The sequence below is a fragment of the Pavona decussata genome, unplaced genomic scaffold, assembly GCF_977016875.1.
Source record: "Pavona decussata unplaced genomic scaffold, jaPavDecu1.1 SCAFFOLD_140, whole genome shotgun sequence".
Taxonomy (NCBI): Eukaryota; Metazoa; Cnidaria; class Anthozoa; order Scleractinia; family Agariciidae; genus Pavona; species Pavona decussata.
In genome coordinates this window covers 2701394-2845572 of record NW_028145553.1, presented here as the reverse complement: position 1 = coordinate 2845572, position 144179 = coordinate 2701394, and the positions used below count along the sequence as shown (strand labels likewise).

Genomic DNA, 144179 nt, shown 5'->3' with positions numbered 1-144179 from the left:
CAGAAATCATTGCTGCGAGGAATATTGAAGAAAAGCGATTACAAATGTTAACAAACTAGTTATTTAATAACTAGATTGTATTTTGCGGTGTTCAAAAAATACCGTCATGGTTTACGAAGAGTCATTTCGCAAAATACAAATCTGTAATTTGCGAAACCGATGACTTCGGACCTCTTGGTTCGGTATTTTTTGTTCAGAAATCATTATTGCAGCAAGGCATATTGAACAAAAGCGATTACAAATGTTAACAAACTAGTTTTAACTAGTTTGTATTCTGCAGTATTTAAAAATGCCGTCACGATCTAGGTCAGTAGAGTTCAATTCTGTAATTTGCGAAACAGACCGCTTCAGACCTCTTGGCTAGGTATTTTTTGCCCAGAAATCATTATTGCAGCAACGCATATTACGGGGCAACGCGCGAAGCAAATTTAAACAAAGCAAAATCCTTTTTCCGCTACTGGAAAGAATAGTGTGCTGCCTTGCTAATGCTCGCCAGCAATTTCTTAACCCTTTAAATGTCAAGTGACGAACTTCTTTACCGTCACTCAAATTCAAAATCTCATTTTGGAAAAAAAAAAAAATTCCATAATGACAGCGAACCTTAATATCTCGACTAAGCACTTGTCTCCAATTTTGTCCCACACGCCTACAGCGAGTCGAGCGTCAGCCATTTTATTAGAGCCACTGTTTAAAGCACGTGATTTCCTTTTTGGTGCCTGAAAGGTTTTCTGGGTTACTTTGGATGTTACAGCGAAAGGCGGTGAAATGGAAATGGAAGTCCCGCCCAACCTCGTTCCCGGGTCCGATTCCTCTTCCCGTCCCAAGAAACAGAGAGGGAGACGGGAATAGGAGAGACCCTGGGAACGAGGTTGAGTCCCGCCATCTTAACTGTCGAGCCATCTGGTCCTTTTGTAGTCCACTATTTTTCCGTGGGATTTTCGAGAATCGTACGCTTCGATGAAAATTACGCCATCTTGGTTTGTAAAAGGGGGCGCAACCGAGGCACCGCCGTTTGAAATCGGACTTTCTCGGACCATCTTGAGATGCGCATCAAAAGGAAAAACCTCAGCCCTCAGTTTTCAGTAGTGATTGGCTTCGACGTATCTCGCACTGAAAAATGAGATTCCAAAAACATGCTGCCATATCTTTATAGACAGAAACCGAAATAAATTATCGCCTTATGCGATGTCACTGCTCAAAACTAATTAATTACACACGAATGATACCGAAAAATAAATTCCGACAAAAACGGGCTGAACTGATCCCAGAAAATTCAACTGAAAAAATGTAGTTGCGCAAAATAATTATAAAGTTATCATCAATGCCATATTTTGCGCTGTATTTTCATTCAGTTTCGGGTAAGATAATTTATAACTCAGTAGGACTTTCACTCGATCCAGAAGTATATAAACAGAAATATCGCCTTATGACTCTATTGTAAACTGCTAAAGGCAAAGATCATGCAATACAAATTTTAGTATTTGTATTTTTCTCGTCATCTCTCGCTTTCTAACGGTGCAACCTTAATAACGGGGACTTTCAAATGAATTAGTTTTATGTAAGAAACCGAAACAATTCAATCGTGTTTTAAGACCTCAAAAATCGCCATCATTTATCTTCTGGTTCATTTATTTTAAAGTGCCCCTGGGACGAAAATTTCATTTTCCATCTTTTTGCATTTTCGTGTAGAATATGACATTCTTACTCATGTTACCAAATTTCAATCCTTTACGGCGATTGGAAGTATTTTTTTTGTTAGCCTTTTATTCGAGATTTCATTACCGCCATTACTTGGCCTTGTTCCGGAAGTTAAGGCTCAAATTACAGGAAGTGACGTCATTGGCTCAACACGAAAAATTCCACATAGCTAATTTTCATACGGATTCTACTTTATAAACTGTATTCTGCTGTTGCGAACTAAATAATAGCAGAATACAGTTTATGAAGTCGAGTCCATATGAAAATTAGCCATGTGGAATTTTTCGTGTTGAGCAAGACGTCACTTCCTGTAATTTGAGCCTTAACTTCCGGAACAAGGCCAAGTAATGGCGGCCGTGAAATCTCGAATAAAAAGCTAAAAAAAAAAAAATACTTCCAATCGCCGTAAAGGATTGAAATTTGGTAACATGAGTAAGAAGGTCATATTCTACACGAAAATGCAAAAAGATGGAAATGAAATTTTCGTCCCAGGGGCACTTTAAAAGTTTGCTTAATTTTGTGAGCACAGATAAAGATTAGTGGGAAAGTGGACACATAACACGAATAGGAAATGTTCAGGCTCAGTTCAGACGCCGAGCTTTTCATGAGCCGGCCTTAACTCAAATTAAAGTCAGTTCAAATCACAAAATCCGGCCTTTAATTGAAGCAAAACATGCCCTCCACGAGAAACTGCATCTGGAATATGTTATAATAATTTATGCATTAGGTTCGGCTCATGAAAAGTTCGACGTCTGAATCAAAGCCGTTCCAAAGCCGAAATTCCCGGCTGAGCTGTTCCACACTGAAGCAGACGTTCTCAACTGATTCAGACCCCGAACGTTTCATGTAGTTAATTCAAGGTATTAGGTTCGGCTCATGAAAAGTTCGACTAACTGTTGGCCTTAGCTATCTCAATCGTGCATATTATACTGATAAGACCTGGGTCAATGACAAAAAAATAAATGTTTTTCTTGACAATGTTCCCCGCTTGTACAAATGCCTTTTATATACATCGCTAAATTCACTTAATTGTAGATATAACAAATGTAAGGGGAACATCGTCTTTAGTCAATTAAAAATTCCTTTACACGATTTATAATCGAGCTTCATCTCCTTTTTGTCGGTAATCAGCCAACCGCTAAAAAAATACTTATATGCGCGAGATAGACTATCCGCCTATTTTATGTCCTTTTTCTCAAAACTGTTCAATTATATAAGCCATACAATTCCCAAGGATATGATGGTTTATAGTTTTACTTACCTAAAACCTTTGGTGTCTTGAGACTGTATTGCGTTTGATGAGTTTAAGTGATTTGCTCCGACCTCACTAATGTACATTAAAAAGTAAACATCAAAATCATGGCACTACATCTTCACTTACAAGAAACCGAAATAGAATTGTCACATGGACGTCATACATTAAATATACACTTTAACAAGCGTTTTGAGCGCCAGAGATGAGAAGCTTGGGGTGTTAACTGGGTAAATATCCCATTGTTATATTTTTAAAAAATTATTCATTTACGCTGTTTAGGAAATTTCAGTTTAGGACTAGGTAAATCTTATTTGATGGTTTTACATATAATACGGGCGGCTATTTTGCGAGTTTGGTAGCATTATTCCAAGCCCTGAACGGGCGAGGAAAAAGCAATCAATGAGCAAAAAGATTTTGCTATTTCGGCTTTTCTTTTCTGGTAAGAAAACGTGCACCATTAGATACTCAGAGACCTGGTCGAAAACTATTATTTCTACCAATTTGCTGATGACAAGGAAAACAGAGATAAGCCTGAAGTTGTTGGGGTCATTTTTTGCCTCTTCTTTGAGTACGGGCGATACTCTCGCCAGTTTCCACTTATCTGGGAAGATACCAGTGGCGATAGACAAGTTTATTATATGGGTTAAGGGCGGCGCAACAATAGCTGCTGCTTCTTTTAGTAGACGACAGGATATCCTTTAGTTTTAGAACAGTATCGTCGGTTTTTTTTGTCAAACTAGGTAAGTGATACGGGATCGACATAATCGCTAAAGTCAAGACAGTGGAAGGCCTGCCTTACGGCCACCTTGGTGATACGGTCACCTCGTTATTACGGCCAGTGTTTTTTGGCCCGTCAAAAGGGTCATACAATTTCTTATAAAAAAATCCCCTCGTTAATACGATCACCCGTTAATACGGCCTTGCAATCCTAAACTTGAAATCCTAAACTGCACAATCCTTTATAATTCCACGCTAAATTTCGAAAACCAAAACGCCTGTGACACGTCAATTCCATTGACCTCTGTCATTTACTCTAATCAAACAACCGATTTCCTTTACAAAGTCAGCAACACTCCTCCCTGTTTTCATTACAAACATGACGAAGGAATACAGTAAATCTTGACGCTAACATCCGCTTTTAATAGGCAAATTACGAAGCGATTTTGTCAATGTGCTTCGCAACAAGGACGATTGATACGTACGTCACGCCGGGCTGGTGCGCGCTATGAAGCGGAACAATCAGTGTCCACAAATATGACGTCTGTGACCGTGTGTTTTTTAGAGAAGCCTTGAGCTGAGTTAAACGCCTGTTGAAAACTGCCTCCAAGCGGTCCTGGAAATAGTCTAAGGGCGCAAAAACTCAAGTGTGCTGAAAGTACACAGTTTTCCCGTCATTTTGATATCAAATATGCCATAGTTTCTTCGATGTTCGCTTGGGAAGAGACAGAGGAAACAGTAAAAGAAAAGGAAAGGAAAGGTTTATTTGTCGTTTCTATCGTATTTTTGGCTAGGATAGTTTTTTAAGTTTCGCTACTTATCCGAGAAATTGTGCTACGAACAGAAACTTCAAAGCCTTGACAAAAACTCCATGATTTTTGTTTTCGTAATTTTGCCTTCTTTTTTTATAGTTTTTTTTATGAGTTAATATCTAGGATGCCGCACACAAAGAACACACGCTTTAACTTGGCTCAAATCATGAAAGCTCGTAAGGTTGCAAAAGAGAAAGCTGTTGATGAAAATCGCAAGCTATCGGCAGAGTTCAAAAAAGTCCAGCGAGCCCAAGAACAGGTGAAATGAATTTGTCCTTTTTAAGTAATTCAGTATTAGTGTTTGGGAAGATTTATATTTTCAATATCAGAGAATTTTGTAACAAAGTATTATAGGAAAGTGGTGGAGGTCCATGCATGTGCAGGGAGGCCAGAATTTCAATTTTGACAGGTTAAGGAAATTCAAAATAATAATAATAATAATAATAATAATAATAATAATAATAATAATAATAATAATAATAAGTATTTTGTACAATCCCGTACATCTACATTCCCATTGTTTATTAAAGAGAACGGGTTGTTTAGGAAGTGTGAGTGCGATATACTTTGTCATTGCCGCCCTTAAGACATGAAATTTGACCCTACCCCGGTAATACGGCCAATTTTTTGGGACCCATTGGTGACCTTGTTCACGGGGTTGTAGTGTATTGGATGGGGGAGTTTCACTGGCAAGTGATGGTCCTATATTTGAGAAATGATTATTTAAAACCTCACTTATTTCTCGGGGGGAAAGTATAAGAAACGTCCCCAATTTTGAGAGCGTTAATTCTGAGTTAACTGTGGTATTTTTGCCATGGTAAGATTTTTTCCTTTCCAAGAGGTCTTTATAAAATGCCGGTATTTTTATAGTTAGCAGCGAAATACCATATTATAATAAGATGATTCAGCCAGTTTTATCGCTTCATTCACTTCGTTTTTAACACATTTATATCTGTTCTTTCATCTGTTCTTAGTCTGCAGGCAATTTTTTTTTAGCTTGTCTCTTTCGAACATCAATTTCTTTAAGCCCGGGTTTAGCAATGGCGTTCGATTCAACCCGCGGGACTTTACTCCACCAGCGGCTCTCGCATGAAATCGAGGTGAGTGGTCAGCCAGTCCAAGACGGCGCCCAAACCCTGAAATCGCACAGCATCTAGAAAGAAGCGACACGAAAAGTATGCGTTCTACTAATGCCGAACGCAATAAATCATCGCTTTAGATACAGATACCGCAAAGTCAGCTCAGCGAGCATGCAAGAGTTCGAGCCAAACAACTCGGAGCACCGGTATCGCAGAGGTCATGGGTTCCACTCCCGTTCAAGCACGAATTTTTAAGGCTTTCTTTTCGAAACTGCTTAATTTGCGTACATAACTGCGACGTTTATTTACTTATTCATTCTAGTCTACGCAGAACGCTTTTTGAAAAACACAGCTCTTCAAATTTAGAAACTCTACACTTCCGGTGTTTTTTTTTTCTTTTAGCTTATCACACGAAGAAATCTGACTGGGGGTTTATTCATCGTTTCGTTTCGTTTCACTTCGATTGTACCATAAGAAGTGTTTCATTTTCTTAACACTGTTACAGAATAACGAAATGCACCAAACTAGCTTTTGGGATCACTTAGGGGCTATATTAGGGAGAATTTGCAAACGTCTGGTCACAATTGTCAAAAAAAAAAAAAAAAAAATTCCTATCTGATTGCCTTGCGTATACATAACTCCACTTTGTAGAAGAGCTGCTCAGAAACCCTCATTTTCATTAAAAATCCGATAAGATTATTCACCAGACAAAACTTCACTCGGTTGCCGGTTCAATTAGTCATCTGCGGAAGTCACTGATTTTTTTTCAGTTTTTGTTGTATACGTATTTCTATGAAGACCAGACTCTTAGCGTATTTACAAAGTTCTTTTTCAGGAGCCTTTACTTACATACAACAACAACAACAATCTTTATTCGTGCCCAAAAATTATACAGTGTTACATAAATTCAAGAAAGAAAATTACTAAGGAAGAGGGCACAGCCACTTAAAAATAGCAAGCTAATCGAGCTAAGTGGCTGGGCCAAGCGGAGCAACATTAAAGCAACAAATCTTACTGTCAATCCAGGCTGGTTGAGAAGAGAAGAAAGGGACACTTTCAGCGGTTGGGGAACGTCATTTCAACTAGCCATAATAAGACTCTGGGGAGGATCTTTGAATTGAGGGTTAGGGATAAAAAGAAAAGCCCTGTATACAGAAGTAACAAGTAGAGGGATGCTCTGTCAGTAGAGGCTGAAATTAGGTTCTCAGACTGAAATTTCCAGCGTCCCTATTTGTTGTTCTTCCAGATCAGCTTATGTTGCTATGCAAATGAGAAGTGTTCAAGAAATCTTTCAGTTCTTGTGGGATGTTACTTAAATTGATCAGCAATGGGGAACCGGGAACAGGGGACGGAGAACGGGAAACGGGAGTCTGGGAACGAGTGTACAGCGGTAATTCCTATAAGAATTCAAAATAGGCTATTTAATGCACCTTAAAGAGCGCCTGTAAGGTTTATCTTAGATTTTTGGCAGATATTGAGGGTTAGGTTTTATAACAGGAATTAAATATCCCACCTCAGGAAAAATTTGATGCCTTTGTAAATGAAATAATCTCACCTCTTCGACAGTAAATTGGTTTTAAATTTTAGACTAAACTTACTGATTTTCCAAGACTCCAAAAGAGTCAGCCAAGATTCATCGCAAAAATTCGAAAATCTATCCTAAAGGAAATTGAAACATTCGGCGTATATTTATAAAACATATTAACCACATCATGTAATGGGCCTGTCTTTTTTATGCATGGCCTGCCAACCAATCTATCGCGCGCGATAAGTGGCACGAGCAACCCACCAAGGTAACCAACTAAGCCTTCGAGGGCAGATGTGTTCCATCAGGTTGGACTTTCAAAAGTTTCAAAGAGGCATTGATCCAAATTAATCGCGAACTCAATTGATCCCTCAAATCGTTTTCGAATACAATTTGGCGTGGCAAAATGACTATAGTCTCTTGGATGTATTTTCAAATAGGTAGGCCTGCGCGAACGTGTGTAACGACTTGCGTGTCGGCAAAAATTTTGCGTCATTAAAGACTGCCTCATTGGTGTTCAGACTCGATCTGTCACCGCCTCGCTACTTATCTGATGATAATGATAATAAGGTTAGGCTACACAAAAACCTACATATACCAACTTTGCCAAAAGATGGCAGATTTCGGAAAGGAAAAAAATCGTCCAAAGAAATCGTAACAACCATTGCAGAAACTGGAATAATGTGCTCCGTGACTTCGCCTCGACCACATTAAAAAAAGAAAAAAAAAAGAGCGAATTCATCTAGCGTCTAATCAAACGGCGACCTAGCGTTAAAAGCTTCCCTTTCATCTCAGTATTAAGCAACTTATTATTATTATTGTTATTATTATTATTATTATTATTATTATTATTATTATTATTATTATTATTATTATTATCGAATTGTCTTGCGGATCACTGCTATGCACTCGTTCCCAAACTTCCGTTCCCCGTTCCTGGTTACGTCCTATTGAAACTCAATCGAGCGGTCAGTAAAATCGTAATTGACGTTGGAAATTTTAAACTTCCTGATTAATTTGCATATCACCAAGACACAAACAAGTAGCCTTGCTATTACATTTTTCAGAGGCCAACGATTTCTAAACTGGTGAAAAAATATGTTGCAGTCATTTTTAAAGTGCATACGCACTGACTCCAAATCGTCTGGATCGGATGTTCAGGACGCTTCAACCGTGGACAGAATCGAAAAGACCAGTTCTGAGAAGAAATTCACCACGGAGGCTGTGTTGAACATGAAGTGCGTTTCACTCGCCAGCCACGAAATGGTTCCCTCCAAGCTCGAAGAATTGGGCTTCCTAGAGAATGTGAAGCAAGCTAAACAGTTATTCAAGAAGTACACAACTGTAGAGACCAACAAACTGATTGCACAAGGGAGAGAGAAACGGAAAAAGGGCGCTCCTGCAGATTTAATTTCCGCGTTGGGCTCAGACGAGGAAATTTATTCCGTTGGGGCGGATTGTTGAATGTTTGCCGCCGTTTTCACAGCCTACAGTTACCACTACAAACTCCGGACCTCGCCGGATGACTGGTGGTTTTGTGTCATCAAAGAAGCTGTGCGAGCTGTCGATGAGAACTCGAGGAATAAGCGTGTTCGCAAAATGTTCGTCAACCATGACGGAAGTCAGACCATTAACGTCGTAGTAGATGACCCCAACATCTACACCATCGATTACAGCCGGTACTTTGATCAAATAACGAAGGCAATTAAAAAAAGCGTCAAAGTGCCTGAGTTTGTGGATGGAATGACAGCAGATTTCAGTACCACGACGCCAGTGCAGAAGATTGTTTCGCAGATTATACTGATGCATTCAGTGAATAGTTACTTCGACTTTGAGTTGTTGTGTGGATGTGGAATGCCAGCCGTGGAGATGCTAGGTACCGAGGAAGACTGGAGAAAATTAGCCTCCAAACTAAAGGTACTGAGAACACTGCTGGAACCCATAGAGGACGATCTTCAGCTTGAATCGGAATGGTGGGATGTGGTTCAGAAAGTGTTCTGCAAGTTGCTGGAAACGTACCAGGGCAAGCCAGATGAAAAATGGTGGAGTCATATCGTGGATTATCTGCAGGAATATTCATCAGCTATGTTTGTTTTGCAGTCGACGTTTATTAACTAACTGTTACTAAAGTCTGAGGAGCAGAGCGAAGCCCCAGTTAATTTTTTTACTGCGCATACGTTCTGCACGTCTGGAGATACTCGGGTTTCCTATGGGTGGTGCCTAATAATACAGGGATATCTTAGCGCGGTTTAAAACTTTGCAGAGAAAGCAGAACTTGGCAAGTGCTATTGGTATCCAAAAAGACAACTGGGCGTAGCCATGCATTTTTCAGAGATTCAAGCTTCACTTTGGAGAAAAACACCATATATTAATTACTTTAAATAATTTCACTGCTCTTTAGAAGAACTGTTTTTAACTGTATTATCTCTACAAACTGCCCCGCTACCCCTAATTTTCTTTCTGGATTCCAGTAGGCCATAATAAGATTTGCTTTTCCTGCATAAACATAAACAGTGCCAAAATACTTCTGTAGTAGGAGGCACCGTCCTTCAAGAAAGTAAATACCGACAGGCCAAATTTCTTCGCTTTAAAACACTTCAGATCCACTTCCTCTCAGACTACAACTGGACCAGTCTTGACGCTTTGACACTGACATCTCATTGCAGTTAAGGTCTCTGAAAAATGCATGGTTACGCCTAATTTTCTTTTTAAATAGGAAGAGCACTTGCTAAGTTCTGCCTTCTCCGCATAGTTTTAAACCACACAAAAATATCCCTGTATTAGTTAGCAATACCCATAGGAAAGCCGAGTATTTCGAAATGCGCAGAACGTACGCGCAGTAACAAAAGTAGGCACCGTTCTTAAGACATCATGTAGTAGTTGATAAAGTTCCATAGAATTCCATGAATTTAGAAAACAAGATAGCCTAATGTAATGCCACAATGCTAGATGCATTTATATTCTTCTAAAGCCTTTTTGGAATGTAGTGAATACTGCTCAAGGGTCGAATTTTTCTCCTTTGTTTTGCTACTGAATAGTCCTTTTTTTACAACATTTTGAAAGTAGCTGAAAGCGGAGGGTGTATTCTTTCTGAAAATGCATGGAATTGGTTTTCAGAAGCTTAATTTACGAAGCCTCTCTAAGTAAAGATGTCTCAAGTATTGTTTCTTAAAAAATTAAGCTATTGCTGTACTAGCAATAGGCTTTTGTCAACAGTACGTAGGATACATCTTAACTAAGGAAAGATTCGTGAATCTGGTCCCAAAAGCAAAAACATTAAGGATTATTTTTGATTGACCGTTTATATACTACAGACGAATAATGTTTGGATGAAATTGGTCAAACGTGTTTAGTGGCTCTGGTTATGCTTCTCTTAGTTCGTCTAGTATAAAGAATGACACAAGGCGAATTGTGCGTATTGACGGACTTAATATCAATCGGCTTTAGTACGTCTTTAGCGACGCATTATCGAAGGAAGTGTATCTACACGCTTAATCCGTTTTGTGCTCCTCTTTATAATGTACGAAACGAACTACGAGAAGCATAACCAGACTCACTACAAATGTTTGCCCAAGTTCGTCCCACACGCATTATGCGCTTCTAGAAAGAAACCGGCAATTGGAATTCGGCTAAAACAAAGAGGTTTGCATCATACCCGATGAACTAACCAGCCAAGCGAAGAATGTTTTTTTTTTTTTTTAACAATGATATTGTATGTGGTCGACAGACTGAGCCCTGCCGTCCACAATACACCTCATGACTGCTTGTTTTGATCTTCAGGCATATACCCCACGGGCAGGAATCACATCAGAGGATGGATCACCGACTTTTTGGAAGGAACAAAACGCAAGTAGGTGTTTGAACATAAGGATTTCACAAGTTGCCTCGTTAGTGTACCACTCACTATCGAATATCCGTCTGGTACGCAGGACACAGCTGCACTGGTGGCAGGAATGCTGGGTTTTACTGTCCACAGGACAGACACCTCTGATGAGGTGACTGTCTAGCCATTCCAAGGATGGTCTCTTATGCTGGGTGATGACTCACCATTCGTTAAAAAGCATGACTAGATTGTTAACAAGTCCAGTACTAAAGGAACCCTTTGATTTAATATACCAAAGCTTTGCAGATAACTTTAATTTTTATCTTAGCTTAGCATGGGAAATTGAAAACTTTGACTCTTGAGTGTAAGAAATCTCATTGGGTTTTTCTGTTTCTGTTGTTTCTTAACCCTAAGGAAGTTTAATGAGTCATGTATCACGATATTTAGTAAATCTTGTAAGCAGCTGTTTTCTCCTGTGTTCCTAGGTCGTCAGTTTTGTGGCCCTTGTGCTAGCTGATGACTCTCCTCTTTTGAAAATTGACTGAACTGACTTTGCAGGGCAGTTGATGTTTGACTTTTATCAGTAGATGTAGTTGCCTCAGATGAACAAACGATATTAGCTGCGTGACATAGAAAAGTATGCTTCAGTATTGAATAGCTAAACCACTTCAGGGTTTCACACGTAATTGATATTTCAGCCCCAGCTTTTCATGTGCGGTGTCGTGGGTATCGTCCCAGGTTTTTTTTTTTTTAATTCGCTGACTTTGAAAGTGAGTTTTCAAAAAAAGTAAAGGAGACCGAATATGTAAAAAACTTGAAAACTTTGGCCAGACGTCTTCAAAAACACACACACACACCCGAAAAGGAAAAATGTACTGATTTAAATCGAGCTAAATGTTAGCCCGCGTAGCAGTGGTATCCCTTCCAAGCGAGTGCAAGAAGGCGAACGGAGGTTCCAGCGAGCGAGAAGCTTTCTTTCGTTTTTCGTGCTTGCTCGAACTGTTGGTCCAATAGTCCGAAAAGTAAGCTTCTTGATCTAAGCATCTTCACCGTCAATATATTTTTTTTTTTACAAATTTGCCATTTTGCGATCACGACATTGTTTTCTTTCAGAGGCCCCTACTTTGATTTTGTGATATGTCAGGTTGGTAACACACATAAGGTTTAGTGGAGCTTTTCAAGCATATTCGGACAAGCATGTTTCTTTTATTTCCACTAGTTAGACTTGCAGATTAGTACAGCCATGCAAACCAACATGTTCTCGTGTGCAAATACACATTAGTCTCTTGGTTAAAAGTTGAGAGATAAAAACGGGAAGAAAAAAAGACTAAAAAGCTAGAGTAACATTTTACAATGGCCCTCACAGTCTATGAGATAATAATCCTGAGCAAAAGGACGCCAGTTGGCTGTGCTACAATTGAGGGCGGGGAGACCAGACTGCAGTGGTGGCACCGCGAAACGGTGTCTGTGTAGCCAGGCTATCACACAACTAATGAATCGTACTTAGTTGTTTCTTGTCCATCAGGATGCATCCGAGTACAGTAAAGGGGCACTGTCACGGCAATTTTATTGTATTTCGGTAAAAACCGCTCAAACATTTGACAAAGAACCTTTTCTCTAACATCAAATTACTCTTAGAGCAACCGGGAGGAAAATGTTTTAGTGATTTGCTTTATTTGTCCAAGCTGTTTTAAGGTTTTCGTGAAATTCTCTCAAATGCAAAGGAAGAACTTGTAAAAATTGGCGAATGTTTTCAAGTCTTAATCCATTTCCATCCTAGCCATCCGCAACCAAGCATTATCAATACTAGTTTCCGGGCACTAGTAAGGTTATTGCTAACAAAACTGAGCCATTATTTTAACGATTCTGTCGATTCGAATATGTGTTTTGGCCATTCAAAGTAACACTACAAATAGGTGACACTTCCCCTTTAAGTTCTTTTGCCTGGTAGAACACTTGAAACCATACCCAGTTAGTGGTTATGTTCGATATGGCTTCTCAGTCCACGATTTTATCTTGATTGCGGATATGCGAATTGTCACCTACTATTCGCATGCGTACAAAAAGCAGAAACTGTTTCCTTTAGTGTGATTGGTTTTATTAGACACAGAGTAACAGATATTGTTAAATATATGTTATAAAAAAGGGAAATGGACACGTTGTATCATTCTTAGCTTGTAAATAAGAACTTAGAAATATACGTATCTGTTTTGTAGTTCGTACGGAGCCGTTAAATTTTAAAATAAACAGTGTTGTACTTAAATAAAAGTTTATGAAAAGATTTTTATAATTCCTACTTAACAGCACAAGTACTTAGATATTTTTTTTGAGTTCTAAACGCATTTAACATGTCAAAAGGGTCATCGAAAGTTATTAAAACTTGGCGTCCATATAATTATTTAACAAATGCGTTTTTATCTAACATTCGGAGTAATTTTTCATTTATGTGAACTTCCTTAAGCATGACCGGTTATTCCTCCGAACGATTCTTCTTTTTTCTTTTTAACAACGGGTCACTGAAATGACCGAGGTAGTTTCTGTACAATTCATTCTTGTTGGGCCACCGAGTTCCCGCGCTGTGAGGAAATGGTCTGTAAAACAACATGAAGTGGGCCCAAAAAATCTTGCTACTTTCCTTTAGTTAACAAAGAATGCAGAAAATAGATTGGCAAAATGTTATCTACAATGGCATTTCCATGTCACCAGAATGAACCTTACATTGAACCTTACATTGTTCCCCAATTTTGCCTCAGTATTGAGCTGATGATAATCATTAAAGCACTTCTGTTCATTTTCCGAAAACGTTCTAATATCATTGAGCACTCCATTTTTTTTTTTTTTTTTGCAGTAGATCAAAGTTCCAAGGCAAGTTTCTTGCCAATTCTATGTTTTGGCCATTGCCTCTCTGCTTGTCATTAAAATCCACTGAACCGATAAAGCAAGGTCATGATTGGCTTGGGGAAGAACTTCCTGGTTTTTAATGTTCCGCGGGCGTATACGTCCCTATATGCTTCCCCAAAGGGTATGGCTATTGAGCCGCTTTGGTTTGAAAAAGCGTCTAAATTTTAACGACTTTGGTCTTAAAGTCTGAAAACGGGCAAGGATTTTGTAGAAACGATATGGATCTGAAAATGGACACGAATTGTATAGGCCAGGTGTGAAAAAGGTTCACACAAAATTACATGTTTCGGTTTCAAATAGGATTGGAGAACCGGCCGCACACCTATACCACAAATTCCCAGGAGTACCTCCCCTGGGAGAATGTTTCATTTGCCATAGACATGGTCACGTCGTCATATCTGCCGTTCAGCCGTTTGCAAAAAAAACATGTTACCCTTAAATCTCTCTATTGAGTCTTAGTGTCTTCGGAGGGCCCAGAAGTAAAGGCTTTCCAGTTATATGGCTAGAGTCTCATCAAATAATACTTCAAAATAGAATTCGTCTCGATAAAATTGACCGTCTTGTGTTCGCTTTTCTCAACATAACATGGTAAAAGCCTTTGTATAAAGTACTGCGTCTGGTCGGTCGTGCTATTTTTCCAAACCTTTAAGCCTGAAAGTACTGCTTTCATGTTGAGGTGAGATGGCTGGGAATGATGGTAATTGTTTCCAGTTTTTAAAACACGAAGAGACTAGAAGTGTTTCCCCTATCACAGCCTCCCGCAACGCATCCTAGTTGACGCCATTTTGTTATGTTGCGATTCCAGTTTGTCGCCGGGGTTTAAATTTATACACCAGGGTGGGGAAAAAGAAGGAAACGCAAATTTTCCTAGTAAAGGAAATAACTATTCAAATAAGCGGCTTGCTAAAAATACGTCATGTTTCCTATTATTATAGTGATTGGTCAATCTTAAGCCATCATCGCGAAGGGATACCGTTCCCCCATATCTTTTTCCCATTGCTTTAACAGTTCACTGTTCACCATAGGAGGCCAGGAATTAGAGAGAGGCAATGAGAAGCACATTTGTTTTCAAGGAAATGACGCTATGACAGATAAAAATTCTAAAGCCCTAAACACGTGACCACATCATCTCTCCATTCAGTTACGATCTAAAGGGAAATATGCGAGCTTGGATACTAAACAGGGTCGCTACTCATCTGCTTTCAATTTACCCTTCCCTTGTTCAAGAATAGTAAACCAAAGGGTTGTCTCTTTTAAAGAACAGCGTTTTTATTGCTTGTAAAATGTTAACATTGTGAAACTAAAAAGCTATACTAAGCTTTACTTGTTAGAGCGGTTTTCAGGTGATTGACGAAAGTGATTGCGTTTTTCCTTTGGTTTTGCATTACTACGCTCTGTGATTGGTTGATAAAACTCGCGCCACTTTCTCAACCAATAAGATGTAAAACCCAAAACCAATCGTGTTTTGGCCGCACGTGTTTTCCCGCACTTGGCGCCGGTTACGTGTATTTGCTTTGAATTCTGATTTGTTCTTCGCACTGTTTGCACCTGTTGTGATTGGCCAGAGTAATTACTTTGGTTTTGGTTTTACGACACTCGATTAAAAACCGTTTTAACATTCTTATACTTGTCAATATCACGTCAACATTATAAAATTGAACTAAGTAAGCTATACTGAGGGTGTTATCCTGTCACGTGAGAAGTATCTCCTGCAATCTGAACTTTCATTTCTTGTTGTTTCATATTTCTTATTTTTTCTTGAAGGTATACGACAATTCAAAGTGATCACATCCTCCTGATATTTATCGTGAACTATTTGTATCATGTATTTTAATTTCTTTTTCCAGGTGGGCGCCTTGCGAAGGACCTTGTGTCCGATTCAGGCTTACCCATTTGGGTTCTCTTCTGATATTTTCTCCGATAAAACCGTTTAGGAGGGTGCTTTGCTCTGCTTCTGCGCATACTGTTCCGCTCATCTCGTCATAGTCCGCGAACCTCTAATTTCTTAAGGAAGATGCCTACTAATTCAAAGAAAGAAGGAAAGCTGATAGCAGAAACCCTTTCATGTGCAGGTATTTCACGAACTTGAGAAATAAAATCAGCCAATTAAAGTTTTGTACAAAAATTCATTCAGGCTCAACAGTTTTCCTTGCTTATGATTAAATGGACTTTTTAATAAGCGCGCGATAGACGCTGAAAGACCAACCTTAATTAAGTTAAGTTCCCAACTACTGTATTACATTGTATCTACAATTTAATCTGCACGTGAGTAATATTATCACCGTAGACAATACAGTATTTACTGGAGAAAACAAAAACTCAGTATTTAAAATGAAGCGCTTATCCAATGAGACATATTAAATGTAACGGAGCACAATTTTTCAGACGTTTTGGTAGGGATTCAGGGAAACGCCATGTTCACAAAACTTAAGCTTCTTCTGTGAACGCGGAAAACATTTCAAAAACCACATTTGTGAGAAAAACTTGTACATTAGATGAAGCGCACATCCATTGTGGATCACCATATTTCAGACGTTGAGGGACGTGACCTACAGGGAGACACCATCTTCAAAAAACCAAACACAAACCAAAATTTTTTCATTCTGTTCAATTTTCAGCAAACGTCATTGTTTCTTCCAGGTTCTACTAAGAGAATGTTGTGGCAAATTTTTATTACTGAAATTTGGAATATCCGTATTGTTTTGAAATCAGAATTTTTTAACTCTGTAAATTTCGTATCTTGATTAAGGGCCCCGCCTATGATGTCCTCAATTTAAATTTCTGTCTATCTTCGCCAAGGGTTTTGGTATGTTCAGTCCTGGAAATTTTTAAAACACTCCATTTTAGTGAGATGGTAAAAACGGGGACGTTTAGTTTAGATAGTCTCTCAACGAGAAGGCATAAAACTACACGGCTGCCTAAAGCTTCAATGTTACTCTTTCTTCTTCCTATTTAAATTAATTATAAATTAATTAATTAAAAACAAAACTGGTATGTACTGTACAGTTAAGACTCGATTATTTGGTTCTTTGGGGTTGCGCCTTTCCCGCTAGTACCGAGTTACATGTGCATGTTTTTAGAAATCTCGACTCGGTAATATTCAACAAGAATTCGGTACCATAGAGAAAGGAGCGGGAAAATCGAGAAGAAGACCAGATAATCGAAGTTTCTATTTGCAATTCATAGGCAAACGTTGTTAAGGACCATGATGGCTTTCTAAGCTGGTACTCGACGAATAAGCTACATGTGTCTAGGTTCCACCCGGCAGCTAGCTGGATGGTATCTTTTAACACTGTACACCTGACTTAAGACTGCAGCGTATTGGGAGAAATTTTATCATTTTAATTCACCACTTGAAAAATCTTCAACAAACTGCGCTCAGGCATGAAAAAAAAAATTAGTTCTTGCAGAAGCAATTTCTAATTAAACATAATTATCTTAATTGAAGATTTCTGGACACTAGGTTACTTTCTAATTTCTTTGACTTTTTCAGCAATCCTAGTTTGTGTAAAACAGATACAGTGGAACCTCTCCTTACGGACGCCTCTTTAATACGGACACCTCTCTATTACGGACAGTTCACTTGGTCCCTAAGAGACCGTAATCCATATAAAGCCTGCCTCTCTAAAACGGACACCTCTATAATGCGGAAACGAACCCATTTTTACATTTCAACTACATTAAAAAAAACTTAATTATAACGTTAAAGCCTTTTTCTTGCAGCTTGATTCTCTGCAGTTTAATTTTTGTTTGTTTTCGTTTTGATGTTTTCCTGTCGTCGAGCAGTTATAATTTATGAAATAAATGTTTTCGATGAACAAATATTAACCACTTGTATATCGAGAAAAAAATTACGGCTCCTTACTATTTACATCTGAGTATATGGCAGAATTTATGAGAGAATCACGCCTTTGACGAAGAGAAGTCGCGTCTCTTTTGATTCTTGAAACCTATTTTCTTGCAGCTTTTATACAAAACATTCTTGTTCCACAAATCTGCTATGACGGGTCTACTATAGTTCTATGTACGCAGCCAAGTAGAAAAAAATGAAAAACATTCAAAAAAAAAAAAACAATGTTTCTCCATCCAAGTGAGGATTTTGGCAAGTCCTGGACTAACAACTATAAATCAATCTAATATATTGCCGTTTAGTACAAAAGTTTCTCGACCTAAAAATGTTAAGACATTTTTGTGGTGTAAATATTTCAAAAGTGTGTAAAGAGTCCAATCCTTATCTAAAACATCTGTAATGAACACTGTAAGGTAAACTTAACTCCTTTGATAATGACTTCAAAACAATCGTAATCACATGATACTAAAAATAAACAAGTCTTTGCAGTCCCTTGGACGAGTTCCTAGCCATCCTTGTCTTGTTGTAATGATTCTCCATCTCAAAATCCATCATTAAATACTGTCCGGTATTTTCTTTATTGATTACATGTCTGTGTTCTGCAGCTATAAAGCAAAAACAACAAGAAGGCAAATTTGAGTAAAAGCTAAAAACGTCTGAAATAATTAGGCATAATAGTGTTGTTAATCAAGGAGTTTTTTTCCATCTGTTTGTCTTCCCTCTTTGTTGTATCATTCAACAAATGATTTAGACATTTCCTAGAACATCTTGAACATCTCCAGATATGATAGTCCAATTTTCAGATGAAAACTGCATCGCTTTCAGATTAGCCCATCCCCTCCCTCATACTGAAACCGTAAAAAATCGCCAAGTTGAAGGAAATGCTATTTCGCACATCCGTAAGATGCCACGAAAAGGTTACTAATTACCGAGTAAAAATTTTACAGCAGAGAATCGAAAATTTTCCTATGGTAAAAAATTATTTAATGGCAACAGAAAAAAGGCACTGATCTCCCCAAACCCAAGTAAACAGAGAAACTACAACACTTAAGACTTTTTAGAACTTTTACTTTTTTCCATCGAATGGGAATGTATAAGGTTCCAAATAGTCAAATAAAATCAGCTGCAAATAACTTTAGTAGAGAGCTAGTAAATTCTCTTATTTCAAACGTTGATCAGTCTACTCACAATTCAGTTCAGCTACTCAGTCTTGTCCGCCCAATTCTAGGGTGACATCATCACCAATGAGTACAAACGGAGCCCAGTATTCCACTGCACTAAACTTGTCAGCTTCTCTCATGGATTTCATGGCTTGGTTCAGAGCTGCACTGGCACTTTCACCTTTCACTAAGTGCTGATAGAATATTTTCATGAACTCCATAGTAGCCTCGTCATCAATCGCCCACAATGACACCATGACAGACCGAGCACCAGCACCCAAAAATGCCCGTGCAATGCCAACCACACCCTCAGCCTTAATCTCCCCACGGCCACTATGACAGCAACTCAACACAACCAGTCTTGCTCGCATCTGAACATTCAGTACATCTCTCATTGTTAAAACGAAATCTTTGTAGACAGGAGTCCGTGATACAGGTGAAGGATTTGGTGCTAAAGCAATTTCTCCTGTTGCCATCCGCCCATGCGCTGCAATATGCACCAAAGCAACCGAGGAGAGTCGTTTCAATACTTCCTTCTTCGTCGCATGCTCTCCAATAAGAGGTGTGGTGTGAAGTATTCGCCCAATCATCTGCACCTCTTCTCGAGCGAATGGCAGCTGGTCAAACGTCGTTCCCTCAAAAGTAACCTCTTGTATCCAGGGATCACCAACGAGAAGCGCCCCACTCTTAATGTGGTAATCAGCGGGAGAATCTGCGATCAATTTTAAGCTCGTCAGTGATGGAATCACGCGTACTCTGAAAGACTCGCAGAGGTACTTTGAATCTGAGTCCATGAACGCAGCAAAAGGAGCCAAACACAATGGACCCTCAGGGACGAATATTACTTCACTTTCAAGTAACAAATCTTGGATGGGACTGATGAGAGTCTCATATAATAAACTTAAAGCACTATTCGGGATATTGGAGGACCTGCGCTGATTTTGACTCTCATCTGGAGGGGAACTCTCATCTGCAAGGTTTTCGTCTCTCGTCACAGTTAATGAACGATCCTCACATTCGACAGCTTTACCACGAATTTTCTTCCTTGTGGTGTCCAAGAAAGTTTCGGCATCAACTTGACCCTCGGGGATTTGGTTTCTTCTTAACTGAACATCCTTTCCTTTCTGTAAGACCCAGAAAATTACTTCTTGGTGCTCAAGCGCTAAGAAAACTGCAGTAGAAGGAAAACCACTAAACTCAGCTATAACTTGTATTGCTGTGCCAGATTCTGCTGGGTATTGTTTGGATGCATAGTTAAACTCCATGAGATCATTCAGAGCCTGTGCACGTCCCTGCTCAGCAGATAAAAGAGCCTCCATAATCTTGCCTTGCTCTAATAACAAACGCCATAAATGAACGTATGCCCTTTGGTACAAATTGCGCCAGCTCACTTTCCAGTCATCATTAGCTCCAAGATGACGCCTTACTTCATTGAACGTAGCTATACTGTGTTGATAACAGTTTACAGCTCTGCTTAAAAAGCCCATAAATTTAAAGTCAGCTCCAAGGTTATGAAAACCTATGCCAATTGAAATTTTGTCTCCCATTTTTTTTGCGATTGCTAGGGCACGTACATGGCAGTGCATGGCTTTTTCGAAATCTCTGAGTTTGTGATAATCGTTTCCTAGATTACCATTTGCCATTCCTTCAATTAAGATGTCTCCCACTTTTCTTGCGATTTCTCGGGCACGTTTATGGTAGCGTATGGCTTTTTCGAAATCTCCTAGGCTGTGATAATCGTTTCCTAGATGAGCACTTGCGATTCCTGCTCTTGAGACATTTCCCATTTTTCTTGCGATTTCTAGCTCTTGTTCATGGTAGTGTATGGCTTTTTGGAAATCTCCGAGGTCGTGATAATCGTCTCCTAGATTACCATTTGCCATTCCTTCACTTGAGACGTCTCCCACTTTTCTTGCGATTTCTAGGGCAACTTCATGGTAGTGTATGGCTTTTTGGAAATCTCCAAGTTTGTGATAATCGCCTCCCAGATTACCATTTGCCATTCCTTCACTTGAGACGTCTCCCACTTTTCTTGCGATTTCTAGGGCAACTTCACGGTAGTGTATGGCTTTTTGGAAATCTCCAAGTTTGTGATAATCGCCTCCTAGATTACCATTTGCCATTCCTTCACTTGAGACGTCTCCCACTTTTCTTGCGATTTCTAGGGCACGTTCATGGTAGTGTATGGCTTTTTTGATATCTCCAAGTTGGTGATAATCGCCTCCTAGATTACCATTTGCCATTCCTTCACTTGAGACGTCTCCCACTTTTCTTGCGATTTCTAGGGCAACTTCATGGTAGTGTATGGCTTTTTGGAAATCTCCAAGTTTGTGATAATCGTCTCCTAGATTACCATTTGCCATTCCTTCACTTGAGACGTCTCCCACTTTTCTTGCGATTTCTAGGGCAACTTCATGGTAGTGTATGGCTTTTTGGAAATCTCCAAGTTTGTGATAATCGCCTCCTAGATTACCATTTGCCATTCCTTCACTTGAGACGTCTCCCACTTTTCTTGCGATTTCTAGGGCAACTTCATGGTAGTGTATGGCTTTTTGCAAATCTCCAAGTTTGTGATAATCGCCTCCTAGATTACCATTTGCCATTCCTTCACTTGAGAGGTCTCCCACTTTTCTTGCGATTTCTAGGGCACGTTCATGGTAGTGTATGGCTTTTTCGAAATCTCCGAGGTTGTGATAATCGCTGCCTAGATTACCATTTTCAATTCCTTCACTTGAGACGTCTCCCACTTTCCTTGCGATTTCTAGGGCTCGTTCATGGTAGTGTATGGCTTTTTCGCAATCTCCTAGCCTGTAATAAGCGTTTCCTAGATTACAATTTGCGTTTCCTTCACTTGAGACGTCTCCCAGTTTTCTTGCGATTTCTAGTGCTCGTTCATGGTAGTGTATGGCTTTTTCGAAATCTCCTAGGTTGTGATAATCGTTTCCTAGATCACCACTTGTGTTTCCTTCACATGAGACGTCTCCCAGTTTTCTTGCGATTTCTAGTGCTCGCTCATGGTAGTGTATGGCTTTTTCGAAATCTCCGAGTTTGCAATAATCGTTTCCTAGATTACAACTTGCTTTTCCTTCAATTGAGACGTCTCCCAGTTTTCTTCCGATTTCTAGCGCTCGTTCATGGAAGTGTATGGCTTTTTTGAAATCTCCGAGGAGGTTGTGATAAACGCTTCCTAGATTACTACTTGCCCTTCCTTCATTTGAGACGTCTCCCAGTTTTCTCGTGATTTCTAGTGCTCGTTCATGGTAGTGTATGGCTTTTTCGAAATCTCCGAGTTTCGAATAATCGTTTCCTAGATTAGTAGTTTCGTTTCCTTCACATGAGACGTCTCCCAGTTTTCTTGCAATTTCTAGTGCTCGTTCATGGTGGTGTATGGCTTTTTCGAAATCTCCTAGGTTGTGATAATCGTTTCCTAGATTACCATACGCCTTGCCTTCTCCTGAGACGTCTCCCACTTGTCTTGCGATTTCTAGTGCTCGTTCATGGTAGTGTATGGCTTTTTCGAAATCTCCTAGATTTTGATAATCGTTTCCTAGATTACCACTTGTGTTTCCTTCACATGAGACGTCTCCCAGTTTTCTTGCGATTTCTAGTGCTCGCTCATGGTAGTGTATGGCTTTTTCGAAATCTCCGAGTTTGCAATAATCGTTTCCTAGATTACAACTTGCGTTTCCTTCAATTGAGACGTCTCCCAGTTTTCTTCCGATTTCTAGCGCTCGTTCATGGAAGTGTATGGCTTTTTTGAAATCTCGGAGGAGGTTGTGATAAACGCTTCCTAGATTACTACTTGCCCTTCCTTCATTTGAGACGTCTCCCAGTTTTCTTGCGATTTCTAGTGCTTGTTCATAGTAGTGTACAGCTTTTTCGAAATCTCCTAGGTTGTGATAATCGTTTCCTAGATTACCATACGCCTTGCCTTTTCCTAAGACGTCTCCCACTTGTCTTGCGATTTCTAGTGCTTGTTGATGGCAGTGTATGGCTTTTTTGAAATCTCCGAGGCTGTGATACTCGCTGCCTAGATTACCATACGCCGTTCCTTCCCTTGAGACGTCTCCCACTTTTCTTGCGATTTCTAGGTGCCGTTCATGGTAGTGTATGGCTTTTTCGAAATCTCTGAGTTTGCTATAGATGTTTCCTAGATTACCATACGCCGCTCCTTCACTTGAGACGTCTCCCACTTTCCTTGCGATTTCTAGGGCTCGTTCATGGTAGTGTACAGCTTTTTCGAAATCTCCTAGGTTGTGATAATCGTTTCCTAGATTACCATACGCCTTGACTTCTCCTAAGACGTCTCCCACTTGTCTTGCGATTTCTAGTGCTCGTTGATGGTAATGTATGGCGTTTTTGAAATTTCCGAGGTTTGCATAATCGTTGCTTGGATTACGTATTATGATTGCTTTTAGATTTTCGGGGATGTTTTTGTCAGAGATGGAACTCAAGTTGTCGTTTGCATCGCTGCTCGTTTTGATTAAAGAGGATCCTCTTTCCTGTCAAACATAAACATAACTGTTTTTTTTCGAAGATTTTTATTCCTATTATGGACGCTGTTATTTGCACTAGTTTCATAAATGGCAATCGGATAAGTTATTTGATGATCATTTGCTTTAAACTTGCCGCTGTAAGCGGTCCCCGGCTGTCAAAAATTACACAACGTGATGCATTTTGAATCTACTTGATGTTCGACTGTAGGGAACGAAAACACTTTTACAACCAAATTCCTAATCAGCTTAATCAACATCGTCATCATTATCGTCATAATCATCATCTTCATTGCTGTCTGATACATGAACAAAACGTGCAAGTAAAACAGTGGTTTATCGCGTTTTGTGATGAAAGGGAAAAACAACGATCTAGATACATTGCTTTTAAACGGACACAGTCAGCAGATGCACACGCGCATTAGATAACATTTCTTAGCTGATTTGCATATCACACTTCATCACAAGTCTCGCGCTGAGAAGCGCATCCTTTGAAAACAAACCTTGTCGAGTCGAAGTATTTGCCAGTCAAAATTATTATAGTGATTATAGACCTAATGTCATATTAGAACACTCATTTTCTTGATACCATGGAGAATTACTGATGGACTTGTCACTTGTCCAAGGTAAGCCAAACGTCAACGAATACCTCTGAAGTCGAAGAATCATTTAATCGATGTGAAGCAAATTGAGTTCAAATATTAGAGAATATGCCAATTTAAAAACGTAGCGAGTCGATTGAACTGCAGTGTAGCGAAACGACCGGTAAGCGTTATTTCTGCTTTCAAGCATGTATTTTGCTTTTATAATTTTGTTTCTAGAACTTCTCCACTATCTAAATTTAAGAACCAAACCCATGTCATTGCAAGAACGCTTGCTCGACCCGTAGAAAACAAGGTTCTACTAGAGGTTGTCCTGGTGTCTTCGTCTGAGTTCCAAACCAACCAGCCATGACGCGAAGTTCGAATCGTTTACGAAGATTCCCTCCGCACGAACCTTTCGCCAGGTTGAGAAAATATGACTTTCCAAATATATATCATGGTGATTTGCTCTCCAATGTTTTTGATTGATTACTCTCGTTATTTTAGTCAACGCAGGCGATTTCTTCCGCCCGGCGCCTTCACGTTTGCCACCTCTTCCTTTCATGTTCCGTTGGAGACGCGATCCATACTGTTTTTAACATGATAAAACAATATCATAGAATGGGCAAAAGCATACTCAGAAACAGGTTTCCAGTAAAAGATTAAAAATCCAATAAAACACTAGGAAGATTGCAGCGGATTTCTAGATGTATTCGGCGCGTACTTTTGATTTCAGGTTGAGGTAGACGCTTTTCAAACTTACAAAACTAGTGTCCAGGTCAGCGCGGTCACAAAGCTGACTGTGTCACTTTAACTTTTAACTTTTAAGTGAAGGAACGCGTTTAAAGAGAAGTTAACATCTGGAGAAGTGTGTTTCCAAGCCCCTCTATTATTAGTTTCCCTTGTTTTTTATATTTTTCTCTTTCTTTAGTTCTTCGTACTCTTCTTGCTTTGTCTCGTGAACCAAAATTCATGTCTTAGAGCTAAAATTATCACTTTATAATGACGGTTAGTGTAAAAAAGCGACGAACCCGATATGGAAAATTTTTGTCCCAATTAGCCATTATTGTACAGCCTAGAAAAGTAAATGAATCGGGCTTAATTTCGAGTTCTTATGATAGCTATGCAGTGAGCACCTGAAACCATTCCTCCGGCTGCATAGCAAATTTGAGTAACGTTTTTGGAATTTTTCGGCCTCACTACCCACCCACGCCGGCTACCACGTCTTGAGTAAATAACGAGCATTTCAGTCAGTTTATTGATAACCTCCCGACAGATCCAGCAGCTTGGAATATCACCCAGTTCATTATCAATAGATTGTGAAGAATCGATGTGAACTCTATGCACTTGTCAGTCTACGAACTATGACAGGATTTCTTTGTATGGAAGCTGATAGGTTCATGATATCCACATGCGGTGAGACAACCAAAGAAAGTCGCAATTTCGCGTTTGATTTAGTTTTGCTATAGTGTCTTTTATCATTTGTGTGCAGTCTTCACGACATTTCTCTCAACCAATGGAAGTCAAATCAGAAAACCAACAGCGACTTGCTCCGGCTGCAACTTTTGGTTACATGCATTTGCTTTGAATTCTGATTGGTTCATTGTGCTGTTTAGTACACGTCTTTTTTGGTTTAGCGACACTCAATCGAAAACCGCTTTAATGTTAACGTTCTATAACCATGGGTAATTAAATTGTTTTTGTTAACTAATAAACACTTAAGAAAACTGTTAAGTTAAACAGCAATTTAAAAATTGTTGTTTATCAAACTTACTGTTTGAGTTTCTGACAGATCCTTCGTTGCCTCTTCCCCAGTACCTTGCAGCTTGTTTTGCTCGCTCACCGACCTGCTCTTTAATTCCATCAACTTCTGGTTGTTCTCGTCAATCTTACATTAGTCAAGATTTCTAACACGTGTAAAACAAAGTTTATAAAGGTCTTCAAAAAGTCTTACGGGGAATACCGACAATAACGAGAGGTAATTGGGTAGATTAAAATATTTGTTAACTCTGACTCTCAAATTACTATGTATCAGGATCAGTGTAGCAAGCTATGTTTCGACCAAACACAGTCGATCACAGTCAAAAGCCTGAAGAAAGGTTCAAAGGAATGTTCCAATAAGCGGCGACCTAATCAACGAAAAGAATTAACCTCAGAGAGTGACATAAAATGTCAAAATATCAATGCCCTTGTTGCTAGCATTTGGATCGCTCTTGGAGTGCCACTTTTCAAAAGAACGTTTCCTATGATAATTAGTTACACACAAATCGAAACGGCGTCACAATCAGCTTATTTTTCTTAAATAAGTTCAAACTTGCCAATAGTCATGTTTCTGTCATTTAAAAGTCGCAGAACAGATAAAAATGGATTTTATCTCGACCAAATAAAAGCTTTTATTTCTCCCTCCCGGGTGCCTTCTCTTTTAGGTTTTTCACAGGGGACAAGGGGTGACTTGGTTGTGAGACAATGGCACAGGTTCCTCGTTTAAACCTTGGATCTTTACTAAAACAGATCACCATCGTATGATTATCACGAGACTCTCAGGGCAATAACCTTTTCGCAACATCACGAGGCTTTTGGCCAAATGTTCACTGACAGTAAAGATACTTAGCCTCGCTTTCATAGTTAGGCAAAAACCCTTTATAAGAGGGCGTATACATTAGCTCGCCCTCTCAGTCTGCAAGCCTTAAACTTCAGATTTCAGGAAAATCAAGTAATCAACCCACCTCCATTCCTGTCTTCCGCCCGTGTAATTATTGTATTTAATTTTCTAGCTTGCCTTTTTTCTGGCCCTCACCTTTGCTAGAGCTTTTAATACCTTTTTGTCACCTCACCGTTTGGCAGATATTAGTTTAAGTTTTATACTTTTCAATTAAAGGCGGCCATTAACAATGGCCAAATTTTTATCCAAAAACAAAGTGAGTTTGTGTTATGTTTTTAAGGTTTTCTGAAGCGCTCCAACAAAAAAGCTTGGCTGTTGGCAATCAAAATTGATCTCTTTAAATGTTGCTCGCAACCGCAGAGAGGAGACAGAAATTTATTTTTCTTTTATTTGTTAGTGTACAATGAAGGATACTGCTAATCCCCTATCACACCACCTGATGGCTTCCTCAAACTGATTCATCTGAAAACAAGTACTTGCTCCTAATAAAACAAAATGATATCAGTTTAGCATTTTACGTGACTTATGTTAGATCAGCCAGCATCATGCCTCCACGAATTAGTTATAAAATAAGAAAAGTACTATGGCAAAACTTTCCCCTTCTTTATGATTTACACACATATTGAAATCACACTTGAACTAACTTTGTCCATCTTTAACCTCTAATTGCATCAAGTGACACTTAAAAAGCATTTTTTAAATTCTTCTAGATTAGATGACAAGTTACAAGGATCTGACTAAAGAATGAATAGCAGACTCGTTTTAAAACTACCGAAAGAATATTACTTTAAATACAAAGCGTGCCTCAGCTAAGCTTTTTTTATTATTATTCGTTAGAATGACAACGTAAAGCTGTTATAGTTTTCTATTCTGACTCTTACCTGTAACAATCGCTTTGACATAAGACGGTTGTAAATCTGTGGCAGTTTTTGCATCACTCAGTGAATCATGAAAGTTACCTGCGCGAAAATCAATGAAAAGAAACATGTATTGTTGATAAGCGCACAATTAACGTCAATTGCTTTTAATTTTTTGTGGAAATACATCAATCAGTATGACAAACTGTGAAAATCTCCAAACTTCTTACCCAGATTAAAATGTGCTGTTGCTCTGTTGCTGTACAGTTTGGCCTTTAGTTCTTTATCTTTGACGTCCATATTGATTCCTTTTGAGTAAAGCAATATGGCTTTGCTGAACTCTTTCTTTTTGAACTCGTCATTGCCCTGATTCTTGAAGAGCTCTGCTTTTTCTAAAATGAACCACGTTAAAAGACATTTTGCTTTTTTTCTGTATAAAGGTCATATACTAGGTCATATGTTTGTCAACAAAAGTGGCTGACGAAATACCGACTCCCCACTCATTCCCTCCTAAACAAGAAATAATGACCACTCCCCTAAGAAGTGTTACGTTTTGGATCTCAGACTTTCTAATAAAGCTGTCAAAAGGCGTTGGACCACAAGTAATCATTAGTAAAACTGCTCACCTCTTAAAGTGGTTTCATTATTGTTACCCGGTGATTTCTCAGTAGCAGTTGTGACGTCAGATTCATTTGCATCGTTCTTTTCGGTTGCATTTTGTAGCTTGTTATGTTCATTGACAGCCCGGCCTCTTAATTCCAACAACTTCTGGTTGTTCTTGTCAATCTTACTTAGGTCAAGACTTGTAACACGATAGTTGTAAAAGTTATCAACAGTCGAGAAAACCGTCAAACTACTATAGGCAGAAGGTCATATTGTTTGCGAAGTTCCTTGTTTGTTCAGGAATTTAAGAAAAAACAGCACCATTAAAATTATTATGAAAAGGTTAAGTACTTATTTTTTGTAATTTGTCTTGCCTGAGGTGGTACAGATAAGTATGAATGTAAGAAAATAAATTGGAACAACATTTTTCGTTAACGTTTTATTGTCTGCAATAAAGGATACGGCTAATCCTTTGTCACACCACATGATGGCTTCCTCAAACTGATTCAGCTGAACACAAGCACTTGCTCCTAACAAAACACAATGATATCAGTTTAGCATTTTACTTGCGTTATGTTAGATCAGCCAGGATCATGCCTCCACGAATTAGTTATAAAAGAAGAATAGTACCGTGGCAAAACTTTCCCCTTCTTTATTATTTACACACAAACTGAAATCACACTTGAAATAACTTTGTCCATCTTTAACCTCTAATTGGGTCAAGTAACACTTAAGTGTTTTTTAAATTCTTCCAGATTAGATGACAAGTTACAAGGATTTGAGTTAGATTGAGTAGCAGACTCGTTTTAAAACTGCCGAAAGAATATTTTAAATACAAAGCGTGCCTCAGCTAAGCATTTCTTTTATTACTCGTTAACATGACAACGTAAAGCTGTTATAGTTTTCTATTCTGACTCTTACCTGTAACAATTGCTTTGACATAAGACGGTTGTAAGTCTGTAGCAGTTTTTGCATCACTTTGTGAATTATGAAAGTTACCTGCGCGAAAATCAATGAAAAGAAACATGCATTGTTGATAAGAGCAACAATTAACTTCAATTGCTGTTTATTTTTTGTGCAAATACATTAATTAGTATGACAAACTGTGAAAATCTCCAAACTTCTTACCCAATTTAAAATGTGCTGTTGCTCTGTTGCTGTACAGTTTGGCCTTTAGTTCTTGATCTTTGACGTCCGCATTGATTCCTTTTGTGTAAAGCAATATGGCTTTGCTGAACTCTTTTTTTCTGAACTCGTCATTGCCCTGATTCTTGAAGAGCTCTGCTTTTGCTAAAATGAAAGACGTTAAAAGACATCTTGCATTTTTTTTTTCTGAATAAAGGTCGTTCTTATATGTATATATATGTTAATTCACCTTATTTTTCATTTTAAACATGATGTATTGATCACCGAAAAGCCCCTCTGGGGAGTGTTCAATAAAGTATTATCTTATCCTATCTTATATACTAGGTCATATAATTGTCAACAAAAGTGGCTTACGAAATACCGACTCCCCACCCCCTCCCTCCCAAACAAGAAGTAATGGCCATTCCACTAAGAAGTGTTGCGGCTTGGGTCTCAAACTTTCCAATAAAGCTGTCAAAAGCAGTTGGACCATAATTAATCATTAGTAAAACTCCTCACCTCTAAAAATGGTTTCATTCTTATTATCCAGTGATTTCTCAATAGCAGTTGTGACGTCAGATTCATTTGCATCGTCCTTTCCGGCTGCATTTTGTAGCTTGTTATGTTCATTGACAGCCCGGCTTCTTAATTTTAACAACATCTGGTTGTTCTTGTCAATCTTACTTAGGTCAAGACTTGTAAGACGATAGTTGTAAAAGTTATCAACAGTCGAGAAAACCGTCAAACTAGTATAGGCAGAAGGTCATATTGTTTGCGAAGTTCTTTGTTTGTTCAGGAATTTAACAAAAAACAGCACCATTAAAATTATTATGAAAAGGCAAAGAACTTATTTTTTGTAATTTGTCTTGCTTGAGGTGGTACAGATAAGTATGAATGAAAGAAAATAAATTTGAACAATATTTTTCGTTAACGTTTTATTGTCTGCAATAAAGGATACTGCTAATCCTTTGTCACACCACATTATGGCTTCCTCAAACTGATTCAGCTGAACACAAGCACTTGTTCCTAAAAAAATCATAATAACGTTATTTTTAAATCATTTTCTCTTAAAAAACAGAGGGCTCGTATAATATTACTAACGGACACTTTGAGAATGCAAGGACAAGGCCAAACTCCTTGTACTCTCCCGGGTAACTTGTTTAGCGCCAAGAAGACAAATTCCCAGATGTCTTTCAAGTCGAAACATTAAATTTCTGTAGGTGTCTCTTTTATGTACAGTAGTACACACTTGATGATGCCTTACCTAATCCGTTATAAATGCATGTAACGTTACTTTTCAATGAATGTAACATGACGCCATGTTTAAAATCTGTTTTTTTTCACAGCGAACCACCGCCCCCTGGCGATAAAAAGAGATGTACATTTTTCTTAAAAATCTTACCTCTCACAATCACCTTTACCAATGATGGCTGTAAGTCATTAGCAACCTTAGCATCATTCAGTGAATCACTATAATTTCCTGAGGAAGAAGAGACACAGTAAAAGAACTGAGAGGAGAGGTATTACCAGGGGGGGGGGGGGGGGTACTTGGGTTTCTGTTTTGCTGGGTAAGTGCCGCTGGCCTCTCAGAGCCCCTGCCCCATTATAGTCTATTTTGTGGCCAGTTGTAGACCCCATCTTAGTCACTTTTTGGGAAAATGTAATTTTTGCGATCCCAGCTAAGTCACTTTCTATTTATGCAACAATGGAAAGTAATGCAAGGTGATTGTAACAACTTTCAGACCTTTTTAACCGCGACCATTTTGAATCCCTACTTAACAGAATTTCCTTACCCCATAAATCCGAAAATGTGCGACCCCATTCTAGTAACTCTATTGAAAATGCAACCCCATTCTAGTCAATCCAGTCGTGAAACTGCGACCCCATCCAGCGGCACATCCCCATTAGCCTCTTATAAGGAGGTGCCCCCCCCCCCCCCCCTCGGTATTACATTAATGAGGTTTCAATTTAAAATGCTCTTAAAGCTCTTAGTTAATATAAGCCTCACCAATTTGAAAAACTCTTACCTAAACAAAAGTATGCTTCCGCTCTGCCGCTGTACAATTCGGCCTTTAGTTCTTCATCCTTGCAGTTCATTTGAATTCCCTCCGTGTAGAAGTGTATGGCGTTGCTGAGATCTTCCTGTCTGTATCTCTCATTACCTTCATTATTGTAAACCTCTGCTATGGCTAAATCAAAGAATATTAAAAGAAGTTTCGTGTTTCATTCATCGGCTAACCGTGCGAATTCAACAACTTCGTAAACGTTTGGACATGATAGGGAACCGAGTTGGGGGTGTGGGGTTTGGGCAAGCACGAAGCATAGTGAAATCGTCAAATTGTTGTCATTTTTGCTAAAGAAGTCAGGAGGTATGGGAATGGGAGGGAGTTGCTTATTCCCCTCTCCAGAAAAAAAATTTGGAAGTCTGGATCGCGTAAGGAATTGTGGAATCTGAAAATCTTTAAAAAAAAGCGGCGGTTGCAGTCACCTACGAGGAAAACACTTTTAAAGCAAAAGAGATTTAAAAGAAGAATTATGCAAAGAAAACGTCGGTAAAATCTTTTATTGGTTGGCGAAATGTCTTTTCCTCCATCCAAACGATCCCACAACACCTCACTCGTATCAATCTACCCATAGCACTTTGAACAAGGAACACACTCAGCTAAGAGGGTTTACGCTTAATTCCTGGTCGAGTAGGGACTTCAAAAACGCAAAGAGTAGTAATTTTTTTTACGTTACCACTCTAGGTCGAAGGGTGCGTGCAAATAACTTGAGTCATTTTATATAACATGCTGCTTTCTAAAAAATTCTTTTAAGCCAGGTCGACTTATAGTGAGAAAAAAACATAATTCGGTATTTTGGTTGAAAACTTATTTTCTTTAAATGCAAAATAATAATACAAAACCCATCGTTTCGGCTACGGGTAATCCCGAGGGGTCAAGAGAGCTCCATCTTGCCTCGATCGGGTGATCAATCACAGCACAGGATTTGACCCATCTTGCCCGCTCGCGGAGCCAGCCATTTAATAAACACCTGTACTGCGGGCTATCCAGAAGAGGGTAAATAGTCAACTGTAAAAGAAAGCGGCATATTTCTTCTCACCTCTTAAGGTGTCTTCATCAAACTCCGGCGTTTCTTTACCAGCTTGGGTGACGTCACTTTCCTCAGCAGCTTTCGTGACGCAACTTTCTACGACAGCTGGGATAACGTCACTTTCCACACCAACTGGCGTGAACGCACTTTCCTTACCAGCTTGGGTGACGTAACTTTCGTCTGCAGCTTGCGTGACACCACTTTCTACGACAGCTGGGGAAACGTCACTTTCCTCACCACCTGGCGTGAACGCACTTTCCTTACCATCTTGGGTGACGTCACTTTCCTCTGCAGCTTGCGTGACGCCAATTTCTACGACAGCTGGGATAATGTCACTTTCTACACCAACTGGCATGAACGCACTTTCCTTACCAGCTTGAGTGACGTCACTTTCGTCTGCAGCTTGCGTGACACCACTTTCTACGACAGCTGGGGAAACGTCACTTTCCTCACCACCTGGCGTGAACGCACTTTCCTTACCATCTTGGGTGACGTCACTTTCCTCTGCAGCTTGCGTGACGCTAATTTCTACGACAGCTAGGATAACGTCACCTTCCACACCAGCTGGCGTGAACGCATTTTCCTTACCAGCTTGCGTGACGTCACTTTCCTCAGCAGCTTGGGTGACGCCACTTTCTACGACAGCTGAGGTAGCATCACTTTTCTCAGCAGCTTGCGTGAACGCACTTTCCTTACCAGCTTGGGTGACATCACTTTCCTCACCAGCTTGCATGAGGCCACTTTCCACGACAGCTAGGGTAACGTCACTTTCCACACCAGCTTGCGTAACGTTACTTTCCCCACCAGTCGTCGTGACGTCATTTTCCTCACCAGCTCGCAACGCGACACTATACTCACTAGTTGGCGTGACGTCACCTTCCCCTTCAGCTGGTGTGACCCCCCTTTCCTCAGCAGTTAACGTGACGCCACTTTCCTCAACAGCTGGTGCGACGTCACTTTCGTCATTACCTTGAGTGGCATCACTTTCCTCACCAGTAGGCGTGACGTCACTTTCCTCACCACCTTGGGTGACGTCACTTTCCTTTCCAGCTTTGGTTGGACTCCTCGCCATGAAAGCTGGAAGTTACTTCCTCAAAGTGCTATGGATCGAATATTGGCAAGTTACTGTTGCTGTAGAAAACAGAAATTACTGTATAAGAAAACACCAATGAGTTCTAAAAACAAAACTAAAAACAAGCAGGTCCAAGATCGCCGCCACAGAGAAATCATTTTTTTTTTTTAATTGAGAATGCTTCATTAAACTGTTAACCTTTTACATTGTATTATTACATATACTTGCCCTTTTGAAACTCATTTCATATTTACAATGACATAATAGATACCATTGCATAGTAAAATTATGTAGGAATATTCTAAATTACAAATTAATGACAAGCACTCCAAACAAACTATTTGAAAGATGTTAATGTTATTATTATTTTTTAAACACAACTACAAAAGACAAAGACAACACACCACAGACACAGTGCAGATACTTCATTTACAGTTACAAACTAGTATTCATTAATAAAAAAAAAAAGAAGCTACAGTCTTGAACAGGCAATCCACACATTACCTCCAAGGAATGACAAAACAAATTACTGTAGTGGTTCTTAAGAGGCTTCTTACTTCGTATAGCGATAAACCTTTCATTTTCTTGTTTAGGTTTACTTTGTGCATGAACAAATTAAATTTTGGAGAGGATTTTCTCCTTTTACATTCCCATATACATAGTTTACCAAGAATTATCTAGTAATTAAAGAGATCATTTCCATGGGGAATGCCAACTATAATATCTTTTAAAGATAAACTCAAATTTATACCACGGATATCAGACCACCAAGTGCTAAATCTATTTCAAAAAGCCCACGCACAGGAGCATAGGACATTCCATCATGATTTCCCGCCATCGAGAAATCATGATGGAATTAATATCACGTAATGTAAAACTATCCCCCCATAAGACTGGTTTTTACTAGGACGTAAGCATAAAGATGAGCATGTGAGAGCACTAGCCACATATTTTTTAAGCATACGGACAAACGGACCAACAGAAATTAAACCATTCCTTGACGGAATTCTCGACACCAGCTTCCCTTGATATTAAGCAAGACGGTCGAACTTATGTCGCCCCCGTTCTCTTGAAGCACAAGAAGCTACAAGTAGAATGAACCTGCTCGTTCTTCTTTTGCTCATGTTTCTGCTTATATTGTAGGTTCTTTCACTTTCTTGGGCGGCGTTTGAGGTAATGCTTGAATTTCGTATGCTTATGTCCTTGTGAAAGCCAGTCTGTAGGCTAATACTCTAAGAGTTATTGAGGTGGGGGGGGGGGGGGGGGGGAGTAAATCCACCTCGGTCTATACTCCACTGTCAGAATTATTCGGATAAAATTTGAACTCGATGGAAGAAATTAATACCCACCTCAGAAGCCCAAGGTATGATTTACATTTCGTGACTTGCCAGGGTGGCCGGCTGCAGGAAAGAAATGTTATAGGCTCACATTACTGTCTAGTTATTGTTATATAAAGTACAAAACAGTTATGTTTCAAAATTCCCCCAACCTGAAAGACAAGCAACTTATTGACTATGCTTAAGGGAAGACGTTCTTCACTAAAAGGCCTTTTAGACGCTAGAGTATGAATAGGAGGTGGTAAAGGGTAGAAAACAAGGGGGGGGGGAGGGGTTATAAGGGGATAATTTTTAAAAAATGGAAATTTCACAATCACGACTCAGATAAAGGGGACATTTTTGGCACAGAAACGCTTTTTTAATGTCCTAACTACACTTTATGTGTTACTCTCATGACGAAAGGAAGAAAAAATTCTATCAAAACGTCGATTAAATATGGCCTATGCAGGTCATGCAATCTTGCACCGTTATTAATAATACAAGGCGTAAAGGAATTTCATGATTTCATGGTTCATGATGAATTGAAAACTTCTTACTTTTTTCACATATACACTGAATATGGAGTAAATGGAGTCCAATAAAGAAGGAACTGTGTTTCCGTGTATTTTCTCAAATCTTCAAACAACTTTGCTTTAGTCACATATTAATCTCCCAGCCAACGCCCTGAAGTGTTGTTTCTGTGTTTTATGGGTGTTGGTCTCTGGTTATAGGTACATTTGCGTTCGTGGCTGAAAACACATGCCTATTACCCTGCGTTGAGATTTCTCGCACGTAAGGATCTCGTAATACTGCTTGTTAACAAGATTGAAAAGCGTCACGGACATTTTCCGCGATTTCTACAATCGGAATTCTTTATCGGAAGTCTCATCAATCGACAGTTCATGTTTTACTTTTAGTCAGCCAAATGACGCCAGAGTTTGTTTTAAGCAAAGATTTGTTTCGAATTATTTTTTTTTTGATTAATTTCTAATTCAGGTACAAGTTCCTACTAGATTCAGTTTCAGATAACAAAATTAGCACAACTTGATGAGATATTCATCCTCCGTCCGTCTAAGAGCTTTCTTGTTATTATTCTCCTTTAAACTGTTATACAGTCCGCAGAGTACAGTAGTGATTAGCTTTTACGACGCATCTCGCATCGGTAAAGTGAACTTCAAAAAAGGCACCGCCATATCTTTATTCACAGAAACCGAAATAAACTAGTAATAATCAAAGATTAGGGAGCGCGTTCGGTGATCTCGATCCCAGGCTCTCTCTCCTTTGCCAAGTTGGCGAAGATGTCATCCGCCCCAGGAAAATCTGCGGGGATACCAGATACGCGTCCCGGGGAATTGTACCGATACCGATCCATTCATTTGTCGGTTGTCCCATACAATTTTGACTCCAATCTGTATTAGGAGTGCGTTCTTTCTACGTCGAACGCAATTGTCACGTTATGTGACGTCACTGACCAAAACAAATTAACTATCACACGAGTGACATTGACGAGCGATGGAAACTTAAAATGTAATGTTGGCTGAGTAAATACTGACTAAGCTTCGCCTTCTACTGACTCTTTATCTAGTATTCATAAAAGTTAGATATGAATAGAGTGGTTTTTAATTAAGTGTTGAAAGTAATTTGGATTTGCTTTGATTTTGCATTATTACACTCCGTGATTGGTTAACGAAACTTGCGCCACTTTCTCAACCAATGGGAATCCAAACCAAACTCGATCGTGTTTTGGCCGCACACCTTTTCCCGCGCTTGGCGCCGTTACATCTATTTGTTTCGAATTCTGATTGTTTCGTTGTGTTGTTTACATCTTTCGCGATAGGCCAGAGTAATTACTTTGGTTTTGGTTTTACGACACTCAATCGGAAACCGCTCTGTCACTGATTTAATGATATCAGAACTCGCAGTGGTAGGAGAGTTACTACAATAAAAAGCGGGCATAACATTCTGCTCGAACCATAAAATCTAAAATTAAAAATTTTAAAGCTTTGTTTTATTGAAAACCGAAAGGCTAGAGCGTGGTGAAAATAAAGCGTGACAGCAAATTTGAGTGGTTTGAACATTATCTCTGCTCTCAAAAACCCACTATTGCTGCAGTATTCTAAAGGGCAGTTTATTTCACTAATACGGAGAAGTTATGATCATTGATTTACATGTCATTATGAGTTTAACTCAATTCAATTGTCCGCGCAAAATTTGTTTTTACTCAAACAAATAACGACAACGATTTTCCTTGTTCAGATTATACCTCTTACATCAATTGCTAATTCAGGAAAGAATGGTCCATGAAGTTACAATTGCAGCAAGTTTTAAATAAAATATTTAAAAAAAAATTGGTGAAATTTGGTGAAATTTTCTTCATGACCCGAAGAGGAAAAGCACTGATCGAGTTTGTCTGTACGCGAAGATACTTCTCTTCTTAGAGACGTTGCCGGAATTGTATATGAAGATTTGTACTCCGCCTAATACCAAGCTGTGTTTATCTTGAACTGTTTTTTGACCCTGTATTAGCCGCCGTAAAAGGATAACGAGTTTTTTGCCTCGACGAACATCGTATTGAAAAGTGAACCTTCAATCAAAAACATGGAATGAATGCATTTTCATTCCAAGACACCAAAAGCTTTAACATAAATTACAAGCTTTGATGAACTTCTCAATAAAAAATGAAACTTCAAGAACACGAAATCATATCTTTTTATTAAAGATGTTTCCCTTGTAAATATTGACTGAGCTTTGCCTATGGTATCGTAAATAGCACAGATACATGCTACTGAATTCATGATATCAGAATATAAAGTTGTAGTAACTTATAATGGTCAGAAATCCATTCTTTTTGTGTAATTGAAATAGTAAACTCGATCGGCCCACCACAAGCGAAATTCCAAGAACCAAACATTAAAACTATTTTTCTGTCTTTTTTTTTTTTTTGAAAACTCGTTTTTGCTGCAGTATTCTAATTAGTAGTTCAGTGTTTTTTACTTATTTCATTGCGCATGAGTTTCTCTGAGTTCATTTCACAGCGTATTAATTTATTTTTTGTCAAACAAACGACAACAATGTTCCTTATACTTCCATGATCAGTTTTTTTAACCAAGGAAACAAAAATCAACTGATTTTCCATTGGGTCCGCTTTCAGACAAAAAGATTATAATTTGAACGATTTGGTGAGATTTCCTTTTTCGGTCCAAGAAGAAAAACATCAACTAGCCTTGTTTTTACTACCCTTCTTCTCTAAATTGTCACGCAGTTTAAAGTTGTACTTCCTGAAAACTTGAAGCTTCTTTACAATATATCGTGAATAATAAATTCTGTGTGACTAGCTTCGGGGCATGTTTTACTGAAAAGAGAACTTCTAAAACGGGGAACTATATCTTTATTCCGATAAACAGGCCTCAGATCATCTTCTACGACGTGATTGGTCAAAAATACATGGCAAAAAAGTAATGAAGACAGAGAAGGATATAATGATAGGGCGTTGGTTGGACATTAATGTCTAAGGTGAAATAAACAAAACCAAACTAGTGCGAGTAGGATCAAATTTAAAGGGCTGAGATTTAAATTTAGCCATTTTTTTTTTTTCATTTCTAGCCGTTTAATGAAAGCCGAGCAGTCAAGGCTCAGTGTGACTTCAAAGAAAATCCAAGTAGTGATCTATAAGATTTATCTGGCCTTGCGGCTTAACAGGATTGAAAATTTTATCCGACAAACCGGGTTGAACTGTGCCGCGAAAATTCAACCGAGATAACTTATAACAAAGTCCATGCCATGTTTTACACTTTTTGTGTCGGATTGTGTTTTGGTTGTCAGTTTCTAATCCAGAAACAAAAGTTCGTGAAGCTAAATCTAAATTTAAATTGTTAAGGCCCGCGAATTCCATTCAGTTTCTGACAGAAATATCGCATTATTTTTATGACTTAGTTGTAAACTCCTAAAGGGCCTTACAGCAGGACTATGCAATACAAAATTTAGTATTTGCACTTATTCAGTCATCTCTCGCTTTATTATAACGGTGCAACGTTAATATCGGAGACTTCCAAATGAATTAGTTTCACACGAGAAACCGAAACCATTCAATCGTGTTTTACGACATCAAACATCCCAATCATGTATCTTTGTGGCTAACGAAGTAAAGATCAAGAGGAAAGTGGACAAAGAATTAACTAACATGAACAGGGAATGTTTAGTTAGCTGTCTTAAATCGTCCATACTGTACTGATTAGAACTGGTTCACATTTGATAAAAAAATGAAATTTTTCTTAACAATATTCTCCGCTTGCAAAAATTCCCTTTATATATACATTATTAAATTCTCGTAATTGTAGCTATAATAAATGTATCGGGAGCATCGTGTTTAGTCAATTTAAAATTCCTTGATTTGATTTAATCGAGCCTCATCCCCCTTTAACGGTAAGCAATGACGGCTTAAAAAATACTTATCCGCGGGAGATTGTCTATTCACCTCGTTTTTGTCCTCCTTCTCAAAACTGCTAAATTACATAAGCCATACAAATACCAAGCAAATGGTGGTGTATAGTTTTGCTTACCTAAAACCTTTGGTGTCTTGACACTGTATTGCGTTTGACGAGTTTGAGTGATTTGCTTCGACGCCCGTTACATTGAAAAGTAAACAACAAGGATCGCATTTCTTCATCCCAAGGAAACCGAAATCAGATTGTCACATGTTGGGACGTCATACACTGAAAATACACTTTATCAAACGTTATGAGAGTCAGAAATGGAAGCTTAGGGCGTTGGCTGGGTAAATATTCCATTATCAGATATTTAAAAAGTTGTTCGCTTGGGCTGCTGGCCTGCCTACCGTGACTGCCTTGCTAGATTTGGTGTTTCCACTCTGAATGATAGGCGTCAAGAACTATGTAGGAAGCTTTTTAATAGTATCTCTAGCCCGCTAAATAGTTTACACAGCCTGTTACAATTACCTCGTAAGCATGAAGCCAAAGATAACACGAGTGGGAAGTGTATTTATAACCGATCACACATGTGCACAGATCGTTACAAGCGTACATTCATTCCTGCGATGTGCATCCGCAAAAATAAGTTACTAGTGTAGATAATGTTTTTTTTTTTTTAACAACGTGAGATATTTTTATATATTTCATAATATTATCGATACTCTTAGATTTTATTACTATTATCATGTGAATTACCTTGATAATTTGTAAATTTTGGCGTAGCTAGTTTGGTAATTGTATGAGGCAATTGAAGAAGAGCGCGCCATTTTTTCATCGCTGAAAAGGGGAAAGGGGGAGGGGAGGGGGAGGGTGGCCTCAATTTTTCATTTGATTTGTCCAAGATTGCAATCTTAGACTGGATAATAAAAAATAATTGAACCTTTCCCTCCCCTCAAATCAATGATGAGTTCGTGCGCAAAGGAAAACGCGCCCTTTTTCCATCATTGAAATGGGTGGGGATGGCTTTAATATAGGGGCGATAGTGGAGACGAGGACAAAGTTGAAACGAGCGGTAAAGGAGCTTACGTTCGCATTAAAAAGTTTATTCTGAAGTATCATACACATCTCTCAATTTCCTGATACAAATACTTTAATTTTTTAGATGGTTTGAGTACCGTGTTGAAAAGCCCCAAATAGTGAGCTCAGGCTACCTGTGTTGGAATCAGCTGGACGTAAAGATAATTTTGGAAAAACTGGCAACAGGACACCAATGATAAAATAGAAAATCATTACGGTCTTCGATTTACATGCTTGAGTCTTTACAGTGCCAAGAAAACCAGACCGTGACGTCACTCCAATGATTTTGCGCATTTGCCGAGATATGGTAAAAGAAAACATAGTGAGTGTCCCCACCCTAAAAAGTCTTACATTCTCCACGATCGTTCAGAATTTAAGCCTCCTCTTGGGTGGAGCCCTAAGTAATGCTAATTCCTTGTATATGTTTAAAATGCGCTTTGCAACCAAACTGAGGATGAGCTACAGTAGCTATTAGCATCCAATTAGTGTTTTCGCGTTATCACCACACCTACCGCATTCATGAAATAATAATGAATACATTGAATAATACATGAAATCAGTTTCATTATATGTGAAGGACTGTGTACAAGCCAGATCCCCCGCGCGGACCCCTCTTCTTAAACAGCTACTGTTATAAGATGGAAAAATATCAGTGCAAACGTAACCAACACTTCTAAATTCCAATTCGATCTGGAAAGTGTCCCCAATTAGTGCTCTGCGCTAAATACATTAACACTTAAATGAGGTAATTTATTTTATTTTTTTATTTTTTTTATAACTGGTTCCTCCTAAGGGTAAAAATGAACCTAAGTACACTACCAACAAAAGAAGCTCTTTTCAGAGACTTAGATGCATGGTTTTACAATTTTCTGATCCCCGGTCTTCAATGTCATCCGAAGGGGAAGTAGCGCAATGTGTATGTTGGGGGAGGGGGGGAGGGGCGACCTCCTTATTTTTCGACCAAAAGCGAGGTTCGTGGGCCGAGGCGCCGAGATATTTCGTTTGAGTGAGAGAAGCAAGTCGAGCGTTCAACAGTGGGCTCTCCACTTACCTGAATATCTAAACCTGACTCGTCCCTAGTCCGTCTCTCATGGTCGAGAGGAGAAGCGCTTAAGATATGTGCGCGGGGGAGGATGGGAAGGAGGAGGGAGGGAGGGGAGACTCTTTTTCTCTCTTCCTCCTTACCGTCGTCCCCTTCGTTGCGTTGCCGTCCTAGTCTCCTCTCGAACGTATGATATCATAAGAGACAATTGAGGACGAGTCAGGGATTGGGAGGTTCTGAATCCGCCACAGTGCAATACCCGAAAAAGTTGCAGAATAACTCTAACGCGATACCAGACCGAGAAATGTAACACTTAAGGATATTTTGACTATTTCCTCAGTTCTTGATGTGAGAATCTGCCCCGATCTGTTACAAAATAAATCCCAACACAGTGCTGATCCCTCTACAACAACGAGATCTAAATGTCCATAATGACCGTGTCCAGTTGGAGAGAAAGCAATGCTTTAGCTCACTTATTACTTATGTGGAGCACTGGAAAGTCTCCTTAAACAGGAACAATCAGCACAGAAGGATATTCGTGTAGATCAGGATCAGCTTTTAGTGAAGTTTTTAAATAAAACAACTAAACAATGAGGTTGATCGAACAACAATCTGAAACTTAAAATCTCCTTAATATTTCGGCGAGGCAAAACCAACCACATTATACATTCGGTGAACCTTAGCGGTCAAATGACCTTCACCTCAACGTCCAATGATGGGCACAGTTATCATGATCCTTGTTGGTGGTCCATCCGGGATTGAATCCGCGACCTCCCACTCTGAGTCTAGCCTGGAAATCTACGGCCGCCCGGCCAACTGAGGCCAGGCTTCCTGCAGAGAAACTCGTTGAATTTTTCTTAAGAAATTCGGTTTGGGTGTATTTCGAGATCGGTTCAGTCGTAAGTACAATAAAGAAAGTGCGACGAAATTTTTACCCCTGGGTTTCCCTGCACTCTGCCCTATATCCACTATCCCATATTTGTCTCAGCTCTTTTCTCCTGCCAAACGTGTCGCTACCTCGCCCCACTCGGTAGAGCAGGGGGGGGGGGGGGGGGTGGGAAGTTTGACACTATGGGCGCCATTTCAGGAACAATAAAGTGATTTAGCTTTTTCTTGTTAATTTTTGCATTGTTTCGAAAATAATGTTTGTGGATTTAATATAGGTGAAAATTATTTCATGTATTTTAGAATTCAAATGATGCGCTTCAAGATCTGGTAAATTATTTTGATTTTGGCTTTATCAATGTATGATATATTGCGATTTCAAACCAAATGAATATTTTATCCCGTTACAGTTAAAGTTAGAGTTTCGAATTTGGTCTTGTAGTGAAATAATGAATGTTTTGTTTTCAGCTCGTATCGAAACATTTTTTTTTTTTTCATTCCGCTTATAGGCCCCCCTCTCCCCCCATCCCCCGAAATGTAAGCCCACCCGTCTGACCGGTTACAAAATTGTTTAAGCGGCCAGGGCTTATATTTTTGCACCATCATTGGTACCCGTATCACAAGCTCCATCCCACTTCCTACCTGGGATACCGGAGCTCATCCCCGTTCCCTCCCTCGGGGTCACTGTAACACTATCAGTATGTGCATTTTAAACATTTGCTTATCTCTAGGTCGAGTATGTGGTTACAAAATCCACGAAACGATTCTCAAAGAATGACCGAACCACTGTAATCACAGTTAACCCCGTCTGTGCTGGGTAAAAACGCTGCACAGATAGACAAAAAATTCAAAAACTAGTAGTTTATAGCTACAAAGATATTATTACAAAAAAAATACATTTTTGAAATTACTGCATCTGTCTTTTAAAAGCTTCTTAGACATTCTTAAGATTAGCAAGACAATAAACTGATTTTCAGTCATCCTTGGGAAATCTTTCCGGACATGACGACTGTCAGAGTCGCTGCCCTTGCCGTTTTTTTTTTAAAGGTATTTGATATGCCTGTCACGTAATTTCGTGGGCCCTTCGAGTGTCTTTTTAATCTCTACTTTGTTTTGGCTTTGATCAGGAAGAAAGATTGCTAAGTATGAAAGCAGATCAGGTTATACATGGTGTTTATTCGCGTAGTTTGCAGACAATTGAACTACGCTTGCATCTTTACATAAATAAATATTACTCCTTCCAGACAGTAGACTTGGAGTAACTTTTATTGAATGAACTGACGCACGGTTTTCGGTCTTTTATTTCCATTTCCGGTGTTCTCTGTACACCGGAAATACATCTGATTCGCACCCACATCTTCCGTTCCCACAATACATCGCGCAGCTCTTGTCAGCCATTTTGCCTTTCTTCGTTCTCAAAACAAGTACAATTAGCCAGTATCACTGCTTCTCCCAGCGGGTTCTTTTGATAATAATTTACGCTGAAATCTTCCTCATTTGTGGTGCATCAAACTAAAAGGAACGATCCGTCTGCAGAGGGGAGTTTCATTCAAGCGAATTGTCTGGGTGCGTTATCATATGTACACTAGAGTGGACGACATAATTCGAAGTTAAAGAAAATAGGGACCGAGCTTCCTACAGTGTCTCTCCGCAATTAAATGTCTCTCGAAAAAAATCCATGTGGAGCCACGGTAATCTGTGGCCGCTGATGTACCGTTACTTTTATCAAAATGACAAGGAATCGGAGTGATTTATAACCGATCAACATGTCTCGAAATTCTAATAAGAGGAACAGCTCGAATAGGGGTTCATCTGGTTCGGACATCGCTCGCTCAACGCTGAAAGTTTTTCTCTCAAACGGCGATTCAAGGTCTGTCAAATGCGGCGAGGCAACTGATATTAAGGTAAGTCTTTATGGCGTTTTGTTATTTACCAAACTTTTGCTCAGCGATAATTTTCTCCGATAATTGAAATTGTGCTATCATCATTTACTCGCGATCCTGAAAACTCTCTAGGAATTTAATTTATGTTGGGGGTTGTATAAAAATCAACTGAAACTGCGGGGAGGTTGAAGGCTTATCACTGGGAATTTTTCGTTGTTCATTTTCCAAGGATCGTTAAATCTTTTTTCCATATAGCGGCTTGGTTAACGTGCGAATACTTGTTTTACGTTTAAAGCAAGGCCCAAATACATGTCTGCGTTTTATGTTGGTTTCATTCTGTGCCCTGTGTAGGACTTGTATTTTCCTTACATTAAACATAAGCTGAAGCTTAATTGTATTTCTTGATCTGAAATATTTATTTGGATTTAAGAATTTTAAGAATTTAAGTTAGATTGCCACTCTCTTGGCTAGTCTAATTAAATCACCTCGTTAAAAAATCAGAATAATTATTTATATGTGTTTTCTATTTTTAAATTATTTCATTCCTCTAAATAATTAGGATTTCATACAGAATCTCTCTGGTGTAAGATAGTTTTACAAAGACTGTTGTAAAATTCTTCAAGTTTCTGACATAGGTATACAGACAGATTTACAGAGGGAATAGTTTTCAGTTGGAACAATTTAATAAAGAAAACGGCTAGTATTTAACACAGGATCGCGAATTCTGAGGTTCCATATTAGTTAAATTGTTTTTGGTACAATTCGTGGGAATGATATTTCTCTTAATGATCCCAAGAAGAAAAAAGCCTTGAGAATTACTTTTTTTCTTACAAATTCATAACCTTTTGAAGCTATCTATGCCTTGTAATTTTTGTTTTAAGAGTGTGTATGTGTTGAAATTTTTTTCATTAAAACTACAAATGATTTAATTAACATGTTTGGCAATTAGATGATCAGCTTCTTTTGATCTTCTAAGGAGAGATGTTGTAATTAGCTTTGTTTCCTTTTTCAAGATGTACCTACAGTGGATTAAATAATCTTTAATCTGGCATATTCCTAATGCCAAGTAACAAATCTGGCTTTGGAATTTAAACAATGTTAGTAGTTTTCAGGGCATATACAGTTCTCTCCAAAATATGCTATTGTATTATATATTATGGTGGCCATTTTTAAAAATATTTTTTAATATTTGGTATACCAATCTTGAATATCCTTTTTGCTAAATTACACTTCAAATTTTGGTCCCCAATATTGAATTTTTTTTTTGTGGCAGTACAATGTGAATATTACATGAAGTAGACAATCACTGGCCTTTCTAAGCTGAAAAAACAAACAAACAAACAAAAAAAAGAAAAAAATGGTGGCTGCTACTTAGGGTCCAAGATCATAGCTAAACACATTTGTTGTTATTCATAAGAATTATCAGACTGGAAAATTAGGTGAATCAACTACTGGAATTACAACAGAAATTGATTGTGATTGTTCATATGGGTTTTTGTCAAACTTTTTGAATTTTGTGTGGATCTGAAAATTTAAAGAGACACCACTTTATTTCACAGTTTATTTCATGTCTGCAGAACACACAACAAATTTGGCCATTCTTGTAGTACTTTAAGTTACCAATACATTTTATTTACCTATTATGACAGACATACAGCAGGATATATAATACATGTAGGTAATTTAGAGTAAAGTAGTTGAGTCAAGGCTAGAGTAGAGTTGAAAAGGGTATGGATGGAGTGGAGTAGATACACAACTGAACTCTACTGAATTGGACATGACTTGACTCAATTTGACTCAACTCCGTCCTATTAATCTCTCCTCAACTTATCTGTACTGCAGTATATATATATATATACTGATGGCACTACTGTACTCTACTCAACTCTACTATACTTGACGCTGCTGCTCTACTTGTCTTTACTGTATTCAACTCTTCTGTACTTAACTGTACTCCACTGCACTGTACTCTACTCAACTTCACCCTACTTGACTCGACTTGGCTTGACCTGACCCGACCCAACCTACCCTACAGCTGTACCTAATGTGACTCTATTCCACTACACTCTGCCTCGCTCTGTTTGTCTCTGCCCCACTCCACTCCACTGTGCTCTACTCCTCCCCACTCTACTCTGCTTTATGCCACTCTTTTCTGCCCCACTCCACTCCATTTTGCTCCACTCCTCTCCTCTCTGTTCTGCGTTATTCTGCTCTTCTCTGCCCCACTCCACTCCACTCCACTCTGATCTGCTGCTCTCCACTCTATTCTGCTTTATTCTGCTCTTATCTTCCCCACTCAACTCCTCTAGAGCTGCTCTTATCTGCCCCCTCCACTCCACCCCAGTCCACTCTTCTCTGCTCTGTTCTGTCCCCACCCCACTCCTCTTCATTCTACATTGTACTCCATCCTACTGCTTTTCACTCTTCTATATGCTGCTCTGCCCTGCTGTACCCTACTCTCTATATTTCGTATGTTGCTTGTTGAGAACGTGTTTAAGAGAGTTGCTTGTTGAGAACGTGTTTTGCTCAAGATCTGTTTGTTTGATCAGTAGCATGTACTATTACTGTTACTATAAAGATGATGTTGCAGGGGCTTAAAGGTTAAACCTTTATACTTGGAAAATACAGCGTCAATGAAGCAATTACAGGTCTTGAACCCCAGACTCTGGTAGGGTGAAGAGTGTGGTTGGGAAGGGGTGATGAGGGGCTGATTCTTCTCTCTCTTCCTCCCACTTGGGAGCTAGTTCACGGGCTAAGACTCTTTTACCCTAGTCGAAAGGTCAAACCATACATTGTGTTAACACTATCCTTAGTAATTTACATTTCATTCACATTTTAATTTGTTGACTACCACAGGGAATTCTTCACCTGGTGATTGGAAGCCTTGGTGCTGACCCAATAACAACCGGAGACTACTATGGAATTAAACTGGAACATGTCAATACAAGTGAATCATTCTGGCTCAACAGCAAACTTACAATGGCTGAAGTACGAGGGAAACATGAGGCTCTGTATCCTGCAGATGAATGGAAGTAAGTTGGACTTGTGTCCTGATGTTTCTGAACATTTTTCAGTTGAGTGTCAAAAGTACTGTGGGAACCCCATTAATGACTACTTTAACAGTAATGCCTTAAATGTTGGTGATATTTACAAGGTAGTCTTGTTAATGGGGCTACATGTAATTACATGTACATGTATTAGCTTTCAAAACCAAGAACAACACAAGAAGTCTGCAGTATATAAGACAACACCAAGACAACACAAAGCAATACTACAAAAAGGCTTTTAAATACACAATGTAGAAGAAAGATCCTGGCAGTTAGTACGCAACTTAAGCAGATGTGAAAAGAAAGCCTGAAAAAACATTCAGGCTTGAACGGGATTCGAACCCATGACCTATGCGATGTCGGTGCAGTGCTCTACCAACTGAGCTATCAAGCGAACTGGGAGCTTGTCATATTGTGAGTTCACAATATATCTGTGAAGGATGAATAAATGAATATGAATATCCGAAACATATATTTTGAACTGTGGATGAAAGATCAAATAGAAGAAAGATCCGTGCAGTTGACTGCGAGGATCTTTCTTCTATTTAATTTTTTATCTGTGGTTCAAAATAATTATATGTTTCATATTATTCATATTCAAAATAGCTTTTAGCATGTATTTGTATCCAGATAGAGTGGAACCTACAGACACCAAAGGGACACTCAAAACTGTTATCCAGGTGTCCATGTTAAGGTGGCCGAATACAGTTTTTTAGTGTACAGATGTTAGAAGACGTTATTTGGAAACTATGTATTTCTGGACGCCCAAAATTGGTATGGTGTAAGACCAACTAAGAAAGAATGTATTTTCGTACGTCTTGTTGAGCTAAGTATCGTTTCCATGGCAACGCAGCGAACTATTAAACGTCCATAAATAGTAGATTTCCTTTATTTTTTAGAAAATGCACTCATTAGATTTTTACCATTTTTTTGTATCCAGAACAACTCACAAAACACTGACACAGTTGCACTATTTTCATGTAATTTTAACAGAGAGATCTCCTGTAAATATTGATTTTGCATTTTAATGTTTTGTAAAGATACCCTCTGTTGGATTTAGGTTTCTCTTCGTAGGTGAGTTACGCTTTTAGGGAACTATTTTCATGCCAAATTTCAGGGAATTCTAATGAGCAGGTTCCTTAGAAAACAGTTCATTTCCACGAAAACAACCAGTCGCAATTTTTTGGTCAAATGCGCATGCGTGGTTTTATTTGGGTTTCATGGCAAAGATGAAAAGCATGCGAAAGGTCTTGGTGAATGTTTTTTTTGCTCGGAAAGAAAAGAAAAAGAGTCCAGAAACGAGAAACTTAGTTATTTAGGATCAAAACTTAACTTTATTATCCATTTCATGTGAAATTGAGGGATCACTTTATCGACCGCCGTATTTGCGTACCACAACCCTAGCGCGCTTAATAGCATCACTTACAGAATCTGTAAAGCGCGCGCAAACTGTGTTCAGCCACCTTAAGCGTACTCTCACAATAAATGTCCCGTATACATGTTTATTGGTACAAAGAGTGAAACATACAATTCAAAAGCAACGGAATTATGCTTAATGTCTTATAATGTAACTGTAACTTAAGTTCAAACTGAAGAAACATTATGCTCATTCAAAAATTCTCGCTGGGTGGCCCAGTGTTGAGAGTACTCACCTCTCACCAGTACAGTGTAGGTTCAACTCTTGGACTCAGTGTCATATGTGGGTTGAGTTTGTTGTTGGTTCTTGCCGTGCTCTGAGATGTTTTTTTTTTTTTCTGGTGCCCTGGTTTTCCCCTCTCCTCAAAAACCAACATTTCCAAATTCTAATTCAATCTGGAAAGTGTCCCAAATTAGTGCTCTGCACTAATTTCATTGGCACCTTAATAAAGTGATTTAATATTTAATTTATTAATTTTTTATTTTTAGGTTATTGTTTTTTGACTAACTGTGATCTTTTTGCCGTCTCCTTTAGGTACCAATTAAGAGTCAGATACTTTCCAAAGGATTTAAAAGAGCTCTACACCAGGGATAAAGTCACTTTCTTTTATTTATATGACCAGGTAATAGTGCCGCTCAATTACTTTGCAACACATTGCAACACTGCCCAAAATGATCATGTTACTCTGAATATTCGTCGTCCTTGGTCAACAGATACTGTATCCTGCAATGTATGTAATTTGGTGTGTCGAGGAGAAAAAATGGTAAAATAAGTATCGTCTCTGGACAGCTCTTGAATGTTGTCAATGTTTTTGAATAATAAACAGTTATTCTGATCAATCTTGTGGAATGCTCAGTATTGAGTGACAGACCTATCTGGTAAATATCCCCCAATTTTAGCCCACTCAGCCTAGGGCCTCGTCGGCTAAGTATCAGGCAATATTCCGCATGATTTCACAGGATAATATTATTATTAATGTACATGTAATTAGACAGACTCTTGCATCTCTATCCTCACTTCTCAAGATTCCATTCATGATTCTCATAAATTTAGAGAGTTGAGTAGACTTTCAAGACTTTTGAGGCATCTTTTGAGTTTTGAGTCAAGAATTTAATGAGTTTGTCGCTTGACTGATTTCTTGAAAAATAAGTTGGACAGAAGGACCACACTCACGAGCACTGTACATGCTGTTGCTGCAGGCTGTAGCATTTTTTAGAATTGTACATTAGATGCTCTGTGGTGGGGACAAAACAGGGTAGAGCTGATTACAATCTTGAAAAGAAGAAATTTAAAAGCAAACTCTTTAAATCATAGCCCATCCAAAGGTGAATGTAGCTAAGTCAGAATACTTCCTGGCAAACTGAGGCAAAGAGAAACACAATTTTCCAGTATTATGTGGATTTATCATCTCACAGTTAGGTAAAAGGTTTAGTCTAAACTTAAGAAACTGTGTTGCTGCATTTGGGGAGTGGAAACTGTGAATATTTGGCTTAATCAACTGAGTTGGTAAGGTGATTTGGCCTCTGTAAAGAGATTTGAATCTCCTTATGAACTTACCATCTTACATGTATGCTCTCAGCTGACTATTAAATTTGAAATATTTTTTCCTGTAGGTGAAGAATGACTACCTCCAACACAACAGTGAAAAAGCAGATGAGGACACTGCCTTTAGACTTGGGGTGTTGGAAATGAGGCAAGTTTAAACCAATTCAATGAATATTTGTCTGAGGTGTTCGTTACATGCAAGAGATTAACTTTTTCGCTTACTACACTTCCATTTATACTGTATGACTGTATGCCCCATGTGGTGTAAAGTAACCTTGTGGAGTCAGTTGTTTCAATTCCCTTCTGACTAGCATTCATTAGGTCATGTGAATTTACAATGTAGAGCATATGGCCATTCAGGGAAAAAAATCTTGATTTCAAAATGCTTTTAGTTGGCATGTACCCTGCAAAACCAAGTTGTTTTATGGAGTTCCATGGATTTTTAAAGGAATTAATTCAGTTGTTGATAGAAGTAAGGGTTTTGGGGTCAGATTTCCAAAGCGCTTACTAGTTAAGATGTACTTTATATCCTTACTATAATTGTTTCTTGAGAATAGCCTCTTGTTAACTCAACAATTGTCTGTTGTTAAGAAACTGTTTATAGGATACATGTACATGAACATCGTAACTTACGAAAGTTTTGTAAATCTGGCCTTTGGTTATTGTACTCAGTTACAAGTACAGTGTACATTTAAAATATCAGTGGTACTGATATTTTAAATGTACGCTGTTCTTGTAACTAAGTTAGTTAAAGAGTTTGCAGGTATTGACAGAGATAATGTAAAGTTGTACCTTTGGGTTTTTCTTACAAGTGCATAAAAAATTGTATTTGTTGTTAATAGATTGTAATTTATTGTTGTTTTAAACTCTTTTCAGGAGGTACTTTAAGGACATGCCTCAAATTGCGCTTGACAAGAAGTCAAACTTTGAATACATTGAGTAAGTTTGAGGATTGATACATGTAGAGTAAAAAAGGGCAAAGTTTACATTTATGCCCAAAACAATTAAAAACACAGAAAGATTACTCCAAGAAGTGGTAACAACTTTTTCCAGTCTTTGTTAATATTTTGTTGTTTGCTTTGAATTTAGGAAAGAAGTTGGTTTGACCAAATTTATACCAAAGGCTGTCTTGGAGAACATGAAGGTCAGTGTATGTCCCCTCTGGTGATATATGGCTTCCAGGTTTTAGCCAAATTTTGACAAAAATCAATTGAAAACCTTTGGATTTTTTTTGGGAGATGTCCCTTCTTAGTGCTCAAGTTTTAGTTTCTGAGTGTATGATTGTCTGTGGTACCATTAATATTTATATGTCTGTAGTATGTTTTGAGGCAGATTTGGATGATGAAACTTGATGTTATGTGCCACCTTTGGATGCCAAGTCAATAATACAGCTGTGCAAATTATTATTGTTCGGCACTGTAGCCAGCCCACAATTGGCATACAATGTTATTGTTGTGCATGAACCTATAGAATGTAGTCGGATTTAAAAAAAAAATCATGTTTTAAACTGATACAACAATCACAGATACAGTGTATTGGCTGTTCTTGCCTTGCAAGAATTGTATAGGGTATTTATATTCATGATTATTGATAGGAACAGCTTGTGCTACAGAGGTTGGTGCATACAACTGCCACCTAAAGTTTGACATCTTTTACTTGTATTCACTTTGTCTAAAATTGTTTTTTTTTCCCGTATAGTCTAAGGTTTTGCGGAAGACCATCCATGGTTATTTCAAACAGTACGCCTCATTGAGTGAAGTGGAGTGTTGTTATACCTTTTTTGAGATTCTTTCCAAACTTCACCGGTTTGACCAGGAATCATTCCGGTGCTCACTTGGGGTGAGTGAATGAAATGATTGTTAGTAATGTAAAAGTTAATGTTAAAAAATAAAACTTGGGCAAACGTTCGTTGTTCGCCTGGTTATTTGTCTCTAGTATAAAGATGGACACAAGATGCACCACTGTCTAGATGAACTCTCTTCCGATGTTTGTCTTGAACGATGCACAATGGAAGATAGTTTGTCCAGATGCAAAATGCATCTTGTGCCCGTCTTTATACTAGAGACGAATAACCAGATGAACAACAAATGTTTGCTCAAGTTCATCGAGACGGATAATGCGTCCTCTAGTAACGGTCATTGTTGGAATGTTGAGGGGAAATATTTGAATTGGGAATTTATTTTATTGTTACTTTGCAGACTGGGTGGACAATAGCAGTCGACGTAGTTATTGGACCCCAGGATGGAATATGTTACAGGGCTGAACGTGGATCAGTTGTGAGTAGATAAACGTGGACTTGATAATACAGCTTGTATTATTTTGATTTAGTAGAGTTTAGGCATTGAACATTTCTCATTAATTTCATTTGTAATACTTGATATTACATGTAGTATTTTTAGCATTTAAGTAATTTTTAAAAAATTGAAAACCACTTTGTACAGGCCATTGGTATAAAGAACTCTCTTATTATTATTATTATTATTATTATTATTATTATTATTATTATTATTATTATTATTATTATTATTATTATTATTATTAACGCCTATGTCGCAAATGGAGGTTGGGTGCCCAGGAGCCAGGGGCTGGTACCGCCAACCCAAACCCAGGTAGGTAGAACACCCCATAAGCCTGCCCTACCCACAACCCAGCCACGAGCCCCGCCCGCAACCCAGCCCCAACCCTAGCACCCGTCACACTGAGACAAAAAGCTCAGTGGAAAAATAATAAGTACATAAGACAACGAACTAACCCTAACCCTAACCAACCCCCAACACCAATCCCCAACAAAAACAAGGTAACACTACTGGGAGGGAAGGGAGGGAAAGAAAAGCCCAACAAAACGCGATAAACTAGCCACGCCACGAAAACGCTGAGTAGAGCAAATTTCCGAGCACGTGCAAAGGAGCACGCCTAAACTGCAAGAGAATACCGCTGGCCACGCAACTGCCTGCAGACCTGAACCAGGCCCCAAACAATAATGTAACAACAAATGCCCAAACGCTAATGTGCTAGCCGTGCTCAAACTATACGCCAATAAACGCTAACGCCTTGCTACGCCACGCCACCACGGAGCAAACTTGCTCCAAGTCGTTAACTAAGTTAAATTACATTTAACCCTATTTAACGCCTATGTCGCAAATGGAGGTTGGGTGCCCAGGAGCCAGGGGCTGGTACCGCCAACCCAAACCCAGGTAGGTAGAACACCCCATAAGCCTGCCCTACCCACAACCCAGCCACGAGCCCCGCCCGCCATGCCGAAGGACCTCCGGGTTGGGACAGCCCGGAGCAATTGGGGGCTCGTGGCCAAGGAGACACAGCCCCCCAAGGGACCAAACCTGAGGCACCCAACCCCAAGTGAAGAGACGCACAAGCCCCACCTGCTATGCCAACTCACTGGAGACCTGGGTAAGAGAGCCAACTGGTGTGCGGATATAGAGTTGATAGGCATCACTAGACCATCGGCCTAAAGTCTTAATAAGGTGATCAGGGATTCCCCGTGCAGCAGCTGTGGTAGCTGCACCAATCCGGAAGCTGTGGCCTGAGTAAGAGCCTGAATAACCAGCAGAGTGTAAAATAGCCTGCACCGTGGAAGATAGCTGCTGCCGAGTTAACGGACGGCCATCCGCATAGCAGAACAGGGGCCCTGGAGATGGGCCACGCAGAGCCAAAAAATTACCAAGGGCCAGCACTGGGCAGACAAGGCTGTTGCCCCGACCCACATAAATGTCACAGCCTACGCGAAAGGGGTCTGTCTTCGAGCACTTGATATGAACTTTAAAACATGTTGGGTCCACCAAGGAATCCGCTTGCACATCGCCAACTGTCAAATGGATACTAGGGTCAAATGAAGAATTGGTGGTAAACTCACCAGCTCGTAGGAAACCGAAAAAACCGAGGCAACACGCCGCCCAGAGCATGACATGGTCCCGGGAATCCAGGTCCAAGGATCGCTGGATGACCTTTAAGAGGTCAATAGTGATGGGAAGGCGCTTAGTGGTAGATGAACCTTGCACACGCTTAATGCCCCTTAACAGCCGCTGTAGTTGCAGACAGTTAATCAGGGGATCAGGTAAGCCATTGTCAATGTGAAGGGACCGCACTGCACTGAGGTACACTTTAATGGACGAGTGGTGTAGGCTGTCAGCCAAAAAAGAAGCAAAACGCATGAGCGATTGTTCATCAGCTGGCAAAAGAGCACCATCTGGACTCAGCTGGCCATCCTGACGGCAGAAATCGAAGTAGCGACGCTGGGCGGACAAGTATACCCGACGTGTAGACGGGGCCAGACCCTGGTAAAGGAAAAATTGGCATCTCTCCGTCACATGACGTGCAACGCCTCCAGTAGAGCAGGGGGGACTGTCATCGGAGACTGCTCGGCTTGTGGGGCCAGGTGCCTGAATCGCGGAAACTGGAAACGGGAAAGAGCATCCGCAACTGGGTTAGATTTACCACGAATTGAAGATGCAGTAAAGGAAAATGAATGGCGCACTGCCAACAATGCTAAGTAACGCAACAAAACCATTAAGTCAGGGTCTCTGGAGGTACCAGAAGACAGAACAGCCACCACAGACTCGTTGTCGCATAAAAACTCGACCCGCCGTGACGCCCACCCAGGTCCCCACAAGTACGCCGCCACAACAATGGGGAACAGTTCCTTGTATGCAATTGAGAGGGGCTGCTGTGAAGCTGACCACGCGCCAAAGAACCACTGGTTGTTAAAGATAGCTCCATAGCCCAGAGAGCCTGCGGCATCTGATGACACTTGGAAATCTGGAAGGGGGGCCCACGAAGGCATAAGGAAGAAACTGAGACCCTCCCAGCTTTGGAACAGTTCCTGCCACCATGTCAAGTCCCGATGAAACTCCTGGTTCAGTCTAATGGGATGGTCATCGCGCCTGAAAGTACACAGTAAGTTAATCATGCGTCGGAGAAATGTCCTTCCCTGAGGAGCTATCTTACATGCATGGTGGAGGTGGCCAATAAGGGACTCCAGCTCCCGCCGCTTACAGAACCGCTTACCCGACCAAGTACCCAGCAGGGCAATGATCCTCTCTCTTTTCTCCGCTGGGAGACGGGCCTGCATTGTGGTGGAGTCAAGCTCAATACCAAGGATGGAGAGGCAAGTAGAGGGACCCTCCAGCTTCTCAGGGTGAAGGGGGAGGCCTATCTTCGAGCACAACTGGATACACGCCTGTAAGTTGTTGTAACAGACTGGGGAAGCCGGAGGACCCAAGGTCAAAAAATCATCCAGGTAATGGCGAAGGAAGTCAACTCCATAGTTTTGAGTCAGCATCCACTGAACCAGGTCTGCAATAGCAGTGAAGATGTAGGGTGCTGAACGCAGACCAAATGGGAGAGCCATGTCAACGTAGTATTTGCCACGCCAAACCATTCCTAAGAGCGGACGATCCTGGGGATGAATAGCCACATTGCGATAGGCGCTTGCCACATCGAACTTGGCCATAAGAGTTCCTCGGCCCCTGGCCATAATGCCTTCTATGAAGGAGTCAACCGTGACATACTGAACTGAAAAGGGGGGTTTTGGAATGCCATCATTAACGCTGTGGCCCTCTGGTGAAGAGAGATTCAAGATGAGACGCCATTTACCCGGCTGGTTGCTTTTCGGGATGACTCCAAAACGACTGATGTGCAAGTCAGGAAAAGGAGGCGATGTAAATGGGCCTGCAACTCTTCCATGTGAAACCTCTGTCTCAAGGTAAGCATCTATGACGGATGGGTGGACAAGGGCAGATCGCATGTTAGAAGAGGCTGACCGCAGGGTGACTGATGAGGTCTCAAAGCCAATGTGGAAGCCCTCACGGAGACCGGTAAGAACATAGTCTGCTGCCATCTGATCTGGATAGTCACACAACTCTGCCTGAAACTGGGATAACTGCAACGGGGACACCAAATGTACTGGAACTAATGGAGAAAACGAATGAACAGGAACCAAACTTCCGGATAAACCAGTTGAATCCGAAGAAGGCACAGCCACTGAGCCACAAAAGCCACGGTGCTGGTCTGGAGCAACAGGAACAAGATTATTTACACTATGTACACCAGAAGCAGGAGGACTTGTAATCCTCTCAGTACCGCCCCCCCTTGGCAGGGGAAGGGGAACGTGAGCGACCGACCCCTGGGGGGTGAAAGGGGCAGCTAACCTTGGGGTGGTCGCTGTTACATGAACTGCAAATGTGGCGATAACGGCATTCCCCGAAAGGCCAGCGGCATTGCCCGTTGTTCCACGAGATGCAGTAAGGGGGTTGGGAGTTGTAGCCCCGGCTTGCTGACACGGTAACGGGTGGGGAAGTCGAAGACTGGGGGTTGGCGATGGGTGCTGGCGACCGCAAGTGAAAATTATACAAATCCAAATTCATCTTCGACCAGTCAGATGCCCCAGTTGCTGCAGCATCCTTGCGAAAAGCAAGATCATACTCCATCCAAGCTCTACTCGTTGATTGCCGAGCCGTTTGTATGATGAGCAATTTATATTTAGTGAGGTCTGGCCAACGATGGGGATGGGTCGCACACATCACCATCTGAAAAATAGTGAAGGCCTCGGTCCAGGTCAATATGTCCTGTATTTCAACCGCCCGGCGCTTTTTAGAGACCACCAGCTTGCCGTCCAAAAAGGTTTGCGGCTCGTGCTCTGCCGTCCGCAGATTTGCAGACAACAAGTCCGCTAAATCTACGAACTGACCGCTCGTAATCTTCGCCACAAGTTTAGCGGGAATTGGGGCGTGTCCTGGTCCAACCACAAATGCTTTGTCCACAGACGGTGGAAAAAGCAAACTGCTGAGACTGGAAGACGAGCTGGCAACATGAGTGGCCGTCAACGGTGAAGCAAAAGACAGCACAGGCCGAGCCGAGTTAGAGCCGGTGGTGGCTGACACGGACGAGAAGGTAGATACAAATGCCGGCCACGTCCACGTACCTGAAGCGGCAGCCATCGAGCCTGCAACGACCGTAGCAGGAGTTGAACAAACGTTGGACGTGACAACTGAAGGAACGCTCGATACAGGAGCTGCGTTATCCCGGATCGCCGCGATGATGGTTGGAAGGGAGTTACTGAACGCTTGGGCGATAGCGGACGCGATGTCATTGGAGAACGACGAGGACGTTCCCGCCGAAGCCGCCGAAACTACCACGCTAGCAGCAGAAGAAGAAGGTGAAGAAGTGCATGTAGACGGGATTACACCCGCCGACAAACTGTTGTAAGTTGAGCGCGGATGAGCCATGCGAGCCGAGCAATGAATGAACAACAACACACGCCAACACGATGCGAGCGACAAAACGCGTCCGAACACTCACCAAAAAACGAGTACTGCCAGTCAAACCGCCCTTGTAGAGAATAAATCGAAGGCTGACCGCTAAGGCAACGCTTTTAGAGAAAAATCCTCGAAGAAAAACGAAAGAAAAGCCCAACAAAACGCGATAAACTAGCCACGCCACGAAAACGCTGAGTAGAGCAAATTTCCGAGCACGTGCAAAGGAGCACGCCTAAACTGCAAGAGAATACCGCTGGCCACGCAACTGCCTGCAGACCTGAACCAGGCCCCAAACAATAATGTAACAACAAATGCCCAAACGCTAATGTGCTAGCCGTGCTCAAACTATACGCCAATAAACGCTAACGCCTTGCTACGCCACGCCACCACGGAGCAAACTTGCTCCAAGTCGTTAACTAAGTTAAATTACATTTAACCCTATTTATTATTATCATCATTATAGTGTACATGTACTTTAAGCAAGGAAATGCCACATGGCTCTTAAAAAAGAAGAAATGTCTGAAAATTATGTTATAACATATGTAACTCCAAGGACTTTATGGTCAATGAAGCTTTGAAATTCTCATTATTTTGTGCTTTCTTAATTTTAAAAACAAGATTGGAAAATAATCAATGATGCACTTAATTTTGATTGCTTTTTTCAGTTGTTTCATAATTCTTTCAGTCCATAAAAGAAACTTGTTGAAAAACAGAAAAACAAACCACATGTCTTTTTTGAGAACCCTACATGTAGCTTCATGCTAAGGTCATGTTTCTGGTTCACCAAGTTGTTTGTTTTGCTGCAGATCACACACATGGCAGACTTTCATCAAATAACTTCAATTTCGATTACAAGAATACCGCTCATCACAGCTTCGGTCCAGACAGATAAACAAAAGGCTACTGTCAGTTTAAAGGTTTTGGGAGCAGCAGAGGTTTGTCTCTAGCCATATTTGTGAACACACATCACAGTTTAAATAGAAGAGAGATCCTCCCAGTTAGTATGCAACTTAAACAGTTCCGAAAAGAAAGCCATCCTAACTGCAAGGATCTTTCTTCTATCTAATCTTTCATCCACAGTTCAATATATGATGTTTCTTATATTCGTATTCACATATCACAGTTAATCCTCTAATAAGCACCAATATCAACAAGCATACTGTCTTCTCTCTATCACTCTCCAAATAATTTATTTCTTACCATAGTAGTTGGGAGAATTAATGTTTTGTGTGAATACATTGAATCAAAAGATTTAATCTTTGTTGACCATTATCTTATTTAGTTCACCCATGTTTTTGATTATTTTAGTAGAGATCTATACAGTATTTAATAATGCTCATTGCTATTGAATTTTAAAGTGTTATAATTTATTATTATATCTCTCCGTTAGTATGCGCCGTGCGATTGGTCAATTTTGTGGACTGTATTTCACTGTACAGCCCACTAAACTTCAACTAGTATTCTTTCCCATGCGCCCGATCAAGCTCAGAGATATGATAAATATCTTACTAACCTCGTTTTCTCGGTCCGTACTGTAAGTTAATGGATCGTTGTTTTTTCCCGTTGATTTATGGTCTGCACACTTCGCGCTTGAGCCATAAATTAACGGGAACAAACTCGGTCTGTAACTTACAGCATGGACCTCCAACTTGGTTAGTAAGAGGTATATATTCTTAATTTTGTTGTCAGTACATAATTTGTGCCATTAATTGCAGTTTCTCAGTATCACTGAGAGCTATTTACAAAGGCCCTGTTCAGACTACACTGTAGGTGCCTGTGCCAGGGCACTGTGCCTGGGCATTGAAAAGGAACACCCTTCAGACTCCTTGTTGTCTAAAAAGCAATCCTGTTAGACTTGTTCACCAATTCAGCACCCACCATTTTGTTTACTATATATTTCATAGGAAGGCACAAGGAAAAAGTATGGGAACTGACAAAATCCTGTTCAGCCCCCAAAGTATTACCCTTGGAGGAAGTGCCCTTGCCTGACTACGATGCCCAGATTTTGGCTGAAAAGAAAAAGCTATGATCAGTCTAGTTCTCTGCCATTGGCACCTAGTCTGACTGGGACCAAGGAGTACTCATACAACTGAAATTAAGTTTCATTTTGTTTTATTTAGCCTTTAGTGTTCACCACATTCTCAATTGCCAAGGCTGAGGAGATGGCAGATTTGATTGATGGGTACTATATGCTGTTTAGTGGCAAAAAACAGTCCTTGGTTTTTAAGAAGCTTGGTATGATAATATTATATTAATTTACCTGTATGTTACTATTATCCTTCTCTTGGGATGTATTTTTAAGGGCTGCTTTTTGTGGAGATTGTTTCTTCCACAACTTATTTCTAATAGATGTATCTCATTGATGAGCTTAATTCCTTGATGTTTAAACTCTGAAGGTCAAAAGTAACTCAACCAATGCTCGGGATTCATGTTACAGTCAATGATAGGTATTCTTTTTTAAACAGTGCACTCTTTCAGTGTATGCAGAGACAGTTTTCCTTTACACAGACCTCACTACTCAAGCTGCTAGTGTCAGTTAAAAGTTTGTCATAGTCAGCCAACAAGGGTTTACATAAAATTAGAGTTAAAGATAACAAATTTATCCAGTAAGTAAATCAATACCTTCAACCGGCCTACTCTGTCTCTGGTCAGAGGCACTAATCAACAGTTTTATTGCACTGGGGTGATAATTTTTAACCAACTTGACAATTATTTCGTTGTTTCTGCTGACAGTCAAACATTTTTGGGTTTTGAAATGACAGCAAATTTTCGTGATACTTCCCCTTTAAGTCTGCCGGTGTGAGACTCGCTCATAATGCCCGAGAGTTAGCAGGTATACAAACATGTGTCTTTGTATTGTTGTTGTTTTTCTTTAAAAGCTGTTGTTGCACATGTATTTTATATTTTAAGTGGTTGTCACATTGTTGATTTGATTACAATGGATGGTTAACAGAAAAGGGCGATGAAGGATTTCCACTAGCAATAAGTGTATTATCGTTTGTTTCACGATGTAGTCACTTTGAGTTGTAAATCACTATGTTTTGACTGCTTACGGCCAGTCTTCATCACTGGTTACGTGGCACAATTTATATCACGATGGTCGCTGTGATTGATGCATTTCATTCCTCATTGTTCGAACGAGAAGTTGTTCCCTTGGCGGTCCGCTGTTGTACCGCTCTCCCCTTGTGTTTCTCGTGGGCATCCAGCATTTGTGAATTTCAATTCCGCTATCCCTGTTGATGTTATTAGGGTGAAGTTGTATGTGGATAGCCTCCTTAACCCTATGGGATTCCACTTCATGTCCAGTGTACTAACAGATGTTACTAACACAATTTTGCAGACATTGAAAGATCACTTCCATCCATCCCCATTCCTGCTTCTCCACAGAGTGAAAGGCAAAACAGGTAACTACTGCATGTAATGTGTGCTTTTCCTTGCTAAACAGAAACCAGTGAATAATGTGTTTGTTATTAAAAATGCCATTGTTTTGGTGGTGTTTCCTTGACATCTTCTGTCGCATCGTTGATATAAGATAAAGGGACTGATAGTACATAGCTTGCAAACATAGGGACAGGCTGAATTCTATGAGCAGTGGATATAGTATTAAATGTTCAAAGCTTTATTTACTTCATGCTGATTTCAAGCCGTTCAGAGAAGAGATACAGCTTTGTTTGATTAGAAAACTGATAAACACTAAAAAAAATGTAAAAAAAAGAGTAAAAAGTGCCCATTCCTTTGTGTGTGTTTTTGTTTTTTTTGTTGTTTTTTGCACTTGTGCTAATCATGATGGTGACTCCTTGGTGCACCTCATCATCACCCACATCACTGTAGGAGAGAGTGTGAGATTGACTGCGTAATGACACTAGGTTGCTGAGTTAATTGTTGAATCGTGAAAGGGAGGGCAAAAACAACGCAGAGAATGACTGTCGAGAGAGATTGAAATGGTAATGAAAAGCAGCAGCACAAAAAAGGGCGAGTTGGACAGACAGTGTGATGGCGCAATGTGCCTTCTGGCATGGAGAGTGCTCAATGATGATGATAATGATGACTGCACGTAGTGTGTGCTTTTTCTTACTCAACAAAATTTGGTGAGGAATGTGTTTCTCATTAGGAAGCCCATTTTTTTTTTGTTTGCAGTCCTCCTATATTCTCACCCACGATAAAACCAAGCACCCCCACCATTGGAAACAGCTTTACAGAAAAAAGGAACTCTCTTACCTCACCGGTACAGAAAAAAAATGGAGGTATGTCTTAGCATTATTACTCTTTTTGTAACTCTTTATTCTTCAGGAAAGTGGTTCACTCTGAAAACATTGATAGAATTGATGGATGTGAAAAATACAAAGCAACAACAAATTGGAACATAAATCTTTTAATATGCTGTTTCTCATTTTGTACTTGAAATAATTGAGATTGCTGGGCAAAAAGAGCTTCAATTTTCTGTTTGTTATAATTATGCTGTAACTGCTTACATCACGATACAGTGGAAATGTGGAATGTCAAGGTTTGGGATTCATGAAACCCTCTGACATTTTTTAAGAAATTATTGTGGCTTAGAGTTTAGCTAATGTGAGAGAGCTTCAGGAATTCTGCCCCAGGAAGACTGAGAAATGTTTGTACTGAAAATGCCTTGACCCATTCCAAGATTTCTAATGTCCATTTATTAGACCAGGCACATTGTACCCATTGTAACTGTCCATTCAGAAGCATAGTGGTGGCAAATTCTTGGGAAGCAGTGGGTGGAAGGAGGGGGGGGGGGGTAGGTAATGAATATTAGAGGGAAGTAACATGGACCACTGCATGGGATTACAGACTGAAATGAATGGAATTGTATTCAAAGCATATTTCATTTGGTGCAGTCCCCCCCCCTGCCCCCCCCCCCCCCCCCCCAGTATCAAACCCTAGTTGCTTGCTGTCTTCAATCTGGGTGCAGGCCAAAACAACTGGCTCTGCAACAACAGTTATTTTAATTTACTCTTGACTAATGCCATCCCTGCCTGGGTAAAGTAATGTTGCGAAAAGCATAGATAAGCTGAACATCTACACCTAAATGTACAATGGACCACTTCAAGATTCCTCTTCTATTACTCAGTCTACCATCGAATGTATTTAATTTAAGGGTTGTTTTCCGATTTTTGTGTAGGTCATTTATAGCTTTCCTTTATCAATTTTGCTTGTGAACATCAGCATAATTCAGCTGCTAGGTTGATGTTAATACATATCTATCTATTTATCTAGATTCAGGGAGGTGAAATGTTGACTGTTGTACTTTATTTCTTATACATATTAGAGTTTGATGATTATGCAGAAATTGTTGATGATGATCCAGACTATGCACACCCGATGGCAGGTAAGTTTATGATCTCCATGGTGGAAAATTTTGCAGATGGTCGTTTGTGTTACTCATTCAGTGACATTGGTATGTTTAAAAAAGGAAATCCGAGTGCTCCTATCAGGAGTCTAACTTAAGACCTTCTGATTACTAGTTTGGATGCTCTACCACTGAGCTACAGGAGACTCGTGGGAGCTAAGGCCTTGAAGCTAGGTTCATGTGACAAACATCCTGCATTCTGCTTCCAATATTCATCTCTGATCTAAATGTAAAAATTTAATGATTTAATTGATTTAGGAGTAAAATCTATTTTTATAATTATCAAGCATGATAAAGTGATCGATTTGATTATGAAAATTACGGGTAGAATCATATTTACAACGTTTCGGTGTCCTCATGAGACCTGATCATCAGGTCAAAATATAATGTTCAACAGATAACAAGAATATTAATGTTCAAGTTCAAGTTCAAGTTCAAGTCCCTTGAGGCTAGATGAAGAGTTTTGCTTTTATCAAGTCACTTCTTGTTTTCTGTTCAACATTATATTTTGACCTGATGATGGTGTCATGAGGACACCAAAACGTTGTAAATATGATTCTACTCGTAATTTTCATAATCAAATTTTATAATTATGTTCTTTTAATTAACATTCTTGAATAAATACAACTCCTCAAGTAATTTAAAAGGATAAGAGTGTTAAAATTCAAAATAAGCAAATTTTAATTATTTTGTTGTGGCATAAAATGGTTATTAATATTATCTTGAGTTCTTGAATATTATAAAATGAACTACCTATAAATTAAAAGTGGTGGACTACAGTCTTTAGGGCCAAGTGTCTAGCTCTGTCGCATTTCTTTGATTTGAAGTTCTAGTGTCTTAATTTTTCTCATTAAAGACTTAATTGTAAATGCTCGTGTAAATAATTGCAAAGTTTTAAAAACCAGCAACAACAACAGCAAAACTCTTAAAATTCAAGGTACTTCTGAAGTGACCTGCTGGTAAAATGACTTTTAAGAGACCATATTTTGTATTCTTGGTACTGGATCTAGCTTGCAATGGAGGCTCTTGTGGAGGAATATATTGAAAACAAAATCTACATGTGAAAAGGTTCCCCTACATAAGCCTTGTGTATAAGCTAGTTCCAATTCAATAACCAGTGATTTCCATTGTGCTTCAAACCCTACATGGTGTCTTGAGAGCCAATTATATTTTCTTGAATTAAACTCTTAATTAATGATTGCATGTATTATACAGTCTCATTCATTAAGGTTAACCCAATGAATAACGGTGTGACCTGTATGTAAACAGAAATTGAGTTCTTAAATGCTACGAATGACACTATAAAATGTTTAAAAATTAACTCTAAATTACAGCCCTAGCAGCTGCTCGTGTAATGGTTGCACTGCGGTCCAGTGGAACTCCTCTTACGAACAGAAGACCAGGTAATATGGCCATACAAACACTGCTGCTTCTTTATGCTACCATAAAATAATAAAATATAGTGTAATAATTTATATCTAATCACAATAACACACGCAAAAAAAGAGTGTTGAAGATTTAAATTTGGATGGAAAACATGAAAAGATTTTCCTGTGAGGTATTTGTAACGTCTAAAAGGACAAATGGCATGTCCTGCTGGGAAAGAAATGCTTTTTTTTTCCAAATCAGAGTATGTGTATGGTATCCTAGTGGGATTTGACTCATTTAAATAATTTAATAACAAAAATAAAAAGAGGATTCTACAACGGTTTAAAATTAATAATGATAGTAATATGAATTAAACAGCTCTGATCTGTATAAAGCAGAACTGGTGTATTATTTTTAAGATTTAAACCCTTTCAACAAAGAAATTAATGCATGATTCATTTTGTTAGTAGTATAGATGTAACTTGTTGATAATGCAGTGAGGTACACGTAGTTTAGTCTACATTTCCAGTGCTCTCTCTCTCGGGTGCATTTTTGTTTGTAAATGCTAAAACAAATCTACATCACTAAAACTCTTCTGATTCGTCATGAATTGAGAAATGTTTTCTGCAGTGTAACAAAGTGTTATTTTCCAACTCTGAGTAGTTAGTTATCTTCATTGCAGTTGACAGTGGCAATGGCCAATGACTGAATGCTAAGTAATGACAGCCATCATATAAGAATTTCATGGAAACAAAAAAACTTTTTGAATTTCAAAAACTTTTTCAAAACACCAATACTTGTAAATTCGCATTCGCATACAATTTGGAAGATATCCCCAATAAGTGCTATGTCCTACATACATTGACGCTTACAATGATTTATTTATTCAGTGGTTTAAAGATACATCTTATATTGCAAGTTGATGTTAGCGCTTAAGGGGTGAAATATTGAACTGGGGAAGTTAAGCAAGAGGTTCTTGTCTTGAAACATTTGTGTTATTATAAATGATTGCAAACCACTCTCATGTCATAAGTTGGTAAATTATGATCATCCAGGTGAGTGTACTCCTGAGACTACTGTTTGAGGTTGACTGGCGTTTCGACAACCTGAGTGGAAATCATTGTCAGAGTCAAGTGAATTGTGAATCATCTGTAGGTGGTATGGCTACACAATTTACTCATCTATAGAGGGTATCGATCCCGATTGAATTCTCTGTTCTGTAGATGGTATCGATCTACAGTTCACTCGTCTGTAGATGGTATCGATCCACAATTGAACTCTCTGTTCTGTAGATGGTATCGATCTACAGTTCACTCGTCTGTAGATGGTATCGATCCACAATTGAATTCTCTGTTCTGTAGATGGTATCGATCTACAGTTCACTCGTCTGTAGATGGTATCGATCCACAATTGAATTCTCTGTTCTGTAGATGGTATCGATCTACAGTTCACTTGACTGGTGATGACTTCCGCTCGGAATGTTGATTTTTCAGTCAATGTCACCTCAAACAGTCCTTCTCAGAACTACAGTGACTCCCCTGGATGATCATAAATTATATACCATACCTACTAACATGACATTTGTGTTGTGTTTGAATCTTTTAGCTAAGGACTATGACATTCCAAAAAGCAAACTGAGATTGGATACAATAATTGGACAAGGACAGTTTGGCGATGTTCACAGGGGAACCTACGTCAGCCCGGTGAGTAGCGCTTTACCTTATGAGTTAAGGATGGTGTCAACTAGTTCAAAGGTATTTTTGCGCTTTTTATGGATACGCGGGGATATAAGATGTTAGCAAGTGTTATTGAAATCCAAATAGAAAATTTGGGGTAACCAAGCATTTTTCAAAGATAATTAATCAACAATAATTGTGAAAAGCTTAAAAATTCTCGACAATGTATGGAGATTTTTTTCTGGCTTGAGACTTAATTATCTCTGAAAAATACCTGACTACCCCCACTTTTCTTTTTGATTTCAATAACACTTGCTAAGATCTTTTTTCCTGCGTATTCATAAACCGCGCAATAATACCTTTGTACTAGTAGGCACCGTCCTTAAGAAATCAGAACTTGTTGGACAATCCTGAGATGCACAGAACGTATGCGCAGTAGCAAAAGTAGACACCGTCCTTAAATGGACAGTATCACGCTATTTTTAGTAACACATTGAAAATCGGAAAGACGCTATTCGGTTGATAGCAGCCAAGATATAATGACAAAAGTCCATTAAAAGACTATCAGAATGCAAAGAAACTATTCACGGATGTTTTCGCTGCCAGATGACCAAGATAGAGAGGGGTTCAAATTTGAAAACGTCTGGCAGACGTTTTCAAATTTCGCTGTTGTAACGCACTAAAAATCGCCGGTTGTACTATATTTTGGTTCAACCTTTCGTCTTAGAATCACTATTAATATTTCTTTAAATTAGCGATTGAGAAATTAATTAACACAGTGTTCAAAGTTTAAATTTAGTGAATTTTGGCCAAAAATCATGATATTTCCAATCGATCTCCCATGATACTGCCCCTTTAAGATGCTGTATTCGCAAGACAACCGTTTTAGTAAATTGAGCCGGTTGCCTTGTGTGCTGTTGCAGCAGTAGTGGGCAGCCGGTTTGTTAAACTAAATGTCGTTGTGAGACATGACTTTCATTTTACATGTACTTCTTCTTCAGGATGATCCTAACTTGCAAGTGGCGATCAAGTCGTGCAAAAATCCTGAATCAAGAGACAAATTCTTGGAAGAAGCATGTAGGTATTTGAAAGGGCTAGATTACATTTTAGAAACTATTTTTGCCTGGACAAGTGTATATGTAAATGCTTTCTTGGACTCACACAAATGTCGTAACACTCCAGACCAACAAAACAGGGCTAATTTTAAGAGCAGGTTTTCCCAGATACTGCATCCATGCCTAATACTACGACAGAAGTCGCATCATTTATTTCCTTGAGCTTACTATTTTTATCGGAAACTTGCCGTGCTATTTGTAACATTTTTTCCCAACTTTCATCCCTTTCAAAACTGATTAGTCAAGAGGGATTTTACATGGGATTGCTTCATTCACCAAATCAGATTAACTTTGAAGCACTTCTTCTTGTGCGGCTTCTCTCTTTTGCTAACAGTGAACACGGTACATTCAATCATGATCTAATAACAGTAGAATCCTGTTAATCCAACCGCTGAAAGTAATTTCGCGATTGCTTTGGTTTTGCTTTATTGTGCTACGTGATTGGTTGGCAAAACTCGCGCCACTTTCTCAACCAATGAGAAACAAAACCAAAGCCAATCGTGGCACGCGTTTTCCCGCGCTTGGCGCCGGTTACATGTATTTGCTCCGAATTTTGATTGGTTCATTGCACTGTTTTGTTTGATGTGATTGGCCAGAGTAATTACTCGGGTTTTTGTTTATGACACCCAACCAAAAAGCGCTCTTAAGGCTCGTTACACAAGAAAATGAATGCAGCAGCTTTTCGTAACTTCGGGCTCATAACAATGAGGGTTCCGCTGTATCCTCTAATGTTTAAATTTACTCTAAAATTGTATTTCAATTTTCTTTCCAGATACAATGAAACAGTTTGACCACCCTCACATTATAAAGCTCATCGGGGTGTGTATGGATGACGAATTTTACATTGTAATGGAACTGGCGGCTTACGGAGAGGTAAGAACAAAGTTGAAAAGCTATTAACAAGGTCAACTTTTTAAGCCGCAATAGTGATCGGCACATAGTTTCTTGTCACAATAATACTATTTGCTCAAACCTTCATTCAACTTCACACTTGTCATTCAGTTTACAATACCTGCCCTGGAGTCGCAGAGCTTAAATATTCATGTGGCTTCCGTCCCTTATCAAAACACACAGTTTGTTAGCTTCTTCCAGTTTAACCTGAGAAGAGAGAATATACAGCCAAACATCTGTGTTCTATTTTTGCGGGGGATTTAGCTGCTGTCCGTATTATCGGGTTGCCCGTAATAGCGAGGTGTCCGCAAGGCGAGAGTTGATTGTAGCGAGAGTCCGTAATAAGAGGAATTTATTTCAGTCAAACGTCTGTAATTTATTTTTGCCGGGGATTTAACTGCTGTCCGTTTTAGCGAGGTGTCCGCAAGGCGAGAGTTGACCGTTTCAATTTTTAAAAAACGATTGAAGTCCTTGTTGTGCTGATAACTGAAGTATGTTGGAACTAATGTCAGGTGATCTCTAACTTGCTGACGTCTTGTCTTGTCTTTTTTCTCTTTCAGATGAGATCATATCTACAAAAGAACAGACACTCCATAAACTTGGAGACGCTTCTTAGTTACATTTTCCAACTCAGCACGGCCATGTCATACCTTGAGAGCAAGAACTTTGTCCACAGGTGCGTTTTAGCATCAGTACAAAACTGCACGGTATGTTTTATGTCGGAGGCGAGGTGGGCGAGTGGTTAGAGGCGCGGACTCGTCATCTGCAATCCCCAGGTTCCAGACCCCTCTCTGACCACTAGCTGGATTTGTTTCAGGGTAGTCCCCTGTTCAAATCCTCGGCCACTCTTTGTAAACTGCCACACTGCTATACCTCTAAAGAGTTTCTGTTCAAAATAGCCGTTTGATTACACGGCCCCACAAACTTCTGGCTTTAAATCTAACCGTGAAAAATAAATTACTTTAGTTTTTACTTAACCTAAACAATCACTGAGAATTACTTACTTCTCGTATTTTTGAGGAAGAGGGTTATGCCTTAGTATGATTTGGAAGCCTTGCGCCCAGATTTTGCTGTTCAGGCGAAGGTGGACCGTTGGTAAATAGAGTAACGGTTTTGTCTTAACAAAAAATAAAAATATTTAAAAAACTTTATAAAGTGGGAATCTTGTTTGTGGAAAATCTGACCTAGAATTTATTCCGAACTCTGAAAAAGGTTTGGAAGATCTGTTTGAATCCAACTTTAGCGCAAGTTTTTACTGACATAGATGTTTTACGCTGATTGCAAATTTGTAAAAAAAAAAAAAAAGCCGTTGAAATGAAAACTAAATATGGAACTAGCTTGTTTAAGCCTGCCGCACACTTGAGGAAAGAGCTGAGCAAGCTGCCTTGCGAGGCATCGCGAGGCAATCAGCTCACCTGTTTCCTTAAGTGTGCGGGTTGAATTTTCGTGAGAATTTCGCGTCGCGAGGCTAAATCTCAAATATCAAACATGACGGATATTTTCCTCACGGTCTCGTGAGGCGAAAAACTCACGAAAACCCAGGCTCAACCGCACAAGTGATGAAACAGCTGAGCTAATCGCTTCGCGAGCCAGTTTGCTCAGCTCTTTCCTCAAGTATGCGACAGGCTTTAGTTCCTATTGGTGTTCCTATTAGTCTCGTACTATCTACCCGACTCGTTTTTTTTTTTTTCACTAGTTTACTAGTTTGTTCCTTGTTACGTATATCTTACTCTTTTTCATAAGAATTTTACCTCGCGTCCGGTTTGTTTCATAAACTTGCAGTTGATCGGCAAGTATTTTCCTACTGTTCATGGGACTTGCTAGCTGAATACAACGTTTTCTGTTTTGCAAATTTTCCCCTCTAGGGATATCGCTGCTCGCAACGTACTGGTATGCACACCGAAATGCGTCAAGTTAGCAGACTTCGGCTTGTCCAGATGGGTGGATGAACAAGCGTACTACAAAGGTAAGAGTCAGGGGAAAGACGTAACTAAATTTATTACCGCCATTTTGAAATCACTGGTGATCCTTGCAATCTGATTGGCTCTCGGTAGTGCGATTTTTTTCACATATGGCACTATTTTTTTTCTCTAAATCGCACCCTATTTTAGCCCATCAAAATGAAAAGGAAATACAATAATAACCAATCAAATTTCATGCGTACCTGCACTAGCCAACTATGTGATTTCAAAATGAGAGTAATAAAGTGGTAATTGAACTTTGCGTCGTGCAATTTTGGTCTGAAATCATACTTGTGATTTCAAATGGAGCTCGCGCTGCTCGCTTGTTTGATTTTGAAATCACGCGTATGATTTCAGACCAAATTGCACTCCGCTCAGTTCAATTACCATTATAAATTAAAATCTGTGAGTTTTGGAGTGTTGCGTATTAGACAAATAATTATTAAACACTGCCTCGTTAGATAACGCAGCGCCTTCTTTTTGATTGGTTTAGCGGCCATGGTATATGAGCCATTATGCTATGCCTAAGAAATATGGCAAGAGTACACGTCAAGGGGAAAAAAATATTACTAATATTACTAAATCAGCAAGATTTAGCGAGTTTTGGTGGTTGCTTTTAATAAAACAGTTTTTCCACTCACGCTTGTTGGATACAAGATGATTAATTTACAGCCAACTCCTATCATCTTGTATCCAACGCTCGCTCGTAGAACGATTGTTAATTAGTAATCTTTCTTGTTGTGTTGTAGCTTCGAAAGGAAAGCTGCCAATCAAATGGATGGCACCCGAGTCAATCAACTTCAGGAGATTTACCATCGCCAGCGACATTTGGATGTTTGGTGAGTTAGTTGGTTACAGAGCGTAGTCTTAACAAATGAATACGCCGTCACTGCAGGCTACTACAAGGGGTTTTGACAGTACAAATTAACTTCTTAGATGGCGCAAATTCTTAGATCGAGAAAAACGAAGCGCAGCAGATTTTTTTTAAACCAACTTCCTGGTGTTAAAAATCGGATGACACACTCTTTCGAGTGTTTGATAAGGCTTCTCAAAACCATTAATAAATTCTTGGAGAAATTTAAAGCAAAGTTCGTCAAATTTTATGATAATTAAGTAATATATCAAACACGAGAAAGCGTGTTTCATCAGATATCCAAACACTGAGAAGTAGGTTGAAAAAACGAGGCGCAGCCGAGTTTTTTTAAACGACTTCGAGGTGTTTGGATATCTGATGAAACACACTTTCGAGTGTTTGATATGGCTTCTCAAATGAGCAATAATTCTTGGAGAAATTCAAGGCTAAAGTTGGCAAAATTTTATGGTAATTAGGATCACATATCCAAACCTCGGTCACGGTAGCGATGTTCTTTCTTTTCTCTTGATGAGTTATTAGAGAGTTTGAGAAGATCACATTTCCAAACCTCCTTCACGGTAGTGATTTCCTTTGTTTTTTCAAGATGAATTATTAATAAGTTTTAGAACAAATGTGCAAATCCTTTAGACTATGAAACATTTTCCAAATATTCCCACCCTTGGAAGCAAATGTGCCTGTGCAGTTGTGAGATTTGCCCAGAAATGCACGTTAATGAGATGCATGAACTGTGTGATGGCCATCACAACATGTCCCATACCCTAAATTCTGTCAAATAATAACAAATAATAATAATTCTTTCAAACATGAAGTCATATGATAATGACAAAAAGTTCTGTCTTATTTGAAGTACCCAAATTTCAGAGTTGGGTGTGGCAGCTGTGACAAGGTAAGAAATTCTGACTTAGTTTTGACTTGGTTCTTCAGGTGTATGTATGTGGGAGATTCTCATGTACGGCATCAAGCCATTCCAAGGCGTGAAAAACAATGAGGTGATTGGCAAGATAGAGAATGGCGAGCGGCTTCCCCTACCCCCTAACTGTCCCCCGTCTCTGTACCATATTATGTTTGAGTGCTGGTCTTACGAGCCATCCAAGAGGCCCACCTTCCAGGATCTCAAGACTCGCCTAAGGTGAGCTGGAATTTATTCTGTATCTAAAGTCGGACCTGCAGTGTATACGCGCTATGTTTTTACTTGCACAAATGGCGTGAGTTTTCAGAAAAGAGAACGCGTGGGGCGCGGCAAAAATGACGCGTGTAGTCACCCTCAAACAGGCGCTGCGACAGCGTAAAATCGCAGAAAAATGCTTTCAAAAAATTAACTGAGTTGAGTTTTTTATGGCATGGGTGGGTTCACGTGCGATTTTTACCTCACCGGCGACGCGGCTTTATTGAAAAATTGCATCACCTCTGGAAACAAGAAATCGCTTGTGTAGCGAACGGCTTTCGATTACAAAAACCATAACTGGTACAAATTGCCTTAAGTTTACACTGCAAATTGCCGCCTTCTCGAACCATTCTCCCTCCCCACCCCCCTTCCCGAAACCTCAATGTTCGAGTTAAAAGTGAAGTAAAAGAACAGCATGCCATTAAAGTCCTCACAGTAGCCTTTATCTGAGTGATTTCTGTGTTTTTATCCACTGACGCAAACGTTAAACCATCTTGTGCATCATAATAGGAAACTACTTAGTACCTTTCAATTGAATAGCCACACTTAAGATTTTGTCCACAGATTCACTGAAAAGTTAGAACCATCTTGTACAGCAAAACATTACCACAAGAAAGTACTGCTCAGTAGTTTACATTTGAATTTTCACACTTTAAGGATTTAATTAACAGTCTCAAGCCCCATTATCAACACATAAATTGTCCTCACTGGACACCACGTATATCTTATGGTTTGACTTGAGAGAATTTGTCTTCAGATCGGAGCATTTTATCTTCGGTGATGATTTCTTTTATTCGCATTACTTGACTGTTCGATCGTCTAGTGATTCGTATCTGACTGTTTACCATTCACTTTTGTTTGTCCAGTGTTATAGTTCAAGAGGAAAGATTTCAACAAGATGAAAAAGTTAGGCGAGAAACTCGAAGAATACAAGCTTTATCAATGGGTACGTCAGAGATATTTTCCCTTATGCTTAGTAATGTGCATGTCATTTTTCATAAAAAGTAGTAAAATTAAAAATTAATAACAATAATAACTTTTAATGCGTGCTTATCAGTTAAAAGCCCTTTTTCGGTAACTTTATAGAAAAACGTTGACTTCTGCGTGAGATATATATATTTTTAAACAAGAGAACATCTCGTTTATGAAAGTTTTGAAAGGCTAAAAACCTTATAGAAATATTTAACAGAGTACCTAACGTTTTCAATAATTATTTATTAATTTTACAAGGGAAATATGAATAAATAGAAATGCTTGAAAATAGATTACCTACAGATCAGACAGTCAAAAAAGCTGTCATCATTTTAAAGGGGCAGTGTCACCTATTTTTTGTGTCACTTTGAATAGCCAAAATACATATTTGAATTGATGGAATGGTCAAAATAATTATTCAGTTGTGTTAGCAATTACTCTACTAGTGCACAGAAACTAGTATTAATAATCTTTGGCTGCGGATGGCCAAGATTGAAATGGATTGCAAGTTCTTCCTGTGTAGTTTGGTAGAGAAGTCGCTAAAAACTAATTATAGTTTGTTCTTTCCGGGGCGAGGTGTTTTCTTCCCAATACCTTAACAACACTTTCATGTTAGAAAAAAGGTTCTTTGTTATTTTGAGCCTTTTTAATTAAAATACAGCAAAATCGTCGTAACAGTGCCCGTTTAATTAATGTCCATCTCTCCTGCTTTTTAGGTGCTCTATCGGACGCCCCACCCAAGGTAAGTAAATTGCCATGTATTCAATCGTTTCGGGAACATCTGTGTTACAAAACTGTGTGCTGGTATAATTATCTAATTCCGTTCGCTTTTCACACAGCCTTTAAGACCTGGGATCCAGCCTTCCTTCGTCCACATTCCCATGAGCTCGGTCCAGTCCTCTGCTACTTCAACGTTCGACAGCAGTAGAGGAGTGACAAGCCCAAGAGGTGAGTTTATCTCTGCAAGGAATTTTGTTCTTTCACTTCTGGTATTTTGTATTGTGTACCGTACAGCTCCGAATGAAAGTCCTCCCCTTCAACCCCTCCCTCTCCTCCTTTCGAATGAAAGCCCTTTCCTCCCTCCCTTCCCAAAATAAGCCCTCCCTTACTTAAACCGATCGGCTCTTACAAAGGATGAACGTTCAAATGCAAATGGTTTCCTTTAGCAAGTCATGAAACTGTTGAACTTGTTTGTATCTTTGCGTTTTTTCAGCGACCTCTGGTGTGCAGTTACTGTTAAAAGAAAGCGTGTTGTGGATTTTTTTTTTTTTGCATGTTCATGTTGTTTTGTTGCAATAAACCGTATTTTTGCTATGTTCGAAAGCTTTAACTGTGCTCTCCCCTAAAAAAAAAAAAAAACGAAAACTTTACCCCAGTCTTCAGGTCTCCCCAAAATTACCGCAACCCAGGGGTGCACGCGGAGTCTTAGTTAATTTTCCTACAAAAATCGTTCCAAACAATCGTTTAGCGTAACGTTTTCTAAACACTTCAAACACGAAACTGGTAGGGGCGACCCGCACTGTTTGCAACGTCTTACATGGTTGGCCGAGAGGACAAAAGTACGAACAATAGAAAAATGATCCCAGCCCTATAAAAAAAAAATGCAGCTGCAGGTTATATTGCAAGATGCAGGTCTACTGAAACAATAGCGTGTGTCAACATTGATGTGTCAAGTAATTTGAACAGAACGAAACAAAGCAGAAATCAACCTGCACACGTATATATCAGATTCAACAGTAAATAACTAGGTAATCGTAGGACAAAAATTGGTCCTGATTTTTTTTCAAGTCGTGTTGAGTGGCATTAAAGACGATGCCTACTAAGACCGAGGTATTTTTGCGCGGTTTATGACTATGCGGAAAAAGCAGATCTTAGGAAGGGCTATTGAAATCCAAAAAGAAAATTGGGGATAACTTCGCAGATTTTTTTTTTAGAGATAATTAAGCAACAATTGTTCTAAAAAGCAGTAATGTATGGTGTTTTTTTTTTTCCAAATTGAAGCTTTATTGTCTGAAAAATGCATGGTTACCCCCAATTTGCTAAGTTCTGCTTTCTCCGCATTTTAAAACGTGCAAAAATATCCCTGTGTTAGTAGGCACTACCAATAAGAAACCGGAGTATCTCGAGATGCGCAGAACATATGCGCAGCAACAAAAGTAGGCACCGTCCTTAAAACGTCGTTTTGTCCCACCAGGTACAACCCTTCCAGGACAGTACCCTGGGAACCCAACGTCACCTCAGACACCCAGATCCCCTCTCTCGCTCCAGTCCCCGAATTCTCCGTCGCGCACGCTTCCAAGGAACTTCAAGTCGTACCACGAGGCCAGCGGTATTCACACGTTGATGGACCAATCGTCTCGATATTCCTTGACGAGTGGGAGCCATACTCTTCCGAAGAATTATAAAAGTCCGTCAACAAGCCCGCTCGGCAGTCCAACGCGGGAACCTGTTATCGATCTTCCGGTGGGTTGTATTGCATACTGTTTCAGGTTTAATAATAAAAGAGCCTCCTTTAGAAAGCGGACGAAAGTTGTAGTTGAACTTAATCAACGGCAGAACCAATAACTTCATTGTTTAGAGTGTAACACAAAGTAAGGAAAACGGAGGTTTATGCTAAAGCGTATACCCGGTGGTAAGCGTCGACAAGGGCAGTAAAGATCCGGTAACGACAGCAAAGCGCGGGAATTCTTGGGTAATGGTAGCAAGCGCGGGAAAGGACAGGTAACGAAATTGATAATAATGGCGGGAATCGTTGGGTAACAATTTAAAGCGCGGGAAACGTCCGATAACAGCAGAAAGAGAGAGAAAAGGCGGGAAAACTAAGAAACGTTTGGTGGTAAGAGTGGAAAAAGTGACTCTAGGGCAACGGCAGTGAGAGTGTGACATTAAACAGTAAGTTTAATGAGACAAGAAAACTTTAGAATCAAAAATATTGTTTTCCTGCTCTGGGATCATGATTTTAAAATACTCATAGCGCAATTAAAACTTAAAAGTGGACTATTTCGTTCAGGTCCACCGAACTTCGTCATGCACAATGATTATTGGTTATTTCTGTGCCGTCCAGTGTTACCTGAAGTGTGGGTGGGGGGATGTTTGATGTTGGTGTCTGATTTATTTTAACACGTGCAAATTCTGAATGTAAACAACCAATCATCGACCTTAAAGTTTAGAGTTAGAGTTGATTCTTGTCTGTGGTATATTCACATTTATTTGTGACAATTCACTTCTACAGAGAATAGCAAATTAAAATTAACAACGAACGCTTCAGAATGTTTTTAATTGTCACAAACGAAGCTGAAAGCTAATCTTAGCAAGGGCTATTGCATGGTTATCCCCATTTTTCTTTTTGGATACCAAAAGTACTTGCTAAGTTCTGCTTTCTCCGCATAGTTTTAAACCGCTCAAAAATATCCCTGTATTAGTAGGCAACACCCATAGGAAACCCGAGTATCTCAAGATGCGCAGAGCGTATGCGCAGTAACAAAACTAGGCACCGTCCGTCACATAAACACGAGTATAGTGTGAGCGGCAACGACCAGAAAAAGCGTTAAACTCCATTCGATAATAATAAATATTGTCTTCTCGAACAGAGTGACGAGGAACTGAAACGACTTGAAGAAGAGGAGCGAGCACATATGGAGTTCAGAGAACGTCAAATGTTTCAACAACGATTGAGACAGCAGCGGTTGGAGTCCGAAGCCGACTCCAAATGGCTTCAACAAGAAGAACAGAACATAGAGCTACCTTTCTCACCACCTCCGGTATGACTGAGCTTTGAATTTCGAAAACGACAGACACTACCATGTTGTTGCTATAGAAAGTTCCTAATCGCCAAACCCTTACTTCCTCTAAGCAGCTGTTTGGACCATCTTTTTTTCTATTTAAAAGGTTTTAAAGATTTTCGAGTCACAACCATGTTTGGCAAGTCACCTGATCAGAACAGAAAAAGGCCTACGTAAGACTCAAATGGCGTACACGACTTTTCCCGCGCTTGCTGTCGTTACGTATATTTGCTTCGAATTCTGATTGGCTCATTGCGCTTGATTATCTCTGTTGTGATTGGTCAGAGTTGGTTTAACGACACTCCGTTGAGAACCGCTCTAATATTCAGCAAAAAGGACTTCCGTGGATTAAGAACCCATGGGTTAAAATTTGTAAATTGTAACCAAACATATGAATGCCTATTGTAGCCTAAAATTTAAAGTCTTATCTTAAAATAAGTTGTAATGCAAACGTCATTGAGGACCTGCCTTGTAACCTTTTCTTTTGAACCGTTCAGTGTAAATCTGGTTTAAAACCAACCAGATAATCAGAAACCAGATGATCGTTACAAAACTTCACAGAGTGGCTACCCCACCCCGGTGCATTACTGTACGCTTAAGGTTCTATTTTACTTTTATTCCCTAGGTGCAGTCTCCAAAGACTCCCCAGTCCCCTGAGGATGGTGCGTCAGCTGTGGTGGAGTCGTACAATCCGCGAGGATCCGCATCATTCATCGAACAGCGCCAACCGGCCAAGGAATGTATGTGTTCTGTTATTTTATTATTTATTACAGAGAAACTCTACCTTACAACGGTTAATATAATCACTTACAACGGTTAATATAATCACCTAGTTATTAACCATCTTTTTTTCCCTGATGGCAAAGATCGTTGTAGTCATGTTACCTTTAAAGTTTTTCGACCATTCCGTTGATACGTGTTCAACTGTTACTCGAAACTTTTCGCAGACATTTGTCAGTGAGTTTTGTGGCGTTTTGGAAGGCGTCTGGTTTTCTGTTACTTATCGGCCAGTCGCAAAGCAAACAGCCGGTTTCAAGCTACACTTCTAGTGAGGCCGCGTGCATTGATCGAGTAGTTATCGCTTCGGACTTTAGAACGCAGCTTTTCTTTTTAAGAATAAATAATGGAAGGCTCGCATGATACAGCGATCATCAAAGATTTTGAATGAGTTTTCCTTCGTTTCAGCCATTTCCTTCTATCAGGTGACGCATTCAGCAACAGTTTGACGATTTCAGCTGACAGTTAACTTAACGTTCCCACGTTTTCTAGTGAAAAACGAACTCATTTAGGTTGATTTCTCCTTTTAGACCACAGTACTCCAGTGGATCCGCCTAGCCACCAGGCTGCCACAATAGCGAACACGGTAAGGATTGAAGTTAAGATAGCTTATCAAATAACTGGCAAACTAATGAGGAAAAAGTTAAGGCCGGAGGAGAGGGTGCGACATCACATAGATCATTGAGCATGTCTCCTCTCCCGCACCCCTCCCACAAAATTGTGCCTTTTAACAGTTCCGTTGAATGATGCAATGGAATCGGGTAGATGCATCCTGTAATTTTTGTCATAACCAGCAAATTAGTTTTGGTTTTGTTTTCTTCACGAAAGCCTTGGGTGTTTATGTTGGTTAAATTGAATATTTAAAGTCGAGAATTACAATCGAACTACGCGCAACAACTCCGGGGTAGGGTGGATTCACCATACAATTTCATTCAACATTCATGAAGATCGCAAATTACCATCAGGTTGTTGGTGTTGACTATTCAGAATGAATGTTTGAAGTTTCTGGTGCATAAATTGTCGGTCGTTGCTGCCCAAGAATTATTTCATGTGACGAATCTGGTAGGAGTCCTGTGATCCCCAAGATATGCTTGCTGTGTTTTCCTTTTCGGCGCCAGTTTGATAACATTTCATGTGGCCCTTGTTGTAAAACTGCTAGCTAAATTCCAAGTATAAACAGCAGCGGACGACATGGCGTCGATCGTGAAAGACGGTTTCGGCATTTACGTTTAACAACTATTTTTAACCGCTGCTCGAGGTGACAGGAAGAGGAGGGATCCTGGGAACGAGGTTGCCGCCGCGGATCCTCCTCTGACAAGATGGTGACTGGCACATTTACCCATAATTCCTAGCGTACGAAACCCTAAAACGCTAATAAAACTGCATCCGAAAGTTCGAAAAACTTCTAACCTAGTATACACAACGTTGTTAGTACAGAGACGAATTTCGCAAGAAATATGGCTTTCTATGTGCCTATTGGCCGTGTCAGGTTTGTAAAGTATTGTGGTAATATGTACAACCGCCATCTTAGATTGTATCCATTGTTTTGCAGAGTTTACCTCCTCACAGAGAAGATGACCCAAAGGAGGATCGATCAACAGACAGCGTGTTTATAAACACCACTCATGTGGTGCAGTCTGTAATTGGTCTTAACAACGGCCTTCCGTTTGCGCGCTCTGAAGACTACCCAGCATTTGTTAAGGTATGGTGGATGTATTTTAAGCAATGTTTAAAAAACAATCAGGAGTGTTTTATCGGATTTAACTTGGTTTTAAACCCGAAAAGCGTGTGTCACTAGAGTTCATAACAAATATGCTTTTGTGGTAAGACACCGCACACTAAATGAGGAGTGTTTTATCAGCTGATAAGACACCGCATACTAATAAAGAGGAGGTTTATCGATATAAAGTCACTGCACGTGATGTATTATCGACCATTTGATAGGTCAATGGGCTTATGAATTATTAATGATTTTTGAAAGGAAATTTTACGAAAGCTTTCTCTCGGGATTTTGGAATGTTACCCATGTTTGGAACACCAGATTATGCGCATTTTGGTAATTTGTTGGAACTTTCCTCAGACATTCGGAGTATTCTTTATTCGTGGCGTCAAACTTTCGCGACATCAGAAGCCTCGCAAAAACTCGCAAATTTGATTCCGTGAAAATTTTTGCTGAAGAGATACAAGTTGTAAGTTCAGCGTATAGTCTCAAAATATTGCGCATATCTTAGACTGCAAGCAGTCCCCTTCTGGTTAGTCGAGAGGGTGCGCTCACAGCGCAGCGAGACTGGAGCGAGGAGAAATACGAGAAGAGTCCCGCCTCTCCCAAAGCCCCCCTTCGCTCGTTTTCTCCAGTTTTTTCGCGCTCGGCTATTTCGCGTGACCTCTCGACTATCCAGAAAGGGACTGCTTGCAGTCTACACTTATCTTGGCATGAGTCCACGTCAGCTGCTGGCATGTCTGGGAGAGGGGTGGTAGTTTTTAAAGAAACTGTGGTGCTGCGTTGGTGGGCAGTGGAAACGAATGTTTGGTTTTATCAACAGAGTTGATAAACTGTAAATGGTTTGAACCCAGAAGTCTTGTTTATAAGAAGATCATCCAGGTGAGTGTAGTCCTGAAAAGGACTGTTTGAGGTGACGTTGACTGACTGAGCGGAAGTCATCTTCAGAGTCAAGGAAATTGTGGAGCGTCAGTAGATGGTATAAATGTCTCTGGTTGTTGACCTGATTGGTCAACGAAGTCGAGTTGTTATTGGTCGTTTGTCAGTTTAAGCCGTGATGTTATTGGCTGTGAAGACTGTAAAAAGTAAGTGGTGCGTTTCGGTCCGTCTTTTGTAAGTTAAAAGGCCTTTGGTCTGTAAGGTAATTTGTCCACCGTAAAGAGATTCGAGTGCTGACGTTTCGTACGTTAGCCCTGTGACAGAGCGAATGCTATCTGGGAGGCAACTTAATGGTTAGTTAATTCTGTTTTAATAGCATTTCATTTCGTTTTTTTGCAGAAAATTGGTCTTTCTTTGAGAGATTTATTGTCGCACGTTGATGACGAAATTCACAGATTGGATCCTTCATCGCACAAAGAAGTAAGTTTACTCTTTTTGTTTATTCCTCGTGAAATTCAGTACAAATATCTGAAGGCTTTTCCAATGATAAATGTTAGTTTTGGTGATCTTATCGTTGTGGTTCATGCTTGCGACGAGAGCGGCAGGAGTTTGTCGATCGACTTTTCTTACTAGCCTATTACTTGGTCACCCGTCGTACCTAATTATACGAAATTAATGCCTATCATGCCATTTGAAATGACACGACGTACTAAGAGGCTGTTTACATGATAGCGGCGCGACTTTCATTCCGGTTCGAGTTCACTCCGGTTTCCTCTTGTGGCTCTGTATTTGTTTGAGGACGGTGCCTACTTGTGTTACTGCGCATAAGTTCTGCGCATCTCGATATACTCGGGTTTCCTATGGGTGGTGCCTACCAATACAAAGATACTTTTGCGCGGTTTAAAAGTATGCGGAAAAAGTAGAACTTAGCAAGGGCTCTTGGCATCCAAGAAGAAAATTTGTGGTAACCATGCATTTTTCAGCGATAACAAAGCTTCAAAATGAAAAAAAAAAAAAAAAAAAAAAAAAAATACGCCGTACATTGCTTTGTATTTTACTGTTTTTTTGAATTATTGTCCTAAGACTGTGACGCTCCTTTCTTAGTTTTTCTCGTTGAAAAAAATCTGGTAGCTGTCTGATTTTGTACCACGTGACCCGTTTTGTACAGTAAGAACGCACGGAAATTAATCGGTGGGTTGTGAAAAGAAAATAGCGAGGCGTACATTAGTAAGCTTCCTAAAACCGATGTTTTTTTGTTCTTGTTGTTGTTGTTTTTTTTTTTAACCAATCCGCCATTATGTTTGTAGGTGGAAATGGCGCACAAGGTACTGTCATCAGACATGGCTGAACTCATAAACGCCATGAAAATGGCGCAGAAATACAGCACCACTACTCTGGACCAAGAGTACCGCCGAGGAATGCTCGCTGCTGCGCATGTGCTGGCTGTGGACGCCAAGCACCTATTCGATGTGGTGGATGCCGCGAGGAAACAATCTGCCAAATTATCTTCAAGTGTTTAAAGAATCTCCACTTAAACCTAGCGTCGTTCAGTGCGGTTCAAACGTTTGCGTCTGTGGATGAAAACTTACATTTTTACGATTTTCATGAAAGTTTTACAGCAATTTTTTTTCTTGTGATGGCCCGTTTGTCACAATTTTGCAGACTGAAGTTTGGGTATTGAGTGCACTGAAGAGTGAATCGCAGCACAAAAATGGAAGTGTTTTCGAACCTCCATTTCCAATAATGTGAAAAAACCAACATAATTACAGGGAGGTACTGCTCAATAGCTTTATATTGAATGGTCACACTTCAGGATTTTATTGGCGAATCACCTTGTGCAGCGCAGTAAATCGTATCACAGGAAAGTACTGCTCAGTAGCTTTCGTTTGAATGGTCACACTTTGTGATTTCATCCACAGACTGTAAAGTTAGAACCACCTTGTACATCATAATAAACAGCACCACAGGAAAGTACTGCTCAGTAGCTTTCATTTGAATGGTCACTTTAGAATTTCACCCAGAGGTACAAATTGTTAGAACCAAGTTGTACGTCGCAAAGGTGGATCTGAGAGAGGAGATTTAAAAACTGATTTTTCGTTTTCACGCTCGACATGGCGTGGATGATGAGCTCAAAGACAAACGTGAAGCCGTACAAGCGAACTTGCAGAACGAATACTTCTGTATGGTGGATAGAACTGTTCAAAACAGTGTTTGATTTTTCATGTCTTCAGAGATTACGTGGTAGCAAATGGAACCTTGCTGGTGGGGATGTTTCATGGACATTACATACAGGGAAAAACAGAAGTAAACGAACAGTATAAACAACACCGTGCGCAGGTGATTTCCCGCCATTCGAGACGTGAACAACACTACGCGCGCTCAAATTCCCGCCATTCGTTTCCGCGTCGTTGCAGCTCTACCCTGACAGACGGTGGACCAATGAAAGCGCACGTGGCAACAAGTGATTTTAAAAGATGGCTACTTATAGGCTTCACAGTTGACTTCATGGATTTGAAGTTGCCACTCAGTGACGGTCACTTTTGAAGACAGATTCTAGCAAGGATGTCGATATACAAACCTTGCCGTTATTGGACTTCTTGTGTTGGATTTTAGGGTTATTTCCTTGTTCATTTTTATTACGCTTTTAAATTTTTTTTTAGTGTTGGACATTGGGAAGTCTGACTTGTAATATGCTTTGGTTGATTATTCTTTTTTAACTAAATGAAGGACATTTTATACGCTAAGGTTGCAGACGCCGTAAAATTCTGTGACCCAAGATTTGTAGATGTTGCGACAAATCACTTCGACAAAGTTGTCATCTCTTTGAATAACGGGGGAAATTCTTTGTGACAATTTGAACTTCAAAGAGATTTCCTCGAAGTTATCGATTCAAAGATTCAAGGTAGTGTGCCAGAAGAATTGTCTTTCTAACGTTGATTTTTGCCTGTGCGGAGATTTCTTAAACGGCATTTTAGTATGCTCAATCGGTCCTTTCATATGTGAATTTAACGGCACAAAGTTTTAACATCTCAAGTTTCTGTGCAGAATGCCAAATTTTATTTGTTTTGAAAAATATTGTGGAACTGCGCCTTGGGAAATTAATGTGCGTTTTGGATGTTCGTACTTAAGGATTCTTACTTAAAAACCAAATCACACGACTTCATGTTTGAATTGTAATTTAGGATTAAGAAGGGTCAACTATAAGATATCGTTTTCAGTTGCAGTGATATTAGGCTTCAAAACAGTTGTTTTTAGCTTAAAATTCTTGGAAGGAGACGCAAGTCGTCCTCCGAAAGCGTCGATTCTCTCGCGCGATAGCCTTTTCTTTGGAGGAACGCGCGCGTTGGTCACGAAAGACCAACATAGCCTTACCAACCAAAAACAATACGGACTGTTTTGCAGTTTTAAATAAGATAAACTTTGTGCTAAATGTGTTTGAATTGGTACTTGAATTTTCTCTCTGACGTGGAACTCTTGAGTTACGCCCAAGAGCGTTTTAGCTAAAACGGTGGCAAAAGTTAACGAAAGTGTTTACGATTATCTTGAACTTTGATATCATATCGCCCGGAAACAAGATACATGAAATTTTGTAATTTTTGATCCGCAAATTAATATTAATGATAATTCATAATGGGTATGCAATTGTATGGATAATGAGTTGAAAGCTATTTTTTTAAAACGTATTGTATAAGCTGTTGTGGATAGTAATTTGATGTAAATAAGAATGAAATTATTCTTTAGTGCAGCCGTCTGTACATTCAAGCGCTGTGCCGACTTGCCTTATTTTGTGGAAAGAAGGTTCCATTGAAATTGTGTTCATTTGTGTATTGGTTGAGTAGAGAGTCACGTGAACGCACGCGAGAAGCGCGAATGCGCGCGGAGTTTGCCCGCGAATTGGTCCTTTGTGTCGACGACAAACACGAGGGCGTCTGCAACGAAGACGATGCTAAACAAAAGGTTTAATGAGCAGCATGGGTCCTTTTCTAACCGTACCCTTCAATATAACAATGGTGAACATAAGCAACGAAAACGGCAACGGCAACGCAACAAAACAAAATGATTTATGACCAAAAGAAACGATCGCTCCCCACCGTTCGCTGCCAAAAAGCAACGCGAAATGAAGAAATGCTAGGTTTAACATGATCACATGTCGGTGAATTATTAATTTTTTTGTGGTCTCGACTCGAACGCCTCTCCTATCAATTTAGTTTCTGGATATGTTGCCCTCCACATTATACAAGCTGAACGAGTTGGGATAATCGTGAAGTAATTTCTGACCAGTAACGTTAATGTTTTTTTTTTAACCCTTTAACTTCTAAGGCAAAACGACATTTTCTCCAAATCCAGGAGTACGAACTCAATATCCATGTATGATATACCATTTTACACCTACTCATGATTATATTTCAAAACTGATATAATTATGAGTGAGAAAAGTTATGGCTTTGAGATAAATTTATATTCGTTTATTTGCCATTAACCAAAAAAAAACCAACATAAATACATTATAGACGACACACAATATTCTTACTATTACAATGTTCATACTTAACTATTTACAATATTAAAAGGGTTAAAGGCTAGGAAGCCTATATAGAAGCCGGGGGCTTATTAACTATAGGCTTCCTAGAACTATAGGATAAACCATAGAAGTTAAGGGTACTGATTGAAAATTCCAATTATTTTTTTTTAAAAAAGAAGAGAAAAAGAAAGAAAGGAAAAAAAAAAAAAGAAAAGGTAAAGAAAAGGTATGTAGCTCAACAAAGAGTCAATTTAACTTAGAAAGAAGGAATTTAAAGGGTCAAAAACGTGCCAATCCTTGTGAATATTAGGTATACCCCTAAACTATAGCTTATTTTGCATTTCTCAACATGTTCATTAATATGAGAGATGCTTTAAGACCCACAAGTTCTGTTGGGAAAAAAGTTGAAAAGTTACGGGGATGTTCAACCATATCACATATGGGAGAGGGTTAAGTTTTAATTCTTGTAATGAGTAGATCTTCACAAGACCATCTTGGTGTCAAAAAATGCATAGAAATCTGTCAAATATTGAAAGAGTTATGGCATTATGAGCCAATTGGAACTCTTAGGGTTAAGAGGGGTATAGTAACCTTATGGCTTTGCTGTTATGGTTGTATAAGGTCCCAAATATTTAATAACCACACTTTATTTTATCGAGGTTATAAACCACAATCCTGGACTAAACTCCAAACAATCAGCAAGAAAACTTTCCTCTCCCAACCAATCATATTCAACTTTAAAACCAACCATGATGAGGCTGACGTGACCTTTCCCGCGCTTTTTGGCATCTGCCAATTTTTTTGCGAGGTCTGTTTGGCTAATTGTAACATTTGACTGCTTGCCTTCGTAATGCAATCAGTCTCGTAACATTCAGTATACAACAAGAAAAAGTGTAAACAAAGTCATTTAAAAAGATGCATAGATTTAATCAGTGATGGCATTTTACTTAATTACAATGCATCGGACGAAACAAGAAAACCTGACTTATGTGCTAGTCACTACCCTTGCTACAAGAGCAACCACTGTGATCTAATTGAAGACGCTTAAATGACTTGCCTACAGTGGGAAACTCTGAATTGATCGGTGTAAATATGAAGGAATGTTCGTAAGGATGTTGCACTATCGTTAGGAAAAGACAAGTTTACAGTTATTTAAACAAAGTGTAAGGCAGTCCAATCGTTCTCCTGTCACTATTCAAGTTTAAAACACAAATGTATACCCTTGAACATTTCTTGATGTGGACTGATGCATATGAACTCAAATGGATGCTCACAATCCTGATTGCTTGATGCATCGTTTTGCCGAATGGGCTTACACGAACATTTCCGACGTGGCGACAAAGGAAATACTGAATGCTGAACTAAAATACTTTTTCTTCGCAAGAAATAACACACTACAAACGAACAATTATGTTAATAGCTCATTTCACAGTATGGTGCTTAGCGACCTGGCCTTTTAGTGGAAACGAGGCTGAGATCGACTTTGATTTGCTGCTCTTCATCTAATATATCAAACACAAGGAAAAGTGTTCCCTTTGATTTCCAAGCACCATGAAGTGAGTTAAAAAATGAGGAGCAGCCCGGTTCCAGCGTCGATGTGTTTGGAAATCAGATAAAACACTCCTTCGCGTGTCTGATATAGCTTCTCAACTGAGTCATAATTCCTGGAGTTCGCCAAACTTTATGACAACCAACACCTCTTTCAAGGTAGTCAATTCCTTTGTTTTCTCTTCATGAATTAAAAACTAGTTGCAATTGATCAAAGATAAGAGAGAGCATTCGAAATGCCTGTTTGGGGAACCAGAATATGACGTCATTCAAAGTGGCGACAAAAAAATGAACGATACAACGCCGAACAAAAAAGATCTGAGATCTGGTGTGCACAGGACATGCGCTTCTCAAACTCATTAATAATTCATCAAGAGAAAACAAAGCAAATCACTACCGTGACCGTGGTTTGGATATGTGATCCTAATTATCATAAAATTTTGCCAACTTTAGCCTTGAATTTCTCCAAGAATTACTGACCATTTGAGAAGCCATATCAAACACTCGAAAGTGTGTTTCATCAGATATCCAAACACCTCGAAGTCGTTTAAAAAAACTCGGCTGCGCCTCGTTTTTTCAACCTACTTCTCAGTGGATATCTGATGAAACACCCTTCCTCTTGTTTGATATATTACAACAGACTAGCATGCGTCTCCTTCTTCGAACGCAATGAGTTTGAGAAATGGAATACAAAAAAGCTAGCGTATGAAAATGAAGGTTTGTCACCTCTCTTGGACGGCGAAAACAATTTTTTGTATATATTGAAAGCTACTGCTTAAAGAGCATTTTTGAGGGGTATTTACCGATAGCAGGAAAACGAAAAATCCTGTTTTCTCTCTGTCTGTTTTTACAAAACGCATTAACCTCCCAAAAGGAGGTTAATACATCTGTTAAGTAGACACTGCGTTCGTTCGTAAGGAATAAGTTTCGATATTTTACGTACGGTTTGATTGTTAAGTTTGAATAAAACGTACAACACACGGCACACTAGGACAGCAAACTACCACTTTTATATTAACAAAATCGCCAAAAAATTGGAATGAAAAGGTGACCGCTTGTTACTATTTTCTGATTGGTTAATGGCAATGTCTAATACTGTTCACACCTTTAACGTATTGACAACGCTCAGTTTCATGATTGTTGCGTCAGTTGCGTCGTGAAGGACAGCCCTTGCATTGCCGCTGGCGCTTTGGGCTTGAGCTGCTTCAGCCAGCATTTTGGTTCGTCTGCGTTCTCGGTTATTTTGCCCCTTCCCCCTCTTCTTGGGCTTTGTTGACTGGCCTTCGCCCTTACTGTCCAAGTACTTGTCTACAATGTTCTCCCAGTCGACGACTGAGTAAATCAGCGCCCACTCTTGTTCGAACGCTTCGCCGAGGGAGTCGTTCCTTCTCATGGCTTTGCGCCTTCCATGCGAGCCGGGAATGGAGCCATTTTCGTCGCCGGGTTCAGACGCAACTCCTGTTTTTCGGCAGCGGCACTTTGTTTTGTATAACATCTTAAGGATGTGGATCAGCTTGGAGAAGAGATTGATCGGTATAGGTTTGGATGTCTCGCGTTCCATGTTTCGAATCAGCTTGGCCCTGCCAAACTTCCACTCCACGTCTGACTGTTCTTGAAGCCTTTGGTAAGTATCGCTCATCATAGCAATCAGTAGATTGATGAGAACAATGATAATTAGCACATTGTACAGGCCGAATACCACCTTTGTCCATCCCCTTATGCGTGCCGGGCTTCCTTGTGAAAACTCCTTTTGATTCGCCAGGCCGAACAGACCAAAGAAGAGAAGTTCCACAACGGTCATGAAATCTGGGTTTGTACTCACAACTTCGTACGATGATTCATCTTTCTCGTCCAGGGGCTAGTGAAACGAAAAAGAAAAAAAGATAAATAAATAGGAAATAAGACTAATATAATCATGTTAAGGAAATAGAGTCGCATCAACAAAGGATCCCAGGGAGCTTAAGCAACGACGACGGCAACAGCAACGAAAACGTCACCTGAGAATACAACTTTATTTCATTTGTGTTACTTCGCGATTGTTTCAACTCGCTCGCTCCTCATTACACCAATTGGTTTTCGGCGTTGTCGTTGCCGTTGTCGTCGTCGTTGCTTAAGCTCTCTAATTTTCAGTAATACGGTAGAATGATAATTGTATGCGAAGGTAGCGGTAACATGTGCGCTTTCCTTTAACTCACAGTAAACGGATTCTGCTTAATATAGCTCCCCTGAACACTATCCATATTGAACCAGCTGTTTTGCCCAGACTGATAAATAGCGGCAAGTTCTTTTTAGCGAGGTTATCGACTAAGCCGAAGTTTTTCATATTATCACGTCTCTTACAGATTTGAAACAGGAAGGCATATCTGTTCTGGCAAGTCCGCACGCTTCAAGACCGGAGTTGTTTATCAACTAACTTCACGCTACTGAGGCAAAAACTTTGACAAAAGTGTATGCAAGGCACCTAGGGAATGGTTTGGCTTTCATAGCCAACAGAAATAGGCCATTTTCAAGTTGCTGTGAACCTCATTATGAATGCGAGGCAAAGCTTTTCATACGAAAATTAGCTTTGTTTGAACATGAATGAAAACTAATTTTCATAGTAAAACCTTTTCACTTAGCCTCACTTTTATAATGAGGTTCAAAGCAAGTGGCTTATTTAGTGAAGTAAATTCGCCGTATTGTCCATCTTATCGTACCTTTCAGTAACATTCGGATCGTTCAGGGAACCAACGTGAATGATAGCTTGTTTTTTTTAGTGTGTATTCACTTGAAACCAAAGTACCAGATTTCAGTTCTTCATGCAAGCTCCTTCTCGGAAGATACAGTTTTCGACAAAAGTAACAAAAAATAAAAGGTCTTGCTACCGCCCACTCGGAGGTCGTCGCGGAGTTTCGGAAGTTCCGACGAACAACGAAAACTAATTACATCAAACGAACAAGAAACCACCTTAACGCTTAGTGGTCAAGTCCGGATTGTTCGTAAAAACGTTCTTGCGCATACACATGAGTAGTAAATATGGGTATGATAGATCAGCAAGAAGAAATACATTGTGAAGAAAAATTATTTCCATTGTTAGACAATTATGATACCTTAAGAACTGCGAGGAGCTGAAGCGCAAAACTTGAGAAGAAAATCAACTGGATTACAAAGAAGCGGAGAACATCCACCACAAGATGACCGATGATTACTCCCCAAGGACCGAACAATCGATGAATGGTCAGAAAATCAAGGAGTTGCAGAACGCACAGCATCAATGCTGCCCCTAGAGACTGGTTCCGCGCGAAGACAATATCGATTCTCTTAGAGCCCTCGAAGCCAACGGCGATAACTCGTAGCAGCTCGGCAAAGAGGACCAGTAAGACGACAATGGTAGGGAACCAGCCGAGGCCGCTGCGTTCGCGCTCACTGCTAATCTCCGAGACCAGCATCCCGAGGATCCATATGAAGAGGAAATACTCGTACCAGTGCGGGGCGAGCACGTCGGCGCGGTACTTCCATGGAACCACCACGGTCAGACAGAGCAAGAAGATGAGGTAAAGGTGGGAGATGAGCCGGCAGATGAACTTGATAACGGGGATCTGGCGGTGCCTGTTCTTGAACGGTAGTGACAGGTACACCCATATCGGAGGGAAGAGAAATGCAATCAGAAACAGCAACATGAGCTTCCAGTCTTCCCATTTCAGCTCGCCAAACCAGATCTGCGACACGTACTGCTGCACCAAGGAGTGTGACACGCACTGCTTGAGTTCGCAGTCGATCAGAAAGTCAAGGAACGCCACGTTTTTGCCGTCGATGGAATTCAGGACTGCTTGTGAGTCTTCCGCGCACGAGATGCTGATGAGGTCCTTTGCCATAGACTCGCAGAAAATGCTGGCCATGTCTAGCTCGTTTGCGTGTTCTTTGTTTTTCGTGGATTCAACGCGGTAATGGCGTGAAAGGAAGGAAGAGATGTGTACTGGAGCAGGTGCACTAAAAAAAAATAGTGAAAGTAGTGGTTACATTCACTGAAATTATGAGCACTGAGAATTTCAAATGTTTTGTCTTCACGTTAGTTGTCAGTCGGTCTGTCAGTCACTCAGTCAGTCTGTCGAACGGTCAGTCAGTCAGTCAGTCAGTCAGTCACTTTGTCTGTTTGTTAGTCAGTCTTTAGTCAGTCAGTCAGCCATGCAGTCAGTCCGTCCGTCCGTCCGTCCGTCCGTCAGTCAGTCAGTCAGTCAGTCCGTCCGTCCATCCGTCCGTCCGTCCGTTTGTCCGTCCGTTTTACCACCCTTACCAAAATAAATCACAACATATTTACAGAAGAACTGAAACAGAACTTACCCAAGTACAAAATTCATCAAAGATTTGTAATTGTTAGTACGGGAACATATGACAATGTCGGTTAAAAACTGCAAAAGCAAAAAGGAGAGAAAATATAAGCGAACAAACAGATCTGTCCATCATATTTTTATATACACCGTTGAAATGATACTTTTATTTTTTATCGTCAACAGTCAAGGAAAGTCTAAGCAAGTTGATGATCGATAAATGCAATGATTGGAAAATTTAACCATACCATCAAAATACCATTTTTCTTTTTTGAACCGTCATCCACACTTGTGCCAGCAGCGCGAATTTGTGAAGTGCTATTTCGTCCCGAGGGAAAACCAGTTGGATGCAACCTGAGTAACGGCTCGCAAGCTGCAACCTTTCCCACTAACTCGTTTTCGTTTGAAAAATAGTACGTTTTCATGCATTTCTACACATCGTCACCACTAAAACTCGAAAACGATCGGAAACGCTAATCAAAACGGACTTTCTAAATAAAAAAAGCACCATGTTAACGTGGACCAGCGAAAACGCTGACGCCGTTTTTGATCGTAATGGTGCTCACGATAGACAAACGCGTTGCTGCGCCAAATGAAACTTTAAAGACACATTCGTGTTGACAGTGTCTAATGTTGTGGACTGTCTTCGGCACAATATAAATGTCAGAGTCAATTCAAAGTAATCACTGATTTTGGAGGCGCACATTTAGGTGCTGTCACTGACACAGCGGCAAAATGAGTGCGCATGCTCGTCACGCGGGAGCAATCTTACGCGGCGAAATGCCGGCATTTTTAAAATTCCCATTGTTTGTTTTCGTTTCGCGGGGATAAGCCCATCAAAATAGATAAGGTTGCCGCTTTCAGGAAAGGTTCCTTCGAACTTCCTCCATCACATATCTTATTCAACAAAAAAACATTGTGGTAACAGGTGTGAATTTGGCGATTGAAGTGGAGCATTTGTAATCACTTCGCGCTCAAATCACAAATCTGCGGAGCATGCGCACTCATTTTGCCGCCGTGTAGCTGTTATTATGATGAACAGCGCATGCGTTGCCTGTGGCCTTTACATGATGAGCGTGGTGTTCTGTGACTAAGCATTACCTTTCTGTTACTCAGGAGTCGCTCGTGATTCACTTTCTGGGCGAGCAGGAAATCCAGCACATCTATATGGCGCTCACGTGCAGCGTTGCAGAGCGCTACATCTTCAGACTGAAAAAAAGGAATGAGAGGGAAAGGTTATACAGCAAGGCAAACGACTAACAGTTACAGAAACTTGATTTTACCCTTCAAACCCTAATATCAAAGAACAAATTCTCCTATCTTGTCCCCATACCTTTCTTATAAGAGTACTGTGGAGAAGGTATTAAAATATCAAGAAAACTTACCTTGGGTGATCATATCGTTAATTCTCATAACCTCAAGGGTTGAATAAGCATTGATATTACAAAGAGAAATTTAATCCTGGTCACTGTTTTGGCTTAAAGGTTTAATCGCTCGTCAGTTGGTCTGCCTGTGCTCCGAGCGTACGACATTTTACCCGAAGAGACATTTTTTTTTATTTGAATAAAATTCTGATATATCATATGCTTTAAATTTGTTCTACGCTCATAACAATGCGCTCTACAAAAAACTTCTTGTACGTTTAGACCGAATACAACTATCCAGTTAGCGGTAATTTCTACTCACGAATAATCACACGGCACGAAATTTTATGGTTGGATATCTAGTGGTAAATAATTTCCGAGAAACATGATGAAGTATACACTGGCGGTGAACTTAAATAAACGCGAAAGATACTTTTTTCAGTGAAGTGTTGAGTCAATCTTTGAGTTTTTCAAGGACTTGTCTTTTCAAAAAGCATAAAATCTCACAAGAAAATTTGAACCTAACAACGCGCGTTTATCGTCTTCCGGCATAGTTTTATTTATCAGTTGTTATTACATATCAGTTATTTACTTTACACATGCTAAAGTTTGCAAAGAAAACAAATTTTAGGATACAATCAGATATAATCACCGCCTTTGCTCCTTATCAAAATGGCGAGAAAGAAAACCACAAAACAGATAAATATATTTTTATCACTTCATTGCACAAGAAGCAAATACAGGTGGGAAATGAAAGCTCGGGTAGTGAAATTAAAACACTTTATAAATAATCAATACGCGATCGACTAGCTTTTTATTCCAAGAAAACGTCAAGAATACGTAATTCAAGTAGGTTATTCAACGGGTACCAGTTTCGGTTTTTTAAGTTACGTTCCTAATTGCTACATTGAGTAACAGGTGAAGAATAAGGGCCCAAATTACTTTTGTCCACACTTGAAAATTGTGAATTATTTACAGCTACCAGCTAATGGTCAAAGTTTCTCGCACAGGTAAGAATTTACGATCAACAGATTTCAAAAACTGTTTTAATTATTTATTGGTGGAAAAATGATGGAAAATTAAATGTGAACTTTAGTGGTACGAGTTTGAGATGAACGGTCTGCAGGATTTAAAGGGGAAGTATCAGGCAAATTTGCTGTCATTTCAAAACCCCAAAATGTTTGTCTGTCAGCAGAAACAACAAAATAATTGTCTAGTTTTGTTATAAATTATCACCTCAGTGGAGTAAAACTGTCGATTAGTGCCTCTGGCCAGAGACAGAGTAGGTCGGAATGGACTAAAACTTGAAAAATGTTAGGCCAATGTTTTTCAAGTTCTCGCATGTTTCCAAAATGCGCTAGAACATATCACGAGTTGTTCCTTTCAAGAATTGAGTTGATTTCCTTTTTCCTGTCATCCTAGAATTATTTGGCAGCTGATTGAAGGTCTTATTTCATCATTTTTAACAAAAGATATCAAAAACCCCATGATCCTTTCCCTTTAAGAAGAAAAATCCTCGAGACCATTGGAAGACACAATGAGTTCCCAACTTCAAAAAGTTTAACCCTTAAAGCTCTAACAGTGATCAGCATCAAATTTCTCCTTGTAATATCAATGCTTATTCAACCCCTGAGGCCATGAGAATTAAGGGTATGATCACCCAAGTTAAATTTTCGTGATATTTTAATAATAATACGTTTATAAGAAAAGTATGGGGACAAGATAGGAGAATTTGTTCTTTGATATTAGGGGTTAAAGGGTTTGACCTCCGTTATAAAAACTAGATGACGTTCTTTCTAAAACGTACAACATTTTCACTAAATTTGCTGCAAACATGAAACAGATGGAACGAAGATTTAGCTAACCTGGCTATACATTGAAAGCCAACGTAACAACTCCCGCCAATCAAAACAAACGCAGACGAAACAATGAACCAATCCAAGTGGGAGCAAATAAGTGTAAATTGTTTCAAGAATGGGAAAACGTTCCTGGTCGTGCCACAATATTCACGATGATTTTCAGCAGGCCATTTCCGAGTTGCTTTCAACCTTATTACGAGAGCGAGACCACAACTGCAAAGCTTTTCACGTGAAATTAAAATAAGTTTTGTTTGCATACGAATGAAAACTAATTTTCACGATAAGAACTATACACGAAGTCTCACTTTCATGATGAGGTTCAAAGCAACTCGAAGTGAACAAAACCAAGGCGCATCTCGATTCTCGGTTGAAAACCGTTCTTTAAAAAGCTAATTGAAAAATTGAGAACATAATTCTCAGGAGTCCTGAGCATCTCCACATCCACATTTAAGTTGTAAGGAATTTTTAACGCTTGGAGTGTTTTAGAAAAATGTTAAATGTTTAGCTTTACATAACATGGCGGTTCTCGCTTCCTTTACGTGTTTACTTTAGTGATGTGTACACTCAACATGTTTGCTGGCAATTGCGACCTATGAGGACTGTTTTCATTTCTTTCGCTCGCACAAGCACTTGCGTTTGCTCGAAGCTGCTAAAACAGACTAAAATCATACCTCGTTTTCAATAACCGGAGAGGCTCCGTACTCCATCAGCAGTTTCACCACCATCGGATAACCTGCTTCGGCGGCAATATGAAGAGCTGTGTTGCCCATCTGACAAGAGAAAGACAAAACAAAGGAAACCCTTAACCCTTCAAATAGATGCGGTGAGGATTTTTCTCAGGTTTTTAAAGCTTCTTGACTTAGTATTTTTTTTTTTCTTTGCCAAATTACATCAACTGGCTTGCATGACTGAGTCACCTAAATTAGCTCTAGCGTGACCTGGCGCTGCAGAAAAACTTAGAAAAAGTAAAAGAGTCAGTGAGATTGGTGACGTAGCGTGACAGAATTATTTAAAATACAGTAACCTAGCGTGACAGGATCACCATTAAAACGTAGAGTTTAACAATAACCTTAGCGATCACATCACTGAAAATATAGTGACCCACTTTGGTAATATTACTGATATATATGATACTTAAGCTGTGACATAATTGGCCAACTGTGTCGTCTAGCGTGACAGAATTAGTAAAATAGTGTGACTTAGACCCCGTGACTTACATTGTCCTGAGCGTCGATCTCAGCTCCTTGTCCAATCAGAATAACCAGCAGATCTCTGTGTCCATTGGCTGCTGCCAGGTGTAGTGGGGTGCGTCCATCATTGTCCACCTGGTGCAGCAACGGAGTAGCTTTGCTGATTATTGTGCTGGCTACTTCAATGTGACCTTCTAGTGATGCTACATGAAGAGCTGTGCGACCCTGAAAATTTTACAGAGAAGGAAAGCAATATACACAATGCGAAACTCATCCTGGGGAAACTAAACCCTCGTCACCGTTAATTTACCTCCGGTCACCAACCTTGTTCCCAGCGCCTTTTTTCCTGGTTTTCTCGCCGCCAAGCCAGGGAAAAGGCGCTGGGAACGAGGTTGCTCCGGTCACTTACTTTAAACGGCTGGTTGAGGTAAATTGGGTGAATGATACTAAATTGAAAGTAACTTGGTGATGTCTAACTTCTTCTCGCAATAGACTCCTAAAGTGATGACGTCACAAACATTATGGGATCTTCGACATTCTGAAAACTGGGGCGAGACGTAGGCACTGTTATGCTCTGATGACTTCATACAAATCCTTCTAATATTGTCTCAGTTCTTAACGTTAAGAATAGACCATTTCCGATAAATTAAAATTTTAGCTTGGCTACGAGGCTTAGGGGAATAAAACGAGCAAAATTAATTATTCTTCTCTGAACCTCAATGAAATATATTGGGTTGATAATGGGGATAAAGAGATCATACACTCTTGAAAGAAATTCAATTTAAATTGGTATAAACACTTTTTCAATTTCCAATTTCTTTGGAAAACGTGGAAATAATACTCAGTTTCAGACAAAAATGAACATGATAATTGCCTGTTTATGTTTTGAGTTTCCACCAGCCGCCATGTTGGATTTGATGACGCTATAAGCCTCACCCATTAGGCCATTTTCGAGCTGATTTGAACCTCATTGCGAGGCTAAGTGTATAGCTTTTTATATGAAAGCGTATTTTGCTTTGATAAAGAGGTTCAAATGACCTATTGTTTCACACAAAAGAACTTCTGCTTCCTGGCAATAACAGCAACCACATGACGTCTTAAAATCCAACGTGGCGGCGAGAGGAAATTTAAAGGTGAAAATGAGCGATGACCAAGCTTATATGGTTTTTAACATTTTTATACTTTACTGTACTATTATTAAACATTATATCTCTACCTATGTAGTTTATATATTTTGATGTTATTTTTGCAATGCGCATGCGAAAATCTTACGATTGATATCTGCGCAGTATAAATGTAGACAATCCTCACACATGACTTATTGACATGAGCTAGGGAAACATTTATCCTTAAAAGGATAAATCTGCAGGAAAAACTACATGAAATACAGTGGCAATTGCGTGACGCAATACGTCACGCGATTAGTCACAAAACAGTTGGTAACTTCTCCAAGGAAATTCCCCCAAAAGGTTTTTTTTCCAGTGACAGCCTTCTGTACCAGGTTGTTCGAAAGCCGATCATCGCTAAACCACGATTAAAAGTTAACCGAGGTTTTCAGCTCATTTAAAAATGTTGTTAAAATCTAATTTTAAGCCAATGGTAAAGAAAAGTCAAAGTCAAAACTGAGGGACAGAAATCTTTTTGAAAAATCTTTATTGTTTAGTAATTAAACTCGAATCAAAATTCTCGTTAATCCAGGTTTAGCTTAATCTTTGAACAACTGGGCCCTGGGTTTTAAATCGAAGATTCATGCATTTGTTGTCATAATTAAATTTTGGCTCCAATATTTTAGCTCGTAATGAGGACGTGCTACACTTCTGACCCTTGTGAGGCCTGGAGCAGGGGAACAAATATTGGACTTTTCTTCAACTCACCGTTTTTAAAGTTACAGAGTCTACTCGTACTCCAGGGTGGTTAGTAATAGCTCTCACTAGGGTGTTATCACCGTTTTGAGCCGCAAGATGAAGTGGAGTGAACCCAAACTGTTAACAAAGGAAAATTGAAAAGCAGATAAAGTGATAAAACAGTTATTTCGTAAAAAAAATATTGTAGAAGGTACTCCAATCACTGACCTAAGACATGCCGAAATAAAAACAAAGAAGAGATCTCATTAGAAGCTCGATAAAGTTTACTTGTCAGCAACTTAAAATTTACTCACATCCTCATCCTCCTCGCTGTCATCAGCGGGTTTCTAAAAAGGAAAAAAAGGTTTTTACTCAAATTGCCAGAACTGGACTAAAACTAGATTTTAAAGTATCAGCTCGGAATTACAGCGGGAAACAGCGGCAAAATGAGTGCGCATGCTCGTCATGCGTGAGCAATCTTACTCGGCAAAATGGCAGTATTTTTAAAATTCCCATTGCTTGTTCTCATTTCGCGCAAATCAAAATAGATAAGGAAAGGTCCCTTCGAACTTCGTCCATCACATATCTTATTCAACCAAAAAATATATTTTGGTAACAGGTGTGAATTTGGCGATTGAAGTGGAGCATTCGTAATCGATTCACGCTTGAATCACAAATCTCTGGAGCATGCGCACTCATTTTTCCGCTGTGTCTTACAGCGTAAGCCACAATCGCACATGCTTACAATCTCTTACACTCAGGCTCGTGCGTGAGCATATATGTGCGCAAGTCGTTTCTTACCTCACTGACTAGGTACGCAGATTTTGGAGCCCTGGAAAGGAATTCCTGCACGACGTCCGTTTGACCAAATAAGGCAGCAACGTGGATGGCTGCCATTCCATTCTTTGATGAAGAAAAAAAATTAATAAACAACGACATCAACATTAGAATGATTGATGGCCTGTTGCTCCCTTACTACTCAAAACAATGCCGAAAACAAGTAGAGAAGAACCTGTATTGACTCGGGAAAAATGTGATGCTTTAGAATAACAAAATGTGCTTTCAGGATCCAAAAAATAAATATTCGCGGAATCTTTTTGAAGTTAGAAATAAAAAAAGATTCCGCGGTCACTAAATTGCCACTCTAGGTTCGCCTTTCGTGGAAAGTTTACCCGTTCGTCATTCTAAATTTCCGTAAAAAGTAATGTATTGCAAATATCCTTCACGAATTTAAGTGCCAAGCAGCGGCCGACAGCAGACTGTTCAGTTGATATTTTAGTATTTCTGTTACTACGCCGTGTTTATTAAACTGATATCACTTCGCAACATTATGCACAGGGTTCGTCATTATTTTTGTATGCAAAATTCACGACTTTTACTTTCTTTTTTGCAAACCCAAAAGATACAATTTTGGCCTAGACGAAAAATCGACTAGCACCGACTGTTGATAATGTAGAACCTTGACTTCCTTCTTTTTTGTGAGATATATATATATATATATATATGTTTCTTGAATTATTATTTTATAGTGTCATTAATTAGATTTACTTAGCTGAAAGATACTTATAAAAAAGTTGTTGTTGATGATGATGATGATGATGATGACAAGCAGACAAAGATTTTACTTAGCAATTAAGAGCTTGATGCACCTTCGAAAAAACTCCAGACTTTCTCTTTGTTTTCCTTACTTTTTCAGCTTTAGAAACATTTTTGCAGATTTCCAAACTTTTTCAAGAATTCCAGACTCTGTACGAACCCCGTACATAACGAATAAAAAATTCAGGGTGAGTTGAAGTGCATCAAAAGTTTTTCAATTATTACATCACATTAAACTCTTGTCTAACCTTTACACTGGTTCTGTCAGTTGCCGTCTTGCCCCACAACATGTCGATAACTTTGAGCTGTCCAAACTTGGCGGCTAAATGCAACACGCTCATGCCGTCCTGCAAATAAGCAGACAAAGTAAAAACATTTTCTTTTTTTTTAGTAAAGGTCAGTTAAAAACTTGTCGGCAACCCTTCCGACCTCGTTAGAAAATCTTTCAACGTTTTTGACCAATCTTCGGCTGTTTTCGGGATCATCATATCTTCGGAAAATTTTCGAGTGGTATTCGTATCGATGTGTAGGTTTTCGGAACACCTTTCGATTACCGGTAGGGCTTGGGGGTTTTCGGTAACTCTCGAATAACCTGAACAAAATGAAGTAATTTTTTTAGTGAAATGATAATGCTTTAATTATACCGTATCTTCCTCAGTAGGCGAAGCTCCCTTCTCAAGCAAATATTCCACGATTTCTTTATGGCCTCCTCGTGCTGCAAGAAGAAGTGGCTTGCACAAAACTCCCTGTAAGACAAAAACACATTTGCCAGACTCATAATAAGAAACGGAAAACATTTCTACGCAATACGAATGTCATAGCAACGTAAATATTACCTTGTCAGCTGAACACTTTGCGAAGTCAAGTTCCACCAGTTTCTTGACGACTTTAATACTTCCCGTTTGGGATGCGATCTGCATAGCATTCAACCCCTCCTGTCAAACAAACCGGGTGCATTGATTAGGCCAAAGGGTGAGACATCGATTTGTTAGAAATTCGGGGAATGGAGGGTGAGCGGATGAGTGAGTAAATTGGGGATACCTAATGGCTCTCTAGGGTAATGTATAGGGGTATTACCTATCTCCACGGAATGTGAGGTAATAAAAAGTTACAAAAAAGCTGGAGTTGAAATGCTTTTGATTTTTAGCGCCAATTGTACACATTTTCAAACTGAGTCCTCTCCTCTGCACCCCTCCCGCTCAGTAATCTTTAACATTTACAAAGCGACGGGTGTCAGAACAGAAGTGAACTGTATAAATTTTGAACAAAATCGCGAAACCCATTTTGCTACTGCTTGTAGTCTATTTCATGGGCCTCTGGTAATTTGCCTGATTCCCCAGTGGTTCTTCTGTACCCAGTTCACACAATGGAGTAAGACTACTGATCGTAATACCGCTTATCTCTATATATTTGGGACTAGAGTTGACCTCAGAAGCACCTCGATCTCTGAGGTTTTTCTTTCTTTTCATTTCTTGTAAGGAATTGAGCAGTGAAGTCTCGATATCAGCATTTCAGGATTCAAACCCCTGAAAAGACGACACTTCGATGAACACCAGACATGCCCCCAAAAGGTTGAATCAAAAGTTATTGACAAAGAGGCACCCAACGAGGACAAAATACGTGAAATGTTGTCTCCTGTGTTGCCAGATCGGTTTGTGCCCTTTTAAAGATATCTCGGTGGAAGCCAATACAGTTTCATCTGTTCGGACGCTTTAGCTAAAAAATTCAGTCGCAGAAAGTTTTCGGGGACGAAATGTTATTGCCCGAATTTACTAGCTGTTGTTGACTTACGAAAATGCTAGCTCACCTTTTTTGCAGTTTTAACGACATATTTGCCGCTAACGAAAGGAATTAGGTTTTCTGTGTTACAAAATCTTCAGCTGACACTTTGGCGAAGAAAACTATAGATTTTCTTTCCAAACAAATCCGAAGTTTTGAAGCGATTAAAGCCTTCGGAACAGACATTCACCGAAATGGGTCATTGGATACCCTGTGGATAGTGCGGTGGTGAAAAACGGTCCGTGCTGTAGCGCTTATCAAACTTACCGCGTTGACTTGCGTCATGGTATCCGGTTTGACATTAAAGAACAATTCCACAACCTCCTCGTGGTCTTTCATCGCGGCGTAATGGACAGGAATCATATCTTTCTGTTGAAAGACACATGTCATAAATTACAGCGATCTACAAAAAAGTGTCGCAAAACTGACCAAAACCAAAGTAATTACTCTGACCAGTCATAGTTGACGTAAACAACGCAATAAACTAATCAGAATTCGAAATAAATACATGTATTTTCATCCCTGTTTTTAAGTTGTTCCCTTGTTTTGGTTACGACCAATTATTTGTCGCTCCTTGTTTAAAAATTTTCTTCCGACCTAGTCCCCTTGGTGTGGTAGAAGCTACTAATGTACGAGCAAGTTACTTGGAAACAACGTAAGTAATATTTTGACCAAAACTGAAGGTGATAATCACCAAGGCATTGCCTCTTTGAATAACTTACGTTGTCTGTTACGCTGGCGTCAGCTCGGAGATCAAGAAGCACCTTGCATACGTCTAGGTTGCCACTCTCCGAAGCCAAATGCAGAGGAGTCTTTTTGTCCTTGGAGAAAAAGTGATACCGCCAAAGAATGAACACATTTACTGATTGAAGGAAACGTGTTGTTATGTTTTAAGCCTGGTAAATAAATTATAACATTACACTTCTTTTAATGCACAATTGCCACTTATCGACATTGGCTGGTTGGTACCTAGGAGGGTCTCAATGGGATGGAGGCATTTACGTTTAACGGTTAATTTCTCTCCGTTGCGGTTAACAGACATCTGAAAAGAAAGTCAATTGCTTTACTGAAAGTTCAAAATTAGTTTCCATTGTTGCAAAACACATTTTAAGGTCTGTAGGTCTCTAACGACCTTTCCCCGATGAAAATAGGTTGAAATAGGGTACAGCACCACTAGACAAGACACAAAAAGTCCTAAGAAGCGATCTTGACAATCTCTAAAATGCAAATTGTGGATAGGAATTTATTGTACGACTAGCAGTTAAAATTTTCCTTTTTACGCCTAACGACGGAACTTTTTGGTCATTTTACGACTAACGATTAACCCTATTGAGACCCTCACATAGGTAAGTATATAGAGACAGAGGTTTTAGATGTAATGTTCTGACGATACTTACCACTGTGAATGGGTCCACAGTGGCGTTGTACTTTGTCACGAGGACTCGTACAAAGTCCGCGTGTCCTTTGTCGGCTCCGATATGAAGAGGTGTAAGGCCGATCTGAAAAAAGATCACAAGCATGAAAAGAAATTCTTGGCACTTTCGAAATCAGATAAGTGCTACTTCAGGTTACATAGTTAGTGCAAGTTTACATTAAATTTATCATTGTAATCAGCTGAAATATAAGAGACCTCTTGGAAGTAAAATCACACGTTTTGGAAAGGAAGCTAGCATAGCATGAATACCGTACATGGGATAAAACCCACCTCCGATGTCCAGATAATTTCCTAAAGATTTGAAATCTGAAAAAAAATTATAAATTGAAAACTTTCCAGGGTTGTAGCTTGGCTGGTAAGCGGGCAGTCACCTTTTGTGTTTTTCATACTTTAACAGTAACTGGACGTTGTCTGTTGGTTTTAAGAAAAAATATGAACGAAATTGCAAGCTTTCTAGCCGTCTACATTTTTTTCAGATTTCAAACTTTTTCTACGACAAACACTGTAGTTATTTCGTCCCAGTTTTGCCCCATTCATAAAATCATGGCGGATTTACGTCGAAAAAGGTACAGGTGTATTGCTATTGTTCCTCGATAAATAGGTGTTATTCAATGTGTCATGCAAAAGTGGCCTGCGATAACAAGAAAGCACAAACTACACTTTTCTATCAAAAATGAACTAAAGCTCTTTTACTTTTCCAGGTTCAGTCGTGTCTTCAATAGAGATAATTTAAGCTGATTTGCCCTAATTAAATGTCCGCGTACTAACAGTATGACTAGTTGCAACGGTTAATTTGGTTACTTTCTTGTTTGTAGATCTTTCATTGTTGCTACTGTAAATTTGCCGGGGATTTTTCGGGTTGGGTTAACAATTCTTATACTGGAGCTGGGACGAGACAGTTGGGTGATTTAATACCTAGCAGGGGACCAAGTGTCCAATTGTATTTTCACTGGCCTCTGTACAAATCTTGAAATAAATGACTAAATGACTGAATGATTAAATGAATGAATGACTAAATGACTAAATAAATGAATGACTAAATGACTAAATGAATGAATGACTAAATGAATGAATGACTAAATGAATGATGACTAAATGAATGGATGACTAAATGACTAAATGAATGAATGGCTAAATGACTGAATGAATGGATGACTGAATGACTAAAGGAATGGATGACTAAATAACTAAATGACTGAATGACTAAATGAATGAATGACTAAATGAATGGATGAGTAAATGACTAAATGAATGAATGACTAAATGACTAAATGAATGGATGACTAAGTGACTAAATGAATGAATGACTAAATGACAAAATATCTAAATGACTTAACGACTAAATAACTAAATGACTTAATCACTAAATGACTGAATGACTAAATGGATGAATGACTAAATGACTAAATGAATGGATGACTAAATGACTAAATGAATGAATGACTAAATGACTGAATGACTGAATGACTGAATGACTAAATGACTAAATAAATGAATGACTAAATGACTAAATGAATGAATGACTAAATGACTGAATGACTAAATGACTGAATGACTGAATGACTAAATGAATGAATGACTAAATGACTGAATGACTAAATGACTGAATGACTAAAATGAATGGATGACTAAATGACTAAATGAATGAATGACTAAATGACTGAATGACTAAATGACTGAATGAATGAATGACTGAATGACTAAATGAATGAATGACTAAATAACTAAATGACTAAATGATTAAAAAAATTATTGCAAATGTAGTTGGAAGCCAGGTTATTCAAGGACGGTGTCTCCGAACAAAGAGGTATTTTTGCGCAGTTTATGACTATACTGGAAAAGCAGATCTTAGCAAGGGAACCACTCATTTTTCATCGATAATTATTCAAAAAAGCATTACATACAAAACAACGTATAGCCTTTTTTCCCAAGTTGAAGCTAATTATCGCTGAAAAATGTGTGGCTACCCCTATATTTTTTCGGATTCCAGTAACCCTTGTCAAGATCTGCTTTTCCCGCGTTGTTATGAACTGCGCAAAAATATCTCTGTTTAAGCAGGCACCTTCGTTAAGAAACTCTAGTATCTTTCACCATCCCGAGATGCGCAGATCGTATGCGCAGTAACAAAAGGAGGTACCGTCCTTAAGCTGAGTATAACGTGCATGTGCAACTAGCAAACGAAAAACAAACCCGTAGATACAATCAAGTGAAAAGTGCGCGAAAATGAATTATCAAAAGCACAAAGAGCTTGTGAAGAACCGACTCTCCATCAGGAGATAAAAACGATGAAGATGATGAAGTTTTTAAAATTTATGTTTAACTGAAAGTTGCAATATTTTGCACCATTTTAGACTATCAACAGAAAACGCTTTTTCTTTAATTGGACGATGGCATTTCAAGAACTTTAGATAAAAGTACTTTAAAAAAGTACTTTAAAAAATATTATTATTAATTTAGTTATCATTGTTAGACTTTTAGGTCTTTATTGATTTAACGATAATCTCGTGTTCTGTCAACGTTATCATTGCTTAATTGTATTTATTTTAAAATAATATAAATGAGAGTCTTGGCTACATGGTATTAATGGACTAGACATGAAATTTTTAATTAACGAAAAGTAACGACATTTAAACATTATTTAATTGTTTATTTTTGCGTTCGCTTTTTAATAATTGTTTAAAAAAGAAAATTCAAGGTCTTCTTAAATGACAATTTGATTAATAACTGCTATCATTGTTATTGAATTTTAAGTTTTTATATGCTAAGTATAAAATTTCTGATGATGTTTTAAATCTTTAATAAAAAATGTTATAAATAGTTTATTTCAGATATTTACTGCGTGAAAATATACTTTATAGGCAATGAAATTACTATTGATTTAATTTATTATTATTATTGTCATTTTAGTAGAGAAATTGGGGTTCACCAATAGCTTTTAAAATTAATAATTATTTTTGAATTACAATTTACATTTATCAATTTTTTATTAATAATATTAATTGCAAGTGGTGCATAAGGGCCTTACAGGCATATCATCATCATCCTCTTTGTCTCGACGTGATTTGCCGGCGGAGTTGCGGACATTTGGCTGCAAAGAAAATATTAAGCAAGCAAATATGGCATCAAAATCACAAAACATTTGGTAGCGAATGAATGCAACGAACGCTGCGGTTCGGTGCAAATTGTTTTGGTGTATGATGGTCGTCGACAAGAACGTCGTCATGGTAACTGTTAAAGAGTTTAGACATGGTTGGTTGTCGGTCTGGGAGGAAGGGACGTATAATTTCATAAAAGGACCACGCAAGCCTTTAAAGGCCCAAAATCCCCATTTATATCAATGAAAATGAAAAAAAGTCCGTTTTTGCTAAACATTGGTCCTTCGAGCCGGATAGTCTATTGCAAAGGGTAGAATGAAAATGCTAGTACACTAATGCCATTAATAAGTGTTTTGCGCTAAATGAGAACCGTGGTGGAAATAGATTGCAACTTAAAAATATTGGGTTAATTTCTGCCCTTGTGTCTCGGCAATACCAAAAAGTCAAAACCTTTCCGATGTTAGTAATCAAGAGCGCCGTTACAGTTGGTCTTGTTCAGTTTTTAGTTGTTAAGTTTCCTCCGGTTTGTTCACGGAAGAGTTCGTCAAAACCTTTTGAATGGTTAGTGGAAAGGATTCTTGTTATCTCTAAAGTGATTAAGGTCAACGAATGAAGGATTTGTGGATTAAGCCAACAATAGCTAGCTTTCTGTTGGTTAAAATCTAAACAGACGGTTATAAACATTAGCAACATAGACCTTACGCAAAAATGGCTGATATTTTTATATTCTTTTGTATACATTCAAATTAAGCCGACTAGCCTCGTTCAAGATAAAATATTCTTTTGATTTTTTAACTCAAGGGACGGGGTTAATAGGGCTAATTTGAACGTAGACAAAAGAATATTAGAATGTCAGTCATTTTTGTATAGGGTCTATAGCCTCTTGTTTTGTTATTGTGTAGATAAAATCCGTAAGTGTTATGAGTCAAGCGCAATCCCGTTGGCAATACTTTCCGGTATTTAAGGTTGTTGTAATTGCATTACATTAAGAACATCACATTGGTCGCACAATTAAAGCACAACAAGGGTTGATACAATACAACGACCGTTCTTCTCCGTCAGGTCATTTTTCTTTTTATCCCTGATTGAAATCGAAAGTTACTCCCGACGTTACAAAATCATTTCTGAGCTCATCTTTTTACATGTTTTTTATGCACACCTTTGTCCGCCCATTGACGTAAGCTTTGTGGTTGAGCAGCTCACGTGCTACTTCCACGTGACCTTTGGAGGCTGCGTAGTGCAGAGCAGTGCCTCCCACCTGGAGAAAGAGAGAAACAACACTTCAATTTCGCGATACAGTCGGTGGACACCACTGTAAGACGTATATCTTTCTAAGGCAAACACCTTCAGGTTCGATTATCCCGGTTGAATTTCACGTAATATCTAAAACAAATGGAAGAGTGTTTCATCCGATTTCAAAACATCGAAAAATGGATTGAGACAATAAGGCCCAGTTTTTTTTTTTTTTTTAACTAACTTCAAGGTAAAACTGTAAATGGTTCACGTCGCAAGTACATAAATTATGATCATGAGGGTGAGTGTATTCCTGTGAGAAGTACTGTTTGGGGTGACATTGACTGGCGTTTCGACAACCAGAGCGGATGTTATCTTCAGAGTCAAGTGTGTCATCTTCAGAGTCAAGTCACTTGACTTGTCGAAACGTCAGTCACAGTCACTCCAAACAGTCCTTCTCAGGACTACACTCACCCGGGTGGTCATAATTTACGTACTTATAACTTCAAGGTGTTTGGAAAACTGATAAAACACTCTTTCTCGTGTTTTATATAGCTTCTCAAACATTAATAATTTTTTGAGAATTATTGATGAGTTTCAGAATTGCTTGTCTGTACGCTTAATCGTGTTTGAGGCAGGCATCTATGGCAGATAGAGAAAGCTGCTCCCGAGGTTATTCCCCTTAAAGAGGTCCTCGTGGTTGACTGTACTTTTAAAGTCTCATAAACAACGGCTACCTAAGCAGTGTGGTCACCCATAGATACCGATGGTTAATGACTTCTAGCTTTACTTCCTAAAGCGCATGTTTATATAACCTAATCCAAACATGAAAGAGTGAGTTTAGGAGAATACAAAAGTACTTTGGCATTCTCCCATACTGTCGTGAGTGTATACAAACGCAATCGGTCATTCCTCTTTCGTTTCAGTGGGTATAGCAGTACAGTACTATTTTTTTGGGCTAACATGGCTCCTACTTCAATCAAACCCAAATAGTTATAATTTTAGAAGGTGAGATGCATCCAGGACCTAAATGACCTGCTGTTTCATGATCGGATTGTTGTTCCCTAAATTATTATCCAAATAGACCCATAAAGGGGCTTTTAGGATATCAAGGCTAAGTTGAAACTTTGGAGCTGAAACAAATCTTTTAAACTGTTCTGCTTAGAAGTTGTTACACCGAACAATTTTATTTTTGGAGGTGAATTCAAGGCTAAAGTAAGAACCTGGGCACGACGTATCTTGCAGCTGTGTTCCATTGTGTTTCTTAATCTTTATTTCAAGATCTTGCCATGTGAGTAAGAAAATTAAAAGTTACCTCATCGAACACATCAACTCTCGCGTGAAACCTGAGAAGCACTTGCACCACTTCCAACTTGCCGCACTGCGAGGCGATCATTAGCGAAGAGGCACCACCCTAAGCCAGTAAAAAGGGAAAAAAGTCAAAATGCGCGCGCTATAACATAATTCTGCCCTCAGCATGTCTGTGGACGGAATACTAAGGTGTCATCATATAGTTGAACGCTAAGGAGAAGCACTTTCCTTGGCCGCGTTGTGGCGGTTATTTTAACTTTAAAAACTATACATGACATTGTTTTAAAAGTGTGAATAATGAAAAGAGCGATTATCGTATAATAAGTAGTACTCTTCTGCGTCCGTTTGAAGCGGTTTTCAGATTCCAACCGTTACCGACTAGACATGCCTTGGCGTAGTGTGAACGCAGCCGGTCTAACTTAGTACTATAAAAGTTATAATATATAATATAAGTTACCTCAATTGTCTTATTGATGATGGATAGTTTGACATGTTCTGGTACATTTTCAGAAGTAAAGATCTCTTCGACAATCTCGTGATTTCCCGAGCGTGCGCACCAATGAAGAGGCGTCTCTCTTTTCTGAAACAAACAAAATTAGTAACAAATATATGCTTCACTGCAGTAGAAAGGAATTTGGTTAGGCTAATTTAGAGATTGCAAGACGCAACAAGCTTATCAAAACCAATCAGCTTTGACCTCTCCAAGTGGAAAACCTTCTTCAACTCCAGTATGTCACGCCAGTAATCATGGGCTCCTGGTCACTTATTCAAACGTAACACTAAACTCAACAACACAGTGCCGATCAGTCTCCAAATTTTTCACTTTAAAAACATTGAATTTTTTGGGGAAATCATAAACTGATTTAGTAAACTCACAGACTATTAAACCAAAATCTTATCAACTTGGTGCTCTCAAAGTGAAAAGCGTATCTTTAACTGACTTTAAGTCTTATTTTTTTACGTTTGGCCGCGACTAAGACAGCGGTTGATAAGGTGCTATGTAAAGCTCGGTGACACCCTCGTCCCCAAATCTTGACGCTCCTGTTAAGTCAAGCGAGCTCCAGCTGTGTGAGTGACGTCACATTCGATTACGCGCCAAGATTTATTGAGAACGAGGTTGACTCCGTAATAAAACGAAACCTGCTGGTTCAAATCTCCACAAATGCTTAGAAATCTCCGACATTCACCCACATCAGCAAACAACTGGGTCGTTTAGGAAACAAACAAACAAACAAACAAACAAAAATACCCAATCATTTAGCACTTACATTATACGTTGTTAAAGTGAGATTGGCGCCGCTATCTAGAAGAAGCCGTACGGTGCTCACGATACTCTCATTAGAAGAATTTGTACCCGGAGAGATGCCTGCTACAGAGTGGAGAGCTGTCTCGCCAGCCTGACGGTGAAAAAAACAGGGAATAAATAAAAAGAGAAGGATATAGATGAACAAGCCAACCCCACAAACAACCAAACGAACAGTCAAACGAGAGACACAACAACTTAGAAGGGCTGTCCATCACCGATGGGTTTTCACTTTGCTTCTCATTGACCTTTATCAGAAAGTGGCGATGTTGAGTCTCGGGGGAAATAAAAAGCTTTCTTTTTATACGGTAAGCCTCGCACTGAATTCGCGTCTGGCCGAGGCTTGCCGTGCGAAAACAAAGCTTTTTATTCCCTCGAGACTCAACACGGCCGCCGAGTGATAAGGGTCTATTGGTTGAGAAAGTGGCGCGAGTTTTTTGCTAAACAATCACAGAGCGAAGTAAGCAACACGAATTAGTTTCGACACTAAACTGAAAACCTCTTCAAGACAACAACAACAACAACAACAACAACAACAAAATAAATAATCACTCAAGAGACAGATGAAAAAACCCATCAAAACTCACGTTGTTTGGTATGTTGACGATCAGGCGTGCTAGCGGGCGCGACTTGACTTCAAAAAGTTTCTCTACCAAAGCCTGCGCTATCTCGTAATGCCCGTTTTTACATGCAAAGTGAAGCGGGGTATCTCCAGACTGCAAGAAAATAATTAAACAATGCTCGCATCAGAATTGTTTCCCATAAACAGCTTTAAGACTTTAAAAAGACTGCAAAAACTTTTCCATTCAATTACGTTACCTCATTTGTATGGTAAAGCATTTGGATGGTAAACATGTATATAACTCGCTATTTGGAAAATACTGAGGAGCAAATACAGCAAATACCATCATCATCATCATCGGGGAGGGGAGGGGAGGGGAGGGAAGGAGGGTAGATTTGGCGTTTCAAAAGTATCTATCGATTCAATGTACTTACCCTGCATCGTCGGCCCACCTCCGTGTCTTCCCTCAAAAGCAGTTTAACGACCTCTGAGTTTCCACATTTGGCAGCTAAATGCATAGCTCTTTCGCCATTCTAAAAGTACAAATGAGGTAAAGATTTCAACATTTGCAATGTGATTCATGCATGAATCAAATTCGAGTCATACCTAAAGCGCAGTAAGAAAGTTGCTGGGGGAGTTTATTTAGGGGGGGAGGGGGGGGGGACAATACACGGAAAATTGCAGACAGCACTTACAGAGGTAACCAAAGGGTGTGGTAGGAGAGATTACTCACTTCTTTTGCAGTGTCAGGATCTGCTCCACTTTTGAGTAAGACATCCACGACTTTTTCTCCTCCTTTGACCTTAGCAGCCATATGAAGTGGAGTTTCTTTGGCCTAAAAGAAAACAGTTCTTAAAAATAAACCATCTGCACTCAACTCAAGAAGGAGGGTATTGTCAGTAAATTGGTCCTCAAAAGACCATTTGAAGAGTGAACTTACAAATGTATTTTTTCTTTCAGCGCCAGCTTAGCAAACAAATTGGTTTATCCATAGCAAGCTACGAACAGTCGGTGGTTTATTTCAAATATAGAATCAAGAAATGACACAACTGTAAGATCGAACGTTTTACTATTGTGGAAGAGGGGCATTAACTTTTTAAGATGTTAACGCGAATATTATTAACGTGACATTGTGAAATTCGCATGTATTTCATGGAGCGTTAATTTCCTGTCACAAGCAATCTCATGATAACAATCTCAGTTTATGTTAATCCTTAGCAATACCGTCCCGATTTCTACAACCAGTATACCAAACATAAAGAAAGTGAATCAAAACATTTGCCGGCTTACAACGCCACCGATGACCGTGACATCAGCACCATGTCCTATCAGCAGCTGTGCAGCGAGGTGTTTCTTACGCAGAGCGGCGAGATGAAGAGGAGTGTACTTTTTCTGTAAAAATAAATGGAGAGAGCAGACGGGTTAGTGCTTTGTATACAGATATACTGGAAAATAATGTTTCTAAATCCCAAGAAATAGGAGAATAGACCCTATGCAAAAATGGCTGACATTTTAATATTCTTCTGTTTGCATTCAAATTACCCTTACTAACCTCGTTCTTGAGTTCAAATATCAAAAAAAAATTTTACCTTGAACGAGGCTAGTGAGGCTGATTTGAATACAGGCAAAAGAATATTAAAATGTCAGCAATTTTTGCATAAGGTCTATAAGAGCTACTGTGAGTAAACAAGCATTAAAATTGTCACTTTTGTTTTTGACTCGTTTGGATATAAACTTTTAAACGCTTTAGGTGACTGTCGAAGATTTTGGATAAGCTCAATTCTTCATTAGAGTCGATTCGAGTTCTAACTCTTTTCTAGCCTGCACTATAGGTCCTTGAGTAATGGGCCATTTACGAGTTGTTCTGAACCTTATTATGAAAGCGAGGTAAAGTTCAAAACTTTCGTATGAAAATGAGTTTTGTTTGCATATGAATGAAAACTAATTTTCATAACAAAATCTATGCAGGAAGCCTCGCTTTCTAAATGAGGTTCAAAGCAGCTAGGAATTGGCCAATCGCAGGGCGCAATTTTATGACGATTTCATTATCCCCCCAAAGCACGCTCTACCAATAAGACACATTATTAAAAACGCGATTATTGCATAATGCAATTCCAGAGTTTTGATTGCCTTAGCGGCCGTGGTATTTAAACCATTACACCATGTGCATGTCTGAGAAAAAGCGGCCATTAAATTGTTTTCTGGTTGTTCTTGCAAAACAAAACAGCAAGATCTAGCAATATTTCCTAATTGTTTTTAATAAAACAATTATTTTACTTGCGCTTGTTGGATATCAGATGATTATAGGCTATCTATCATGTCATATCCAACGCAGGCTCGTTGAATAATTGTTAACTATTCTCGATTCTCTCGGATAAATAATCTCGGAATGTAGTTAGTCAATGGAACGGTTTTGTTCCCTTAGACAACGGAAATTAACCCCTAAAATGGGCCCTCTTGACGGGTGCCCTCCTAATCCCTCTCCACTCAAAGCTTTTACATGCACCCCGACAAAATCACATCCTATGATCAAAATACTCAGGCGTCTTGTACACAGGCTGGCCCCTTTCTCTCATGTGTTCTCATCGTCGACTATCAAGCGTTCTCATGAACTTTTATGCGCCACAAAAATTCACAAAAAGATTGGGTTATTCTCCGGCTCTACCTTGTTTTTGGTGTTGACAGGAACACCTTTTTCCAGCAACATTTTCAACAATCCCACGTGACCTTTCTTCGCTGCTTCGTGGATACACAAGGCTCCGGTCTGAAAAAGCATTAAAAGATCGTCTGACATAATATAGTGATTGCTAGAGGATACATTGACGTTAGGTACGTGTGTGCTTTTGACTTGTAAATAAAATGATGGATTATTATCGTTGGGCAAATCAAGTGCTTGATTGTTCCCTCGTTCAGATCGAGTTTACTTGAAGAGAACAATCCCACCATTGTTTACGTTGCCATCGCTCATTTACTTAGCATTTTTGGCTCACTTGTGGCTCATCGCCTCACCCTTACAGGCCACAGCCACCGACATCCAGAGCTCGCTGCCAACGGTCATTCTGTGGGAACCCACTCAAGGTAGGATGGACCCAGGAAGGCCATCTAAAACTATGGTCAAGACACTGATGGAGGACACTGGTGCAGCGTCTACTAGTGAACTATTCACAATAATGGAAGAGAGAGCTTGTTCGCCATAGAGCCCACATTAATTAGGCTAATAGGTAAACAGATGTGGGTCAGCTTATACGATTAAGTCCAAGATACGTGACGCGAACGTCGCGTATAGTTCGCAAGTTCAAAACCCAGTTGGATAACAGTAACAATGAACTTTATTCGTACATGATAAAGTTTGAAGCTTTTGGGGTCGAGTGTCCGCATAGCGTAAAAAGAAAGAAACAAAGAAAGCGAATTAAAATAGTTGTAAAAATGCTAGAAAGTCAAGCGAACAGTGTTACCTTGTCTGGCATGTTCACAAGGACGCCTCTCTTTATGAGAGCAGCGGAGATTTCCAGTTGTCCCGCCTGGCACGTAAAATGCAGGAGAGTACTCCCATCCTAGAAAACAAACGTATCTCACTTAGTTTGTTATTCCTTTCTGTCAATGCCTGGGTCGGAGAGGAACATCTTAACAAGCCAATCTAGGAGATAGGTTCACGAGCTAACTATAATTTTTGTTTCTTGTTTTCTTGAAATTTCTTATTTTATTTCACTCCGGTACTTTTTTTCTTCTTTATTTGCCATAAAACACAACAATGTAATACAAAAGGAGAAGTAAAGATATGGCGAGGAGGGCTAAAGAAACCATCGGTCACCTTGAAAACGCAAGAAATACAGAATAGTGCTGCGCATGTGCGGCATGAACAAATCAGAATTGTTTCAACAAAACTTGTATATTCGTTTCTTGAAGGTAAGAAAGCTAAAGGAGCCTGTGAAATGTGAAGAAGAGAATTCCAACTCCTCCCTTCAAGAAATAAGAAAGTCTAAACCAACCGCTGCTTTATTAAGTGACCATCACTAAATTTCTTCTGAAACATTTTCTTTCCTCTTTCCCCTCACATTATAAGGCGGTTGTCACCCAATCCACGCAAACGTCATCGTCATCGTAAGTATCATCATCTTCAAGCTTTCTTACCCTGCTTCTGATCGAAGGATCCACTTTAAACTTTTCCAGAAAATATGACACGACAGCATGATGCCCACTCTTGGCTGCAAGATGAACGGGGGCCATCTCGTCCTAAAAAAGTAAAATTTTGAATCAAACGTAAATATTAGGCATAGCCTGTACTCCGAACAGACTCTTCTTTGCTGGCGGTTAGCCTTGCTCTCTTTAAATAAAGCGACTAGGAGCATTACTACCACAGTATTACTACCAAGATGGGTTGGGTGTTATTCCATCTCAGAGTGACCCCCTAGCATTGTTATTTAATAAATCGACGGCAGTTTTCTATGGTCGATTTAACAAATAGATTCCATGTTGCCGTGCGTCTGTTCAGTAATAGATCACAGACGACGTCAAAATGTGGTAAGAACAAAAAACTGGCGCCGAGTGTGTCACAGATATTCTTATCCATTTTGACGTCTTCTGTGATCTGTTACTGAACAGACGCACGGCAACATGGAATCTATTTTTTTTATATAATAAAGAAGCAAAAGTTGTTAATGATGACGTCATGTATGCGTCTGTCCTCCAGTAGATCATAAGTAGGAACCAATCAAAATGCGTACAGAATTCAGCTTATTATATCATAAACAAACAGATTCCATGTAAACTCTAATAGATCATAAAATGACGTCCTAGTAAAATGTTCAAAACTCAAGTGAAACCACGAGCTGTAGGCGAGTGGTTTCACTGCCAAGTTTTTAACATTTTATGGCATCATTTTATGGTCCATAAGATTATACACACCACAGAAAACTGCCTTCGATTTGTTTTTTACAATAACATGGAAAAAGGACGAGCGAAATTGTCTTTATTTTCCGTTGAGAAAGCGCGCGCGTTACATCTGACGTCCTTTCTATTGTCTGTACTTTTATAAACAATAGCTACGAGCCAATCAGCGCGCGGGAATTTTGACAGTTACTGTCAAATTTATATTATCATTACGTTTCAGCACCCATTTCTTGAACTAGGTGGAATGAAACAAGGTGGAGAAAGGTCTCTCGTGGGTTAAGATGCGTTTCGAGCACACGTTGCTAATTCAAAAGATATTGCACTCTAAGTGGAGGCAAGTTAGCCCTGAATCCTCTATGCAACCAAGAGTTGGAACAAAACGGCCCAATCGAAATCATTATAGCCCAACTCGGGTTTCAATTTAGACCGTGGAAGCGTGTTTCGCGTGCCGATTTTCGTGTTCGTCGCGCGCATAACGAGTCGTTTGTAGCAATTCCCAAGCGTTACGTAGTTACTTTATCTTACCTCGTCAAGGGCGTTAGGATTCACTTTGACAGTTTGCAGATATTTCACCATGTCTTCATCCCCTTTGTTTGCAGCTATATGTAATGGCGTCCTCCCTTGGTTCTAAAAGAAAAAAGAGGAAAGTTCATAAATAAATTATACACACAGGTAAAACAGTGAGAATGATATCGCCTTTCTGAGCGAGACTCCCAGATCTTAACCTTGGCAATTTAATGCCATGGAGCTGTATAGTTTTCTGTGGTATCGTTTATGAAACATTTCAGTCCGCCGTGTATCAATTTCAGAAATGCGACACTTTTAAGAAAGCACGGCGGTTCGAAAAAAATAGTTTTTGGTGGTTGAAAAGAATGCCTTTGAGAAGCACTTTTCTGTGGCGCTGTTTTAATACGATCTACAACTTGGTTCTACCTTTCGAGTGTGTGGATAAGTTCTTAAAGTTTGGCTATAAAATTAGAGCTACTTAGCAGTGCTTCCCTGTGGTGCCGTTATGCATTCAAGGTGCTTCTTAACTTTCAGTCTGTGGGTAAAATCCTAAAGTGTGACCATTCAAATGACTGCTACTAAGTAGTACTTTTTTTCGTGGTGCTGTTTATTATGCTGTACAAGGTGGTTCTACCTTTTGAATCTGTGGATGAAATGCTAAAGTGTGACCATTCAAATGAAAGGTACAGAGCAGTATTTTCCTGTGGTGCTGTTTATTGTGCTGTACAAGGTGGTTCTACCTTTTGGATCTGTGCATGAAATCCTAAAGTGTGACCATTCAAATGAAAGCTACTGAGCAGTATTTTCCTGTGGTGCTGTTTGTTGTGCTGTACAAGGTGGTTCTACCTTTTGGATCTGTGGATGAAATCCTAAAGTATCACAATTTATTGAACATCGGAAATAAATTTTAGTTAATCAACAACTCTTGTTTGAGCTTTGAACTTTGTCCAGTGATTGTCGCGTGACCGCACGTGAGAACCATTTGAGCCTCCGTGACACCAAACTATCCAATCAAATGACGCCATGTTACCGTATCGTGCGCATGCTCCATGTGCTCGTGGTCTTTTGCTTCAACTCAAGCAACAAGGCAAAACGTTTCTCGAAGCAGTAGCGTTTGCTTTTGTTCCCACCCATCCCACCCAAGGTTTTGATCTCTATTTGTTTCCCCTCAATAATTTCATTTCGTGAACTCTAACAGGACTCCTTTCCCCCTGCTTAGAATCACTGGACAGAGGACTTCTCAAACTTTCTCATTTGCTATTAGCTAGTTCTCCAAAGCTACTTAATGTTAATTATTATTTCATTTGTTCTGTTCTTAAAAAAAAAAAAAAAAGTTATAACAATAATAATAATAATCATGTCAATTGCTATGTCGATATATTGGCCACTTGGTCCTTACCTGTTATCTCGACAACCAAATTGTAAATTGTAAATTATATGCTTTACGTTACATACTCTTAGGGTAATTATACTAGTTAAGGACCTGGAGGAGATGTTTGATTGATTTTAGCCACTTTAGTGACAGTCTGAATGTATTTGAGAATATTCAATAAACCTGGGAATGGGGATGAAGTGCTCCTCTTGTCACACTTTTGCCCCCATAGACTCGAAATTATTGAGGCCCAACTCCCTCCATTATGTACTCCCTGGATTTAGGTTAGACTGGAGGCCCAACTCCCTCCAATCAGAGAGGAGGCCCAACTCCCTCCTCTCTACCCAGGAATGGTCACAGTTGGCCCTGGGAGGAGGCCCTACTCCCTCCTCCATACCTTCTGTGCACCACCCTGGGCCGTAAGTTTTCTTAGCGCGATACTCCAGGAGTACACGGGGCTGACTTCTTAGTAGAGCACTTCGTCACCCACTTCCCCATTTTCAGCCACACCGAGTTGTTGTTTTTTGTTGTGTCACTATGTAATTAATTATGGGATCTTTACCAAACACGAGGAAGTTGATTAAGTGACCATTCAAATGAAAGCTACTGTGCAGTACTTTCCTGTGGTGCTGTTTATTATGCTGTACAAGGTGGTTCTTCTACCTTTTGAATCTGTGGATGAAATCCTATGGTGTGACCATTCAAATGAAAGCTATTGGGCAGTAGTTTCCCGTGGTACATATGTTTATTATGCTGTGCAAGGTGGATTCGGGCTTTGCAGTCTGTGGATGAAATCCTACGTCATGATCATTCAAATGACAGCTACTGATCAGTACTCTCCTGTGGTGCTGTTTACTATGCTGTATAAGGTGATTCTAAGTTTTGAACCAACTTTTTTCCTACTCTTTATAAGGCACTAGGTCGCGTGCTATTGGTTATTACTGTAATACGTTGCGCAAGGTGGATTCGGACTTTGCAGTCTGTGGATGAGATCTTACTCTGTGTGACAATTCAAATCAAAGCTCTTGAGCAGTTCGTTTCTTTTTCATGGAAATATAATTATATCGTTTGCGTTATCTTACGTTCTGCTCATCCGGGGGGGCTCCCCATTGTACCAGGAGTTTGGCGAGATCCGGATCCTTGTTATTAGCAGCGATGTGTATCAAAGTGTCCCCATTGGCCTGTTGAAAAAATGGAAGAATGAATAAATGACTGAATTCACAAAAGAACGAATGAGTAAATAGACGAACGAGTGAATGAACGAACGAACGGAAGAGCGAACGAACGAACGAACGAACGAACGAACGAACGAACGAACAAACGAAAAAACGAACAAACGAACAAACGAACAAACGAACAAACGAACAAACGAACGAACGAACGAACGAACGAATGAATGAACGAACGAATGAGTGAACGAACGAACGAACGAACGAACGAATGAACGAACGAACAAAAGATGAACGAACGAACGAACGAACGAACAAACGAATGAATAAATAAATGAATGAATGAATGAGTGAACGAACAAACGAACGAACGAATGAACGAAAGAACGAACGAACGAACGAACGAACGAACAAACAAATGAATGAATAAATGAATGAATGAATGAATGAATGAACGAACGAACGAACGAACGAACGAATGAATGAATGAATGAATGAATGAGTGAACGAACGAACGAACGAACGAACGAAAGAACGAACGAACGAACGAACGAGTAAGTGAGTGAGTGAGTGAGTGAGTGAGTGAGTGAATGACTGAATGAATGAATGAATGAATGAATGAATGAATGAATGAATGAATGAATGAATGAATGAATGAATGAATGAATGAATGAATGAATGAATGAATGAATGAATGAATGAATGAATGAATGAATGAATGAATGAATGAATGAATGAATGAATGAATGAATGAATATAGGTCTTTTGGTGCCTTGCAGAGAATCATAAGAATATGACCAAGCGTCAGTTCCCGCATGTTTAATTTTCGCGTACGCTTCTTACTTTCGAGTTTCGCCAGCCTTACTATCTTGAACCTGTTATACGTAGTAAACAAATTTTGAAGAGATCTGCTGTTTTTAAACAGCAGATTGTCTTCCCCTTGTTGTCTCTGGGACATACTCCATCTCGAATTGGAATTTGGAAATGTTGGCTTTTGAGGAGAGGAGAAAACCGGTGTAGTGGGCTTCGCACTAAAGTGAAGTGGGTGAATTGAACGTGATAGGAAGTCTGTCTTCAGTATAATGGATAAAGAAAAAGAGGACAGATGATGTAACTATATTTAGTATTTTTGTTACGTGTTACGCACCGATCTACCAGTTCTCACATCCTGGTCTGCCTGTGACGAATTTAAGATGTCTTTGATCACTTGAGTGCAGTTTACTCTTACAGCGACAAACAAAGGAGTGTCACCATTCTGTCAAAATAGAAACAAACAAATAATAAATCACCATGGAAACTATTATTACTCTGTTCAATTGTCAAACTCATTAATAATGCATGAAGTAAAAACAAAGGAAATTAAATCACTATCGTGAAGGACGTTTGGAAATACAATATTAATTACCATAACATTTGGTAAACTTTCACTTTGAATTTCTCCAAGAATTATCAATGGTTTAAGAATCTCTATCAAACCCTCGAAAGAGTGTTTTGCTTACTGACTAGTTTTGACTTTAAACTGAGCACACCAAAGGCGTAAGACAGTCTTCCACTTTTCTGTGACTAATTTTCAGTTTACATGTTTACTTGATGTGAATGGGGCATATGTTCTTGAGCTAAGAGAATCATCAAGAGCTTAAAGTCGAAAAAAAAGTGAAAAGGAAATTAAGGACATTTTTTCGTTGCCATTATGAAATTAAACGTTTCTGTTGTGTTTTTAAACTAGTTGTTTCATTGTGTGTTAAAACCACAGCGTACGAGGCTAACGAAATGGAAATGGCTATTTTGCACAAATAGAACGTTAATTTCAGTTCCAGAAAGTTGGAAAGGAGAAAATGGAGTACATGTGAGGGTCATACGTTTGTTCAGGAAAATTACCGGAATTCCCACGGGCTTTATGTGCCTATCAACCGGTTGAACGGAAAATTGTGGTTAAATTGACCAAAACTCTTTTTTAGTCTTTCTCACAATGTCCAATGGACTCTTATGCTTGCGCTTGTGTACATTTTACCAATGGAAAATGAGCAGTTTTAAAAGATGAAGATCGAATCCTACATTGGAATTAAAAGGCTAAGCAATAAGAGTACATCAAATAGAAGAAAGATCCTCGCAGTTAGTACGTAACTTAAGCAGTTGCGAAACGAAAGACTGAAAAAAATTCAGGCTTGAACGGGATTCGAACCCATGACCTCTGCGATGCCGGTGCAGTGCTCTACCAACTAAGCTATCAAGCCAACTGGGAGCTGGACATATTGTGAGTTCGTGATATTGGTTTGACGTTTCATATATTTACATTCAATAAGAGTACGCTTCGCAAAAACCACCTTGTTTGTGATGCTGATGTTAGCGCCAAACTTTCCAAGCAGTAGCTCCACAAAGTTGACATTTTTCTTCCGGCAGGCAACGTGTAAGGGCGTTTCTTCATCCTACAAAGATAAATTAAGAACTATTTTCAATTCAAGCAAATTTGGTTGGTAAATCTAGTTGTTCATGGCTAGTGACTTCCTATTAAATATGGGAGGAGGAAAAGGCATAAAATAATCGGGCCACTAAAACAAACAAACAAGCAAACTAAAAAGGGCGATTTTTCTACTCCCCATGGATGTGATACTTGTTCATCACAAGATGCTCTGCTCGACACTAAGTAACTAGGAGTACTGGACTATCGGTACTTCCCCCTGGACGGGATGCCGGTCCATCAAAGGATACCCAGGATAAAGAGGCTGACTCCATCACAAGAATCCCCAAAATGACTAAGTCCGTCACATGATACCCAGCACAAGGTGACTAGGTCTATCACAGGATACCCAGCCGGAAGTGCTAAAGTCCATCACAAGTGCCCAGTATAAAGTGACTAAGTCGATCACAGGATACCCAGCATAAAGTGACAAAGTCGACCAAGGCTATCACAGGATAGGCAACATAAAGTGACTAGCATAAAATATAACTAAAAGATAAAATACTATATTCAAACTATAAAGCTTGGGAGGAAACTATCCAGACAATACGAACAGCTATAGAGGGGTTTGACAATGTTCGGAGAAAAAGTCAGTTCTCCTAAGTTTTCTTAAAAATCACTATTTTAACGTTCGACATTAAGTTTCATTCAGCTGGTTCCAGAACTCGAGCAACCAAACTTTATCTTGAATTCAATATCCGACTCGCCAACCATTACACCACAGTTCCAACTGCTTAACTACAACCGATAACAATGAGAACCTTACGTTGTTGGTAATGTTAGGTTTGGCCTTCACACTGTGCAGAAGTCTCGCCATAGCTATGTCTCCCATCTCAGCTGCTAAATGAAGAGCTGTGTTCCCGTCAGCCTGTAGACGTACAACAAAGATAAACAGAAATCAATATTTGCCTTTTATACTGCAAAAATGTTTGAGTCACGAATGGATAAAACGCGTTACACTTAATCTGCGTCACGCCTGGATTTTTTAGTAAGAGCAAAAGACATTCACTTTTGTGGTTTTCAACTGAGCGTCGTGAAACCAACACCGACTCAGCAAAGGCACAGAAAACACAATGGACCAATTAGAACTCGAAGAAAATACAACCAAGTGTCGCCGTCCATCATGGGTTAACTCGCGCGTACAAGCAAGTCACGATTGCTTTTGGTTTTGAGAAAGAGGCGCGAATTTTGTTAAGCAATCAAAGAACGTGAGTGAAATCATGAATCTAGTAAGGGAATGGGAGATCGTACGGGGCAAAATTAAAAATCTCCGACCTCGGCGGGAATCGAACCCACGACCTCCGGATTGCGGTTGCTCTATACCGACTTGTCTACGAAGCCAGACGGGAGCATCGTCCAAATGACCTCGAAGCTTAATCGGCAGAGCAACGCACGATCAAATCGAGAGGTGTGGGTTCGATTCCCACTGAGGCTGGAGAATTTTTTCTTTGCCTCGTGTGATCTCCCGCTAACGCTCAGTCGGAAATTCATGGGTTCTCTTCAGCACTTTAACATACAATGCAGAGTTAATTTTGTAATCCATCATTTGTGTTCTTAGTGTTAACGCCACAGCATGCATTTGTACCCTTAACAACAACAACAAACCTACGTTTTTCGTCTCCGGTTTTGCTCCACTTTGTAGCAGCATTTTGCAAATCTCGACGTTCTTCGACCTCGCAGCAACGTGAATGGGTGCATCACCATTTTCCTGTCAAAGTAAATGAATGGATGAACTAGCGAACGAACGAATGAATAAAATTCAGGACTTTTTATGGGGAAAAAAAGAAAACGAAAAAGGAAAAAATTCCATCATACCGCCCTGCAGGTCTGGTGTACATCTTCATCCAAAACTCCAAAATCAACTAGCTCTTTCAAGGCTTCTGTGTCTTCATTTTTCACGGCTAATAGAAGTAACGGGGCTACATTCTAAAGTAGAAGGGTAATTATTAGCAAATTGATTGTACATTTTTCGTAACATCATGGTCGTATAACACACTCCCTGATCTGTGACTACATTTTTCCCACAAACCCGACTGCGCACGCTGGTTGTTTGTTTTTTGAACAGACCAATCTTCTCTGGTGAAGTTACAAACCTGTCACCAAGATAAACAGTCTACTTCTGTTTTCTTTTTTGAAAAAACCTTTAACCATACTTAACAGACCTTTTCGGATAAATTTAAACCTGGTACTCCTGGTTCAGCTATGGAGGTCTTTTCATATGAACTCAAACCAGCGAGTCCTGTTTAGATGTAATTGTAAACAACGCCTGGATAGCCTGGCAATTCTGGTTCAGCTAGCTATGTGGGTCTTTTCAGATGCATCTAAACCAGCAAAACCTGCTGAGATGTTGTTATTTACAATGCTTGGATAGCCTGGTACTTCTGGTTACATACATACATTCAGCTAGCTATAGAGGCATTTTCAGATGAATTTATGCAAGGCTCGCTCAAACCTGTTTACATGTTTTGCCTGGAGATCCTGGTAATCCTGGTTTAACTAGTTATGAAGACATTTTTAGATGAGTTTATACAAGGCTTGCCGAGACCTGTCAATTTTTAAACGTTTTCTTTATAAGACCTGGAAAGCCTGGCATTCCCGGCTCAACAAAAAGTTATACTTACTGCAGGTGGAGGTCTGTGAAGTCTATTCTCTTTTGCCACTTCGATTTTCTCACTTATTGCTTCATATTGCATTCTTGAGGCGAGTTGTTCAGCAGTTTCTCCTCCCTGAACACCGAAATATAAACAGCAGTTTTCGGAGTGATATAGACCAAATAACAAATCTCAACCATACAAAACAAAGTCTTGATGAGAGCAGACAGAAATGTGCATCTAACATTGGGCTTACACAAGAACCATCAATTGTTAAGGACAGTGACTACGTTTGCTACTGCGCATGCGTTCTGCACATCTCGAGATACTCGGGTTTCCCATGGGTGATGCCTACTAATACAGGGATATTTTTGCGCGGTTTAAAACTATGCGGAGAAATCAAAAACAGCAAGTGTTCTTGGTATCCAAAATGAAAATTGGGGGTAGCCATGCATTTTTCAGAGATAACAAGGCTTTAATTTGGAAAAAAAAAAAACGCCATACATTGTTTTGCATTTTACGGCTTTTTAGAATAATTCTTGCTTAATTATCTCTAAAAAATGTGTGGTTACCCCCAATTTTCTTTTTGGAACCCAATAGCCCAATGTTCCCGCATAGTTATAAACCGTACAAAATACTTCGGTATTAGCAGGCACCGTCCTTAAATTAAAATGGAGTGACCTTTCACAGCTAAGCATGTCTCAAAAATACGGCGTTCATTCGTTACAAAAGAAAAACAATGCAAACGTACGTTGTCCGGAATGTCGAATTTAGCATTACGGCTGAGAAGATAATCCACTACGTCTTCATCTTGGTTTGAAATGGCGATGTGAAGTGCAGTCTTATCGTCGTTCTGTAAAACAAAAACAGTACTTTGATTACTCCTCTATCTACTTGAACATGACAGTGACCAACTTGAAAGCCAGTACTTCTTTGGAAAACTTGAAACCCAGCGCTTTTCATATGAATTTTTCATCGCAGAAAACTTTGGGACTTCTACCGCACTAATATTTATGTCTCTTCGACCACAAAAGGAATACAGATGCTGATAAAGTTTGGGGTGGCATTAAATCTAATGTGTAATTTAACTAGAATTTCGCTGATAGATATTCTACCATTTTTCAAGTTGGTCCAGGATAAACACTGAACAGAGGAATACACGAGACTGGGATAAGGTATTCCTGAAACAAGGTGGCTATAATATGACTGAATTATAATCTTTTGTTATAAATCAATAAAACTTAACTATATTTCCCGTTGTTATTAAAACAAAACGCCGATGAAGGATGATGCCGCCAGCCGTTAATCTCATTTACAACTCAAACGCTTCCGCATCTCCCAAGACTAAACAATTGAAAGCCAGCGTTGTTGTTTCTCGATTCTTATTTTTTTTTTTTGTTTTTGAAAAGTTTTACAAGGCTTAAAAACTTTGACAAATGTTCTTTAAAAGGAAAAACCTAACGGTGTCGAGTATCAAGTGATCTTCAGGATGATATTAAAAATAAAAAGCACATCCCATAACTAACACAACATTATTCCACGGAGGGAATAGTTTTGCGGTGAAGCAGTGAACCTGAATGTTCATTGAACGATCTTCCATTGTAAGTGGGACTTTGGTGTTGCGATCTCAGTCCAAGTAAAGGTGTGGCCAGGATTTTCTTTTAATTGGTTCAGAATAGTCCAATTTCAATGTAGTAAAACTCTAACTTCGCTCCGAGGGCTTAGGGAAATAAAACAAGAGAAATTATGCGGAGTTTCTTGTATAAATAATTAAGTTCTTTCGTATTATTCTCCTTGGCTACGGAGCCAAGTTAGAATTTTGATACATCGGAACTGGCCGATTAGATTTTACATGGTCATGAAAGAAACACAAGAAGTTTTTGCAGTCTTAATAGCCAATTGACATCACGGCTTTACTGACAAATGACCAATAACATCTCGACTTCGTTGACCAATCAGGTCAACAACCAGAGACATTTATACCATCTACTGACGTTCCACAATTTACTTGACTCTGAAGATGACTTCCTCTCAGGTTGTCGAAACGTCAGTCACTGTCACCTCAAACAGTCGTTCGCAGGACTACACTCACCCGGATGATCATTATTTACGTACTTAGCTTATGACATGACTCCTGGGTTCAAACCATTTACAACTTACATTCTGGGTGTTTACTTTAGCTCCATTTTCCACAAGACGTTTCACTATTTCAAGGTTATGTGTACGGGCTGCTAAATGAATTGCAAAGTCCCCATCTCCCTGCGAAGAAAATGATTTAAAAAAATGAGAAAGATGTGTTAGGAATAGTCGAACCTATGACCTTGCGATTACTAGTTTGGAAGTCAGTAAAAAGTTGAAAAGGAAATAAAAATTAATTAAAACGGGTTTTCTATTTAATTGGCTGGAAGTTTACCTGGGCTTGTAATTATTATTTTTGGTTTTACTTGTTATGCTACAACAGACAATGCAAAAAAAGATGCGTGTTTTGAGAAATGATGATCTAGGAGAGAAGCAACTAGAGTGAATGTCGCTCATAAAAAGGACAAACAAACAACAGAGAGTCAGATTCAACCAAAAAGGTACGAAAAAAAAAATCAAGGACCGAGAAAGATCGAAGAGAACTTTTATCGTCGAAAAGAAAGTTTGAACAATTAATGCATGTAGATCTTTTTTTTTTTTTTGGTGTCCTGTTTGCCCGGGCACTGAATTTGAGAGGGAATGTTTTCGGTATTTGATATTAGTTCTTTTTGTCGAAAGAAAGGCGCCCAAGTTTAAGAATAATACTGAAAAAGTGGGTTTAAAAAAAAAAAAAAGTCAATGAAATATTTATGCCCGTAGGTAAAAAAGAGGTCAGAAAAGTCTTTCAATTGCCGAATTCATATTAGAGACAGATTTGAATCCCATGAAGGCCGAGTTTCTCATTAAGAATCACAGCCGCGCTAAAAAAAAATACACAAGAAACCAATTAGGCGAAAGCCACAGAACTCGAAACGCATGTACAGAAAAGACCTGTGAGATCAAAATGTAACATAAAAATCCTCCAAATCATCTTATTGACCCGTTACAAATGTACAAGAAGCTAGTCGAAAGGCTGAGGTGAGAAGCGGTAAACATGCATGCTGGTAAGAGTTGCGTGGGCCTTCTCCAAAAATCCCAAAATCGCTTTACCATTGCCTTCCTCCCGAGAAATTAGTGAATGCTAAAGATCCTCCACCTAAAACGGGGAAATCACACTGAAAATCTTCGTAAATTCTCATGCATTAGACGGGTACTTAGACGAGTTTCTCGGCTTCTGATATGAATTCCGCTATATATGTTGTCTCTATTTACCGCAACAGAAGGGCAAAGTAGTAATGTGATAAAAAAGTAATGTCAGTTAATTGATGATGTGCACAGAAACGATTACCGCTAGGCAATCCTTTAAGCAAGGTAAAAAAGAACGAATTATACCTAAGAAACTGACAGCAACGATATCGAAAAAATATGGAAAATTTATACAGAAGTTGACGACCAAACTTGAAATAAACGTTGAACGGAGTTAGATTTTAAATTATGCGACATAGAGATCTCTGAAATCTCACTAATATTTTAAGGCCATTTAATAGCTTGTTCCAAACAAAATGTTAAAACCGTAAACCAGGAACTTTAAATGAAAAAAAAAGCTTAAAACTGATTCTGTTGTAACGGTAAGCAAGTAGTTAATATTTTAAGGCTGGTTATTGGAATTGTTATTTTATTTGGTATCCACCTTGCTTTTGAATACAGCTTTGAAAAAAAAAAAAACAGCTAAACCCGGCGTCAGTGAGAGAGTGAAAACATTACCTGCAAATACTGTTTTTAAATAAATAATGAAGCTTAACAGTTTTCTTAAACACTATACAACCACGCAACGCCTTTTCGCTTGGTGAAGCAATATATTTTCTACGTAAAGAATAAATTGAATTCTCTTTGAAACCACCCTATATTGTTTCTGTAATTCGAGTCCTTGACAACAACAGCAGGTGAAGCTGTTAGGCTTGGACTCATTAATTTCGCTTGTCATTCAAAACTCTACCTTGCTTCTTACAATGTCACGTACTTAAAAAAAGGAAGAACATCTCTTCAAAGGTTAAAGAATTAACAACAACAGCAACACGAAACTGAGGCCCATTTAAATACACCGTTAACACAAAAAGTTTCATGTTATTGGGATTCTCATTTCCCAGCTTTCGATCCAAAAATTAAGGAAGTCGAGTTTTTAAATATCAAGGTTTTCACCGCTTTGAGTCTTAATTACATTCAAAAGTTGACAAAATGCCCAACTTTTGCCTAGACAAGTTTGCGAAACAATCAACAAGCAATTTCATTTCAAATGATTAAACTTTAAACAATCATTAAATGCTAGAATAATCTTGTGTAGCACTGTCATCACCAACTAAGGGAAGTTTGAACATAAACTGTCAGTTGAATGAGTACACTTAATGATTTTACGAGAAGGCCTCCAAGCACGTCAAGGTGGTTTTCAGGAGGGTCCTCTGAATAAATATCTAACAAATTGATATACAACAAAAATAATCAAGAATAAAATAGTCAACAATCTAAAGTATGCACAGTGCAAAAGAAGATAAATACACTGAGTACAGTGAAAATTATTTCAAAATTAATTACCCGCTAAAAATTAACACCTCTTTGTGAGAAGTAATTTTTTCCCATTTTGTGCAATATGAGCCGGTATTCTATCCGCTCTACATTGACTAAACGTTTTTGTACAATTTTCGTGGAACAAAAAATTCATACTTGATAAAAACATTGGCTGTGGCACGAATATTGTCTTAGATTAGTCGTCACGGAAGCGTCTACGCTCCTGGGGCCCGTTTCTCGAAAGTCCCGGTAACTTACCGGGCCCGATAAGTGTCTTTGGTGAAAAAATGTTACTCAACAAAAGTCAATTTTTGTTAGCTTTGAATACTAAATTTCAAAATCTTATAATTTTATAAACACATTGGCCAAGTACCATGTCTGTAATCACAGTGTTATTGGCGAAAAAACATTTAAAAATATACTTAACGGGCCCGGTAAGTTACGGGACTTTCGAGAAAGGGGCCCCAGGGCCGATTAGTTAAAAGGAATTCTGACAATAAAAAGGCCCAAAGGCCCAAAAGCCAAAAAAGTTTTGAATGTGTAACGTTGATGTTTCCTTTAAGCAACGACTCTATAAGAAATACTATCTATAGCTATGTCTTATGTCAGAATCATCCAACGCAAACATTTGACCAAAATACTTACAGTGTCGTTTCCCACGTCCCACGGATGGAACATTTATGTACGCTGAAAATTTCAGCTTAAGTCGAAGAAAATTTTAGGGAGTGGAATCGTATTTCTCGAATTTCCAAACTGTTGTTGGCTTTCCCAAAATGCTAGTTGGCCTTATTTTGCATTATGAACAACATAATTGCACTTTCGAAAACAAAGAATTTAGTTTCTCTGTGTTACGAAAGTTTGAGGCGACATTCCGGCCAAAGAAAATCCTATTTTTTTGGCCACAATTTAATAAGTTATGAACTTTTCGGGCGTCTAAGGTCTTCCCAAAAGATATTCCATGGCTGAAGAACCGTTGGACGAATTAGTTACCTAAAATTAGCAAATCCCTGAATGAATTATATGTAAAACAGTCAAGTTTACTCGGGAAAAAAAGTAGTTTACGACTGTAAATACGTGAAATCAGTAATCTGGTACGTGAACTACGGATGAATAAGGAAGGAAGCATGGCCGAGCGGTTAGGTCGCCGGAATAGCTTGGAATCGGGAGGGCTAGCGTTCAAGTCCTGCTCTGACCGCTAGCTGGTGTTGTTTCTCGGTAGCCCCAAGTTCAACTCCTCCGCCACGCTTTTAAAAAACCAGCTGGTTTCCCTCCGGCCAGTTGGGTTTTTTACCTGTTATGTTAAACTTGGATTATCTGTTTCCTGTTATTAGAGTGATGCGCCAGTAAACTAGCTTGGGCAGCTAAGTGCACTTCTACTATAAACATATACATTAACATAAATGGAAGAACGCCTCGCAGTGAAGTTAGCACTGAATTACTGAGCCAATTGCATAGATTAAAGGACCCAATAGCAATCCACTTGAACGGGATTCGAAAAATCATGGCGCTTGGCAGACAATAAATGGGATTTAATGTCGGATTATTGCACAAGCTTATGCACTGCATTACTGTAGTAGTAAGTTTTGGGAAGCTGTTTCTGGGAAGACGCATGCCGTTTTCCATACTATTATTATTATCATTTTGTTTTTCAGGAATCTTTTCTCGAGAACTTCACTACTGAGTTCCATTAGCTTAAAGCTTTTCGATACCCCTCAAGAAATGTTAATAACACATTTTCAGAAACAATATCTCAAGAAAAGTCATTTCACCTAACTTTCTTCGTGCCAAGTGGCACAGGCCTCATTTCAGGAAAAGTTCGCCGCGATTAGCCTTTGCTACTTGAAAGAAATGCTGTTCTTTCTCCCTTTCTTCCTTTAAATAGTATGAATAAGCAACAGCTGGACATTTCATATTGGCTGGATCGGATAACATAACATAACATAACATTGCCCAGCAAAGGAGGCGAGGTAATAAAGAAACTCATCGACACTGATGGAGCAGTAGCTTTTAGTGTTTGAGTAGGTGGATAAAATTCTAAGACGATCCTTCAAACGAAATTTCTGACTAGTGCGATACTTTCCTATAGTCCTGTTTATTAGACATAAATGGACAAGGTGCTCTCAGTTAGTGTTGAGTCTGTGGCCATAGAGGAAATCCGAAAGCATAATCATTCAAAATTAATGAACTATATCGATCAGTAGCACTTTTCTGTACTTGTTTTAGTTCTGCCCACAGGCGTTCAAAGAGCTTTTAAAAACTTTATGCAGTGGATACGTCGCCATCAAGCAAATGAAATGTACTACTTGTAGTGGATTTTATCAGCCGCGGCAAGCTGTACGTTAAGCTTGTTGTAGTTTCAAGCCCTGCGGATAAACTCTTCAAGTGTGACCATCAGATAGAACGATATTGAAATTTATTTCCCTATAGTTCTTATTATTGTTTATCCCTAATGTACCAGAGGGTAGTTTGTAAAGAAATTGTCGTGCTGTGTCAGTAGGGGAGTGAAACCAATGTTAAGTTTTATCAACAGAGTTAATCAAGCAGTAATTTGAACATCGTAAAGAAGTTCGAGTGCTGACGTTTCGAGAGTTAGCCCTTCGTCAAGGCGTTTTCGCACTGACGAAGGGCGAACGCTCGAAACGTCAGAAAATCGAATCTCTTTACGGTGGCCAAATTACCTAATAAGCTCTGTTGATAAAACTAAACATTCGCATCCCTACATGATGCAGTTCACTGTGGCCTAATGACTGAATAAGTGAGTGAGTGAGTGAGTGAGTGAGTGAGTGAGTGAGTGAGTGAGTGAGTGAGTGAGTGAGTGAGTGAGTGAGTGAGTGAGTGAGTGAGTGAGTGAGTGAGTGGGTGAGTGATTTTAAGTGAAAACAGTGGATAAAATCCCAAAGTGGTACGAACGAAGCAAATGCGTTTTTTTTTTTTTTTTTTGCAATGCTGATATGAAAATGACTGTGGGTTTTTTTCTCAAGATTCTATTCGCACCTGTTTTTTTCCTTTTTTTTTTTTTCGAAATGGAACTTCTGCAAAATTGCCCAAATTGGTGGAACATCACAGCAAATGGTTGCTTAGTTACCTAAGTTACACTGATGCCTGCTAACAAGTCTTTCATAGTTCCAATAAGGATCAAAACACTTATGATTAAATTTTTGACAGGTACAGATGTTTGTTTTGTAACTTTTAGCAGGGAAAAGTTAATTCGTCTCCTGACGCGCTAATGCCTTCTGTAAATGTTGCTTGCAAAACAAAATTGTAGCTTAACGTTTTGAGGTTGCCTTAGGGTACAAACCATCAGCAGAGCTAGAAAAAAAAACGAAAATTGAAGTAAAACAAAAACAAAGCGCCGGCATGAAAATTGAAAATTATTAGTACTGCTTAAAAACGACATTAGTCAGGTAGAAAAAAGAAAGATTAATTTTTTATGACTTCATATAGCAGTGTTGTCGGAACGCGTGTTTTATTCGCACGAACGTCACATTTGTAAAAGAAGGATAAAGTTTCATTTAATTCTCACTCTCCAGTTTAATTTGTTTGTGTCAATACCGTTTACAAAAATCAATATTAGCCTGTTAAATGACAGTCTTAAACAACACACTGCGAGGCTAAGATGATAGACCAATTTAGAACATAGAAAATTAAAACAACGATGACATCTCTCATGGGCTAAAGTAATTAAGGGCAAATAAAGAACTACGCACTTTCGGAGACGGAAAATTAGTCCCCGAAAATGAAAACACCTATACGTTATGAAAATACAATTATTTATTTAAACTTTGTTGTCATGACAATTTTGACAACCGAAGCAACATAATGTAGGGAAAACAGGGAGTAAAAATTAGCGTTGAAATGGTTAACAATAAACAATAGTTTGAATATAATATCAAACAGTTCTGCCGTTTGAAGTGAGAACACCAAAACTGGGATATCATTTGAGCAACAACAAGAACAACACGGCCAAAAATTCAGTAATATATATAAACTTCACCAACATACAGCAGTTCTTTTTGTAATTCATAACAGGTCGTTAAAGCTTAATTTTTTAATAAAAACGAAAACCAACTTTTCAACTTGTTTGCCTGACGTCAGAGTACTTTGGAGACAACTCGTCACATTATTGAAAAATAAAATTGACTTTCAACTTCCTATAAAAATGAAGATATTTTCATAAGAAATTAGCGAAAATGCATTACTTTTAAGACGTTTTGGGGTATGTCGAGCAATGGTTATTTTACCGGGAAAAAAATTGTCTGCCATACTGCAATTTGTTCATCATTTGCCGGAGGGAAGAACCATTGCAAGAGAAAACCTGATTTTCTACTTTTTCGTAAAGCCATCATTTGACATGCTATAGAGTTCGAAGCTTGATTAAGATACTGTCGTGCAATAACCCGTTTCAGACAATTTTGCCTTGAAGGTCCGGTAAAACTACTCATTTATCTCTCGAAGGAAGCTAAATACAAAAGAAGCGAAAGACCGGCTTAAAAGACGCACGGCGTTTAAAAAGGCCATCTGCACTAGAAGTTAGAATGAAACATTTAAGGTGTGGAAAATAAATATTAGCTTATATTACCGTTCTGACGCTGTTTAGCTGTGAGCTTTGCTCCTTCAGAATTTCCTGAAGAGCAGAGACATCTCCGCTGTTAATAGCTTGAAACATCGTTGTTGCTGATTCATGTGAATTCCTCTGTTGAACAAAGAAAACATGTGAAACAATATTGCCAAAATTGAGACAATCAAAGGCTGGCGGGAAAAGGTAGAAAAATGGTTTGTACCCTAGCCTTTACCTGGTTCAGTATTGTGGTGTGTACGTGAGGCAAGATAACGCTCCTTTGGCGTGGGAAGAGAAATTATATGAGCCAATTGTGGAACGTTAGAGAACTGGGGACGAGTATATTACATTAATTAGATTACAAAGCTGACCCACTTGAATAAAAGGTGACTTTATCATTATCGATACAACCAAGGTTTAGGGATTTTAGCTAAATGGAGGCGCCATTTCAGACTTTTAAAATTGAAAATTTAAATCTCATACCAACTGATAGACGTCAGTCCCTCACAAACGTAATAATGTAAAGAAATGGCAACATGGCGTCTCATACACGCATCGTGTCGCAATGGCATGTAATGGAAGCGTTATGGCTTCCTGTGTGTGTGCCAACTGAGAAAAGTTGGAAAAAAAATTGGCCAGAATAAATACAACTTCCATTTGTCGACAACAATTTGCCAACCTGTTCGCCAACTGTTGTTGCGAAGTTTACACATTACAACTCGAGTTTGTGAACTTTTGTTTGCCATAAGAAGGCGCCTTTAAAATTTTCTGACGTTTTTTTTTTAATAATTTCTTTACCTTTGTCAGCCGGTGTAGTATGATGTCAACCGAAGCATGCCTTCTATGTGAAATTTTGATTTGAAAAGGTGAACTCGGAGGCCAGTATTTTTGAAAATACGCCGAAACTTAATTAGTATAAACCTAATTCACTGAACAGGAAAGCCACTTGTTCAATATTTAAGAAAATAATCATCGCTTTCATGCCAAATATCTAGACGCAGTCGCACCGGGCATTTGGCCTGACGTGAGTACATACGTCAAGCAAAAATACGAATCCATATCTGCATCAAGCTCAATTTGAACGCCCGATAAAGCGTATCAAAATTACACGAACAGTTTAATAATTGCAATCACTAAACTCATATTACTTACGAAGCAGTAGGCATACGCTGATAGCGGACGTTTAAACCGCTCAGCGTTTGTCTGGCTATGATACATGTAACTTTTATTGTGCATTTTTCCTCATTATCATAAGGAGAGATGAGAAAAAGACAATGCCTACCTTATTTCGCTCCTTTTTGGTCTAAATGTAAATTTAGAAGTCTCTCATTTCTTGAATCAATTGTGGAATGTCGGTTAATCGATAACTTGAGCCTCCGTACAAACTAAACATGCTTTCGAAGATTGCAGGTTCGCTTCTAGCAAATTTTAAATTTGTCCGCAGAAATTATCACAGAAAAGAGGCTTGTTACTTGACAGTGTAAACTCTTTGGTTGAAAACAACCAATTAGCCAGGCAAGTCCCCTTTGTCTTTGTGACAATTCTACGAGAACACCATTCAATTCTTCACCTCCGCATTCTCTTTTAAAAACACAGTCTGCTAAGCGACATGCTAGTGAGGTTTAATTCATTCAGTAAAGCCGATGGATTGAACTTACGTTGGCAATGTTCTAATGAGATGTACTAGCCGATGTCTTTATAAGTATATTTCTTATATAGACACAAGTGCTTTACTGTAAAATACACCACTCGCAAAATTCACACAAAATTACATCCGGGACCCGAGTACATTCTGTGGGCCTGGAAACTTGTTTGTCTACCGTGACTTTTCTTTGACTTTAAACGAATTCAAAGAAGCAAATTTTCATTGACAATTTCAGATGAAATATTCTCGTTCAGACCATACTATTGTGGTGTGTTTGTAACCAGCCAATAAGAACCTTTGTTTTTCTGTACAGCACATTGCGAGGATTTTCCGCGCACTACTTTGTTGTTACTATGTTTTAAAAGAATTGGTTCATGCTTTTAGCTGTGCGTATATTGGGTTATGGATGCACGCAGGAAGTTTGGAGAGCACTCACGAAGCTGGTCAAGCTTCTCTCGTGCTCTCCAAACTTCCCGCGTGCGCCATCATAATGGGGTGAAATAAAGTGTTGTTGTTGTTGCATCCATAACTCGATATACGCACGCTAAGCATGAGCCAATTCTTAATTAATTCGCATCGATAAAAAAACCCCAAACTACAAAACAAGAATCGCATTCATTCGAAAACGAATATTAACTAAATAAAGATGGCTTGCCAGCACTTAAGAATCGCGTGGTATCCAGCTCTACCGCGGAGGTAGCACTTAAATACACATTGCAGTATACATGGCGCCATTTTTGAAAACGGATGTGATTAATGGCTTGTTTGTCTAGACACCGCATACATTGTACGAGAAATTAGGCCATATTTTCAACGTTGTTGGTGATTCGTTTGCCCATGGAGTGAGACATCAAAGTTCATGATATATGCATTCAGGCTAACTTTCATTTGCTTGGCCGAGCGGTTAGGGCGACAGACAAGCAATCTAGAGGTTTCGGCCTTTCAAGTCCCGCTCTGATCGCTAGCTGGAGTTGTTTCTCGGTAGCCCTGAGTTCAACTCCTCGGCTGGAATTGTTGTTATGTTGCATTTGAAATTTTGTTTTACTATCCCTGAAAAGCCCCCTAAGGAGAGAGGAAAATTGCATGAAGCATCTGAAGATAACTAGGACTTTTATCACTCTGTTTTCTCCGTTTTCAGTAAACCACTTTCCGTTGAGTGATCTAGTAGGACTCCAGAAAATCCTTCTGAGCGAGGGGAATGGTTGTAGAAGTCTCCCCTTACCTTAAGACACCTTATGCAACCCGTCCCTGGTTCGCCTAGTTATTGGGAAGTGGAAAGACTAAAGAAATCGCAGTTCTGTTTGAATATTTCACGGCTCGTTTGGTGTGGTAGTGTAAAACACGAGATACATGGACCGTAATTTCGAGTGCTTTAAGTCCAGTTTAAGTCTAAATCGCTGGTTTGGCCGGCCAAGCAAAACATTTGGTGACCAAAGCATACTGTACATGTTATACCGGTCTGCTGGGAGTCGGTATATAAGTGAATAGTTTCCAAGAATTTGATAAATCGTTAGGCTCTACAGTGAAGACGGTCAAGTTTCGTTTCCATGTGTAGTTGACGCCGGTAGCTTGCTAATGGCAGTTGCTCGTAAAGAACGAGGAATGAAATTCGGTAGCCTAGCTGACAAGTAAATTTAGTGGCTCGATAGCGAATATATACAATCAAGGAATTATGTTCGTTAGATGTAACTGTTATTTACATGCCAGATAGGAAAGTTAGTTCAGATAAGGAGCCCTTGGCTTCTGTGTGGACTGCCAGTGAATGAGCAGAATAATCAATGAATTCTGGTGTGTGAAGTCAAGTTTGTGTTGGTATTTAAATGACTCGTTTGGTTCATCAGTGGACCCGGCAAATAGAGAGAGAAGTAAATAATATGCGCATAATTTTAACTTGTGTGCATATGATGGCGAGTCATGACAGGTCATGTTTGAATCGGAAGCGAAAGTAGACTAAGGAACGAGAAATTTTCTGTCGGCGCCTTAAACCCATTTGTGTATAAGATAGCGGAGTTTGGCTTACAAAAAACAAAAACAAAAACAAACAACAACAGCAAAAGTGCGGTCAAGTTGGACGGAGTGAAATGCAAAGAATAAAACAATTGATGCGGGAATTATTTTTTGTGTGTAGTTTTTCTATATTTTCAATGGCCATTGTGCGGGTAGAAAAAGGATGCGCGGATGTAAGATGAAAACCGGTTTGCTCAACGGTTCATTTATAAGGATTTGCGTGAGCTAAGCTTAAGTGGCCCTGCAATCTTTAGAATAGGCCTATAAGAGCCAAAAATTCTTTCAAAGCTAACACGGATGTCACAGTCAATCTTCCTCTCCGTGACTGACATGTATATTGCATAGAAACATTGCACGAGAATGTCGCAAAGGAACGAAATTGAAGATGAGTTTTAAATTTCATGAACTCGTCAGTACTAGAGATTTGCTAGCGAGTTATTTTTGAGGAGGACGACTACGATAAAATATGTTACAATCCATGGATGTAGAAAAGTGCTGTGTTAATAAAACCGGTTGTGATGGGTAAGCATTGGAGATTGTCACTAAAGTGTTTCTTAAGTTCTAAGCAACTATCTAATGTCTTCGGGCCTAATTTAGTTAGAATTACGAAGCCATTATTGTGAACACTAACATATTGCTCACATTCATATTTATCACTCAATCGTAAGCAACCAATGTAAATTTAAAATTAAATTGCCATATTTAATGTGACTTGGCTCACCTTGTTTCGCATCACGTCTCGATGATTTCTCCTCATTGTGAACTGAAAGAATTGTTAAAGAGCTAAATACTAATCGGTGACTCCAAGTGATAATTTTCAAAGAAGAGCCTCGCGTGAATTTCGTGGTTTTAAAACTGTTATTAATTAATTTTTTCTTTGGGTAACGGGAACGGAACAAAATTCATAGGAGGAAACCCGCAGTGTTTGACATATGCCTTTACAATAAGTAATTCAAGATTGTTTGGAGTTCTCAGTACCTGCTTGCATACATAAAGAGACAGCTAAACAAGTTTAAAACCCATATATTCTTAGGTTACGTGTGATTAGTCATGTGACGCAATATACCCCAGCTAAAACTATGAAATATCCGCTGTTATTTCCCTGTCTTTTACAATACATGAGTCATTTCAATACGATAAAAAAAGACAATGTTTGGAAAATTCAAGATGGGAGAGCAGTTTGCTGTTGTAGCAGAAAAGAACATCAATATAACTATCATCAAACGCTGCCGGAAGACGAAACTCACATAGTCAACATCCGACGCGCGTTTCTAGTTCATATTTGAAGAAACGCAACAACTGGAAATTACTGGTGAGGACATCATGTGTTCTTCGCAGCTCGATGCTCGCTTCATGGAACAGAAGATATCCACAGGCAAATATCTGCCCAAATTTTCGCTTCAATTAAGCTTATTACTGTCAATTAAGCAATCGTTTAAAGCCTTTTCAGTACAGCCGATAAGCAATTTTAAACACAACGACAAAGTAATAAACGGAAAAATTTTGCACGACTTTATTTGTTTTCGCTACAGGTTCCTTTGGCGCTCAGCTGTAAGTCCGCGATAAAAAGGAAATTAAGTCCAACGGTGCTAATGAATCAATTCTTCTGGCTTCGCCAGTCTCCTTGAGGACACTAAACAATATTTCTGGGTTTTTATTCCGTTGCTCGGTTATGGAGGCCACAGTGTTTACAATACAGTAAACATTTTCGCAAAGAAACAAAAGGTAAAACGTACGTTCTGGACTATTTTTGTTGCAAAATAGATTTTATTTTCTCCTAAAACCCCGAGATAAATTAAAAATTGAAAATTGTTTTGTTAAGTTTGAAGTGACCTTTTTTTTTTTCTTAAAAAACGCGTCATATAGGCACTGTTAATATATAGTGATTTCATTTTTCTCAGATAGCCCAACAAATTCATGATCATATTCATAGTCAAGGGCAAGCAAGGTACAGAGATGCCTCAGGAACCACTCGTTCTAAACTGAGCAAATTTATTTGCCACGAAAATGCAACAAAATTAGAAATAAATTATCCTTGTTTCAGCTTCGCGACAGAGCTTTTAAGTTTGTCAAAGTTAGACAGTATATGGTAGGGTTTTGTGCAGCGTCCACACTTATAAAACGCCAGTAGTGATACATATACATTTGCAAAGAAATTAAAAATTCGTGTTGTGTCTAGCAAGGGACATATCAGACCCTCAGCCGCTTTAAATATTGTGATATAAATAGTTTATTCTTTGGATAATTCCCAATTTATATTAATAATATTTACGGTGCGTTCTTTTAGGGCTATTCAGGAAAAGGAGAACAAGGATTTTACAATAACTGTCCAAATTCCCGCGCGCTTATTGGCTCGTAGCTATTGTCTATAAGAGTACAGACAATAAAAATGGCGTCAGATGTAACGCGCGCGCTTTCTCAACGAAAAAAAAAAGCCAATTCCGCTCGTACGTTTTCCATGTTATTGTAAAAAACAAATCGACGGCAGTTTTCTATGGTCTATACTCTTATAGACCATAAAATGACGCCATAAAATGTCCAAAACTTGGCATTGAAACCACTCGCCTGCGGCTCGTGGTTCCACTTAAGTTTTGAACATTTTTTTGACGTCATTTTATGGTCTTTTTAACAATTATTCCACGAGCGCGCGTTGGATATATAAGCAATAGCCTCCATTTGGTACGAAAATATGCTTAGATATTTGTCCGCGGACATTATCTGTTCCGAGAAGCGAACAGTTTTCCGAGAGCGAAGCTCGAGGAAAACTGTGAGCTTCGAGGAACAGATAACGTCCAAGGACAAATATCTGAGCATATTTTTAAAGCCAAATGGAGGCGATTGTGGTTATTATCCTTCAAATATTTTTCGCAACATGTAGCAACGAGCTTGAGTATTTGAACATTTCGTTTGAGAACAGTTTACCGTCAAAAACGTTTAGAGCGTATGTTGTTTCCTGATACTGCTTTATCGACCAGCAGGTTTATCTCTCCACAAAAGCAAACCGTTCCCCCATCTTGACATTAATTTTAATAGTAAACAAGACGCGCCTTGAAGTTTTTGAAATTGGGGAATATCATCGGATATTCCCCAGTTTTAGGTGGGGTATATTCAGTCACGTGAGGGGTTTAGACCAATCGCGCGAGCGAAAATATTCGATTATAATGGCTCATATACCATGGCCGCTAAGCCAATCAAATCCCTCGAATTGCATTATACAATGATTCAGTTTTTAATAAAAGAGCATAGACCATAGAAAACTGCCGTCGATTTGTTAAATAGACGGTATTTGTGTCCTTTTTGGATCAATACCTTTTCGGAATGAAAAGAATAGCATTTCTTTCATACTGCTTCTGACAACAGAATGGACGGGATCCAGTTTTCCTAGAATAGGAGGAATTCCTTTCTTTTGCCGAGGTTTTCAGGTTAATGAAAATAGGTTGTATAGCGTTCTTTTGGAAACTGATATTCTGTCGTTTATGTTATTCCTGAATAGGAACCAAAATAACCAGATTATCCCAAAGGAATGCGCCCTTAATTTGACACAAACGCACAAGTGGGTAAAACGTATATCATCTCTCCCATGTATGTAATTTAAGTCTAAAGCATAGTTCATAACCAAAACGGTTCCAAAACTAAACCCTTTCGGGGGACGTATACTTGTCTGTTTATATTTCGTTACCGTAGTGGTAAGGTAAAGGTGACTGTATGTAGGGTTGGGTGACTATATGGAGGGTTAGGATTATGTGGGTGACTATATGGTACCTTAACATGAACTACTTGCCCCGCTGCCTGTACTAGCAAACACTTCACTTAGTTTCGTAATCAGATTCAAAATTTGTTCCCACGCTCGCATGCACGAGGCGTGATTTATATATCACGCATGCGCTGTTTTCACTTGCATCTAAGTGATAGCAGTCTTCAAACGTCTGACAAAATCATTTTACAAATCATTGCAATATTCCATTTCCTTCCTTTTTTTTAGAAGTTTTAATTTTAAAACCTGTAAAGCTTATGCTCCCTGGGAAAAACATCGTGACATGAAGTAAGAAAAATATCATTACCCCTTGTCGCTTTATATCCTTGTTGAAAAGACCTTAACCCTCAGGGGGGATTTATATATAGAAAGGCTTATATTCCTGACGCTTGACCATGTTCAATTAAACTTATGCCAGGATAAGCTAAGGAAATCTATTCCCAAACGTATTTATTTCAATAGATAACAGACGGAAACTTATTTTTCTTCCAGGAGGAACATTTAGACTATAACAAATTGTTTTCGTGACCTGTTTGCATATTTTGTCGTACCCGTATACAATGATTTAATTACTAGTGATAGTTCAACCGCTCCGCCACCAAAAACAAAGTGCGTTGCATGCTATTTAAAAATTTTCATCATGATCTTAATAAAATGCTATCTCGAGTGCTACATGGCATATCAAACTTTCGAAAATGTCGCAATCGCATCACCAAAATCTAAGTAATATTTAAATCCAGGCATCCTTAAAACCTTCCCCACGCTTATGACTTTCATGCTTCAGCTAATAAGTTATTAATAAGCTACGAAAAGAAAATAATAATAGAAGCCGGTAACCATTGAAACGCCGGTAAACCAAGACCCCAAGTCAAAGAGAAGTTTAAATAACAACGATGAAAGGACGCCATGTTTGATCCACTCTGAAACTTGTCGTACAATATTAAGAGCTTTTTCTAGTCGACAATTGTTTCTAAAACATTTATTTTGACAAAGTACGTCACATTTGAGTCTCGAATTGACCTTTGGTTGGCAGATTTTAAACTAAGCAAAGTTTAAGGTTGTTTTTAAACAATTTTAGCCAAGGTTTGAACAACTTAAAATTAATAGTAGCGATTCACAAAGAGCTGCCCGATATCGAAAATTAGTTGTAACTTTAAGGTAGTTCTTTGTTTTCAAATTTTTTTCATAAATATGTCCTGTTTTAACTGGCCGGGCGTAATAAAACACCGAACTAACTTCAAATACGTTTTTAAGTTCGCGTATTGTATTTCGATTCCTTTAGCTATTCTGATATTATGCGTATTAACTGCTTTGCGTATAAAGAATTTTTCATTGACTTTCCACTCCAAAAGGGAACCTAGAGCAAAGTCGAAAAACTGAGTAATAAAGATATTTTGTAAACATTCAGTACCACAAAAAAGTTCTACTCAATTAGCTTTTATTTTAATGGTCGCACTTTACGATCTCCCTTCCAGAAAATCAAAAGTTAAAACCACTGTGTACAGCGTAATAAGCAGCGCTACAGGAACGTTTTTCGCCCAATACGTACGCTATAACTTTCATTTTGAATGATTCATAAAATTAAGGCACCGTTACCGTAACTAAAAGTGTAACTTTAAGATTGGAAGAGTTGATGTTCAAAGATTTATGCTGTTCGACGATTAAAGACTAGAAACAAAGAGATATTCTTGTTGCGACCAATTTTCCTACGAAATTCGCAAAGCTTTCAACAAAAGCTCAAAAGAGAGTAGCTCACCTTAATTAACGGAGGGTCCAAGATCAAACGCCGAAAGAATTCCACCGCAAACTCTCAACATGACAAACAAAGTTTCCATAAAACTAGAAAAGATTTCACAGCTCTGCCTCTAATTTGTGATGCGTTGAATTATTAACAACTTGACGACTTAATCCGTTTTACGCTTGTTTTCCAGTGTAGATATGATTGATCGATGACACCGCATCAAAATGTATGGACACCTGTTAAAGGATGCTATAACTGTTTCGTGCAACTTATCTCACGACAAAATTTGGACAGAAAGATGGATTTCTACTTTGGCAATCTTTTTTTACGTGGGCGTAAATAAACTAAACTTGGGCGTATCGGCGTGTTTAAATTTCTTTTCTTTTTTTATATAAAATATTTTCACGCAATTTGTATTAGTAACACAACAATATGCATAATGAGCAAAGCAAAATAATGAAGAAAGTAACTAATAACAATACAGCAAACTAGACAAGAAACGCGAACTATCAACAAAACAAGAATAACAGCAATTAAGACGAGAAGGGTTGCCATCATACAGAAGAGCAATTTTCAATTTCCCGTCGTCATTCAATTTTCCTCTGTAATTCTACAGAGTTGGGCGTCTTAAAAAGCGTTTTTCATCATCATCATCATCATCATATCTTTATTTACCCTCAGATTTTTAAGAGTAGCTTATGCAGCTAATTAACATCTCCGAGCATTTACCCACCCAACCATGAGAGTGTACACACAAAGACCAGACTACAACACCGGGAACTACTACCCCTACTCTTTGCGAACATTGAGTGGGTTCTTTAAATGTATAAGTTCAAGTTCAAGTTTATTAAAGATTTAAACACATACAAAGAGAAGGTAAGCACTGCTCGCAGTTAGCTACAGCTATTCGAGGCGAGCAGTGGTTTTGACGTATAACAAATAACAGCAGTTCAACCTTACAGAATCAAAAAAGTAACTTACAATACAGTGGCAGGTAAAACAAGAGAAAGGAAAATACAATGACAAAGAACTAGGACTAGATGTGTACAGTTAAAGAAACGAGATTTACGATAAGAAGATACTTAGCCGATCACTTAACAATATTTAGAGTAAAACAGGGAAGTTATATTACTTTGAGTACTTTTAAAGAGTAAAGTTAGGCGAACATAGCCATAGTTTATGTGTTTGTGTATAGGAAGAGAAGGTCTAGTCTGCGTTCTTGGGCGTTCGTCGGATTGCATTTTTCATCTTTTATACATGGAAAAGCATCTCCTCATTTAGGGGAATAACTCGTATTATTGAAACATTTGAAAATATCAATGTAGAGTGAGGACGTAACAGGACAATCCAAAAAGATGTGGAGTATGGAGTCTTGACAAATGAGATACTCCAGTTATTTTCGCCAAGAACGTTCGACCACAGAGAGAAAGATCATGCGACTGCCATCCGAACTAGTAATCGGAAGGTCTTAGGTTCAACTCCTGGTAGGAGCACTCGGATTTTTATTCAGAGTATGCCTGTGTCATTTACTGATGTAAATACATCATTCCCATTTATTCACCAGGCTTAAAATATTCCGTCACATTTATTCAATTGCGCATATGCCACACATGACATTCCTATCCTAGCAGTATGCAGGATGTTTGCTCCATGAACCTAGTTTAATGGCCTTAGCTCCCACGAGTCTCCAGTAGCTCAGTGTTAGAGGATCCGAACTAATAATCGGAAGGTCTTAGGTTCGACTCCTGATAGGAGCACCCGCTTTTTTTTGTCGGGCATGCCTGTGTAGGCTCGATTTCCGCCGCTCTCTCGAGCCTGTGTTACTTACTGAATAATACATCACTCCCATGTTTACTGAATTTAGTCTTCATTTTTCGAATTCTGCGAAAGCAATTGGCCTCCCTAATTTCCTGTTGGTCGTTCATAGATATGCACCAAGAATTTTTACAAGTCTTTTCATAGATTCAAAGTTTATTATCTTATTCTTGCACTCTTTCTTTGATCCGATCCACATAGCTTTTGTCTTGGTATTAAACATTTCATTTAAGACCTGATGTTTCTCCGAAGGTGTTCAACATGATGCAAGGATGCCTTAAGGGCGTCTATATCACTTAAAAAGGACGTTGTGTCATCAGCAAATTGAGATATCTTCACTTGAGAAATTAGAAGGGAAATACCTTTACACTCATGTGTCAAGAGTGACCATGTTTTCAGTGAAACTGTTCAGTAACTGCAGCAACAGTTTCTGAACAAGGAGACTTGTATAGAACACCAGTTTACGATCTATGATTATTTTATAATTAAAATAAAATTCAGTTCCAACGTCCGCAAGAGATCAGTATAAAAGCCACCTACCTAACAAGAGTTTGATCCAATGCCTTTGAGTTCTTCTGTCTCACTCATCTTTCGCAAAGGTACTGTGGAAAAAAAGTGGTAAAATATTGCACATTTCTAGTCACTCTCGCCAGTGTTATATTAACCCATTAATTCCTTATTTTTTTCCCCGACAGAAATAGCAATTTATAAACTCTTTCCTGGCCATTATCTTGATAAATTGTAGCCACTGAGTCATTAAAACCAAGTTTGCGACATATATAGAAAATAACATTTTCTTCTGAATCTATAAGCAATTATTTCGACATTATATGTAGGGCATATGCACCGAGAGGAAAATTTTGATTTTTTTAACGAGTAAAACAAAGACTGACACTTATTTCTCAGTACTTTCCTTTCTTTTCTGTTGGATTATCAGTCACCTTGAAGGACGGTGCCTACTAATATAGAGGTATTCAGTTTGCGCAGTTTATTACTATGCGGAAAAAAACAGATCTTTTAAGATCTGCTTTTGTTAAAACAACGGCTATTGGAATACAAAAAAAAATTGGGGGTAACCACGCATTTTTTCTTTTTTTGGAGATAATTAAGAAACAATAATGTTGAAGCGTTATTATCTCTGAAAAATGCATGGTTACCCCCAGTTTTCTTTTTAAATACCAAAAGCACTTGCTAAGTTCTGCTTTCTCCGCATAGTTTTAAACCGTACAAAAATATCCCCGTATTAGTAGGCACAACCCATTGGAAACCCGAGCATCTCGAGATACGCAGAACGTATGCGCAGCAACAAAAGTAGGCACCGTCCGTAATGACGTTGAAAACCTTTCCACCTCATCGTCGGGGAATGTGTGACAGTTTTCAAAGAAATGCGCCAATGGTTCTTCCGTGACTTTATGAGCAGAATTTTAAGGCTAATAGGCCATTTCCAAGTTGCTTTGAACCTCATTATTAAAACGAGGCTAAGTGCAAAGTTTTTCAAATGCAAATTAGTTCTTTGCATATTAATGAAAACTACTCTTTATAATAAAAACTTTGAAATTAAGCCTCGTTCACAGCAACTCGGAAATGGCCCATTGTATGTGTCTTTAACCCAGTTCGTTCTATCACGCTCATTCAGGCAAGCTTTGCAATGCCTTTTTACCAAAATATCTTCTGCAAACTCGTTCCCAGGGTCCTCTCTCTTCCTCCCTCGAGAATGGAGAGAGGACCCTGGGAAAGAGGGTGCATCTTCGGTCGGTAAATTGATGACGTCACGACTGGTAGTACATGTACACCGATTTCCCTGAAGGTAGGTTTTAGTATCAATGGGTTAAAAATATTATTGGATTGAACAAAGTCACAATGAGCGTACCTGCAAACGTTTGTAAAACATCTCGCACGTATGGTTGAATCTCTGAAAAAAAAGCTTTAGTCAAACAGAAAGTCCCACACCACTCACAACTGTACTGACCTCTTGTTTCGGTCGAACGTCGGGTAAGAGTTGCTTTGGCCGCGCAGTAATCAGGTTTTATGTTCCTGCAGTGAATCTCCGACTTAAGACAACGCCATTACGTCTGTAAGCCTAATATCGACATCCGCGTTCTCCTCATTGATTTCCATATATTTCGTGTGGTACTAGTTTGGAGAATTTGTTTAAAAATCGAGAAATTTCATCTTTGATATACCCCTTGGTTTTTATGTCATTAACGTCAGCTAGTGATGCGACGCGAAATTGGTAGTAATCGTGCACCTAAGGCTCGATTTTTACTGGAGCCTGATAACCTACAACTCAATCATATTTTTGTTGTTTTTTAGCCCAGGAGCATTGTTTTGTTGTTC

General features: G+C 39.1%; 3 protein-coding genes and 1 pseudogene across 10 annotated transcripts; 2 read left to right on the top strand and 2 right to left on the bottom strand.

The window, feature by feature from the left end:
* The first annotated feature begins 8184 nt into the window (after positions 1–8184).
* LOC146467024 (uncharacterized) lies at positions 8185–11259 on the top strand (annotated as a pseudogene).
* Positions 11260–17470: 6211 nt separating this feature from the next.
* On the bottom strand, positions 17471–33306 carry LOC146467023 (uncharacterized). The gene is made up of 16 exons (XM_085126495.1): positions 32244–33306; positions 31169–31330; positions 30544–30621; positions 30074–30167; positions 29661–29836; positions 29145–29306; positions 28938–29015; positions 28498–28546; positions 28040–28215; positions 27644–27805; positions 27438–27515; positions 26971–27038; positions 25669–25782; positions 22500–23322; positions 18849–22388; positions 17471–18265 (listed from the first exon to the last, which is right to left on the bottom strand). The coding sequence occupies exons 1-15, from the start codon at positions 33304–33306 to the stop codon at positions 18865–18867; spliced, it is 6807 nt and encodes a 2268-aa protein (XP_084982621.1). The 3' UTR covers positions 17471–18265; positions 18849–18864.
* A 10127-nt stretch (positions 33307–43433) lies between these two features.
* On the top strand, positions 43434–83582 carry LOC146467022 (focal adhesion kinase 1-like). Of its 3 annotated transcripts, XM_085126744.1 has the most exons (31): positions 43434–43957; positions 46793–46968; positions 48935–49022; positions 50014–50093; positions 50822–50884; positions 51035–51089; positions 51644–51784; positions 52144–52221; positions 58023–58151; positions 59337–59451; positions 60557–60620; positions 61354–61460; positions 62507–62566; positions 63922–63990; positions 65561–65658; positions 66633–66708; positions 67519–67619; positions 68198–68313; positions 69503–69603; positions 70348–70437; positions 71397–71601; positions 72504–72583; positions 73326–73351; positions 73449–73557; positions 74804–75072; positions 76200–76370; positions 77017–77131; positions 77699–77754; positions 78721–78870; positions 80167–80247; positions 81075–83582. In XM_085126744.1, exons 1-31 carry the CDS (start codon positions 43820–43822, stop codon positions 81285–81287), a joined length of 3420 nt encoding a protein of 1139 aa, XP_084982870.1. In that variant the 5' UTR covers positions 43434–43819; the 3' UTR covers positions 81288–83582. The 3 variants fall into 3 exon arrangements, with proteins under 3 accessions (XP_084982870.1, XP_084982871.1, XP_084982872.1); XM_085126745.1 differs by lacking the exon at positions 63922–63990; XM_085126746.1 differs by lacking the exon at positions 76200–76370.
* A 1610-nt stretch (positions 83583–85192) lies between these two features.
* LOC146467021 (uncharacterized) lies at positions 85193–142523 on the bottom strand. 6 transcript variants are annotated; one of them, XM_085126737.1, is made up of 40 exons: positions 142383–142519; positions 135254–135295; positions 130902–131015; positions 123863–123961; positions 122454–122555; positions 121733–121837; positions 120927–121037; positions 120721–120819; positions 119878–119979; positions 118978–119079; positions 117801–117908; positions 116567–116665; positions 114131–114232; positions 112847–112948; positions 112171–112269; positions 111381–111479; positions 110006–110107; positions 109449–109550; positions 109150–109248; positions 108741–108869; positions 108119–108247; positions 107308–107430; positions 106855–106953; positions 105466–105564; positions 104237–104299; positions 101174–101275; positions 100499–100597; positions 100044–100145; positions 98834–98932; positions 98642–98743; positions 98246–98344; positions 97203–97304; positions 96716–96748; positions 96432–96539; positions 94585–94782; positions 94039–94137; positions 91246–91353; positions 90158–90225; positions 88927–89806; positions 85193–87695 (listed from the first exon to the last, which is right to left on the bottom strand). In XM_085126737.1, the coding sequence occupies exons 2-40, from the start codon at positions 135287–135289 to the stop codon at positions 86937–86939; spliced, it is 5382 nt and encodes a 1793-aa protein (XP_084982863.1). In that variant the 5' UTR covers positions 135290–135295; positions 142383–142519; the 3' UTR covers positions 85193–86936. The 6 variants fall into 6 exon arrangements, with proteins under 6 accessions (XP_084982863.1, XP_084982864.1, XP_084982867.1 ...); XM_085126738.1 differs by lacking the exon at positions 142383–142519 and adding an exon at positions 140043–140137; XM_085126741.1 differs by lacking the exon at positions 135254–135295 and having other exon boundaries at positions 142383–142523.
* Positions 142524–144179: the final 1656 nt, after the last annotated feature.

Coding starts and splice junctions, on each gene's coding strand:
- LOC146467023 (XM_085126495.1), bottom strand. CDS start 33,306: ATGGCGAGGAGTCCAACCAAAGCTGGAAAGGAAAGTGACGTCACCCAA. Junction 31,331..32,243: donor TGATGAAGACACCTTAAGAG/GTGAGAAGAAAT, acceptor TCTTTGATTTAG/CCATAGCAGAGGTTTACAAT. Junction 30,168..30,543: donor GGTAAAGGTGATTGTGAGAG/GTAAGATTTTTA, acceptor TGATTTTTTTAG/GAACAAGTGCTTGTGTTCAG.
- LOC146467022 (XM_085126744.1), top strand. CDS start 43,820: ATGTCTCGAAATTCTAATAAGAGGAACAGCTCGAATAGGGGTTCATCT. Junction 69,604..70,347: donor TGAACAAGCGTACTACAAAG/GTAAGAGTCAGG, acceptor GTTGTGTTGTAG/CTTCGAAAGGAAAGCTGCCA. Junction 78,871..80,166: donor ACTACCCAGCATTTGTTAAG/GTATGGTGGATG, acceptor GTTTTTTTGCAG/AAAATTGGTCTTTCTTTGAG.
- LOC146467021 (XM_085126737.1), bottom strand. CDS start 135,289: ATGAGGAGAAATCATCGAGACGTGATGCGAAACAAG. Junction 111,480..112,170: donor TTGTGAACATGCCAGACAAG/GTAACACTGTTC, acceptor ATGCTTTTTCAG/ACCGGAGCCTTGTGTATCCA. Junction 87,696..88,926: donor AGCTCCTCGCAGTTCTTAAG/GTATCATAATTG, acceptor TCGTTTCACTAG/CCCCTGGACGAGAAAGATGA.